The sequence below is a fragment of the Haliotis rubra genome, unplaced genomic scaffold, assembly GCF_003918875.1.
Source record: "Haliotis rubra isolate DU_JTF1 unplaced genomic scaffold, ASM391887v1 Scf953, whole genome shotgun sequence".
In the NCBI taxonomy this organism is placed as follows: Eukaryota; Metazoa; Mollusca; class Gastropoda; order Lepetellida; family Haliotidae; genus Haliotis; species Haliotis rubra.
This window is the reverse complement of record NW_025767694.1, coordinates 205,674-349,852: the sequence shown is the minus strand read 5'-3', so window position 1 is coordinate 349,852 and position 144,179 is coordinate 205,674. Positions and strand designations below refer to the sequence as shown.

Genomic DNA, 144,179 nt, shown 5'->3' with positions numbered 1-144,179 from the left:
GAAATTAGTCTTTTGATAAAATTAATTAGCTAATTCCTGTTTATAAAAAACAGGTTTAAAATACGAAAGTACAGAAATACAAGTAATAAATTCGTTACAAACACATTCGAGGGGCTTGTTTCGTTACTTCTTCGTTGAATGAGAATGAGATAACTTGAGCATGCATCATTAATCTTCGAGTGGTTACAATTTGAGTTACGTCCCTTGGCGGGAGCATTCATTATGGTCATTGCAGGGAGAACTAATTGTTAATTGTTTACCAGTAACATCCCATCCTTCCCCTTAAAGATATGCTCTTTAAAGTAAACATTAGAATTAAGGCAGTTGTACAACATTAACTTTAAAGTCTCTCAAAAAGAAACACTGCCTTAACACAACTGATCAGCTTTTTCAGTTTTGGGTAACTGAAATATTACCACTTAGGGTCTTCCAGGAAATATGAAGAATACACTGAAACTTAAGTTTCAACATTTAAAACTGATCAAAGTCTTGATCGAACAGTAACTTGTAATCCACTTGAGGTTCTTGCAGCACTCTGTCCTCTAACATCGACAACTGGTCGGTCTTCACCTCCACTCGACTGAGTCGAACCTGAGCTGCGCCCCGTATCTCCCTGTTCTGAAGCGACTTGTGCTGAATGATTTGCCACCTGTGATTCAGTATGTCTTGGGTAAAGGTCAACTGGTGGACTCTCATCTTTGGCTGGCTCAGGTGCAGGTTCTCTCGAATGTCTCAAGTGTTTTCTGTTTCTCCTCAAAATTCTTCCATCAGGCGTTTTCACTTGGTAAGATCTTTCACCAACCTGTTCATTCACTACTGCCTTTTGCCAACATCACGGTTTCTGTTTTAAGGTTTGATTCGTACAACATCACCTTCTTTCAGCAAAGGCCATGAATGAGCTGACCTATTGTAGTATTTGGCCTGTTTTGTCTGTCTGGCAGCAAGTTTGTTAGTGATGTCATCAGCTGTACTCGGTCTGAGCAAACTCTCAGCTGTTGGTTGGCAGGTTTTTGTTCTCCTATTGAATATTCTTTGTACAGGTGATGTACCCCGTACCAATGCCTTCTGTTGGTACATTTCTCCATTCCAACAATGCAAGGTATGGGTCTGATTGAGCAAGTTTTGATTTTTTCATCAGTCTCTTAACAGTCTTTACTGCACTCTCAACCTTGCCATTTAATTGAGGTTATCTAGGAGAAGAGGTTTGATGCTGAAATCCATAACTGGAGACAAATCTGGCAAATGCATCCGAGTTAAAAGGGGGCCCATTATCGGTAATGATTTGGCTTGGTATGCCTTGAGTTTTTCAATAACCTCTGTTGCATTCTTACTACTCAAGCAGTCTACCTCGAAAAAGTCAGAGAAGTAGTCCACCGTAATAAGATAATCATGCTCATTAAACTCGAAGAGATCACTTGCAATCTTATCCCATGCTCAGGACGGTAAATTATGGCTTAGCAATGGTTCCTCCCCTGATCTTGTTAAACACTATTGCAGATTTCACATTTTCTGATATGATCAGTTAAATCTCTTTTCATGTTTGGCCAATACACAAGTTCACATGCTCTTTGAATAGATCCTTGAATTCCATTGTTGCTGGAGTGGATCTGTTCTGTGATTTCAGCCCGCATACTTCTGGGAATAACCACTCTTTCCCCTTTAAAGATCACATCGTTCTGAACTGATAGTTCTTCACGGAAAGTGAAATAATCTCTAGCAGCATGTAGCAAGTCATCTTTCTCTTCAGGCCAGCCTTGAGTGAGAATGTTTATCAGGGTTCTCATTTCATTGTCAGACTGTGACTCAAGTTAAATCTTGCCGAAAGTTTTGTCTGAGACGGAAACTTATTGTTTCATGTCAATAGACTCTGTTTCAATTTCTGTTGGTGATCTTACATCCATTTCAAAGATGTCATCCATTTCAACACTTCTTGTGGTATTTGTACAAGGCAAGTATGTTCAACTGAGGGTGTCTGCAAGATATATTTGAGAACCTTTCTTGTTGACAACAAGCAAGTCAAACTTTTGAAGCCTGTGCGTCATTCTCTGCGGACGTTTGTTCATAATTGACTCTAATGGCTTGTGGTCCGACTCATCTTTTACATTTCTTCCATATGTGTAATGCTCAAACTTCTCAACTCCAAATACAATAGCCAATATCTCTTTTTCAATCTGGGCATAGTTTTTTTCCGAGATGGTTAGGGACCCTTGCACCATAAGCAATATGTTGACCTTGCATTAAACTCACGCCCAATCGATTCTGTGAGGCATCACACTGAATTACAGTCTCAGCTGCATCATCAAAGTACTTCAAGACTGGAGGTTCGGCTAAAATATGCTTGATCCTGTCCAGATACTTTCATGTTCATCCCAGCGAAACTCAACATTGTCCTGTAACAAGGATCTCAAAGGTGCTGTTACTTCAGATAGTTTTGGTGCTAAGTTTTGGACATAATTGACCATTCCAAGAAGTCTCTGTACACCTTGTTTGCCTGTAGGAGCAGGCATCTGTGCAATCGCTTCAACTTTCATGGGGTCCACTTTCAATCCATCTCTTGTAAGAATATGTCCAAGGAAAGGGACTTCAGGTTGTTTCAGTTTTAGCTTTGATCTGTTCAGTTTGATACCCATTTCTCTACAGCGATCGAGGAATGCAACCAGTTTCTTGTCATGATCTCTCTCTGCTTCAGTATCTGTCAGACCGACACCAAATATGAGCACATCATCATGGATAGCTTTTACACCTTCAAGTCCTTCAACAGCATTATCCATTCTTCTTTGGAACTCTTCAGGTGCAGGGGATGTCCAAAATGGCATGCGTAGCCATCTATATCTACCCCAAGGCGTCTCAAATGTGGTGAGCTGACTGCTTTCCTCATCCAGAGCGATGTGCCAGAACCCATTCTTGTCTGAGTTTTGACTTAAGTTAGAGTTTTTACTCAAATTTCAGAAAATGCAGGAAAATGCATTTCCCAGAATAAACTGAAATCGATATTAAACTCATACATAGTAAACAATTTGAGTTTGGTTGATAGGTTACTAAGTTCTTTGGGCTTTTTATCCCCTGCCGCACGTTTAGCGTGAAGCGGGGGATATAGTATTAGGCTCCGTCCGTCCATACGTACTTACAAATTGGAATATCTTAAGAACCGTTGACTGGATTCTTGCCGTATGTGGTACCAAGGTTCACCACAGTAAAACAAAGGTCCCAGTCAGGTTTGGTGACCTTGACCTTCATTTCAAGGTCACAAGGGGACTTTAACATTTTACCCTTGTCAGCAAGATATCTCAAGAACCGTTCACTGGATTTTGTTCATATTCAACACCAAGCTTTATCTAGGGAAGACGCAGGGCCCAGTTGATTTTGGTGACCTTCACCTAATTTTCAAGGTCATGGCGACACTCTGAAGATTTCAGCATGTTAAGTTGCTTGTTAAGCTTGTCAGCGAGATATTTCATGAACAGTTCACTGGATTTTCTTCATAGGCTTTCAAGACTTCCCTTGAATGTTTTTCAATAAGCAATTTCTTTCTTACTATTTTTGCATATTTCATACACTAAGACATTCATGTCAAGGTCAAAGTGAGTCTTGAAAATATTTGTGCGTTTGAACAACTACAGATCAAGATATCAAGAGAGGTTGACTGGTCATGTTTTTGTTGACATTTAACTTCATCTTAAATTACGACCTTCACTTTCATTACTTTTTAAGTTTGATTTGATAATTTGCGGCGGGGGATTATGTCACCTTAGTGACAATGCTTGTTTATTATAAAAATGCAGTTGAGTTAAAATTTCAGCTGTTTCAAATTGTCAAACTCAGTCTGAAATTTGAGTAAAAACTTAAGTTTATTTCGAGAAATCAGAGCCTGATCTCTGATCTCCCTAACTATTCTGTCACAGATTAAGCTGTCTTCTTTATCCCCATAATTGCAAGTTCTTGCCAGTGTACGAAGTACAGTGGTGTATGTATCAATGTTCTCTGAGGATTCCTGATCCCTTTTACTGAAACAATACCTTTCAAATGTTTCATTTGTTTCGCCAATGCTGTATGTTTCTAACTGATTCAACACGTTATCATCATCTTCCTTGTCTTTCTCATTGGCAAACACAAACTCTTCAATGACATCAAGAACATCTGACCCAATACTTGTCTTCAAAGTGGCACACTTGAATTCTTTGGATTCATTTGACAGTGTAGCTGCTATTATAAATAATTGTGCCAGCTTCTTTTGAACTTCTTAGAGTTAGTAGCTAAATTCCCTTTCAAATCTAGTTTCTGGGGCAAGGGAATATTTACAGGCATATGCAGAATTTGTGGGGTAATAGGTGCTTGTTGATTTTCGTGGTCTGACATGTATGATTCAGCGTTGAAATAATGTCATTTGAAAAGATTTGAATATGCAGCAGTAAGATACCTGTGCTGATACGGAGGGGTCAGTTATACCACATGCTCTGATCTGATTTCAGTTCGAACACATCGTGCATAGATCTGTGCACTTATGCATTAATTAGATTAAACAATTACTGGCGAGAAGCAATATACAGTGAGTTCATTATCAGAATGGACACCGGTACCGCTTCTGACACCATGTTTCATTACTTCTTCGTTGAATAAAAACGAGATAACTTGAGCATGTATCTAGGCACGTGCGATTATACGTCTTCTCGGAAGAGAAACCTGTTCTGGAAGAAGAGTCTTCAGGGTTTTATATAAGAGCCAAAGACCTCGCTCTTCTGCTTGCTCTGAAGCTCGCTCTTCTGCTTGTGAATGAGAAGAGTGGGAAGTACTTCCGAGAAGAAAAGCATGCAAATCGAACATCCGGAAGAGTCCACTTCCACTTCGAGAAGTGTAAATCGCACGCACCATCTGTAATCTTCGAGCAGTTACAATTCGAATAACGTCCCTTGGCGGGAGCATTTATTATTGTCATTACGGGGAGAACTAATTGTTAATTGTTTACCATTTACGTCACAGGGCTATCAAAAACTTTTGAGTTTCTGTTCATGCGTCATCTAATCACATGTACCCTTATTCAAACGGCAGAAATGGATAAGCTTGAGTTCAGAGCAGTCATAATGTTTTTGGTCCTCGAGGGTGACATGACCGGGAAACAAGTGACATGTGCATGTCAATATTACATTTATGTGAATGATATGATCCATTTTTTCAATATTATAGATATTTTCATCATGCACATATTACAAGTATTTTAGGCTCCAAACTGTTTGAAAGCCCCTCGTACCAATTTCATATTACAAAGATCAATTCATAGTAAAAACAAAGTTGAGAAGAGAAAACAGATTATCATTAAACGGTAACAAAGTTCTGTATAAACACAATCAAACCTCTCACCGACGAACCTGTTTATATTCGATAGTAAAAACAATTTTGAGAAGAGAAGACAGATTATCACTTAATCACAACAAAGTTCTATTTACACACAATCAAACTTCTCGGTAACGAATCTGTTTCAGGCTCACCCTACTCATTAGACTCTGGACTGTTTCATTATACCCATGGTTATGGCCCGGGGAAGCAAAATCTGGATCAAACCTTCTCCATTTAGATGTAACTTTCTCGGGAACGTCGAGCTGACGTTCCTGGGACTCAAGAAATATAAGTCGTCTTCTGATACCGTAGTCATGGTAGAAATTGTGGGCTGCAAGTTCAAAGTCTAACAGGAATGTCCTTGGATCGAGGAACAGTTCAGCTGTTTCACACAAGTGTTCCAGCGCCAGTAGTTGTTAGGAATATCTTATGTCATTTTCCATCCGCGTTATCCGCGTCCTTCTTCCGGCAAGTGTTTTGTAAACTCATGTAATAAACCAGTCGCGGGTCAAAAAAGCTTTGACTGTTTGTGCTTCCTACTGGCGTGGTGGCAGCACTGATGTTATCCACGTCTTCAGAGTTACTTCACAATATAAGTGGACAGTTTCTCGCCTTATATGAAGCTTGTAAGGCTCAACTAACCGCCCACATCAATGGGTAACACACATCGTGCACCAAAGCAGTGGTGTTTGACAAAGTCAAAGACAACTGGAAGCAGAACATTATTTATACACTTTCTCTTGACCCAAACTTTGCTCCATTCCTTACTGCTATTGACTGGGCTAAGAAAACATGTACAGCTCCATTACATGGCTTCAAAGATGATGGTAGGTACGTTAGAGGAGGACGCACTGCACAACAGAAGGTTACCATGCTAGAGCTCATGCTCGGACAGATAGCCAACTATTGTCCTGTCATATCAAGAAACACAGTTCTTAAGAACTTCACCTCTGTTGATGGCATATGGCAAACTATTAGACTCCTTTATGGGTTCCAGTCCACTGGAGGACACTTCCTCGTTTTTAGTGATATTTAATTACAACCTGATGAGAAACCTGAGGACATATACCAGCTTTTAATTGCCTTCATTAAAGACAAAATGGGGGTATCAGTCACCTTGGTGCTGAGATAGATTAAGACGAAGATATGACCCCCACACTTGAGAAATTTGTTGTTTTGACGTGGTTGCGCTTGCTCAACCAAGATTTGCCGAAATTGGTGAAACAAAGATATGGTACTGAATTACGATCAAGAAGTTTAGCCTCCATCAAACCGGAAATATCTCAGGCACTCCCTTCACTGTTGGATGAGGTCCGTACTTCTGGAGAGGTTAAAGTTCTGAGAGCTGCCACTTCGAGATATAATCATGAACAGACCCTCCCTACCCTTCACACAGCTTTCACTAAGAAGAATACTCCTCTCTCTAAAGTGTGCCCCTTGTGCCAACAGGCAGGACGACCTAGCAAGAGCCGTTTTCTGAGCCAGTGTAGATACGTACCTGCCCAGAACAGACATTACATTGCTAAGGCCTGTCAAATTGCACATATCATCAATGACGATGAGATTGACATTTGTGGCTCAACTGACTTTTTGCCACCTAACAATGTTTCCCCAGGACAGGATATCCCTGCTGTGTCTCCCGAGGAACCTATCACCACTCGACGTGTACAGGTCCGACAGTCTCTACACATGACTGCCTTCTATGGTTATCGCGTGGTTCACTTGGGTTGTAGTCAAATGGGCCGAAGGACAAAAGGGCCGGAAAAATGTCAAATGGGCCGAAATGAAAAGTCAGAAAGGCCGAAAAATAAAAATAAAACATGGGAGACTGATGTTTTTATTGTAAAGTATCTCAACTCAGTGTCTTAACTAATGAACTCACTTCAATTGATAATATGGTATGTAACCTGCTTTCCAACACACAACCTTCACAACACTAACCATGGCTGTCCAGTGTGTGCAGTGCTCCAATACTGTAAGAAGGAACCAGCACGCCCAACTTCACTCTCCAGTTGGATTCTTCAATAGGTGCTCTATCGGTTGCTTTGGATGACACTCTTGAAGTTCAGGAAGTGTAAGTATATTTAACATTATGTCAATAAATAATGTAAAACCTTTGTACACTTTTTTTCTGTTTGGCCCATATGACTAGGAATAAGGCCCTTTTGACTTTTTGTCAAGGCCCATTTGACTTCCACCTCAGCCCTTTTGACTTTTTCCATCGGCCCTTTTGTCCTTCAGCCCATTTGACTAGATCCCGCTCACTTCACATTGGACAGTGGTGCCACTGTCAGCTTGATCTGACTCTCCACTGCAAAGATGCTTGACGTTGACATCAGGAATAGTACGCAGTCAGTGCGCCAGGGTGATGGTTCATCCCCTGTCAAAGTCGTCGGAGAAACCAGGTTCACTACAGTCCGTGATAACAGGGAGTTCATGTTTGAAGGGCTTGTGGTTGAGGACCTTGAGATGGACATTATCGCCGGTATCCCTTTTATGTAACAAAACGATGTTTATGCTCGACCTGCCTCCCAACAGATCATTCTCAGAGACAGATCATCCTTCACATATGGGGTGAAGGACTCTGATGCCGTCCATCACAGTGTACGATGTACTCACAACTCACGAAGCCAGGGCTCTTCTTCTACAATTTGGCCTGGAGACTTTGTGTAACTCACACTTCCTCCAGACTTTTCCTCTCCAGACAAATAATATGCCATTCAACCACATATAGATAGTAGTTCATGCAAATCTAACTGTCCTGCCCCGGATCTGATTACCAGTATCGCTGGCAGAATCCGAATACCTAACCTGACCAACCAGCCACAGATGCTGAAACACCATGACCACGTCTGCCAAGTTCTACACATTTCTACGTCGTCTGAGACCAATAAGCCTCAACCTTTACAGCCCACTACCAGTCACAAGCAAGCAACCCCTCCTTCAGGCCCCATTTCTGAATCTGTTCATCTTGATCCAGATCAGCAGTTCTCGAACGACATGAGAGACAATTCAATGAACTTTTACAGCAGATATGATGAGATATTCAACCCTACTATCTGCAGATATGGCAACACTTCAGGACCTTTTAAGGGCGACTGTGTACATGGGACCTGTTCAACCACCTCAACGCAAAGGACGTGTTCCCCAGTATTCAAGGGACAAGCTCGTTGAACTTCCGGAAAAATTTGACCACCTCGAACACATGGGTGTATTTGCTCGTCCTTCGAAGATATGGGAGTCTCTGTAGAATACCTAAATCCCTCCTTCCTGGTTAAGAAACAAAGCGGCAGATTTCATCTAGTTACAGCATTCTCGGACGTCGGCAGATATAGCAAACCCCAGCCCTCTCTCTTGCCCAATGTAGACCCCACTCTTAGACACATCACATCATGGATGCCTGGGTTGGAAACAGCCCTCGAGGAGCTCATGTGGTTGGTTCTCATCAACCTACAACAAGAGGGCATTTTGTTTAAACAGGCTGACGACCTTTATTGTCTCTCCCTGAACTCTTGTCTAATTGTCGTCGTGTTCTAGACGCACTTTACCGAAACAACCTCCGCTTGTCAGCCAAGAAGACCTTCATCGCACCATCTTCTGTCAGCATCCTCTCATCGTGTATCTGCACTTGCTTCCTGCCCCCCACCAGAGCGTGTTACAGGGTTGAGATCCTTTATTGGGGCATACAAGGTCCTGGCACGTGTCCTTCCCAACTTCCTATCTCGCTCTTGGATAATGCCCAAGCAGGCAAACAGTCACATGACAAAGTGGCATGGTCAGATCTCCTCTTGGACACCTTCACAGCTGCTAAGGCTGCTCTCAACTCCACGAGAACAATAACTCTACAACGTCCAGGGTGCCGTTCCACTAACCCATCTTACCTAAGATCAATCTTAGCAAGTTAGGCCAATTTTACAATCGTCTTAGCTAAAAGTTACACCCGTTCCGCTAACCGATCGTAGCCGGTGCCGATCTTACGATCCGATCAGCTTAGATCGAGACTCTTTCGTGCGAGAGACAGAGAAATGCGAGGCACGAGTAATCTCCTTTTTGCATAGTCTAGCAGACGAAGGAAGTAGTTTTAGAACCAAGTGAAAACGTGGAGAGAAAAACCTCAAGAAAAAATATTAGGGTAGTGAGCACCTTGGTTTCATGTGCAAGTGCGTGTGAATGCTGGGTATCAGGCATAATATGTGGCTGAACCTTGTCGATCAGAATAAACAAGGCGTGACGAGGCATCCTCTTTAAAGTATCTAGAATCTGTAAGTGGTCTTGAAACCTTCCACCAAATTAGCGCACATAATCAAACATATTTGTATCTTTTTGTTTCAGAACATTGTTCACTTCAAGACCCGTCCCAATGCTTAACCATGACGTTGCAATATTGTTGTACAAATGTATTACACCGACTCCCTCGGGTGTGTTCCCGTGACAACAGTGGTCAGACTGGCCTCACATTTGTAAGGCTTCAGTGCAGTGTTTGTTTTCATCACAGAAATAAACAAATTCATTTCGCGGGGGTTTTAGGGGACGCTCACAGTGAAATGGTCGCTCTTCTTCTTCACATAGAATATGAAAGCCACCATTTTGGTTTCTCCACGATTGATTTTAGCGATCCTAAGTTGGTCATGAGCAACTTAGACTTTGGATCTTAACTTTAGGATTGACTTGGGTACAATTGGTTAGTGGAACGGTATCCCAATCTTAACGTCACGCTAAGATTGGGATTTTAGGTGTTTACGATTGGCGTAGGGCTAAGATCGGTTAGTGGAACGGCACCCAGCTGATCAGTTATGGATTGTCACCGATGGTTCAGTGAAGTGCAGTGGGATCGGTGCCACACTATATGTGACAAGACAGGATACCCCAGAGTCGCTGGTTTCTTCAGTGCCAAGCTTCGCAGCCAACAGATAAACATGGCTACCTTGTGAGATTGAAGTTCTTGCCATAGGTGTAGCAACTAAACACTTCTCACCGTAACTCATCCAGTCCAAACACAAGGCTTGTATACTCACTGACAGCAAACCCTGCGTCCAAGCATATGAGAAATTGTGTTGTTTTCAGCCTCGTGTATCAACTTAAATTCTCTCAACAGTCAGCCGTTATCAAGCCTCCGTCCGCCATCTATCTGGTAGTGCCAACATCCCTTCAGACCTCGTCAGTAGAAATGCCGCCGAATGCAAGGATGAACTTTGTAAAGAGTGTACGTTCATTAGAAAGGCTGTGGAAGCCACCGAAAGTATCCGCTCAAGATATTGTCAATGACGACTCTAAACTTACCTACATGAACGGAGCAGCATGGCATGCTATTCAGTCAGAGAATCACGATCTTCGACGTGTACACTCACCTATCTCAACGAACTCGGCCGTCCAGGAAGCAAACTGATGTCAAGGACATAAAGCGCTACTTAAACGTGGTAACTATTGCTAGGGATGGGTTATTAATCGTGCAACAGAATGAGCCCTTATAGCTCCCACACGTGAGCGCATCATAGTGCCTCGCGATGTACCTGACGGCTTTGTGACAGTCCTAGACCTCCAACTCGACCATCCATCATGCCGCCAGCTTAAACGTGTCATGCACAGATACTTCTTTGCCCTATACTTGGACAAAACTGTCGAGCTTACCACCACCACCTGTCATATGTGCTCTTCTCTTGCAAAGATTCCTCACACACTGGAGCAACAGTCTAGAGGACACTCTCCGGAGTCAATCGGTCTTCTTTTTGCAGCTGATGTAATGAAAAGGGAGAGGCAACTTGTTCTTGTTGTCATGAGTATGTAACTTCCTTCACCGCTGCTTGACTCATACAAGACGAACGTCATGAATCCCTGCGAAATGCTCTCACCCAGCTGTGCATTCAATTGAAGCCTCTTACTGGCCCCCTATAATGTAGTGAGAGTGGATCCTGCCCCTGGTTTTGTGTCCCTAACGAACGACCCTCTACTCAAAAAACACAATCTTTGTTTGGAGGTAGGCAGAACCAAGAATCGTAACAAAAATCCAGCGGCGGAGAGAGCGATCCAGGAGGTAGAAAAAGAACTGTTGTCTCAAGCCCTGTTGGTGGAGCCACTACTCTCCTATCTCTGGCCACAGCCGTAGCACGGCTTCACTCAGTCTCAACTTCCCATCTCTGATATGGAATTCATCACCAAACAGCATGAAAACAGACAATCCCCATAGTGAAAAATCCAAAAACCCGCTGATGAGAACGATGCCTATGCACCTAACATCACTGTCGGTGATCTGGTTTACCTGCATTCTGATGGTACTAAGTCGTATAGTCGTATTGTTTCTCTTGACGGCGCTTGGTGCAACATCAAAAAAGTTTGTGGGCTCTCAACTTTGCAGCACGTCCTACCATGTCAAGCTAATGGACTGTTATAAGCCACTGAGTCAAAAAACCTCTGTACCAGCCCCACTACTGTGACTCTGACCATGACGGTAACACTACACCTCTCAGCAACTGACCTTCCCCCCTCCCCCCACGTTTGCCGGATGCCCCCACAGAGATATCTCTTCACACAGGCGCTCAATATCCTTGTTTGTAGTGAAGTTGTTTTGTTTTGTTTTTATCTTTTTTTATTCCATTTCAAGTTGCATGAACAGATAGAAGAGTGATATGTGTGGGCATTTACATCAAGTTATTACAAAATTGTATACACATATGAGGGTGTACATATATAGATAAACAGAAGTTAGTTTGAAAATATTATTACTGTAGTTAACACAATAGTTTGAGGAAGTCAAACTGCATCTGTGCTAAATTAATATGTCAGAGTACCATATCTAAGTGTTGCCATTTCCTAGTTAAACAACTAAATTTATTATTATTCTTTGCAATAAACCTTTCGATATAGCATATGTCTTTAAGTAACTTGAGAAATTCTGCAAAGGATATATCTTGCTGTTTCAGGCTTGAAGTATAGATTAATCTTTTTGCAAGTAGTAAAATGTGATTTACTACTTGGTTATTTGAGGGCAGTCCCAACATAATGATGAATTTAGATAGTGTCATTGGTTTGGGGGTTATCATTAAGGAATTCTTCAACATTTACCCAGAAGTTCCGAACAAATTGAAATTCAAGGAAGACATGTGATATATCTTCTGAGTCAGTTTTACAAAATGTACATGTATCATCATTAACTAACTTCATTTTCAATAATTCTTATTTTGTATAAATTATTCTGTTTATAACTCTGTGTTGAAAGTCTAAGAGTTTACAGTCATTTGTACATTTCCTATAATAGCTAAATACATCTTTCCAGTCAATCTGATGTTGAAAGACAGTGTTCCAATATTATAGGGACTTGGGTGTAGAATCATACTTAATTAGTTCGTCATAGAATATCCTTGAGCCTTTAGCATTACAGATAATATATTTGCATATATTATTAATATGTGGTTGATCGAATGTAAATGTTGTGTTTCTTATCTGATGTCTCCAGTTATTTGGAATGTTGTTTAACAAATGTTGATAGTCTAAGAAAGTTCCCTGTATTTCATATCTCTGTTTTAAATTTTCCAAACTCAGAAAGCCATTTTCATCACATATATCTTTTATACTATGTATACCGCGACTAAACCAGTGTTTAATAATATATGATGATTTAAAGAAATGGTTCAACCAAAGTGGTTGAGTCCAGATTTCGTCTACATCAGTTTCCTCAAAATTAATTTTCCTATAGAATATCCTCCAAGCAGATAGAACGTCTCTCCAATAAGGATTATCATGGTCAGAAAACAGTCAACAGCATTGGAGCCAAGTGAGAATAAATTAATTACAGGAAAGATGTTTATCGATTCTTTATTTGTGTTTATATAGTTTTTCAGTGAGGATAATTTCAAAACATTAATGAAACATTCTATATCGATCATTCTGAGACCTCCATCTTGATAACCTCTGTTTATAGTTGATCTCTTTATTTTGTCATTTTTATTTTTCCATAAAAATCTATAAATTATTTTATTGAGTTCTTTAATGAATGTTTTAGGTGGGTTGGGAAGTGCAGAGAAAATTTGTACAAGGGTTGAGATTGCCAAAGTTTTAATAACAGTGATTTTTCCAATAAGAGTCAAATTTCTTCTGCGCCAGTTGGCAAGTAATCTGTTGATATTCTCTAAGAGTTTCCTTGTGTTAATCACCCACAGGTCATTTAATGAAGCATTTAAGGTAATTCCTAAAATGTCGAAGTCCCCCCTGTGCCAATCAAGATTTAGGTCATTGGTTAAAGTTATATTACTTTTAGACATTGAACCTATCCAAATAGCCTTGGTTTTATCTATGTTCATTTTGAGACCTGAGATTTGGTGAAATTTGTTCAGTGTCTCAATTGCTGCATTGAGGCTTTTTTCAAATCCATCTAGAAATAACTGAGTATCGTCAGCATACTGTCCTAGTTTATGTTCAATATCATTAAGCGTTATGCCCTTTATGTCCGGATTTGTCCTTATCATCGTACCTAATATTTCAACTGCAAGAATGAATAAGTATGTAAGCCCTCCCCCCTCCCCCCACGTTTGCCGGATGCCCCCACAGAGATATCTCTTCACACAGGCGCTCAATGTCCTTGTTTGTAGTCAAGTTGTCGTCGATGCGATGGAGGAACGGTTCTCCTGCTTCGGTCAAGGCCCATTGTCCCTCAAGCTGAAACTCACGTCGGGTGGCAGGGTGTCTAGGAAAGGTCTTGTGCCCCTGTCTGTAGAGAAAGGCCTTGATTATGCGAAGGATGGTATTTCCTTTAGCAGGTCATCTGAAACAATCATCTCCATAGATGTTTGGACTCGGCGTTGTCTCTGTCTTTGCACGGTGGATTAGCGTGGACTTGAAGGCGGCTCTCCTAGCACAATTTTGGTTTCGCTTTTCCGGGAATAGGGAAGATTGAGATTTAATTTGCTTTCCCGGGCCGACACCATACCCATAGGTGTTACCCTAATTAACCTTCTTGTTCAGTGTCTGTCAGTCAACTGTATGTCAGCTGTGAGACAATCGCATATCTAATACGATATGAATTCAACCATGTGTGTATTGTTATTTCCATACTTTACTAGATTTATACAGAAGGATAAATGTTGGTTTGTTTGAAGAAAAACAATGACAGTATGGGAATGAATTAGTGATATCATTATCAGGGCGAGTAGATCATTTACATTTCTACTGAATTTACATATTCAATGATACCTATATGTGTGCTAGATCAGGGAGTGTTTATACGACTTAGGCCTCCATGCTAGATCCACGCTAATAATGTAAAAAGGGGAGACATTGTTTTTGGCTCAATTCCTGCTGTCATCGATAAATGTTACATGTTTTCCAACCAAACTTGGCATATGCTTAGCTCATCAGCATAAGTGGTGCCTTTAGTTATTTTGGCAATTTTTAATATATTTTTTTTTTAGAAAACCACGCAACACAACTTTAGATGTGCGTTGCTATTCAGCTTAAGTGGTGCCCTATGGTATTTTGAAATTTGTTAAGTGTCATTTTGTCGTTTCCATAGAAAATAAAAGGCTTTGTTTCCAAGCCACAGCTCTCAAAGTAATACATAATTTTGCATGACACTATTCATGTGCAATGACCAGATGCAGAACTATTACCATTTAATATTAATTAGTTTTATTTATTTTTTCAATGTGTCGTGTTTCCAAGGGAAAAGGTTAAGAAATTCTGAAGTAGTGTTATTGCTAATGTATGTTAGGGTACATTGTATAAAAAGCAGTATGTCTTTATATAAGTAGAGGAAAAGATAGGACTTAGTAAAAACAATACCAGTTATCTCTCAATTTCAATGGAAAGTGATTAAAACTAATCGTGTTTTTTACAAGTAGAGGTTGCATGTCATCACGTGAACTCTAATTAAAGATGCCACCCAAGCCAGTAGGGGTGAGCTAACCTATGTTCAGGGTGTATGGTGAAATGAACACTCTTGATTGCGCTGAAGGTTGGACAGTCACACCCAAACATATTCCACTTCAAAGACATCCTGAAGCAAGAACAGTGCCACACAGAGATTGTCATTTTGTTTATATAGACATGTTTTATTCATGAAATATAAACATAACATGAATATGGATTGGCACAACAAGCCAACGGCTTATATCAGTGCTGCTCCATCAAATATAACACAATACTATCAATGATTACAGAAGTACAGAAGCAATTATTTCCGCAAAGTCATGAAATGCATAATAATAGGAAAAGTCTACAAAATTGCATTAAATGGTTCATAGTAATTGCATACATAAGTGTTTAGAATAATTTGAATCTATTTGAAAGTAGTATGTCTTTTATGAACAGAGTCAAGAATATGCTGATTATTTCTGGCAGAAAACTCCAATTGGGTATGCCGATGCCGTGTCGTATCTGGTTGGACTTATAGTATAAGTTTGTTACTGACATCCTCGATAACCTCCAGGGTATACGTTATGATCACTCTCCACTACACCCTCGATGCATCCACGGCTTGGCCCGATAATCATATTACCTCCCTTTGCTGGCGCCGCATTCTCACAGTAGCCAATCAGCTAAGCCGCCGTTACATCCAAGCTTGCCAGTGTCAACAAAGATGGCGGTCGCAGTCACGAAGGTTTGTTCGCAGTGCCACTCAGATTTTTGGGGAAATAATACAGACATTTTTTGACAGATCTGAAGCTTTGAAAAAATATATGAAGAACTCCTTCTACACCTTTCAGAGTACCTCTGCATCAATTGTGTTGCCAAGTTTAAACGGTTAATTGTGTTGCCAAGTTTAAACGGTTAATTGTGTTGCCAAGTTTAAACGGTTAGATAATTTAAGAAGCGAAAGTGAGTTGTGATTGGTTTGCTCAACTTCCCAGCGTAGACACCTGATTGGATAAAAAGCCAGCCAAGGGAGGTAACAAAATCATTGGGCCAAACCGTGGATGCATTCAGGGTATAGTGGAGAGTGATCGTAACGTATACCCTGGAGATTATCGAGGATGCTCTGTGTATAACAATAATTTGACATGTTATAAGTAAGTTAAAAGCATCATGTGAAAATATGTTATATTGAAAGCATATTCAGTCATGGTATGTTAAGTCATGGTTGATGTGTTTTAATATATACGTTTAAAAATAAATGTTGAGATGACCCCCACCTAGTCCTATTGTTCTACCAATTACCACACCTGACTGCACGACCTAATTTCAACAATAGGAGGTGGCAAATCAGGAAGACCCCGGAGGCACAGGGGCGTGTCACGCTTAGAAAATGCGTTAGAAAGACACATAGGTATATAGACCCTGCCCTAGTACTATATAAAAGGTATAGTACTAGGGTAGGGTCTATATACCTATATGTCTTTCTAACGCATTTTCCAAGCGTGACACGCCCCTGTGGCTCTAACAAGGATTTATAACATAAGGTTTTAGATAGTCCACTCTTGGATGTAAATACCCTTAAGTCACCGTTTGAAGAGAGATTCCATAAGTGTCACTATTAGTTGAATCCGTATTTTCTTAGGCCGAATGCCATTCTACCTGGCAAATGACCGTTTAACGAATCTATTACCCTGAAACATTTTAGGCGCTACTTGTGTGTTTTCCGGAACCTCTTTTATCCGTTTCTCTTCTGTTTCTACCGCCATGGTATGATACGCAAAGTGTCTCACCATGAAATGATTGAATGGATATAATACAGATATTCCAGGTGGATAAGCAATCATGTACGAAGTTAAGTGTAACACATAGAACAATAAAGTACATGTACAAACATGAAATGTCCGAGGTTAAACAGTTACAAGTAGATCAACACTTATGTGAAAACAAATCATATGAATACATTTTTTTATTGTTTTTAATGTGTAATTATTCAACATTTCACTTATACATGTCATTGTGATACACAACCGGTCAATCCCAAGAATGAGAAGATGCTGCTGACATAGTGCCTGGTATTTCTTCTTTGAAGGCAAGGTCGGCTGGGAAAGGACAGAGGTAGGATCTTGGCACGAATCCCTCTTCCCCTGTGCTTCTGACGACCCAGTACCAGTCGGGATCCTCCATGTTAATCACGGTGACAAGCTCACAACGTTCGACGCTCAAGTCATTCTCTTCGCTGGTATCGAAGTCGAACACCACAACGTAGCGGCCATACGACTGCTTTCGGTAAACGAAAATGGTATTTCGAGACAGACACTCGGACTCTACTACAAGAGACAAAGGGTCCGTTTCCCTTGTTTCCAGAAGCTCTGGTACATCATGCAATGGCGGAGAGATGGCTCTACCAGCTCTGGAACCACCACAAGCAGCTATATAGGACAAGGGAACAAAACCCTCTCTGTTATCTTCTGTGAGGACATACGCCCAGCCATTTTCCTTGTACAACACATAAACTGCTTGACCCAGGTCGAGGCTGAGCTCTCTGTCTGCACACGCTGTGAAACCCTGAACAGCCACCATCTTGGATTCTGGACAGAGTCCATGCTGCTTCTCCATGCCAACTCTCACCAAGGTGTCAACGCTATCACTACCAGTGATCCGACCAAATAGTGGCTCCCGCTCTGAAAAATATAAAGTCATATCACATTAAGGATTTCACACTCATTATTTCAGATACTATATTCAACACAATTAGACACTTGACACACTCATTAGTGGTAATTATTGAGGGGTAATTCATTTTAGTTTCTTGTTGTGCCATATTTATGTCGATGACATGCAGGTTGTTTGAAGGTTGTTGGAATATTGCTGAATGCGGCGTAAAACTAAACTCACTCACTCACTTAATGCTGGATATGCCAAGATGCTTCGCTAAAAGATCAAAAGGCGATAAAGTACCCTTTTTGCATTTCGTCACACTGTTTTGACGTCACTACGTCGTTCTAGTGAGCTCCTTCATAAACAAACGTACCCTTGGTAACCGACGTCACCGTCTCCTACAGTACAATTAACTCCGTAGCACCCCGTTTCTTTGTTTGTAGTTGTTTCAGTTGGCTAAAATCACTGAAACGAGGATTGTTGTTAATATGGGTCACCGACACCTTTTTGTTGTCTTAGATTAATCGTTGGTAAGTATAAAACTTTTCATCTTAGAAAAGAAAAGTTGTTCAAAGTTAGAGTTTCAGCACAGGCTAGCAGGAATCGACTTTGCACCACAGGTATCCGAGCTGGACGACTATAAGCAGTACCTACTCTGACGCAATTTTGTCAATGGCCCCAGAGACACGCCAGGCTCAGCCAAAGCAGTGTTAAACAGGATTTTCGTAAGTGAGGATTCACGCTTCACATTGCACTCTGCCAATGGCAGGGTACGAGTGTGACGCCAGACGGTTTGGGTGTTGTGTTTGTGAAGTTGACCGATTTGGAGAGAGCAGCCAAATTGTTTGGGGAGCGTTATGTGCCAAGGGTCTTTCTCAATTGACAGTTGTACAAGGGACCCTTGCTGCAATAGAGTATGGAGCCCAAGTTTTGATCCCAGTCCGCCTGATATCCATGCAGCTACTTTGTCATGTACTGACATTTGAACTTGACAACGCTACGCCCCTAAAAACAGCTCTTATGCACGACTCCCTAGGAAACGCTGGTTGGGTTATGGACTGGCCGTCCTGTTTCCCTGACTTGAACCCGAGTTTTGGGAAGACGATGACGAGTGGGATAGTATATGAATCCACCCCAGGACCACGCATGAACTGGAGCAAGCCCCCGTAGACAAATGGCGGTGTCTTTTGATTAGAGTGTGCACGAGGAGACGTGTGGCCGTCACGGCCACCCAAGGAAGTCACCCTCGTTTTTCACTTCACGTTGGGAGAACATGGAACGTTATGTATTACTTTTCTAATAAAATGATTACTTTTCTATTAACATGATGCCATAATGAGCGTTTCCTGTATCTTACCTGGATATTTAGCAGCATGATACACACCTACTTTTGTAATAATGCACACACTACTTCCATTGCATGATTCAATTTAGAACTTGAATTTGTTTAGGGTGGAGTTTATGTTTTGTAGTACATAGTTAAGAACGTAGCACTGACACGGACACTTATGAGATCACTAAAGTAAATACCGATCTGTGTATTAAATACTATCAAGGCATTGAATAGTTAAAGAAAACTATCTTTACCTTCCAATTTGCCATCAATGTTTCTATTCTTCAGGTTTTTTAATATAATCTTTCACACCATTCAAAAACAGAGTGCTAACATAAGATACATGTGTTTGAAATTAAAGATCCACTGACCTTAGTTAAAGACACTTGCAATTGCCACTTAAACCTTATTTTCAATATAGTTCCTTTTTCTTTGGTGATCTTGACACATTAAACATGTTGACATGTCAGGCTGATCAGCTGTTTAAAAATAGACAACCGACATTACATACGCGATCTCACTATAGTTCCAAAATATCCAAAATACTTTGGATGAAGACAAGATAAATTATTCAGTAGCTGAGAATCTGAAAATATGATAAACTGTTGTTCAACACGCAGACTGTTGCATGTACACCCAAACTGTAATGATAGCATTGGCCCGAGCAGTGAAAACTATTGCAGGTACTTCAGTTATCCAACGACAGAAACACTTTGCGACCATCTTTCGATCCATCAGGAAAAAATGAACTGTGAGTATTTTATTCATTGGTTGGAGGCACAAACGTCCCCAACCATATAATCAGGCTGAATTTTCCCTCAGGTGAAATATCTCTCCATGTTTACACTTGGAATAATCACAATAACTTTCAGCCAATGATACAATTCCAAATGAACATAGCTGTAGCAAATAGGGAGCCACGTGACCATGTATGTAAATCTGAAATAATTGTCCCGCTTTACTTCATACTTAATGTGGAAATCAAGTTGTCTATAAATGTCTAATTTTACACGTAATAGAGCACACTTGTACTAGTTTAGTACATAACTTCGAACTGCAGAATCGGAAAATCCATTCCATTTTAGAAGCACACATTAGCTTTCCCTAGAATTTAGCGAAAGGCAGCGTAGATGTTATTACAGTGCATATATTTCTTCATACATTTTTATATTTTTCACAAATTATTCATAACAAAGAAAATCCTAATACGTGATGGTCGCAGTGCATAGTGTATCTTGTTTATAGCCCCGCATGGCAAGTGCAGTAGTAGGCAATTAGCAAACGCGTCCACGCCAACCTTAAACCAGGGATACTCTACAACAGGGATAGGTCACTCGCTTGCTTTCTTTACCATTTGTACTAATTAACGTGTGCCTCGTCATGCTCCAACGCACACAGTGACTTGGTTCGGTCCCAGCGCAACTTCGGCTGCGTTTAACAGTACTTCAGCCAGTGTATTGTATAGGTCGGAATTTTACAATGAATGAATGAATGAATTAAGAGCAAGAATTTTATGTGAATGAATGAAAGAAATTAAGAAAAAGAACAAAAGAAAAAGAACATATGTGAATGAATGAAAGAATAAATGATACACCACGGCCATCCCTCCCCAAACATGTTAAAGAACGCAAAACTATCGGTAGAACACATGTTAACATCAGCTGTCCTTTTTATAAAAAATCTACTTTGAGACATTTTTTTTACATTAGTAACTAATTCAGATATCTTATTGCATGTGTGGAATGACATGGGCATTGACAGAATGTTAACTGACACTGTCACAGACCCCTCAAGAACAGAAAGTTTAGAACTATCAGAAAGCCTTGCAAACACCTTTCCAGTTTTGTCAAATACTAAGATCAACAAGAAAGAAAGAAGTTTTAGAACTATAACACTCAAGCATCACAAGCACCAATGGCGTATCAGAACAGATCGGCGATATGTCATATTTTCACACACCTCAAATACACACTAACAAAAACAATAAAAACTATCACTATTACTTGCAAAAACTTTCACCTGATGGTATATTCCCCTCATAAAAATTAAAGGTGTATGTGAAAGATGTTTTAGAACAATAACTAGAAACACTCAAACAACGCCCTGTAGTATTTCAATGGCAGATCGGCGATATGTCATATTTTTCACACACCTCAAATACACACTAACATTTTTTTTTTTTTAAATTATAAAACTATTACTATTACTTGCAAACACCTTTCACCTGATGGTATATTCCCCTCATAAAATTGAAGGTGTATGTGAAAGATGTTTTGAACACTAACTAGAAACACTCAAACAACGCCCTGTAGTATTTCAATGGCAGATCGGCGATATGTAATATTTTCACACACCTCAAATACACCCTAACAAATTTCTTTTTAGTTATAAAAATATCACTATTACTTGCAAACACCTTTTAACAAAAGGTATATTTCCCTTCTAAAAATTAAACGAATATGTGAAAGAAGTTTTTAGCGATATAAGTTAGTCTTTCTTCGCTGTGTACTGAGAATTGAAGCCAGTGAGCTACAACATGCCCACTTGAAACTTTACTACAAAGCTACTGTACTTATACTGACACTAATAACAAGTATTTGACTTAAAATGAAGTGACAGAATAGGTAACTTATCTTCTACATGTAGGTTTTCAGTTGTCACAACACTCAGCGTATGTAATCAGAGTCTCCCTGCTTAAACTAATTAATCAAAGATGAAGCTAGCGAGCTGTGTCGGCTCCGGCCTTTCTTCTCGGGTACATCCCTTGGTCAAGCACAGATAAGTAGTACCATCCCAGCAGGAGCATGTCTACCACCAACTAAGTCGTAATCGAAAATCAACTTTTGTTGAACAAGATCGAGATTACCATCATGCCATCCTCTTTGTCCTGTCGTAAATGCCATGGTCAAGCGCTGACAGATATTTTGTTAAGCAGCTGGCGCAAGCTGACCGTGGCTACACCACAAAGAAAATCAAACCTTGTTAGGTAATCATCTTCTTACCACCTACCTCGTGTAGTAAACCTTGTCAGCATAGGGTAGATAACGCATATGGAAACTTCAACTTTATAGAAACTTGATAATGACAAACGAGTAGAGCTGTGGGGTATAAAATCCTGGGTTCTTCCATCTCAGGCACACTTGTTTGAATAAACCCTGGATCTCACAGCTCTGCCTCCTTTCTTGTTTCAAGGTAAGAAACATTTAAACTTTATTATTGTTTATGTTTCACTTGTTATTTCTTTGTAATTATCGTCTAGAAAATGTTAGAGTTAGGTTAGAAACATTCCTACAACATTGAAGCACTTTTTCATTAGGCACTATCCAGGGATATTTATTTATGCACATTGCGTCGTGGGCTCCTCAAGTTTATGTTTTTCATGTACAAACGAATATTTCTTTTCTATGTTTCGACACACATGTGTGTATTCCCAGTCTTTGTCTTGTTTTATTCATTTGCGTGTTAGATCTGTATATGCAGGTTAGATTCCCGTTCAGTAGCCTAGATTCTAGTAGCTTAGTCACAAAAACAGTTCCGAGAGTTTATACAATCATTTCCAGCAAAGACGAAGTTTTATGTATTTTACTATAGTCCGCCGATCAAATGATAGTCGTGTAGATTTACCTCAGATACGCGCTCACATGATAGGTATAACAGCCAACATTTGTGTTTTGATATTTCACCAAAACTATAAGAATTTGAATAGTGATGTATTAAACGTTCCGTTCCGCGTGCAGTTGTATACCGTACAAAACAGTTTATACGCGAATCACATTACCGTAATCAGTAGAAAATGGTATTGTCTACTCTTCATATTACCAGAAAATATACATTCAAATCCGTGTAGTTTGCAATTACAGTCTTCGTTCCGTATTTGTTTAGCTCCGTAATTTAAGAAATACGCGTAGCCAATGCCAACAGCGCCGTCCTAGTACATTATTACATATTCATTTAACTAAGTTACTGTCTTGTTTTGTAAAGTACAAAAATGTAGCTCTACAGCATTACATATATTCTAGGTCATGGCTTAACTCCGTATATGTCGAAATTACACGTTGCCAATAGCAACATCACCGTCAAAATACATTTACCGTAGTCACCCAAATAATTCAGGATGGGACAAAGTAGTAGTACTCTAGCTACAACTATATCGTCTGTCCCCGTAGTTACACATATTTATATCACTCTCTAGTTCCACTTACCGTATCTACCGAAATTATTGTATTGAGATAATAAATGTTAACATTACAGTTAGAATGCGTACAGTCAATACCGGAGTTAAATGGTATATGTCAAATCTGAGCACTTCGCGCCGTTTACCGTATTTGCTCAAGGCAGGTATGTTGATAACGGAAATTACTTACACAAGTCATAAATCGTTACCGTAGTTAATGCATTAAGCGCGACATACCGTAATTGTCATAAATCGGTACCGTAGTTAACGCATTAGGCGCGACATAACGTAATAGTCATAAATCCGCACAACAGTTAATGAACTAGGCACTACATGCTGTAATTAAACTGTTGGGCGCTCCACTCAGTACTTGTTCTTTGCAATTGTTGTTGATGATTAATTTATCCGTCAGGTTATGTTATTTATCAGTACCGTAGTTACTCAAGAAAATGTTGTATTATTTGTATTATGTTTCTGTAAGCAGTTACCGTACATACCCTGTTGTACCACACATTGCTTATATTACCGGACTTAGATATAAACTGTATTAGGATATCATTGATTACTATTTCTATTATTGTATGTCATTATTATGTATGAACTGATGTATATTGAATGTCATGCAAGGACACTTGCTTGAATAAACCCTGGATCTCACAGCTCTGCCTCCTTTCTTGTTTCAAGGTTTCAAGGCTTGCTCCCTATAGCTAATTCCCCGAATCGAGGCCTGACAGCACCTTTAGCACACATAGCGCTAAAGGTCGTCCTAACGGACACAAAAACAAAAGCTGTCTTAATGTTATACCGTCTTAGTAATCGCTGTGCGGATCCACCCGCGCTCTTAGATGCTGGCCTGGCAGTGGCACTTCTGAACAAGTCTTACCCATGGAAACTGTCAAGTACTGTCTCGCTATATATGTCAATTCTTTAAAGAAAGACTAACATCCAGCATTGAAAATAACGTGCCATCCCGATTATCAAGCACAAAGAAGTCATTGCCCTGGGTAAACAGAAGCATAAAGAGAATGCTGAGGAAGAAACACCGGCTATATAAGCAGGCAAAACGCACCAAGAGCTGGAACAACTACCGACATCACCAACGGGAATGCAAACGAGCACTAAGAAAAGCAGAATGTACATACATCAATAATGTCATCAAGGAGGGAATGAAATCAAACAACAGTAAACCCTTCTGGCTAATTAACTTCACAATATCGGACTATCACCCCTCAAAAACAAGGGACGCATCGTGAGTGCTAGCAATAGTAAAGCCAATATGCTCCCGGATCAGTTCCAGTCAGTCTTCACTAAAGAGAACAAAGATAAAGATCACCCACTCATGGAAAGGAAAGCCATCAAACATCTGCTCCAAGACATCAAGATAGACTCCAATGGCATAAACAAACTACTATACTGGCCAACCTCAATATTTACAAAGCCAGTGGCCCAGCTCTTATTCCGAATACCATCCTACAGAAATGTGCAAATAACATCTCACCAGGCCTCAGCAAAATATTCCAACCAAGGAATGAGAGCGAGATGCATGTGCGTTAATGGGTTCTCAACAAATTTTTGCGCTGGCGACATGACACGTACCCCAGCTGCACAGGCAGTACGCTGTATGTACTTATAGTAATTGCATACTTGGGTCACCCCCTGTTATTTTCACCCTTGAAGAAATCATAAAATTATAGACTCGTTTTCTCTCACTTTGTCAATCAGCAGTAATCACATGTCTCTGACGTCACTAATGCACGTGCATCTCGCTTTTCGTGCTGTTCCTTTAGTTGCCAATGCGCCCTTGTAACAAACTGGGAAAACGCACAAATAAATGATGACAGTTTCTTAAACAACTTTTTTATTTTTGTGACACAAATTATGCAATTGTTTTCTAGAGTTGGTCTGTTGTTTTATTGCAGTCCGCGTTGGTTTGATTCTTTTATGTCTATTTGTTTTGTGTTAGATTGCAATACATCGGTATCATTTTGTCTCAAACAGACTGTAGTACGACCAATCATCGAGTACGGTGCTGCGACATAGGAACCCCATGTGAAAAAGGACATTATGAACATCGAAAGAGTCCAAAATAGATGAGCACGCTTTATCACAAATGACTATAAATCCAGGACACCAGGATCTATCACCAAGATGCTGAGCGAGTTAGAGTTACCATCACTGCAAAGAAGAAGAAGAAACATCAGACTCATATTATTATTAAAGATCATAGAGGTTATGCTACCAGCCATACCAGCCAGGCAAAACCTGCAGCCAAGGAAACAAGGCCGACAGATATACGAGAGACCCGATATAATACGAGGGCTACGACACCATCAACATCGCCGAAGATCTGCCTGCCACAACAGCAGAGGTTTTCCAGCTACTTCCTTGTAACACATCAGCGATGAGGGAATCATTCTTTGTAAGAACAGTGTATGATTGGAACCACCTACCAGACTCTGTTGTGATGAGCGCATCTCTAGAGAGCTTTAAAGCTGCTCTTAAGAATTACAAATATTAACTGTAAATGTGCTCCTTTTTCCCTCTGTACTTACTCCTACACTTCGGACCTACAGAGTAATAAATCAGATTCAGATATCGCAATAATTGCTCCGTCTCACTCGCTGCCAGTCCACAATCCTTAGGGTAAGGGTAAGGTTTAGGGTTCGGGTATGGCACCCTTTCCGATCCATCGGGAGCTGACACTTCTTAAGAGGAAACAGCCCTTTACGATCCTTGAAGAGATAGGATTCACATGAGTTTTGCAAATAAGCGGGGGCGGGGGAATATGTCATCTTTTGATGACTCGTTACCATCCGCCATGAAATAGAAACAATATACAGCACACTTGTGACTTGCAGCATTGTCGTAAAGCAAAATCACTTTAAGTCCACGTGACCGCATCTGTCTGTCAAAGTACATTAACCAATCACAAAACAGCTCACTTGTCATCCAAGTAAATGTACGTATCTTCAGTCGGGAGCTTTTAATGTCTAATTAAAACAACAACCCAGTTGGCCAGTTAATTAAGTAAACATCGCCGGGAGGTGTTTTTACGGTTCGTGAACACGACTTACATGAGTACAGCGTCCGGACTGTGAAGCAATTTACTGTTTATTTTACTGATTGGTGACAGCTACCTACCGTCCGGTTCCGGAAACCGAATTTCCGGATTATCGAGGCAAATTATATAGGCATAGATTGGTAACAAGCTGAAATCGCCCGGGAGGCGAGACATCCGGATTATCGGAGTCCGGACTAACGGGGCTTCACTGTATAGGACCATGTTTCCTCCGTTCGTCACTAGTACTTCATTTCCAGACATGGTTAGGCATCACAAAGACCTTTGATATGAAATGTCATACACTGGAGATGAGAGTACCGTATTTGCGATGCGAGTACTGGGCCTAGATTTTCGAAGCTCTCTTAGCGCTACGATAGTCCTAAGTGCCATACATTAACATTAACTTACGACTATATCTTAGCGCTAAGAGAGCTTCGAAAATCTAGGCCCTGATCTCTGAAAGAAGCAAGTCTCTAATAGACGGAAGTATGGTTATCGTAATGCTCTTGAAATCAGCTTCATCCCCCGTGCTCACGACCATCTCACGTGCTTCTCACTAACTTTCTTAATGCACTCAGATGCCCCAAACGTTGCCTTTTAAAGGCTTTTCTTGTTTCTTAATTGTACATACCAGTACATTTGCGTTGGATGTTATAGAACGCGTAAGGAGAAATGTCTCCTGGCCTGACTCGCTACCTGGGAGGAGTATGCAAAAGAAGTTATGGAGACATAACTTCCATATATGGATTTGTAATAGTAATACACAGAGTACGATATCTCCTACCCGTCAACCCTATTCAACTTCATCAACGAGGACCCGTGAAGGTCCGGGTTAGAATGAACCTTCAGTAACCCATGCTTGTCGTAAGAGGTGACACATGTCATCGATTCCCAATTGCGCAGATCGATGCTCATGCTGTTGATCACTGGATTGTCTGGTCCAGACTCGATTATTTACAGACCGCCGCCATATAACTGCAATATTGCTGAGTGCGGCGTAAAACTAAACTCACTCACTCAGTCAGTCATCAACGAGGCCTCTCAAGATGCCCTAACAAGCAAGTTGACAGGAGCGTTGATGTTACCTCAACTGCTGGAGAAATTCAAACAGGCGTCCATGTCATAGGCAAAGGACGTCGACGAGGTTGTATTGAGGGAACACATATCGAACCCATGAAGAAAGAGATCGAGGAACTGAGGACAGACCTGAGGATGAAAACGGACAAACTAGAGCAATATATTCGTAGGAATTCCCTCAGGATCAGCGAATTACCGGAGGACATACACGAGGAGGGCACGGCCACCGAGGACATCACCATGAACGTGTTGAGAGGACTACACCAGACCCTATCTCCTTTGAACTCAGATAGGTGCCACCGCGTGGGAAGGCAATCGAAGGACAGGCACAGGGACATTATTGTCAAGTTTGTGAGCTACTACGACAGGAACAAAGTAATCACCAGCCGGAGGAAACTTCACGATACATGGCGTAATGTGTACATCAATGAGGACTTAACTAGGCTCAGAAGTCGCCAGCTAGCCAGAGACCTCAAGAAACAGGGAAGAATCGAGTCAACATCGACAAGAGATGGACGTGTGCACACTCTCGAACAGATCGAAGGACGTATCTGTGTGAGTCACGACGAGTCGGAACTCGATCAGTACAGGAGATAACTGTGTTCTAGTTGTGTTCATGTGATGTGAGCTATTCAAAGATATTCATGGACTGTAAATATTGTAAAATATAAGTAACTTTGAAACCCACATTTTAGTCGTTACACATCCTGTTATTATGTTTTCTATCAGTCTAAGTAAACATAGCCTCAGTACTATTCGTTACACTCCTGCGTATGGGATGTTCTCCGTACATGTTCCAGAGTATAAACATTAATGAATACTAGTACCGATACAGATGGCAGGCTGAAGCTATTCGTGATATGATATACACATATAATTAACTTAATAAATATCAGAAGATATTACACCCAATTATATGACATGAAATGCTTGAAAGAGGTGGGGTTTTTTAGTGGTTTAGAATACAGGATGTTCTCCGTACAGTTTCCACAGTATAAACATCACTTCATACTAGTACAGATATAGATAGCCGGCTGAAGCTATTCATGACATGATTTGAACATATCAGTAATTTAATAAATATCAGAAGGTATCAGCTAAAATGACTTGCCGTATGAGATGTTATGGTTATATAATTTGAACATACGAAAGTATGAAAACACATCCACGGCAATGACACTGTGTTGCCCAGCTCAGGCTCGGGAGAACATTGTTTTCACTGTGAGAGCTTTGACAAAGGTTACTCGGAGATGCCGTTTCCGGATGTTGTAAACTTCAAGCGTTTCAGATAATCCTGTTTTCCTGAACACGCATACAGACAATAGAAGTATTGGAGAGAGCAGTGGGAGAAGTATGTTTTCATTAAATCAACAGTGTCTCGCCTAGCTTACTCCAAATGCTAATGATATTTAGGTAGATATAATACTAATCTATGGATTTAAACACAAATCAGGATACATGCGTGAGGTTTAAGTTGTTTTTGACAGCACGGGCCAAGCCGGGCTGAATAGAGACTAAACACTTTTGATTGAGATTATATTGTGAATGGAGAGAAAAAAGGGCTTCACTCTAACGGCACGTTATCTTTACATGTGGCATTTTGTAACATCACACATTGATATTTAGGTAGATATAATACCAATCTATGGATTTAAACACAAATCAGAATACATGTGTGGGGTTTAAGTTGTTTTTGAGAGCCCGGGCCAAGGCGTACCGAACGCTTGTGATACTGTTTGTTGAGAATATGTAGAAAAGATAGCTTCACTTTGAGCAAGGTGTTTGCTTCAAATACTACGCTTTGAGACTCTGTGAAGTGCTATGTAGGTAGACATAACACTAATCAATGGATTTAAACACACATCAGGATACATGTGTGAGGTTTAAGGTGTTTTTGACAGCCCGGGCCAAGTCGGGCTGAACAGAGACTAAACACTTTTGATTGAGGCTATGTTGAGAATGGATAGAGAAAAGGGCTAACTTTAACGAACCAGTTATCTTTACATGTTGCATTTTATAACATTACAAAGTGATATTTAGGTAGATATAATACCAATCTATGGATCTATGGATATATATATAGAACAAATGTCTCATTTTTCAGCATTTCTAATTTAGTCAGTGATTACATGCCCATCTGTGATAAACGTTATGAAGAAACGGTGGAGTAATCAAGTTCAAGTTCAGTTTATTCTCAAATAACCACGTTTGGTGGTACAAGAGAAAATCAAACATAATCCATTTAAATACATATAAATAAACATGACAAAATGACAGGTAGAACAGTTTAAAATGAAACATAATAATGCCATAAATTAACATCTGTTAACTGATTTGTTGTCTATAGAAAGAGCTGATTGAGGTTTAACCATTTTTGACAAAGAGTTTATCTAATACTAGCAGATATTTGGATAGATTTCTTATTTCTTTTGAATTTCTACTATTAAATATTTTCTTCAATGTTGATAAATTGGGGAAGTACATATGTCTAGTTGGTAAATATTTCAATCTAATATCTGTAAGGGCTTCACATTTAAATAAGTAATGAAATTCGTCGCCTATTGCTGGTGAATTGCAAAGTTTACATGTTCTGTTTTTTCTAGCGATATCATGCCAACGACCAGTTTCTACCGGAGATTGCGATTACAGGTTCTGTATTTCAAAATAGGATAGAAAATATAAGCTGGGAAGAGAAGATAGTTTTCAAATATGGAAGTATCTTTAATATGTTTATAGTAAAATCCCTTAGAGCTATTTTCAATATCAGCTTTCCAACTTTGTTGGAACTGGTCTTTAATACAGTCTCCACTTGTGAAACTAGCCATTGGCATGGTACGCTTACAGGGTTATAGAATACAAAAGATAAGCCCCGTTTATCTAATAAAGATTTAACATGATGCATCCAGGAACAAAAATCATTCTCAAAGATACTTTGTGCATATGCATAATTGTAATCAATAACACTGAAGGCCCCTGAACGGTAATTAAGGGCAACAATGGAGTATGCTAATTGAATCACAACACCTAGCTGATTGCAATTAGACAAGGGGGCAATTAAGCAAGCTTGATACAGGTGTAATTAACAGGTGTATTAATTTCATTAGCCTGCACAGAGCCAGATTGAACACTGGGCTTCACTTTAAGCAACGTGTTAGATTCAAATACATGTACAAAGCTTTGAGCCTCAATAAAGAGGTATTTAGGTAGATATAATACCAATCTATGGATTTAAACACATTTCAAGATACATATGTGAGGTTTAAGGTGCGTTGAGCGCCCGGGCCAAGCCGGACCGAAAGCATTACTGTGATACTGTGTCTTTGTTGAGAATGTATAGAAAATAGGGCTTCACTTTAAGCAACGTGTTTGCTTCAAATACTACGCTTTGGGACTCTATAAAGACGTTTTTAGGTAGATATAATACAAATCTATGGATATAAACACATTTCAAGATACATGTGTGAGGTTTTAGTTGTTTTTGACAGCACGGGCCAAGTCGGGCTGAACAGAGACTAAACACTTTTGATTGCGGCTATGTTGTGAATGGAGAGAGAAAAGGGCTTCACTTTAACGGAGCAGTTTTCTTTACATGTGTCATTTTGTAACATCACACAGTGATATTTAGGTAGATATAATACTAACCTATGGCATTAAACACGAATCAGGACATATGTGTGTGGTTTAAGTTGTTTTTGAGAGCCCGGGCCAAGCCGGACCGAAAGCATTACTGTGATACTGTGTGGTCGTTGAGAATGTATAGAAAATAGGGCTTCACTTGAAGCAACGTATTTGCTTCAAATAGAACGCTTTGAGACTCTATAAATACGTACGTAGGTAGATATAACTCTATTCTAGAGATATAGACACAAATCAGTATACATGTGTGAGGTTTAAGCTGTTTCTGACAGCCCGGACCAAGTCGGGCCGAACAGCGACTTAACACTTTTGATTGAGGCTATGTTGTGTTTGGGGAGAGAAAAGGGCTTCACTTTACCAAACCAGTTATCTTTATATGTGGCATTTTGTAACATCACACATTGATATGTAGGTAGACATAATACTAATCTATGGATTTAAACACAATTCAAGATACATGTGTGGGGTGAAAGTTGTTTTTGAAAGCCCGAGCCAAGGCGGACCGAGCGCTTATGATACAGTGTCTTTGTTGAGAATATGTAGAAAAGACAGCTTCACTTTCAGCAACGTTTTTGCTTCAAATACTACGCTTTGAGACTCTGTAAAGTGATATGTAGGTACATATATTACTAATCTATGGATATAAACACATTTCAAGATACATATGTGAGGTTTTGATTGTTGATTTTGTTTTCCGAGGACTTTTTTCCCCTTAATCGTTGGGAATGGAGAGAGAAAGGGGCTTCACTTTTACTTTACTTTATGAAGTGGTATTTAGGTAGATATAATACCATTTTGTGTTTCATGTGTATTAGTAAATATAAGCATATGCATACGCGCTGGCTATCTGATTTGGACTGGTATTGTTTACAATGAAAACACATAAGAATTTTTGTGTTTGTGAATGCATACTTTGTTTGATCCTTTATAACATATTACAAAATGTTGTGATTTCAAATATTTCTTTTAATATACATAATCATGTCATATTTGCCCACTGACACTCGCCGATATCCACGTCTCTTTAACATAAACATCCTGTGCTCATTCAGCATGAGACAATAAAGGTTAATTAAGGAAAAAAAAGCAGTCAAAACACTGTCACTTCCTGCCCAGGACCCCAGGATGTCACACGCTAAGAGAAGTAAGCAACCTTCCCTCATAGACATATCAAGGAAAACACATAACAACAAGACGGTGTCTTTTCTACGGGAATCTCGGTATGTAGTCATTGTTGTTGTGTGGGTTTTTTCATCATTAACTATACATTTTCAATCAAACTATGCATTTGTGAAGGCAGGAAGAGTATCGACCTAAATGTGCAGGTTTCGTTTTAATATTCTGCAATCCATTTTTAGTATTACCCGGTGGCCCGGCCCGGCCCGGCCCGACTTTTAGGCCATCCCAGTAATGAGTGAAAAAAATATAAAAAATTACAATCTTTAAATTCTCAATAATTTCTGGTTGTACTGTATATAGCCGTGACCCTCTTTAAGCAAATATTAAATTTCAGTAAACTATTCTTACAGCTCGATAACTTTGAAAATCAGTTGATTTCGTTGTTGATCAGCAAATATGGTGCCTATACTGGCAAACAGAGGTAGACAACATATAGCCCTTCAAGCACACAGTGTATCAGGCATGCTCAGCGTGGTCACATATGTAACAGAGAGACAAATACATTTAAATACATACATTTTAGTACTATTTTAATGCACATACTGATTTTTTTCTGACGAATGCGCGGTTACCAACATAATACATCCTAATTATACAGTATAGGGACATTATCGGATTTCACCTTAATTCCATAAGGCTTTAGATATGTTCCCTGATACGCAATGAGCTACTTGTAATTTAGTCATGTCCGCTAACTGTAAGGAGTGTATGTAAAGCCTAAGCTGCTTTATCCATTATAGGGACCGTTCATGATTTATGACTAGGGGTGTGTGACGATGATTTTTATGGAGAAGCATGTATATTGTGCATGCTTCTCCATATGGAAATTGTCACTAATTAATGCTTGTTTTACAAATGTGAAAAATAGGGAATCGTCCAAGGGTACGTTTCTGTATTCTGGTTTTGGCTAGGGTACATTTCTGTATACAGAAACGTACCTGGGGTACACATCTGTAGTACCCGTGCCGACAACCTTCAGAGTTATTTATAGCGCTACGACCGAAACCGTGTGACTGATCCCCCATATCCTTATTGAGGTTGTGCCATGAATTGTAACTGCGGTAGATGCACATATCTCAGGTGATATCCAGGGGCGGATCCCGGGGGGTAGAGAGAGGATGCAGTTGTTGAAACCCCCACCCGTCTCCAAAATCCTGGATCCGCCCCTGATATCCATACACAAACTAAAACACTAATAGACGAACACACACTAACAGTGACTACACCACCTAATTACCTAATTTCACCTGTTACATGTCACACCTTACCTTTCTTTTTCCTCTTCTCCTTGCCGCCACCCAGCCTGCTGGGACACAGGAACGCCATGACAGCCACGTCTCTCTATATGCAAGTATTCTATGTTATATCCTCGTCCACCGCGGAGGCCGGTGAACCGGCAGCGATAAACACCGTACAACTATTGCCTCCATTGTGTCTCGAAGCTTCCCATGAGCTTGCGTGCCCACACCACATGCAGACAACGGCCCATACAGAAAGCTTTACGCTTGACATATTACTGCTAGTCCATACAATGAAAGGAAATAGGATCACATAACAACAGCGAGTACATGTACTCAGTAGAGTATTAAACTAAAATAGTTTGTTTCTCACGGAATGTAGGCTATACAAGATATATTTTTCAGCAGTTGATAGGGATAATATGAGAGTCAAGGTGCTGGATAAGTGTGACTGGTTAAGTTGTTGTCGTACTAGTGCAGGGGCTTGTGTAATTCCGTGGGAATTACTTGTTAATTGTAGGAACCAATGCCAATTGTAATCTGTGTGTGGATGCAGAAAAAAACATGGTTCGATATTTTCTATGAGTGTCATTGTGGGGCGATTGAATATGAGTTCCCAATATTGCTTGTGACACCATTTCGAGACAAAATATTTTCATAAACTGTAGCATATCAAAAGGTAGTTTATGATGCATGATACAGAAATAAGCATATAAATATGCTTCTAATTTCAATTTGGTGACATAAGTTATGACATAATCATATGAATTAATCAAATATTGTCTTTCTTTCATCGGACACCAACATTGTAAGTATTGGCCTGTATTATTCAATTAAGGTATTCTCCCATTTCATAATATACCCGCCGTGATATTGCTGGAATATTGCTAAAAGCGACATAAAATCCAACTCACTCACCCACTCATAATATACATTACCATGACACACTTATGTTGTAATAATAGTAAGGTTAATGTGACATTTCGTCATGCAAAAGTTTCAAATCAGGTAATAAAGATGGGAAAGCCGCAATAACTCCGTCCGCCAAGTGGCTGCAAGAGTTGTATGTTCCCCAGGGAGTTGATATTGATAGTACGATGTGCCGTTGTGATTGACATCCAAAGATCGAGGGAAAAAATGCCAGCGCCTTGAGCATATAAATGTGAAACTGAGGGCTTCCTTTTTGCTGCTCAGGACCAGTCACTTCCCACTCGCAATCGCCTAAATGTGATTCTTAAAGAAAATATCAATATGAAATGTCGACTTTGCAATGAATTCACGGAGACTGTCCAACACCTTGTCAGTGGATGCCCTTCCTTGGCACAAACAGCATATCTTAAACGACATGATGGCATGGCTCGTTGCTTTTACAACCGTCTCTGACATGCCTGTGGCTTTGACTCTGAGGCCCATCCATGGTACGACCCTGAACATGTCCAGGGCGTCATGGAAAATGATGCTTTCAAACTTCTGTGGAATAGGCCTATATACAGCCTCAGAAGAATTCCAGCCAACAAACCTGATCTTGTCCTTTTTGATAAAGCCAATGAATTCATTTATATCATTGAGTTTTCTGTTCCTTTTGAAAGTAATATGATTGGAAAAATTCAGGAAAAGCATGCGAAGTATGCGGGCCTTGCCTTTGAAATTTCTCGCTTGCATCCCAAGTACACTGTCTCCCCATTGTTCTCGTTGCCCTTGGTTTGGTACCTCCTCATCTTACCTCCAGAAAGTCCTTGGTGGGTTCGACTAGGCAGCATTTCCTGGGAGAAGTCCAATTCGCTGTCTGGGCTGCATGTAGAGGGGGCAAGGGCCCTGAGCTGACGATGAGCCTTACCAGCCTGACTGTGCCAGGATAATCCGAACCCTCTCTGCTGCATTTTTCATCTTAATCTGTAAAACATAATAATGACAACAAGAAGAAGTTAAATTTTGAAACTCACTGAAACTTTTCAGTCTTTGATTGATGTATCATAAGGTCTTTTTGTCAATCACAACATCTCATTCTTCAATACTGAGTACATTTTGGCAGGTTGGCAATCCTCGACATCCAGTGCAAAGCAATGTGCACTCAATTCCTGCTCTTCGACAACTGCATCGTCTCTTGCACTCAAATTTGCATCCACAATATATCATCTTCAATTGCTCTATCTGTCTCAATAGGATCAAGGACCCCATCCCCACTCTGTTGGTGAAAGCTCATTCCCTTGCCATTGCTGAACCGTATGGTACACTCGGTAGCTGTGGAATTTAGCAGCTGCTGAAGTTGGGGGAAGTGATTCCAGTTTGAAACCTGAAGAGGACACAGAGGCTTGATGAATGGACTTGAAGTACATGTTGTAGCGATGTTCGTCCAGTGATGTTGACTCCACAGCTCCATAGAGTTTAAGCATGAACGTCTCTCCAACTTGTGCAATGTCATCATTTGAAGATTGAAGGAAAACATCCAAGCAATCCCAATTGGACGTCTCCTGGAATAGAGCAAGAGCTTTCTTTTTCCCCTGATTTTAGATGGCTTATGTTGTATCACAGCATGTTATTGCATGAACAAACATCAGATGCTGTCTGATATTGGGCATGGTGTTCTGTATTTCGGAAATGATGTACATCTGCACAGGGGCCCTTCCAAATAACATTTGAAGATCCATGTATATTGTGGCTTGTGCAATCAACATTACCAACAGGTCTGTGTCTTTCCCCACGACAACAACAGGTGATTGGTTGTCTCTGGCCTTGTTCATTGCAGTTGAAGCAATCAACCAGTCAGCATCAGCAGGGCTTTCTTGCACAGCTAAATCTTCTCTGGCAAGTCTTCCCTTCAATAATGAGCCCGTCGACTCTGTTCAGCAGATTTTGTGGAACACGCACTGCCATACCCATCAAACACCACTGAAGATGCTGAACTGTAATGTTGAAGCACAAAGGACACATATATCATGGGATAATAATTCATACAAAATCCATTATTCATTATTACCACTACAAGCAATATATTAGGATTCAGATATTAGGAAAATATAAATATAGAATATTAGTAATAGCTTATATTAGAGAAAGACTCCAGTCAAAAGTTGTAAAACTCATCTCACAGACATACTATTGAAAAAGGTATAAATTACGGCTACACAATTTCACAGATATCCAAGATAAAATCCTAGCCTAAGGTATTGAGGACTCAAGCTGTTAGCAACCCTTTCAGTAATTCAGAGTTATGACCAGACGATTAAATGAACTACTTTCATAAAGTAAACATGTCATCATCTATATTACAAGACTTTAAGCAAACACCAATTAAGGGTTATAAAGACATGGCCCACAGTAAATGCATCTATTGTAATCCAAGCACCTATAATTGACACATCAGATTAGGCTTGTTAAGATCTAGCCCAGGGTAAGCATCCAAGCATCCAGTAAAAGTGCCATCGAGATTAGTGCCTGTTAAAATAGGATTAACAGGATTAAGAGTAATTGCCCTGTCTGGTCATTGAAGGACACACCTCATTTTGTATTTTCTGTATTTGATAGGCTAATGTAGGTTACACCCATTTTTGTATCAGTGAACCAATCGTAATCTCTTTATTGTTTTAATTGTAGATAAAATGTCTCTAACTGCATTTGTCCATGAGGAGGGTTTAGACTCCCAACACAGGTCAGCTCTAGCCCTCAGCCCAGAGGGTTGTACCGACTCTCTGTGGCCACCCCTTGTTACTCCGTTCTTGTAAATAAAATTGTGATTAGCTTCTTGTGACTTCGGACTCTTTTGCTGAGTTAATTCCCCCAAGCAGACCAGCACGCCAGTTAGATAAGGTGTTTCACTGGAACCATCACTTGGACCCCAGACCCTTACCATAATAGTTGGCGGAGAATCAACGATTTTCGGAACCTCGGAGCCCAGGAACTAACTTCAACCAACTACAAGAACATATGGAATAACAAGCGACTGCATCCACGTCTGATCTCAACACTGGATTAAGGACCACCAACTCCTGTAAAGACACCAACCAAGGAAGAAAAAGTCTTCAAAAATTGTAAGTACTACTTTACATTGTTGATTTCTTGTCTTTTTCTTAATTATAGCACGGTACATACTATAAAAGGTGTCATGGTCAATATGGAGTCTGGTATGGAAAGTAACTGTGGAAGTGAAAATTCCAACTGTGTCCTTAGTTACCCCCTTGCCAAAAGTGTAATTCAGGTAACATTTGGCACTGAAACAACTACTTGTTTAATAGATACAGGGGCATCCATTTGCTGCATTTCGTCTGCTTTTTCTAAACAAAGCTTTCAACAACCCCTGTACTTGGAAACTCACCCTTTCCACAAAATTCAAGGTGTTGGCGGCGAATTGCACAAGGTGTTGGGTTCAGTTGTGTTAGATTTTGTCATTGAAGATCAAGAATTTTCACAAAAATTCTATGTCCTGCCCTCATTACCTAAAGCAGTCCTACTAGGTGAGAACTTCCTCAATGACAACGATGCAGTCATAGATTATAGCTGCCATTCCCTCATAATAGGCAACAGCACCTCAGATAGGCAATATATCAATTTCATTGCCCATCCAGATCAAGAAATTTGTGGATTAGCAAAAACAATAGATCAGATTTATATTCCCCCTCAGAGTGAAATTTATTTCAAGGTAAGACTGCCTGAGGCAAACAATGATTCTCTCATCCTCATTGAACCAATTGCCTCCCTCACTGCTCATTCTGAAGTAGCAGGTGGTAGGACCCTCTCGAAAGTGCATAAGAAAACTGCTACATTTAGGCTTATGAATCCTTCCCAAGAAGAAAAAGTATTAGACAAAGGTACAGTTGTAGGAAAATTTAGTTACATTGACAGCCACTCTATCTTTGAAATTGACTGTGACCAACCTTTAATAAATTCAGTGAACACTGACATTAAGACAACAGACAATGACACCAGGGATTATGTCAAAATTGCTCAAGATTTAGGATTTGATTTGACCAAGACACAACTGATCCCAGACCAACAGCAAAGACTACTCAGGTTTTTAGGACAAAACAGAGACATGTTTTCCACAAGCCTTGCAGATTTAGGAAAAACTGACATGCATAGGCATATCATTGACACAGGCGACCATCCCCCTGTTAAGTGTAGACCTTATCGTCAGTCTCCTCATCTCCAAAAAGTCACTGAAGAACTTGTTGAAGATTTTCTCAAATATGATTTAATTGAGGAGTCCACTTCAATGTATTCAGCCCCCATCATCTTAGTTAAGAAACGTGACGGATCATATAGATTTGTTTGTGACTACAGAAAATTAAATTCTGTCACATTACCCATGTCATGGCCACTCCCTGTTTTTGACGATGTTGTTGATAACATCGGCAATAGCTGCTAAATTTTTCCACGTTAGATCTTGCCAATGGCTTCTTCCAAGTGCCATTACACGAAGACTCAAAGCATAAACTGCTTTTGTCACCCATCAAGGCCTTTATCAATTCAAACGTTTGCCCCAGGGTTTGTCTAATTCTCCACTTTGTTTTCAGCAACTCATGAGCAAAGTGCTAAGAAAGATTGCTTTTCAAAGTTGCGTTGATTTACATTGATGATTTGATAATCTACAGCAAAAACTTTGAAGAACATCTCCAACATTTAGAGCAAGTCTTCTACTATCTCAAACAGGCAAAATTAACACTGAAGCCATCAAAATGCAATTTTGCAACAGACAAGGTTTCATTTCTGGGTCATGTTTTATCATCTGCGGAGGTGTTCAAGTTGATGACAAAAGGTCGAAGCAATTAAAACCTTCCCAATACCTAAATCACAAAAACAGGTTCGCTCATTTTAGGCCTCACAAACTTTTACAGAAAGTATGTGAAAGATTATGCGAAAATAGCACTGCTATTGAATGCATTGTTAAAAAAGCATTCAGAGGCAGAAACTGGTAAGAAACCAAAGTTCCAGTGGTCACTTGAGTGTGATCAGGCTTTCAACACACTCAAAGATGCTATGTGTAACACACCTGTTCTGGCTTATCCAGACTTTGACAAAGAATTTTTCATCGCCCAACCGTGCCAGCGATATGAGCATTGGGTTTGTCTTAAGTCAAAAAGACGAGAAGAATAATGAACATCCTATAGCTTTTGGAGGCAGAGCTCTTCCACGGCAGCGAGAAGAATTGGAGCATCACAGAAAAAGAAGGTTTAGCTTTAGTTGAAGCCATTAGATCATTTCGTCCCATACCTTGCAAATTCCAAATTCACTGTCTACACAGACCACATAAGCCTTAAAATGGCTCAAATCCATCAAGGATGCCACAGGTAGGTTAGGGCGATGGTCTTTAGAACTGTCTACCTATATGTTTGATATTGTTCATCCAGGCGGCAAAAGCCAGGGAATGCTGATGCACTCTCCGCGCGGGAATATGAGCAAAATATTAACTGTCAGGAGTCAAACGGAAGAAGATGCTGAAAAACAGTCTTTACAGTAACTTCACTTGGGCAAAGAAGCCATACCAACATTTCAGCAAGCCATAATTATCCTCACAGATCACCCAATCAACTCAGACTGAGGATGATTGCATACCAAAGTATTAATCACTTAGATAGTGAATCACCAGACAACTCATTTGTCTGTCACCTTTGAATATGAAGAGGACTACCAAACAGTACCAGCAAACATTGTTGCAGCATTACACGCTACAAGTGATGATGTCACACAAGCCACAATGGTTGAGGTAAATATTAATGCACATCCCAACTTACGTCATCTACAAAGAATTTGTCCAGATTTTACCAAAATATTTGACTACAAAGAAGATGATGTCCTTCCAGAAAATGAAAAGGACTGCCAAAAGATCCTTATTGAAGCAGGCAACTTTGAAATAGATGAAGGAATCCTATACAGATTTGTTCCACAGAGACAGAAGGGTCATGCGGACAAATTCATTAAACAGCTGGCAGTTCCAAGAACTCTCAGGAACCAGGTCCTGAGATCCTACCATGATTCGAGTTTGGCGGTTGTCACCATGGAAAGGAAAGGATGCACAACACCATGAGACCAAAATACTACTGGCCAAAGATGTACACCGAAATTGCAACGTATGTCCAGACATGTGAAGTGTGTCAACAGACCAAGAGGCATTACCACAGTAAGAAGGCACCCCTACGTCCATTACCTGTGGAAGAGGTCTTCACCAGGTGGCATGTAGACATCCTTGGTCCCTTGCCAACAACACCAGACAAGTACAAGCACATTTTGGTCATCACCGATGCAGCATCTAGATGGTGTGAAGCCTTTCCCCTGAGAACCTTTCAAGAAGCCACAGAGGTAGCAGATGTTCTGAGGAGAAATATTTTGTCGGTATGGCTCCAAGGACCTTAATTTCAGACAGAGGTCAGAACTTCATGTCAAAATTAATCAAGGCTATTTGTGAACTTTTTCTGGCTATCAAATTCACTCATACCAGCCCATACCATCCCCAAACAAATAGCTGTGTAGAAAGGCTCAATTCCTACATCAATCAATCACTAAGAGCCTATTGTAACAAAACTCAAAATGATTGGCCCCGGTTTCTTCCAGGCATCATGATGGCCTATCGGATGGCTCCCAATTCATCAACTCAAAAGTCCCCTTTTGTTATGCTATTCGGCCGAGAAATGAGAGCTCCACAAGATGTTTCATTAATTCCAAAGGAAAATTTAGGCTACAACAACAAAAGCTATCTTTCAAATTTGCTTGAGGAGCTAGAAATTACAAGGACTATTGCAGCTGAAAACACTGCTCGAGCAAAAAGGAGGTGTATTCGAGCAATACAATCCACAAGGCTAAAGGCCAAATTTCTCCCCAGGTCAAAGAGTTTGGCTATATTGTCAAAAAAGTAGAAAAAAGGCCTCTGCAATAAGTTAACCAAAAGTGGTATGGCAGTTATTACATTGTTCATTTAGGTCCAAATTTCACCTACAAACTACGTCGAAGTTCTGACGACAAAGTGCACAAACCATTGGTCCATGCCAACCGCCTGAAGCCATATTTCGATCCAGCTGATCGTCCACAGTATCCACCAGAACCATACCACAACAACAGCAACAATATGGATTCAGACGTCATAGATGACAATGAGGAACCAATGAGCGATCCACAACTTGACAGCAACAATGCAGAGTCAACAAGTTCAACCCAGGATCAATCACCTAAAGGCAAGGAAGTCAATTCAAAAACTAAGGCAGGAAATCCAAGGAATCCAACTCAAGAGAAGAAAGGCATTCAGGAAAGCTCAGCAGGACCCAGTACAACTGTTCCAAACCAGAAACAGAGCCCCCCAGGTCCAAGTAACCCCACCAAGAAGAAAGGAAATACAAACAAGGGAAAAAGAGGAGTAAACAACAAACATCATCAGCCAAAGTCGAGGCCACAATCAGAATCAAGTCAGGTTCAACAACCAACCCAACAACCAACGTCAAGTAATGACACCAAGGTTTTCAATCCTGATGACATTCATTCAATTCTTGCCTCCAAGAAGAGAGCAAACAACAAAATATACTACAGGGTGAAATGGAAGGATCCAGAAAGAGGAAACACATGGGAATATGACAGCAGCATTCCAGACTCAATTCGAAGAGAATTTCACGTGAAGAAAAATATGTCAGGAAAACGACGAAAATGGCCACTGAAGAATCACAAGTTCTTTAACCAAAGAGAGTCAGCACAAGACAATCAATCAGTCAATGTGCTGTCAAAGAATTTCAAACAGCAATCGACCATTACGGATCCAGAATTAGACGTCGAACCATATCCAATGGTACCAAGGCACCTACGAGAATTCAATAAAGACGTAAAGAGAGAATTGTGGGCATAGAAATAGTTCAAGGAGACTGCTATGTCAAAGTCTTGTATAGCGACGACAGAAATGATCCTCGTATCCACACAACTTATTTTGAATCTGTTCCTCCCCAACTCATACAGGAGTACATCAATGACAGCTGGAATGTTCTCTGTAAGTGGTTCGAAACTAATGACCCTGGAGATGAGATTGATCAAGATGCATATCCAATCTATGAATCCATACGTACAACATTACCTAATGGCATGTACACATTTGAATACTGTGTATCACACGCATGTCACAGACTCGAGATACCATACCATTATTCACTCTCCGATATTTACCTGTGGTTGTAGCCAGATAGCCATATACCTGCAAAAGGTACAAGGTCTCCTCAATAAACTGTACTGTTAAGCTCTAGGTAGGTAATTTTGTGTCAAGTCATTTCACATTGTGTTACCTGATGACACTAGTTGTGAACAAATGGCATCAGCCTGATCATCTGAGTTATTTGCATCACAACAACTTTTGAGCATTGATCTGATCAACCAATCTCAAAAGCAAAGTGAACTTATACAAACTTAACCAACGAAACAAAAGCGAAATAATTATTCGCTAATCTCAAAGGAATAAACATAAGCAACGAAACGCAGCAAGCGAAATAAACCGTACGAGGTGGAACAAACTTAACCAATGCGAAATGGAAGCAAAAATAAGCCGCGCACCAAACAATAATGTAAAATGCTGTACTCAAGAGCAGTAAAGCCGAAACTCAATGGCGTGACAGGCTGAGCTGAATTAAAATGAACCAAAACTGAGTTTAGTAAACTCAGACTAATAAATCAAGGTAAACCTAAAGCTAAAATAAAATAAAATAAAACAAAATAAAAATCCCTAAACAAATTAAGATGTTTAAAACACTAACACAATCAATCAAATTAACAAGGTACCTAACAAATGGTTCTTAACACAATATGTATATGTATGGAATCAATGAACTAATGCACTTGTTAAAAGCACAAGCACATGTGTATATATTTGCTCATACATAACATTGTGTTTATCACCCCATGTACGTTGTGTTAACTGCCTATGCATTATTCCAGGTCATGACTTCAATACATAAAAGTCACCTCTTACAATGCACTAATAGACAATTTATTTGCAGGGAAAAGTATCTTTATGTACGTATTCCGCACAAACCAAAATAGTTACATGTATATTGTTGGCAGCAAGCTAACTCTCTTTTGTTTTGAATTTTTCATGTAAATCATCTGTCTGCATGGGATATTGGAGAAGTCAACTCCAAAATCGGGATGTGGAACCAGCACGAGGCCTCCTGGAAACATAAAGAACCAGTACACAGAGCCATGACAAGCCCGATGCCACATCCAGACGACCAGATGACAGCAGAAGAAACTTGTGCCCCAATACCAAAGAGACAATCTAATTACCATTTAAATATTATACCATTGTCCATCTAAGAATTTTGTTGTCCAAGTTTGGGGACCAAACTTTTTCAGACAGCGGGGAAGTTATCATGGGATAATAATTCATACAAAATCCATTATTCATTATTACCACTACAAGCAATATATTAGGATTCAGATATTAGGAAAATATAAATATAGAATATTAGTAATAGCTTAGAGAAAGACTCCAGTCAAAAGTTGTAAAACTCATCTCACAGACATACTATTGAAAAAGGTATAAATTACGGCTACACAATTTCACAGATATCCAAGATAAAATCCTAGCCTAAGGTATTGAGGACTCAGGCTGTTAGCAACCCTTTCAGTAATTCAGAGTTATGACCAGACGATTAAATGAACTACTTTCTTAAAGTAAACATGTCATCATCTATATTACAAGACTTTAAGCAAACACCAATTAAGGGTTATAAAGACATGGCCCACAGTAAATGCATCTATTGTAATCCAAGCACCTATAATTGACACATCAGATTAGGCTCGTTAAGATCTAGCCCAGGGTAAGCATCCAAGCATCCAGTAAAAGTGCCATCGAGATTAGTGCCTGTTAAAATAGGATTAACAGGATTAAGAGTAATTGCCCTGTCTGGTCATTGAAGGACACACCTCATTTTGTATTTTCTGTATTTGATAGGCTAATGTAGGTTACACCCATTTTTGTATCAGTGAACCAATCGTAATCTCTTTATTGTTTTAATTGTAGATAAAATGTCTCTAACTGCATTTGTCCATGAGGAGGGTTTAGACTCCCAACACAGGTCAGCAGGGTTGTACCGACTCTCTGTGGCCACCCCTTGTTACTCCGTTCTTGTAAATAAAATTGTGATTAGCTTCTTGTGACTTCGGACTCTTTTGCTGAGTTAATTCCCCCAAGCAGACCAGCACGCCAGTTAGATAAGGTGTTTCACTGGAACCATCACTTGGACCCCAGACCCTTACCATAATACATACCTGTCACATGTGGCTGTATGTAGCATCCGTGGGCCAAGACAAACTTTGTAGCAGGTGGTCACCGTCAATGACATCATGCGCTCCCTTTGGATGGTCATTGTGGACTTGAACTTGTAATTTCAGTTAATTAGCCAGAACACTCTTCGTATTCTTTCGCATCATGCCTTTGTCAAACAAGGCAGGTGGTTGCTTGGCAAATTCATGAAAGTAGGTACAACTTCATCTCAGACTTATCCTCTATCACACAGGTGACTCGCATGAATAGCAGCTCAGAGTTTACTTGGACTGGCTCTCCTCTGATGTTGATTTGATGCTTTCCTCACTGATGCTTATCACCCTATCTTTGTGCTTTAACTTTATGTCAGCAAACATCTGACCTGTCACTGCTGAAACTACCTTCATTCCTATAGAAACTGCTTTGTCTGCATTATTCAGTGAAGTTGCCACTCCAGAATTTGCCAGTTCTACGGATGGTGAATTATCCTTGTTCTGTGTAGGCCTTGAACTGATCTGGTGACATTATGTCCTTCAGGTTTTTCATTTCTTCCAGATACAGACGTGCAGATTTGGCATAGGCAAGATGACCAGCAGCATGGAATAAGGGAATCATCTTGCTGACAGACAGCAGATGTAGATTCCAGTCTGCTGTGCGCTCCGCACTAATGAACTGCTGAAGAAATTACACTTGTTCCAATATTCTATCCAAAGTCTACCTGTCCTGCTTTTTGATGAGACTTGTGTCTTCAAATCATCGACAATTTCAGCTAGCTGTAGGATATTGTCCTGGTTTTGAGAGTCAAAGGAACCAATATCGCATTAAGCCACCTAACAAACTGCCATGTATGGTGCGAAGCTTTTCCACATTCAAAGAATCAAGAACATCTGTTGATTGCAGTAGGATGGACATGATAGCAGCAGATGACAGCAGATGAGCTCGAAGTGCGGGCATAAGCATGGCCTGTCAGCATGTTGATTACAGAATTAGGTGCGTAAACAGTCGCCCAAAGATCTTCCAAAGCCGCTTCCACCCATCACATATCCAATTGAACCCATGTATGACATGAGTAAATGAAACCCTCTAATTTAAGGACAATCCTGTTGAGCTGTGGATGTGCGATTTCACAATTTCTGCTGCTTTACTGTAGAGGGGCTGGGCAAATGTTACTGGACAAAATCCCAAGATGTTGCTTTTCAGCCAACAACTGTCCAAACGCTAGAGCAGAGTAGATGGTGTCAGGCCTTGGTGGGTCCTGGTTTGACAAATGGCAAAATCTGAATTTTGCTTCTTTTAGTTGTTGTCTCGAGTTACAGCGGACTGCATAAATCCACTCCATGATGGACGTTGTGAGAGTGGAATATCAAGTGAAAAACTTGCTAGCCATAGATTGTCCAAAGGTTTTGTCAAGCGAAGAATTGGCGCAGTTGGTTTGGGTAATTCAATTGGTCCAATCTTGACAGATTGTAGGCCCGATGTAGAAGGTTTGTGGTATACCTTGACCTTGGGATCTTTAAGCCGTAGCTGCTACATCAGTTGATGTCATGATTTGAGTGGAGCCAGGTATAGATATCTGAGCGGGCTCTTTCTGACTGGTGTTACACAAGCAATTCCACCTAAGACATGCGACGTACCAAAGCCAGTGGTAGTTCTAACATTGATATCAGCATTGTCAAATATGAAATTGACAAGCTTACCCTCAATATCCAAATTTGTCGTCTCCGAAGAAGTGCATCATACAAGCGTTGGATCTCTCTATTTTCATCAGCAAAGGAAAAGCTGCTCAGGATATCAACCAATTCTCTGCTTCCATACTGCGGTTAATGTAAGTTGATATAAAGCCAACCATATTGGTGAGACAAAAGATCTTGGGCGACAGGCAGATATTTTGCTGTGAGCAATTGCTGTTTGGCGACGTTGACACACTTTGATTTGGTCTGACTTGAACTTTATTATGCCATACATGAAACGATTTAAAAGAGTCTGGTACCAGTTTGCTGCTTTCATCAAGTGTTGTCATTTCAGGATAGTTATCACAGTCATGCACTGTGGATCGTATGTCATCATGTATAAGGGCAGCTGCAATGTCTATGATTGAATCCTTGGACAAACTGCTATTCAAATAATGGCTTCTTAAGATGCGATTTCTCTCATATAAGAAAGCGTAATTTCTGGGCTTTCCTTGCTCACAAGAGCTGATGATATCCTTACCAAAAAAGTTCATCAACTTCAGATGAAGAGTTTTTGGCTCATATCCATTGGTTCCAACTAGAAAGCTATTCATAAGAGATGTGAGCTCCTGAAGTGAATACTGACATTCATTATTTTCACGAATATACACGCAGAGTTTCTCAAATGCTTCATGTTTTGCTGTATCGAGAGGCCGACCTCTTCCATCTGTATTTTCCTCAGTTGGAAATGGCTTGCCAGCATAGAAGAGGACTTGACATTTATGATGGTATTTCACCTCTGCAGGTATACAAGTGCAACTTCTATCAGTGTCTATGCGGCCTACTTATCTACCACGTGAATTCGGTCAGATCTTTGCTGTGAGTGTCTACATACCACCCAGTGCCGGTAACAAACAAGCAGCTGATGTAGTTCATAATCATGTTCAATCCCTAGAGCTGATTTGTCCTGATGCGCCGAAATTCATACTTGGAGATTTTAATGGATGTACCCTGAAGTCTGTGCTCCCCACCTACAATCAGTATGTAACATGTTGAACACGGAAAGACAAGATCCTTGACTTGTGTTATGGTAACATCAAGAACGCCTACAAATCATATAGTAAACCACCCCTAGGAGCTTCGGACCATAATTCTGTGTATTTGCTTCCCACATATCGTCAAAGTTAAAAACAGAGAGGCTATTGTTAAGACTGTCAAATCATGGAACAGAGAATCTATTGAAACCCTACAAGGATGTTTTGCGTGTACAGATTGGGACATGTTCTATGATGCAGAACAAACAGTAGAAGGAATGTGTGACGTCATTACGGATTATATAAATTTTTGTGTCAACAACATAATACCAGAAAAAGAAATCAGAATTTCCCCAAACAACAAGCCCTGGATCACAAAAGAAATGAAATCTTTATTAAACGAAAAGAAACGAGCATACATGAAGAAAGATAGAATAAAACTCAAATGCATACAGAAGGACATCAATCTTAAAGATTGTGTGTGTAAACTAGCATACAATGAGAAAGTTGAGAGACAGTTTCAGCAAAGCAATCTGCAACAAGGCCTGGCAAGGCGTGAACACGATGATTGGCAAGAGCAGGCGACGACAGACAACCAACGCCGGGGATAATAAAACCTTTGCTGAGGACCTCAACACTTTCTACAGCCGCTTTGATTGTCACGACTTTACCAATGAGAGAGCTCAAGTTAGTGAAGCCGTACAGGATAGTGAAAGTCGTATCCATATATCAGAAGCTGACGTCATTCAAAGCTTCACCAGAATTAACATCAGAAAAGCAAAAGGCCCTGACAACCTTGACGGCATTGTGTTGAAGGAGTGCAGACTTCAAATGTGTACAGTTTTCACTAGATTGTTTCAATTCTCAGTGAATACACACGTTATTCCTTCGGTCTGGAAAACATCAGAAATTGTACCATGCAGTTCCTAAAAAGACACAACCTAAAGAACTCAACGACTACAGGCCAGTTGCTCTCACATATATAGTAATAAAGTCGCTGGAACGCATATTGTTGAGACATCTCCGTCAGGAAGTTGCCGACATACTGGACCCGCTTCAGTTCGCCTACAGGTCAAGGAGAGGAGTTGTTGATGTCACTCCTTAAAAATGTCTATAAACATCTAGAGACACCTAAGTCATACATCAGGATCCTCTTCGTTGACTTTTCATCTTCGTTCAACACTATCCAGCCACATATCATGATACAGAAACTGTTAGACATGGGCGTTAACTCATACCTCATCAAGTGTATCGAAAACTTTCTTGTGGACAGACAGCAGTACGTGAAAGTTAACGGGGCTGTATCGAGTAAACGGACCACCAACACTGGTGCACCACAAGGCTGTGTAATATCTCCTGTTCTTTTCACCCTCTACACTAATGATTGTGCAAGCTCGAATTCAAACCTGTTCAACTGTAAATTTCGCAGATGATGCATCAATTGTCGGCAAACTGAACGACACTGATTCTGAAGAACTGTATAAAGAGGACATTTATCATCTTACGACTTGGTGTGCAGAAAACCACTTACTCTTAAATGTCACAAAAACAAAGGAACTGATAATTGACTTTCGGAGTAAACCCACAGAAATGCTTCCAGTGATAATCAACGGTGAATGTGTTGAGACAGTGTCGGAGTATAAGTATCTGGAAACCTTCATTGACTCTAAGCTGAACTGGAACTCTAACAATGAAGCCCTATACAAAAAAAGTCAACAACGTTTTCATCTCATGCGTAAACTGAGATCTTTTAATGTTAACCCATCTGTGATGTCATCATTTTATGTAGCATTATTCAGAGTATTTTAACATTTTCCTTCCATTGTTGGTACGGGTCTCTCTCAGTTCATCTCAAATCTAAAATAGACAAAATTGTTAACACTGCAAATAAAATCGCTGGAGTCAGATTTGAATGTTTATCATCAATATATGAGCGGCAAATCGTGAATCAAGCTGTCAAAATCATATCTGACCGTACTCACTACTTAAATTCGGAATACAACCTCCTCCCTTCAGGCCGCCGCTACAAAGTTCCAATTGTGAAAACTAAGAGCGTCCGTACATCCTTTATTCCAAGTACCATATCTCTCTTAAACAAATGTGAAGATAGCTAAATCAAAGAATGTATGTAAATATGTTTGGTATCTCTCTAATGTGGCAGTAGCTCTGCTGGTGTAACACAAATTCTTGAAAAGGCATTAAAGTATTATTCTATTCTATTCTATTCTACAATCAAAGGTATTTGAGATCCGGAGTTGTTTGACAGCGTCCCCCCACTCGTCAGCTCCAGCATCTGCTTTCTTGAGTATGCTTTGAAGAGAATCCTTCGTCATAGCTTCATGCGACTTGACTCTACGATGATGGGGAATATTTAAATAAGATTTTCCCTTTGCTATTTCCTTAGTACAGTAGAGACAATGTGTTTTGACATTAACAACAGGAGTCTTTGAGCGCAATTTAGAAGCTTGGCTTTCAATGTCGGGAGATAGGAGTTCTTCATTTTTTCTTTTGAAAGAATTGATGCTGCTCGTTCTGATGTAGTGTCTTCTGCATTCCCCATGGACAACAAATGGTAACTTTGCCATGCTTTCTTAAAGAAAATGACTGGTTACCATCTCCTCTCAATATACTTGCTCGGACAAGACCATGAAGGCCCTTTTCACGAACTTCCACACGATCAGTTGCAGTGTCTTTTCCACAGGTTGGAATTCCACATCTTTCTGTCATTATGTTGTGTTTTATGTTGTTCTGGCAGTTTGAAACACTCACTTCAATTAAGTTCACCCAAATGCATAGATCAGCAGCAGAAAGTCTTTCTGAAATAAGAAAAAAACATATTATGGTTTGTCCATTTAAAGTCCCCAGCCATTTTGAAATTGGCGGCCATTTTGAAAATGCCACAAGACTTGATATCAATATATTTAAAATCCCTGTGAGATGAGCTTTCATTTCATATATCACATGGCATAATTATTGACGAAATATCTGTTTGCATAATCGTTTTAATGATTTTGGCGGCCATTTTGAAAATGCCACAAGGTAGAATTTGCAGAACTTTGTATCTTGCACATGGCAATGATGTTCTGAAGCTTTCCTGAAAAATTCAGCTTTCTACTATTTGTTCCCAATGTTACCTATTGTTTGTGTCTAATGCTCCTGGCCTACATTCTGTACAACAACGATTGCCGGAGCACCAAGGATAACTGTTCAACAGTAAAGTTTGCTGATGATACTGCACTAGTCGCTCTCATGGCAGACTCTGAAGAAGGTTATCGGTCTGAAGTCAACAAATTCACATTATGGTGTAGCAGAAACTTCATTCAGCTCAACACTAGAAATAACCAAAGAAATGATCATTGACTTTAGGCAAATTCAAACTGTGCCCCTCTGCAAATTCATGGTGAAATTATAGAGACTGTCACGGATTACAAGTGTCTCGGAACTATCACAGACAGTAAACTCACTTGCTCTCAAAATGCCGAGGCTATATACAAGAAATTCCAACAACGGATGTATTTTATGAGAAGGCTCAGATCTTTTAACACTGACAATGCCATTTTGAATGTTTTCTATAACTGCTGTATCCAATCTATTTTACTGTTCTCTGTTCAATGTTGGTTCGATGCCCTTTCTCTCCAAAACAAAGAGAAACTCCAAAAGGTTGTAACCACCTGTTCAAAAAAATTATCGGCATGAATTTTAACCCCCTTTGTCATTTGTATGAGAATCGTGTTTTAATGTCTGCGAACAAAATTTTATCCGACCCGTCTCATGACTTACATTCTTGTTTTAAACTTTTTGCATCTGGACGTAGATTCCTCGTCCCTAAATTATAACGTTCGCACAAAAAGGTCCCAAACATCTTTTATACTTGTTAGCGTTAAACTTTTAAATGACTGTTAGACTGAGCCACAATTTTAAATGTATTTGTCTACTAGTCTCATACAGTATACACTGGTTATTCTTCTCATCCTGTTTATCTGTGTGTTTTAAGGTGATCGTGTTTCTGTGCTTAATTTGTTTTAACCATGCTGTATGTCTAACTGTTGTGAAACGAATTCCTTTGTCGGGCAATAAAGTATTATTATTTTTTTATCCACTGCAAGTAAATTGTTACCAAATTTCAGTTTCTTTTCTATTTTTGTTTTAATCAGAGAAAAATTGTGTTACATGACCCAAACTGTGAAAAGAAAACCCAATGAATTATATACATCGGTTATACAAAATATGAAAAATAAAAATATATAATCTGTTTCTGCCATACATCCACGTGCACATGCGTGCGTCCGTATTTCCGTACGTGTACGTACGTGTACACAGTGAGAGAGAGGGATAGAGAGAGAGAGAGAGAGAGAGAGAGAGAGAGAGAGAGAGAGAGAGAGAGAGAGAGAGAGAGAGAGAGAGAGACAGACCGACAGACAGACAGACACACACACACACACACACACACACACGCGCGCACACACACACACACACACATAAATACATACATACATACATACATACATACATACATACATTGTAGACAGAAAAACTTTGAAGAGACAGTTCGTCCAACCTATTCATGTTTTCCTTGTAAACAATAGCCGATAACTCCCCGACCTTAAATTACTCGTGGAAAAATTACATTTAATCATAAAATAACAAATGCTTTGCAATTCGTTTTATTAAGTGCGAAGTGGAGATACAAGGACACGAGAGGGGGATGGGGGTTGGGGGTTGGGGAGTTGTTGGGGTTGTAATTGATTTTCAGTACTTTTGTGCACACCAACTAATTCCCTTCCCGTAATAGTATTTTTACACTGTCTGACATGTTGGGTATTTTCAATGCTTAACCATGTAGATGAACTGTGTGCCAAACAACATAGGTAATTCAGTATTTGATGGGCAATGTTTAGTACCTGGGGTTTTACAAAAACAGGAAATAAAGGTAAACTGGGTGAAATAACAATTCATTAGTAGCTTCCGAAAAAACTCAGAAAGTTCCAACCACCTATGACTGGGAATATAAAAAACTCGTTTCTAAACAAACTTCACCAAACCTTGTCTTCTGTAAATATAATTCAACTTGTAATACATGCATATATATGTCTGGTTAAAGCCAGAGTATCAAGTATTAATATCACGTATCTTGTTTCATACGTCCATGAGTGTCTTTTCATGATAATTCATAATTGTAGAAGCAAAACAATACCACAATACATGGATAGTCCATGAATGTCTTCCATATAAGTGAAATTACTCAACTAACACTCGTCTTCACACCAAGTATCGGGCAATCACAGTCACGTACTGCACGTGCAGCACGCGCCGCATCACGTTGCAGTAGTGGCATGTGTGTACAAAACATGAGTGACATGTGAAAATCCAATTACTGTACATCAAATTCTGTAATTGTATTCATATATATATATATGTGTTACACATACATATACACACATATATACATAAACATGCACATACACACACACACACACACACACATACACACAGACATACATCGTTTTCATAAGTGGAGATACATGGACACGAGGGGGGTAATTATTTTCAGTACTTTTGTGCACACCAACTTTTTCCCTTCCCGTAATAAATGACCTATATATAACCATTTAGCTGACCACGAGTAGCCAGCCCGACACTTCTAAGCAAGCGCGTACAGTGGTTCACAGCAGAAATGAGGGAAAGTCCGGCGTCTGTCGTTGAATTGATAATGAATTTAATAACAAACATTAATATGTGATGACGATGTAACTTCCCATGTGTTTTGTTTTGCTTAAAACGTACTGTAGACCTAGTTTTGAATATCGTTTATTATCGTACGTAGGTCTTATCTTAAACCAGACGACATATATATATATATATACATATATACATATATACATATATGTCCCACTGACCTTATTTTTGTTCACGAATGTAAATATAGGTCAATGGTTTGGTCGATTGATACCGCTGAGTGGAACGGATGTTAATGTAACCCAAATATGGATTTTTAGTGAGAGTCAGTGAGACAGCCTGTACAATCACATATACATGTTGTAATTCTGACATAACTGTTACCCCACAAAGCTGTAAACGTGCACGTCACTCAGCGAATTAATCATGTTTTGAAGTTACACATCACCCCTATTCTGAACATGGTATAGTCGCTGTCAGTGGGCAACATGGCGGACGACGAGGAAGGTGCGCCGATATCTGACGAAGAAATGGCCGAGGAAGACTCGATGTCGACAGGAGACGGCAGTAATGGTGCTAATAGTGAAGCTGAACAATTATACGAAGTAGAGCAAATAGTAGGAATGAAGAAAAATACAAACGTGAGTGACAACTGGCCTTGACATTAGTAACCTAGATGGCTCGAGCAGCTGCTCCGTGGACAATTTCAGCTCTGTTGTTAACCACTGGCGGAATGTCTTTGTTCACAAAGATGCTTTTCACCATTCATTCTAGTTCTGTTGATGTTTGAATTATCCTTCCATATAATTTATTTTATAAGTGCAGACTTAAATTTGCGAGTATTGTCAATTCATTAGCAAACCTGAGATCCAAATGGAGACCAGACTAGATTAAATAATGTGCAGTTTTCAGTTATGGATACTATTTTATAACACCATCTAGTTGAAATTATCAGGATGGGTATCTTATTACTCTTGTTTGATCTAACAAAAAGGCATTCCAGTCTAGAACATTGTGCCTTTGCAGTAGCCGTGCCAATAACCATGACAATATTCTTCCTCTCATTTGACACAGATAATCTTGGCGTAAATTTGGTTGTATTTTATAGAGAAAATTAAGCAGTAATGTATTCTTATGATTCAGTATCACACTGACTTATCCCACATTATTGTCAAGTTCATGTTTTTTTGCATGTAAAAGGGTGGTCGGGTAGCCTAGTGGTTAAAGCATTCACTCGTCATGCCGAAGTCCCGAGTTCGATTCTCCACATGGGCACAATGTGTGAAGACCATTTCTGGTGTCCCCGTCGTGATATTGCTGGAATAGTGCTAAAAGCAGAGTAAAACTAAACTCACTCGCATGCATGTAAATATTTGGAGATAATCTCCTGTTATATATATGGACTCTTAAGTCATTACTTATCATGCCATATTTTGTCAGAAGCTGTATCAGCCTTAGTTAATGTGTGTTGACAAACAAACTAGTTGGTTAATGTACAACAAATTTGTTGCACATTAAAACAGTGCATGCATTTATGGCCTACTCCATTTACCTCCCTTGGATAATGAAAATGGAACGACGAAATAATGTAGCTCGATATAACGTTATGCATAGGTTACTGTATTGTAAAAGGTGCCTGACCTCTTGATGTGATATGTGTATTATTTGCATGATGTTTGTTTCATACCTCATAAATGACTTGGTCAGTCCATAAGAAATCAGTTTTATTTTGAATTCTGGACTTCAGTTGTTAATATCAAACAGTAAATCATAGATGGTAAGAATGAACATTACTATTACTGATGCTTCAGAGGCACATCAATACAATACAAGCAATACAATCACTTTGTTATCATTAGGAAGAGGTAGTAACTTCAACAACCTAAAACAGGAATTTATATAATCTAAATTGCCTGATGGATATAAAGGTAACTGGACAATCTGTACGCATCCAAACGTTTTATAGTTTGGCAGACTCATACACAAATGTTGGACCCCAGTGTGGCCCTTTTGAGTATTTTGTTTATACAAGGGAGACAACTCTCTCCCTAGGATACACTATGTACAAGAAGAAGTGTGTTGTGTCATATGCGCCTGAGAAAGAATAATTACCTGACAATGGGGATGAAACACCTCAGGTACTGTGGTGCACAAGAGTGTTTGAACATTTTGTTAGCCGTATATATATATCAATACTGAACCCTCCAATTATCATGAGAAGAGTACAAAGCAGGCACTCTCCAAGCCACATATTTAAAAAAAACATGGAGGGCAGAAGAGGGCAGCAAAAGGCAAAACAGCTGCCAGTCCAAATAGAAACAAGAACATTGGAAACCAACCCATCTACAGAACACTTGTTTACTGGGCATTTATGAGAAGACTGGTGAGAAGGGATTGAAAGGAAATTCTGATATTTCTGGTTTGTGGAGTCAGCATTGTCATTATTTAAGGGCACTGATTATCTACAGAGGTAGGGACAGAGCCCAACAAGCCAAGAGCCTCCCAAACCCTGCTAATACACCTGGTGGCTCCAGAGACCAGTAACACCAAATGAGGAAGAAATTCAGTGATGACTTCCTGTTCAACAAGTTCAAGGTATTTATTTCTTTACATGAGACCAGCAGCACAAGACCACATTACCATATGGAAACAGGTTAAGAAAAGTAGACAACAGTTGTGAATTTGGTGGAAACATAATCAAACGCTGATACAAAAATCAGTCAACAAAGAAGGGAGCTACATCAGTTTCCAGCTGAGTCTATGCATGTGGAAGATACAAGACCGCAGGTCAAACAGATTAAACTGGATCTGTTGTGAGGCAGTGGTGAGGACGAAAACCTATATTACAAGTGAGGGCAATGTGGCTGCTGTGGACATACAGGCACTCATGAATCTGGACAAAATCGCCCAGCATTCACTGGATATATGTCTAAGTTGATACCAAGGTATGCCAGGACATAGGGGACATCTGACGTAGCCGGATGTTGACGAAATGAAGAAAAGGCATTCCATGGCTTGAAAAGATGTATTAAAAATGACAGCAAGTGGCATTTTTTAATCCAAGAAGTCTCAGCAAGCTTCAACATATTCAAGAAAAGACTATTGGCAGGCTTCTAAGAAACGGGAGAAAGGTTGCAGCCTACATCTTTCGGACTCTTGACACACACAGGGAAACAATATAATCAAACACACAAAAATGCACTATTGGTCAGATGTCAAAGAATTAATTCAGAATGCATCTATTGGGCACAGAGAGAATAAAGATTGTGACGATTCATGATAAACCACTGTTCGACAAAACACCAACAAAATATACGTCCCAGAATAGAGAAATGGTTATAGATATGCAAGATGTCCATTGTAAACTACAGGGAACAGTTTTCAAAAGTGGACTCCTCTTCGGACATTTGGGGAGATCTAAAATAAACAGTGTTGATGGAAAAGTATGTACATGACAGCATGGTAGAAATGGTCCTTAAGGTAGATGTATGAGTGACAGGTGACCACACGAAAGACCATCGCCATGAACCAGTGAAATCAACTGAAATGTCTGAGAAATCCTGGGATACAGACTCAATTTCATCATAACTGAATTACACCATTCATAAGTTTGTTAAAATGTTCCAAATCATAAATAACCAAACTCAAGTATTATATACTACTCAAAAGAATCCAAGGAACAGTGGTAATTTTGGGTCAGAATCTTTTAGTTAATATGCTGGAAAATTTGCAGAGATTGAGTGCAATATAATGATTTCATTTGATCGACAACTGGTAATGGTTTAAAGGTCATGTTATGTTAGGACGATAAGCCGATAGAATTTTGAAGGGTTTGAAGTTGGAAATTAGACATTTTTCCGCATTTCTGAGTTGCAATCTGAGGCTTCCATAGGTCTTATTCTCCCGAATACACCCAAACCTGCCAGTGCACGTGATAGTGCAAATCTCCCTGAACATCATGCACAAATTTACCTTGTAAGCAACGCCTGGAACACAGTTCAATCACATGTTGAAAACCATGCCTCAATGTCGCCGTCTAAGCATTGCCGACAGGGGGAGAGCTATTGGGTTGATCCAGGAGGCTATTGCCATATGTGAGGCGTCGAGAAGATTTAATGTTTCACCCTCGGTTATTTACAGACTATAGGTTCGTTTCCAAACTACTGGAGAAGTCTGTGAATAACGCTGCCCTGGTTGTCCACAAATAACAACTCGTCGACAGAACAGATTCATTGTCATCACAGCGTTACGTCAAAGAACTGTCACTGCAAACGCCCTTAGAAGTCACCTCCAAAATGCAGACAACGTCAGTGTCTCAGTTCAGACCATCAGGAGCCGTCTGCGTAAGAGCAATTTAAGGTCATTTAAAGGAATTATCTTCCCAATTGCCTTAGCAATCCCATGACATTCCCCCAGATCGGTGTCTAGATCTCCCAGGGACATATTCGTGGTCAAATGCAGCACACGGGTGTATAAATGAGTTCCATGTCAAATGGTTGCAGCAGTCTGGTGTTAAACTCACCTTTAGCTTGCTTTGCTACTATCAATGTATAAATTGCTGTGTTTGTGTTGCAAGTATCATTTCAATATGACTGCATATGTTTCTGGGAAAATAAATGTAATTATCATCAAAAAAAAGCAAAGAGAGCAATTTAAGGTCACAATGTCAAGCTGTACGTCCACCACTGCTTCCACATCACCGAGTCAACTGTTTAACATGGGCCAGACACCATTTGCGTTGGATCAGACGTCAGTGGAACAATGTGCTCTTCACTGACGAGTTTAGATTTTGTTTGCAGTACAATGATGACCGTATTCATGTGTACAGACGTCCGGGCGAGAGATTTTCTGACGTCAACGTTAGGGAACGAAACAGGTTTGGCGGGGGGTCACTTATGGTGTGGGGTGGCTTCAGCAATGGTCACCCGCACTCCTCTATTACATCCAAGGGAATCTGACAGCCATAAGGTATCAGGATGAGAATTTGCAACCCATCGTTATTCCAGCCCTAAACGCCATTGGTCAAGCAGCCACTTTTGCAGGACGATAACGCACGACCACACCGTGGGGGAGTTGTCATTGACTTCCTGCAACAAAACAATGTCAACACCATGCAGTGGCCGGCCTATTCACCCGATCTAGTGCCCACTGAACACCTGTGGGACGTGTTGGGGCAACGTGTAAGGATCAATCATCTACCCCTGTAAACGCTGTGCAGTTGTTACAATTCCTGCAACAAGATTGGTTAGCTGTTCCCCAAGACACTCTGAGGAATCTTGTTGCATCGATGAGACGACGGTGCCTCACCTGCATTGAGAGCAGAGGGGGACACGCGGTACTAGAGAACTCTAGTTCTTGTGGCTTTTGAAAGTGACCCCTATCACGGTAAAAGGTGCATTGTGTCCATACACTTCTTGTGTTTGATCTCAATTCATGTGATTTTGTTTCTGCAATGAATTGACCATAACCACAATAAAATATGTTTTCATCGTATTATATGTGTTTTCTTTATAATAAAAAACCTAGGTGTTCCTTGGATTCTTTTGTGCAGTGTATATTGAGAAGCAGGTGAAAACTCTTTTCGTCTTGTGCACCATGTCTTTACCTAAATATGCACTGAGTGCAAGTAGGTGTGATTTCCTTAAATTGAGCCCTGTCTAATGTGACCTTTCAGATCTGATATTCCAGATACTAATACAGAAAAATTCACACAAATCCTTGTGGCTCTAATTTTTAGAGAATGTTGTTTTACTCTGCCTAAAATGATGTCACATAAAAGAGACCTTTTTATGCATATCCTTCTTTCATCCAAGGGGTTAAGCATTAATCCAAATGAATATCTTATCATTTGTATCAATATTGACAAAAAAAAGACGGTATAGTCAGGATAGTTTAATTTGAAGAGAGCCATGTGGATGGGGTTAGAAAAGGCCACATGACTTTGATGCATATTGTTAGAGCTAGTAAATTGGATGAGTTAGTCAATGCTGATGGCTTAGTTGACTGTAGCATTGTGGTAACCCTGACAACATGGAATATTGTTTCTATAGTACTGATGGAAATAGAAAAAAACTGTTTTTAGGCTGTTACTCTGTATCCTAAAATTGACACAACTGCAAATAGCATATGTCGAAATAACCCACTTGACCTAACTGGGCGTTCAGTGGGATCGTATCGATATCAGAAAAGCATGTTTACTTTCGTAAAATCGGGCAAAACTTAGAAAAATACGAATAGCTGCTGAAAACAATAGATCAGACTATAGATGGCAATTAGATTAGGCTCAGCCAGGTATGACGACCGGACCGTCGACTCACCTGGCATGAAATGCATGTGCTGCCTACAGGCAAAGGGGTCATCTCAAAGATATTTTGTGCTTTTTCATGTGTGTTGACTATGTCTCATCTACTGATTAACATCTTCACGTGTCTTTCTTTCATAAAGTTTATGTTGAGATATGTAAGAGAGTATGATACCGAAAACCATAGAAGCGCGTCGTGAGTATATAGGTGGCATGACCACCCGAAGATCGACAGGACTGGATATTATTTGTAAATTGTTATGATGTGCCGTGTACCTCCCCAGTATAATTACCCTAAAGGATTATCTTATCTCAGCTGATATCTCTATCCCCAAGCCCGACCCCAGGTTTTGCTTTTGAGGCAACCCCTCCTATCTGTTTCTTTTTATAGTGACAGTGAGACTGCATGGTAGCTACATCCTTAATAGTTTCGGCATAAAAGTTATTATTTTTTACGTCAGCTATCGTCTATAATGAATCTACGTCTAATTTCAAATTGGGCATTTAAAAAGTGTCCTTTGTAATACAATATCGTCGCACACTAATTTGCATAAAGTCATGGTCTGTTCCAAATAAGTCTTTTTGGACTTAGAAAAAACCCACATTGCTCATTTCTGCACTAATTTCCCCTCAGTAAAGTCCTTTTTCTCCGTTTCCTATCTCTATACCACTGAGACTGTAGTTAGGCCGATACTGGTTAAAGCGTTGGCTCGTCAAGCCGAAGACCCGGGTTCGAATCCCCACATGGGCACAATGTGTTAAGCCCATTTCTGGTGTCCCCCGCCGTGATGTTGCTGGAATATTGCTAAAAGCGGCGTAAAACCAAACTCAGTCAGTCAGTCAGTCAGTAGTTTGGCCGAACTTCGTTTAACAGATATTTCACACTTTCACATATCAACTACATAAATTGTAGAGATAAATGAGAAAATACAGTTTTTTTCTATTTCCAACAGTACTATAATAACAATCATTGGTTTGTCTGGTCCTGACAAAATTCACTTGGTCACTTCACTTACTGTTTCAGGGGATAAAAGTGTACAAGGTTAGATGGAAGGGCTACTCAAAAGCATTTGACACATGGGAACCAGTTGAGAATCTGGAGAGCTGTCTGGACATGGTAGAGGAGTTTGAGGAAGTTAAAGAGAAAGAAAAAAAGAAGCGGTCAGATGAAAGGAAGAAAAGAATGGTAAGGGCCAACTTATCTTAGCTATATTTTGAATTTCTGTTCATACTTGTGCAGTTATTGCCATCTCAATCAAATATAGGTTTCAGTGAGTGTTGATCACCTGTACATTAAATAGGATCCTAATTTGATGAAAGTAATTATTTATTGATCACATCAACTATTTTGTGACCTTTTAATGAGGTCAAGGTCACTAGAGGTCACATGCCATGAGTTACAGAAAGTTTCAGTATATTTATTACGACCATAGCGGCTCACACTACTGAACTGACTCACACCATTGAATCGGCTCACACGACCACAATGGATGTCCCAGCCGAACCGGATCACATGGCTGAGCTGGATCATGCAACCGAACTTGATTACACGGTCTAACCAGCTTACATAGTAGTGAGATCACGCAGCCGATCTGGATCGCGATCTCGTTCTGGATCACACAGCCGAACTGGTTCCCCATCTTGTTCCTGATCTCCTCAAAAGTTCACACCATCGTTCGAGGTCACCTAGCCGAACCAGTTCACACCAGCAGACCTTATCTCGTTCTGGATATCATCGGTACTCTGACTCTCCTATCTTGGCGGGATCTCTACCCTGTTCTGGTTCCCCTGGTCTAGTTAGGGCTTCAGTTTGGGTGGTTTCACCAAACCTTTCTGGTTCCCCTTTAAGATTTGTCCTACCGACACCACCAGACGTCCTGCCAGGCCTCATCCCGGACCCAGGAGTGGCTCAGAGAAACAGTGACTTATCGATATCCTGGTGCCACTGGGAACTTCTGCCTCCAGTCGTTCCGGTTTTCAGCTCTCCAGTTGGTGGGAGACTAGGAATCTTCACCCCGAATTGGTTCTTCCTTCAGGACCCGTTTGTCACCAACACTCTCTTACACAGTTACCTGTTATGGGCACACCACTTTGATGCTCCACATGCTTCTGAGCTTCCAGACCAGCTCCCAATCCTGAGATCTACCATGGGTTTCGCTCTTAGACAAGTTAACAGTAGAGAGCCTCGGTCCATCACCCGTCACTCCATTTACTCTCCGACTTTTCTCGTACCAAAGAACAATTCCCAAAACTGCGCCTAATATTCAACATGAAATTGTTCAACGCATAGTACATGCTAGCACCTCCCCACTTCAGGGTGGTGTCGATCGGGCTGTTTCGCACCATCCTGAAGAAAGGGGGTTACCTTATCAGTCTCGATCTGCAGGACACCTATCTCCACGTCCCGATCCAACTGGAACACCGAAGGTACCTTCGGTTCATCTTCGAGGGGACATGGTATCAATAGCGGGTCCGGCCATTTGCAATATCTACGGCCTTGGGCCACCAAACCGATCATATCTTTCCTTCACTCTCGAGGGATTGCCTTCGAGGTTGCATAGACGATTGCATCCAGTCCACACGGGATCCAAGTGTCCTACTTCGACAGCTGCAGTTCACCACCCAGCTGCTTCGGCAGTTAGGGTGGCTGCTCAATCTAGGCAAGTTGGAACAAACCTGGAGACTTCAGTTCATCGGGGGAATGTTCGACACCTGTCTGCGATCCTGTGATGCTGGCTCGACAAACAGCGTTTGCGCTGGACTCTGTGAGTCCCTTCGTCCTGGCTCATCATCTATTTGTCAATGCATCTCTCAAGGGTTGGGCTGCTCACTTCCTAGAACATCAAGTGTCTTCACATCAACTAGATTCTTTTTCAGAAGAAGTCCTCCTTGGGGTACATATAAGCATTTAAATGTCCATTTAAAATCCGAAGACAGTTGTAACTATATTTTTTAATTAAATATTTACAAAACAAAAACTCAGTTTTGTCTGGGGCGATGGGGTAGCCTAATGGTTAAAGCGTTGGCTCGTCACGCCGAAGACCGGGGTTCGAATCCCCACATGGGCACAATGTGTGAAGCCCATTTCTGGTGTCCACCGCCGTGATGTTGCTGGAATATTGCTAAAAGCGGCGTAAAACCAAACTCAGTCAGTCGTTTTTGTCTTGTGAGACCACCCCTACAGGGCCCCCTCAGTACCCCCTACAGCCAAGAGCAGGTAACTCTAGCCATCAACCTCGCACCTCACTTTTCATGCTGTCGTTCTTCTGGAAAGACGTGCGTGTGTTCCATTGAAGTTTTGTGCTTCTTCCCTTCGGATATGAGTGATAAAGAGTCAAATACTGTATGTATGGTTCCTTTTCTTCCGCACGGGCGCTAGATGGAATTTATAGGCTGACTTTTTCATTCATAAATTGTTGTAACTTTGCAGGTCGGTTCCCATCTCCAGCCTTACAAATGGCAGGCAAGATGGCGGACCATGTGGCTTACATTCGTCCCTAGCGTGTGTTAGGCTTGGTGCCTGCACAGCTTGGATGTTTTGTGTGTATATGTTTACCATATGCTAGGCTGCCTTATTCTTTTTTCGCTTTCAGTGAAATACGGTAAGTCAGTGTTGGTAATTTAGCATATACTTCTGTATCTGCGGTATATTACGCTGTTGTATGTTAGCACACATAGCTTGCTTTTTCTCCGCTTGTTCATGATACATGTTAAGCTGGTTTAAATTGCTGTATGGTTTGGCAAATTTGTTATTGTCCGTGCGGTTTCCTTTTTTGCTATTTTTGTGTGTAAATATGCGTATATATCTACATTTTTACTGGGCAACAGTTACCATTAGGCGGGGGAGCTTAAACAGAGCCTCGGTCGAGCCAGGCTTCTCGGCGGTTCTCGATCCTCTGTCGTCCGTGGCCCCTTCTTCTGTTCCTTCGGAGCTGACTCTCGATGTAGAGAGCTCTTGCCTGGAGGAGCGGGAGGAGGAAGCCATGGATGAGGATGGGGGTCGGGAGCGGCTAGGAACAGCTAGCTTCTCGCTTGGTTCGTCCCTGAGGCAGGTGCACGAATGCATCGCGGCTGTACAGCCTCAGGTGGTTGTCACCTTGGACGACCCTAACCCCACGTAGCTCCGGCTTCCCGGTGAAGCTTTCGCTCGTGTCTGGTTGCCGATACCCGGCTACGTATTTTACCTTCGCTTATCAGTGAAGTAATCAACCAACCCTTTCCTGTCAGGTAGTCGGTCACGGTTCGATCTCCCCGAGCTAAATCGGCGCTACTTGATGGGAGAGGAAATGTTGTTTGATCCCCCGGTGGTTGACGAGTGTCAAGCCGAGCCTCGGCTTGTCAGGGTTGACGCTTGCCGCCTTTCTCCTCCGGTAACAAGGTGCTGAAGTCGGTTTACCACTCCCTCGAGGAGCAGTACCGCAACGCAGTACGGCAGCTTCGGGTTACGGTTCACTCAGCCTAGCTCTCTGCCCTGCAGAGGCAACTGGTGGACCAGGAGGGCGTGGATGATCTTGTGTCGTTGTCCACGCTGGCACGGCAACTTACTTACTTACCTTTCTCCAGGATTCGTTGCACTCCGGTGCCAAACTCTCAGGAGAAGGCGGATATACTCTGTGCCGAGGTCCAGTCATTGCTGGACAAGGCAGACATCGAAATGGTTCCGGTGGGCCAGGAAAACCTGGGGTTTTACTCCACTTATTTCCTGGTCATCAAAAAGGACGGAGGGTTCAGACCCATTCTTAATCTCAAGGGTCTGAATGATTTAATAGAGGTGCCGTCTTTCAAGATGGAGACACTGCGTTCAGTGATCTCATCTGTAGAGGCAAGGGATTGGCTCACGTCAATCGACCTCAAAGACGCATACCTCCATGTACTGATGCACCCTGAGTTTTGGAAATACCTCTGGTTTTCCTTCGACAGGAAGTGTTATCAGTTTCGTGTGCTCTCCATCTCCACGGCGCCAAGGGTGTTCACCAAACTCATGCTGGTGCCAGCTCAGATCGCCAGGGCACAGGGCAACTCGGGTTACCCGTACCTGGACGACTGGCTTCTCAGGGCACTCGCTACCCACTTGAGTCGGGATTCCACACAGTCAGTCATGGATACTCTCACCAAGTTGGGTTGGATTATCAACCTCAAGAAATCAGATTTGGTTCCCACCCAGGATCTGGTTTTCTTGGGGGCGAGATTCGAGACAAAACAGGGCATAGTCTCTCTGTCTCGGGACCGCATTCCCAAAGTCCAGGGGATTGTGTTTCAATTTCTCCAGTCCCCCAGGGCCTCAGCTCGAACTTGGCTTCAACATGGCGGCGACAGTGGACATAGTTTGGCGTGCATGCCTGAGGATGCAACCTGTTCAGCAAGCGATAGCGCAGCTGTGGTCTCACTCAGAGAGTTACGAGAAGATTCTGGTAACTCCGGAGTGGGTCATTCCTCACTTACGGTGGTGGACCGACACCGGGAATCTATCCAAGGGTTTACTGTTGGAAACACCGGTGCCGACACTAACAATTCAGGCTGGGGGTGTGTCCTGGGCGACCTCAGTGCTTCTTGCACCTCTGTGGTCATCTCAGCGCTGGTTGCTGGTAATACTCAGGTTGCTTGTCTAGACTCCTGTACTATTACCAATGCGACCGGACCTACTATCCCAGGAAGGCACGCCACACCCGAATCCCAGGATTCAGTGGGTGGCTTGGCCTCTGTCCGGAATCGCCTCCAAGCGAACGGAATTCCTGCACCAGTTGCAGACACAATTCTGGCTTCTCGGAGGGATTCGACTAACGTACAGTATGAGGATAGGTGGGCCTGTTATGCGCGCTGGTGTGGAAATAGAGGGATTCTCGATCCCTTTTCTTCGACTGTAGTCGAGGTGTTGGACTTTTACAGTCTCGGTTAGAGTCTGGCTAAGCTGCATCTATTATCCGAGGCTACTCCGGTGCGTAGTGCAGTAGCTACCTCCAAGGCTTACGCTGCTGCTCTGCCCATTGAGGAGATCTGCTCAGCGGCATTTAGGAGCCGACCGAGTACGTTCATCTGTCATTATCAGCTGGACAAACACTCACGTGAGCGTGCTCAGTTTGGCCAGACGGTTCTCCGCAGTGGACACAGTAGCACCTCTCAAGCCGATTGAGCTTTCCAGATTTTTACTCTGACCATTTCTGCACTTGGTGTTGGGTTTTTATCATCTCCTTTTTATCGATGATGGTATCTGGTGGTGGTTTTTAGTCCTGCTATCCGTTGGTGATCGGTTCCTTACTTTTACTTTCCATTTTACACGCTTGAACAGCTGTGCGCTATGGACAGTAGTTTGGTTTGGCGAGTTCCTGGTTTTTGCACCCCTCCGAACTTAGGTCGGGGTGTGTGGTTTGACTGGGGATGTAATATCCGATCAGCCAATCGGCATATAGGCTATGACAGTAGGGGTCCACGCCTTAGTCATGCCCCCCGCCTTGATTGACATCAGCAGTCAGGGGACTAGGTGAGTGTAATTTTCTCTATTTCCGTACAGTTGTAGACTGTTACTATCTATGGATCACTTTGTCAGACAGAAAACCACTCCTGGCTCCTTTTTCTTTGGGAGTCTGTTTAATGCTTATATGTACCCCAAGGAGGACTTCTTCTGAAAAAGAATTATACAAACCTGTAGAGGTTATGAATTCTTTGAAGAAAGTCCTCCTTGGGGTACGGCCACCTGCCTCCCCTCATTCTGATACGTTCAGTATGAAAAGTGAGGTGCGAGGTTGACGGCTAGAGTTACCTGCTCTTGGCTGTAGGGGGCCCCGAGGGGGCCCTGTAGGGGTGGTCTCACAAGACAAAAATGAGTTTTTGTTTTGTAAATATTTTATTAAAAATATAGTTGCAACTGTCGTGGGATTTTAAATGGACGTTTAAATGCTTATATGTACCCCAAGGAGGACTTTCTTCAAAGAATTCATAACCTCTACAGGTTTGTATAAATTTCTAGCTGTAATTTTGTCCGACAAGCACAAGGAAGAGTTGTGAGAGACCTGATGATTCAGTCAGACAACTCTACTGTATTTTGGTATATCAACCATCTCGGGTCGACAGGGTCAGCGAAGTTGCAACAGTGGACGGTTCAGTTCTTCCATCTAATCAACTCACTAGACATTGTTGACACATTCCAGGAGCAAAGAACGTGATCGCAGACGCTCTCTCTCGCTCCAGGCGCCTGTCATCAACGGAATGGAAGCTCCATCCTCAGATCTTTCGCACGATGGTTTACCCAATGTCCCAGCCAGTGATAGACCTGTTCGCTACAAGCTTCATCAACCAACTCCCTATGTTTGTGTTCCCAATCCCGAACCCTCAGCAGTGGGATCTAGATGCTCTGGCCATCTCCTGGCTGGACCTGCATGCTTATGCATTTTCTCCTCCAGCTCTACTTCCCAGGGTCATACAGAAGCCGACGACCACCTCCAGGATTCGTCTGCTTTTGGTCGCTCCCTTTTGGCCAGGGGGAAGTTGGTTCATAACCATAAGAAGCCTGGCACAGCCAAACCCAGTACTGCTTCCAGATCGACACGATCTCCTGCTTCACCCTCATTTAGACCAGCGCCATGGGTCTCCTCAGACCCTCAGTCTGCATGTTTGGAGCTTCTCCAAAGGTCTCTTGTAGCCAAAGGTTACTCCCGCTGGGTAGCCATGGCTATCATGTCAGCTCATTGTACCTTGACTTTTTCATTGTATGATGAAAAGTGGAAGAGGTTCGAAGCTTACTGCAAGGTCACAGAGGTTTTCCTACTACTGCCTCTGTTCAAGTCGTCGCGGAGTTTCTGCAGCATCTCTGTTCCACTAAGAAACGAAAGAGTACTACGTTGGCCACTTATTTAGCAGCAATCAACTCGGTTTTGGATACTGGTGCGGGTACTAAAGTTTCTACGGTTCCTTAACTTCAGTACCTTCTGTGCTCTAACAGACTCACGGACCAGTCCCAGAAGTTTAGACCTCCGGCCTGGGATCTCTATGAACCTCCACTGGCAAGAACTTTGAGCATATCACCTTTAAAACCTTCTTCTTGGTGGCTTTAGCTATTGCTGCTCGTATCTCTGAACTTCACTTGTGGACGTAAACCGTGTACATTTTGAGCGAAAGAAGAATGGCAGGGCTTTTTTAGGTCTTTGTTGGGACTTGTTGCAAAAAAAACCAACTGCCGGGACAACCAGATCGTATGTTTACCATCCCTCCATTGTCCAAGTGCAAAAAAATGCTACAAACGTTGAACAAGCATTTGGCTACAGTAATCAAGAATCACATGGGTCCAGTGACGGCAGCCTCAGAAAGTAAACCTAGTGTAAAACTTACTTCTAGCACCCCAGTCAAACAGGGCGGCAGGGGCTTATTTGGACTCCATTCTTTTATGTCAACTAAGGGATACCGACAATGGGGCAGACAGCATGAGGACAGAACTAGACACACACTGTTGCTCTAAGACATCAGCTAGTTTGATCCTCATTTGATGTGGTGGGACGTCTTGCTTGTCTTGGACAGCCAGTGTCAGTGACTAAATTGTTGTATGGTATTTTGTCTACAAGATGATAGCTAAAAGATGGGTCATTGTAATATCATTATGTAAGAAAGAACACTAAAAGATGGGTCATTGTAATATCATTATGTAAGAAAGAACACTAAAAGATGGGTCATTGTAATATCATTATGTAAGAAAGAACACTAAAAGATGGGTCATTGTAATATCATTATGTAAGAAAGAACACTAAAAGATGGGTCATTGTAATATCATTATGTAAGAAAGAACACTGTCCTAATGACAGTATCTGATTTGATTTTTTTGTTAAACTATTAGGTTATTTATTCTCAGTCTCTGGTCAAATAATATATTTACTTTCTAAGGTCAATGGGATGAGTGCTGTTTTCGTTTAAAGGGAGATAACTAATATTGGCATACCAAAATGGCCAGATGATGTTGAAGATTTGATTCTTTGCCTAGTGTGGGCTTTGCGCATCTTCCTTGCTGCCTCCAATTCATCCCTTTGTATTATTGTGCATGTTTAAACTTGATCGCGGGGAAACATGTGCACAACTGATTGCTATTTCCAGCTCAAATACACATGGTAATCTTAATCTTAATTAATTTATAGAGTAAAAACTGTAATTAAATTACACAATGCTAGGATATATTTCTTTGGGTTAAATAATAGTATTCTGTATTATATTTTACTGATGACTGCGTCAGATCTCATCCCATTATATTATTGTGCATGTTTGAGCTGATCGCTGGGAAACGTGTGCACAGCTGATTGCTATTTCCGGCTCAAATACACACGGTAATCTCAATCCCTGCAAATAATACAATGCCCAGCAAAACAACTTAGAACTTAAAAGGTAAATTGATGTTTAATTGCAAATTTGACATCTTTACTGACAAAGTTGTCTTTTGTTGTTGGTTCACGCGAAGTGATACGATGTTGTTTTCTTACCCTGGGAAAAAGTTAAGAGTAACTCATAGATAAGCTGACCCCCTTCTACAGACTGTTTTTTTGTATCCTCAAAATACGGCTTATAGACGGTAATATACGGTACACCAGTGAACAGAGGTGGGAGGTTTTACCCCAAAGATGATCCTCTTCAAAGAATTGAAAACCTCTACAGGTTTGGCTAATTCTTTGTCAGAAGAGATCTGTCTTGGGATACATATATGCATAAACACAGACCCCCAAAGACCAAATCTCAGGAGGAGGGAGATTCTTTTAGCTTACAACAAAACCAAAATAGCAAAAACACTACCGAACGAGTGTTAGCTCGCCATTTCACTTATCTGGTCACTTGACATGCGGCTTGAAGGGAAGCATGCCAGAAGATGACCCGTAAGGGAGGTTTCGGGCTCATTTCCGATCTCCATAGTGTTCAGCACATAGAACACATAATAGTATTCATATATTACGACACACAAACACACACACAACTCCCTCCCTCCCTCTTGTATATAAAGAGAACGTAAGGGATGCACATACAGTCAGATCTGACTAAACCCGACAGGGTGGACGGTAAGGTTATACGATTGTAGTGTTGAGAGCATTCAGTGGGAATATCAATAGTACCCATTGACCACAGAAGCAATGCCAATGACAAGACTCACTCAGTCAGGGAGGCAAGACACTGCCCACTGGAGAGAACTGTGTTAACGACAATGACAATGACTAGTTGAGGTTTTAGCTGCTGCTCAGTTAACTGTAGAGGGTTACAGGATAAGTCTAAGAGGAAAGATGTTTTAATCTGTTAAGATCAAAGTCTGGATCAGGACGCCCTAGCGATCTCTTGGGAGGACCTCAATGCTTATGAGTTCCCACCACTGGCGCTTCTTCCACAAGTACTTCAGAAGCTGAAGTCCACCAAAAAGATGACACTGCTCTCGGTCGTAGCTTACTGGGCGGCCCGTAGTTGGCTCGTGGATTTGCTAAGCCTTGCTGTTTCAGATCCAGTACCTCTACCAGACTGAGATGATCTGCTTGTCTATCCACATTCAGAACAACTACACTGATCCCCACAGATGTTCCATCTTCAAGTCTGGCGCATTTCCAGAAATCTTTGCGTGCCAAGGAGTTCTCTAGAAGAGTGGCGGCTGCTATTACTTCGGTTCATCGGACTTCTACACGGTTGATGACAAGTGGAAGAAGAAAGGTTCGAAGACTACTGCAGATTGAAGGGCATACCATCGCTTACCACAGTTTCTGCTCAGGTTGTTGCTGACTACCTACAACATCTGCATTTCGGAACTCCATACTTGGGATGTCAACTGAGTGCGTTTTGAAAGGAAAAAGCACGGCAGAGTTTTTCTGGGTCTTCGATGGGATTTCATTGCAAAGAACCAACTGCCAGGACAACCGGATAGACTGTTTACCCTACCTCCGTTGTCCACTATTCTCGGGCCAGATGACATCAAAGACCTCACGCTCTGTGCCGTAAGAGCACTTACAATCTACCATTGCTGCATCTCAAGACCGTCGTAGGTTGCGCAAGCGTCTCTTCATCCCGCTGTCTACAGCTTCATCAGCGTAAGTCTCATGTACGACACTCGCCTTCTTGATGAGATCTGATGGATACTACTCTTTGGTGGATTTTGACGTGTTCCCTCTCTGAGCTCCCAGACACATCAATCATTGATGTTGTCTGGAACTGAACGTTAAAAAGTCAGCTTCTCATTAAAAAGTTTCTCCTTTGACCTAAATGTATGATTGTTGGGGAATGGTTTCATAGCAGGGACTGGCCAGATTGTAGTCGCAAGACTTTAATTCACTGGGGCCACCTGATAAATCGGGGTGAGGCGAGGTCTACTTGCTGAGTTCCATCCCTTTGTCTTTTAGAAGAAAGACAAAGGTTACGCTTGAAAACCGCATTGACTCTGGAGTGCTCACTCCCTGGGAGTCTTTGTGCCGTGTAATTCCTTGGAGCAAGTAACCTTGCACAAGTCAAGAGTTATGCAGTCATTGTGTTATGCAGTCAAGTGTTATCCAGAGATTGTGCTCATAACATCCCTCCTTGAGCCTCATCACTACGGTTGTCATCCACCACATAGACACAGGGTAATCTGTGACACGCCGTCCAACCGTGGGATAAGTACACTCTGTGAGATAGGATAAGTTTTAAAATTAGAAAATTTTAACTATAAATTGTATATTTATAATACTTATCCTATCTCACGCGATGGATTCCCGTCTGATCATCCCTACTTCACAGATTATGACAATTGCTCCAAGACGAGAATGACAAAACAGTCACATGATCAACCAGCGAGTAGGCTGCATGCTTCTCAGGATATTCGCTCTTTCAAATGTTCAATAGTACTCAACAACAAAGCTTCCTCCATTTCTCCTACCGAACATGCATGACTTTACACTTCCCCTTCTACGGTTGAACGTCAATATTCGTTGCATTTTTGCAATTCCAGTAAACTAGCAAATTTAACTGAAGCTAAGTTTTCTTTAGCCATTAATAAGACAGTTCGCATCACTGCAGTCACTTTTTCGTCAGTTTTCTCATTTGCGACATTCAAATGTGCACTCATCTCATTCTGTTGATAAGTTATTGTCAACACATGATGATGTGCTGCACTCTCACGATGTTCTTTCAGAGCAGATTTTTTCATATTTGAACAACCTTTGATAAAGCCATTTCATTTGCCAGTCAGCTCACATATTTTACAGTACATTATAACAGTTCCATTGTCCTCCTTGTATCGGAGCCATTTAAATTCCGATGTCCAGTCTCAATTAAATTTCCGTAATTTAGTTAGACTGATTGCAGCTTGAACTTGAATAATTATTTTGCCTCTTACTGTTGTTTGTTTTGTCATCCTCAAAAGCAGAAACCTTATGTTTACCTAGAGAAAAAATTGGAAAGCGTCGTCTGCTTTCAGCTTGCCATTTCGACAAACACATTATATTTAAACAATCAGACAATATTATTAGTTTCCATGATTTCCAGTGACAACAGTAATTATTGTGACGTTTCAAGGTACAAAATACATCCATCATTTCGGAATGACTGTCAGACTGACCAATCACATTGCACGTAGCGTAATGAGTTTAGAAGGAAAGCTCATCTGACACAAAAAACGTAACTGGCCGATTCTATTCTTAGAGGATTATTTTAGCAATTTTATTTTTATTTCGGTAACATTTTAACCAGGACAAACAATAGTTTGGGTATTTTACCGGACACGTTGACTGATAGCCTCCAAATTTATCGGTCCCAGGCAATTTTTACCGTCCAAAATCTGGTATATACCTGAGAACGGAAACACTGCGCTATATTGTATGTCAGTGTATATACAGATAAACACACACCTGTCTTTAAAATTCGAACACCCAAAAAAACAGCTAAATATATTCTTATTAACCAAATTAGGTTGTTCTTTCATCATAAATTCTGGCATGACCAGTAAACAATTAAATTGTTTTGAGTAAAGGCTGATGGCAATTTTTTGCAGAATTTTAGGAAACAGATTTGTTTTTGGGTAAATAATCCCTGACCTCTTTCCAGAAAGTCATGGTCATACCCTTATTTTGAACAATTTGTGGTATAATCAGTGATTAGTGCCCTCACAACACTGGGCTACTTAGCAGTGCATTTTAAAGACCAATGGTGGCTGGGGGGCAGCTTTCAGTCCAGGTCTACCTTGACAACATGGTTCATGAAATGTTACATCATATCTGTTGCGTGTATTCATGTGGCAAGTCATGTTAAATTTCTGAGAGGTGATACAGCTGGCTCCAGGACAGGATGGCAGTTTGAACACAGCTGTGTGACACCTTGCTGCACACAATAACAACACGTTTACAAATTACATTCATGTAGGACTCAAACGAAGGGATTGCTTTCACTAAGCACTGGGGCACCAGTCTCCCACTACGTATGTTATGTTGATGTTTCTGTTTTCAGGATTCATTGTTTTCTTCTGTCCTTTTGCCTAGTCACAATAATCGGTATATTTTCAAAAATATATACATGCATCTGTTTGATTGACATTTAAGAAGTTGGTGAGTAATAAGAAGTAAGATACTTTATAGATGACAACTTCTTTATTGTATATGATGTGACATTTCAGTATAGATTTCTTATACCGTTGTCAAGCAAGAGTGAAGTACTACAACACAGAACGGACTTGTATACATCAACAGGGATTAAGTAAGACAACATGTAGGTATGCATCAAAGGGATTAACAACAACAATGGATGGTGGTAATAAATTAATAATGCAGTGACAATAGGAGGAAGCCAACTGTCCATGTGGTAGACCAAAATATGAAGAATGAGGACAATTTTTTATGGATATACAACTTCTTTATTCTGTATAGGCGACGTTTTGATGAATCTAATGTCATTGTCAAGCAATCATCTCCTCAGCTTCTAGAATGACACCCGTGAAGATCCAGGTTTGAATTGATCTTCAGTAACCCATGCTTGTTGTGAGAGGCGACTAACGGGATCGGGTGGGCAGACTCGTATCCCAATTGCGCAGGTTGATACTCATGCTGTTGATCACTGGATCAACTTGGTCCAGACTTGATTATTTACAGACCGCACCATATAGCTGGAATATTGCTGAGTGTGGTGTAAAACCAACTCACTCACTCTAGAATTCCAATCAAAGAAATCAAGATGTACACGGCAGATAAGATTAATTAGCAATGATGGCTGGAGTGCTCTGCTGTGTTGTTTTTATCTGTTCACTGTATGCAGATGGGATGAGATATACTTGTTCTTTGTTGGCTGAGGGCTTGTGTCTGCAGATTAAAACTGCTTTTGCAAGTTTTCTTTTGGTGAAGTCCTGGAGGTTTTTTGATAATATCTCTACATTGTCCCAAATTATGTTGTGATTAGAACAGTTGATGATGTGTTCTGAAAATGCTGATTTTTGGTCTGATTTTGTGTTCTTTGATTCTGATATTTATGGGCCGGGAGGTTTCACCTACACAGGCTTCGCCACAGACACAGTTGATTTTGTAGACAACACCTTTGGGTTGATGTTGTCATTTTGAGGTGTTCCTTCCAATAGCTTTCAGTAGTGTTTTTAGTGATGTAGAGCTGGTAAGGTTGGTTTCGCTGCCTGCTTGTGACAGGATACGACTGATGTGGTGGGATGTCTTCCTTATGAAGGTGAGAGAGATATGAATAGGTGCTGGTTCAGGTTTGTTGGTGGTTGGTTTTCTTGTTGGGTGAAGGTTGGTGCTGATAATCTTATCGACTAGATTTGAGGGTAGTGGTTAAACTTGGTGAAAACATGGCGGAGGTGATGAATTTCTATTGTGAACTGGACCCAGGGTTGCTGTTGGATGAAGTGTTGCAGGAGGATTGCTGGGTCTTGGTCCTGTTACATTAGGTACCAAGCATGTATCATTGTTGAATAACAGCCCTCTACAGAGCCAGTTACATTATGTACCTAGCATGTATCATTGTTGAATAACAGCCCTCTACAGAGCCAGTTACATTATGTACCTAGCATGTATCATTGTTGAATAACAGCCCTCAACAGAGCCAGTTACATTATGTACCTAGCATGTATCATTGTTGAATAACAGCCCTCAACAGAGCCAGTTACATTATGTACCTAGCATGTATCATTGTTGAATAACAGCCCTCTACAGAGCCAGTTACATAATGTCTTTTTCGTCACCAAACTTTGTGTTTCCATGGCAACAAGTTTGACTTTGACTGAATTTGGTGGTAGGGTTCTTTTACCGAGAAAAACTTTAAAACAGTTCAATATTTCTTCAGCAAACGTGGCACATAGATAGGTCTGGTGGTGAACTCGTGCCTTTTGGTAGTTTTGGAATTCTGAATAAAATATTTTATGAGTTTCCATGGCAACAAGTTTTGCTTCGACTGAATTTAGTGGTAGTGCTCCTTTCTGGAGCACAACTTTAAAACCTTTCAATACTCTCCTTCCACTTTGCTACATACACGCCAAAACATTTGACATCAATTTGTTTTTATAGAACAAACTTTATGGATAACAACTTCTTTTTATTTGAAAGTGCGACGTTTCGATACAGATTCTTGTACCGTTGATAAGCATAATGCTTGACAACGGTACAAGAATCTGTATCGAAACACTTTTGTTATCCATAAAGTTTGTTCTATAACAACAAATTGATGTCAAATGTTTTGGCGTGTATATAGCAAAGTGGAAGGAGAGTATTGAAAGGTACAAGAATCTGTATCGAAACGTCGCACTCACGAATAAAAAGAAGTTGTTATCCATAAAGTTTGTTCTATATTGTACTTCCCAACTTCTAAAATGCCACTCAAAGAAATCAATTTGTTTATTCAGCATGTGTGGCCTCCAACCCATATGCAGATAATACAACCAACAGACATAACCATAACTAGTAGACATGTTCGTGAAGAGTATTTTGCCATTGCGGGGGATATTTATGACTTTGTCTTCTTGTTACCTGTTATAAAAGCCATAACCAATGATCACATTGTGAAAACAATAAAAGAAATATTCACAAATATAATAACAGTGTATTCCGTTTCCACATGCAACCCTCATTATGGCCATACTTGAGGACCAGTGACCTAAAAATCAAGTTCTTATGTACTTTTCTATGATGATGCAATGTATTTTCTTGGCTTCATCTGACAAGATTTCTATTGTTGTTTCAGGCTCTTATGGCAGGACGCAGTTTTTCAACAGAAGATGAGTGTTCAGAATATGGATTGCAGCCAAACGAGGAACCTGTCATGCCCATTTTCTCCCCTCCCCCACTGGCAATAGATGCAGAGCCAACATGTACCCTTAAGGACACTTTCTGGAAGGACTTGGAAGAGGGCCGGATCAACCTATTTAATACAGATATGTACTCAAAGGTGAAGGGCCAAGGCCGAGCTTCAAGACCTAAGTCATTCAAGACTCACTTTAAAGGCCGTGCTACTGAAGATAAAGGAAAAGAGAAAAGGGAGATGACAGCAGGAGATGGGATAGAAGGGAGCAGGAAACAGAATCATGGCGAGACAAAAAGGGGCAAACAACCCAAATCAAGCAGGGGTAGATCCATATCAGCCGGTGGTAAGACCACCACAAGCCAAGCTGAGTTGAAGGAGACCTATGGCACTGATGGAGTTAGGAGGACATCATCTTGCACAAGTGACCTCAGTGAAGCCAGCAGTGATAGTTCTGATGTTGTCATGGCCCAAGTCCTTTCTGTCTCCACACCATCGCCACCTGTACTGAGCTGTGTTGAAGACTACAGTGATGATAGCAGTAGGGACTTCAGTGACCACAGATACAGTTCTCCAGCCGACATTACCGGATCTATTTCACAGTCTCCCAACTGCTCCCAGGAAGCAAGATTCCAGTCATTGTCTCCTGACCTTTCCCAGGAAGCAGTTTCAGAGGATACAGGCATTGGCATGGATGGTATTGACCTCTTAAGTCCACAACGTGAGGTCAAGGATACACAGTTAGTTGTGGTGAGTGCTGTTCGACATTTGTGCATTAATGAGAGCAAACAGGATTGGAAGATGTTTATAATTCTCATGAATACATTCCTTCTAATACTTGAATGCCATTTTCTTGAAACTTGTCTCTGAATCCACAGGTTATGATTGACTATAATTTTTTAAGTCTAAGGTTTTGTGTTCTTTCTTCCTAGTGGTCCTTCAAGTGCTATCCGCAGACATTATCTCCCTTATCTGAAAAGCAGGAAAATCTCAAAAGTTTGGTTTGGCTATTCTTTGCTTTTGTAAACGTGGGTAAATCAAAGGGCACTAAACACATCTCTTCCGCCCACTTGGGCACAAACAATTGTTCTGCATGTGTCTGAAGTTAATGCCCACGCAAGATCTACACCGGAAGGGTTTAAAAATATACGTTAGTTGTCAATAAGGGCCAAGAAAAAAACATGGCATAGGAATTTTGCACTAGACAGAAGCGGAGATCATACCGGATAATCTTTCAGTCTCGGGGGAGCCAGGCGTTCCTCCTATCCTGTCTGATCTTGACATACCCCATCCTTCTACTTAAGAAGCTGACCGCATAGACTGCAGGAAGCCCTGCTGATCCTATCATGGGACACCCACCCAGGGATAACAGGATTGACTTTGGCAGTACATGCTGGGAAAGCTGCACAAGTTATCCCATCAGGAGTTAGGGTTACAGTACACTGGCAGCATTGGCTGTATGGGCCAAGATAGCGTTAGCCCTAGATTGCAGGATACAGCATGGACATGGCAGGCAGTATTCGGCTCTTAGTCTCGACTAGCTAACCTTGCTAGACAAATTGCACCCAAGAGGAGAAACAGCTACTTACGGTACATCAGCTCCATTCATTATTTTCATTGAGTTGGACTCGTCGGATCCTGGACAAGGATTCTCCTCTCTTGTATTCCTGGTCTCCAACACGGATTCAACAGACCACAGGATGATCATCAATGTTAAGATCCTTAAATAGGAAAGCCTGAGACCTCCTAAGATTCGGATGAGTCCATGCAGAACCTAAGGCATGACGCACATCTTACACATTCTGATCCATACAGCCTCTCAGAGATATCTTTGCTTTGCTGTAAATGGGAGACTCTTCCAGTTCAGGGTGCCACAGTCATTAAAACACTAGTCCTGGCTTATCTGCATCTACTAGATTATCAGATTCAAGGATACTTAGATGATTGTAAATATAGATGACAGACGTAGATGACAGTTTACATTATGTCCAGTTTTAGTCTATCCCCTAGAAGATTGTTATCACAATGTCCGGACCAAGATAGTGGTGCGTCAGGGATCTCCTCAAGCTCTACATCAATGGATGTCACAACTGTGAGGACTCAACTCAATGCAGGATCTAAAACCCAGAAACAGTCTGCATCTCAGGTACATAGAAGATTGGATAAACCAACATCAAGGGATGCAGATAGACTCTATCATAACACCAACAGGGATAGTTTTCAAGGACTCAGCATGGTGGAACATTTGTTATCCTTAGGACTATAATCAATATCCTCGGCAACGGTATATTTTGTCTGGAAAAGATTCTACCCATAATAATAATAATAATAATAATAATAATGTGGGTATTTAAATAGCGCTACATCCAGGTACTAATACCCGCTCATGGCACTACAATACTTAAGGGGAAAAGAAAAATGACAAAATAAATGCTTCATCTGGATGTCTTCAAGCACAAGTTGGAGCAACCTCATATAGGTCTGTTTTCAATGCTGCTCAACAACCAGTTATCAACCTGTATCAACCCAGTTCTGGATCCTCTAGCTTACACTGTGGACGCCATGATGATTTCTTTGGAAGGCATCATATGCGTTTCCACGTACATTGCTAATCCCATGTCCTAGACAAGAGGGACAGTGGGGCAGCAAAGTGGTGACAGCTTCCGCTCGTCGCGCCGAAGACCCAGGTTCAATTCCCCAGATGGAGACAGTGTGTGGCACACCCATGATATAGCTGGAATATAGCTACAAGCAACGTAAAACTAAACTCACTCATTCACACCTAGAAGATGAGGAATCATGAGATAACCCTATGTCCTGGGGCACCAACATGGCTGACACCTTCAGATAGCCTCTCCCCACTAGTGGATCAACCTCTTTGTCTGCCCCTATAGTCAACTCTACTCAGACAAGCGACAGATTCCACGGCATTCTTTAACAGCTCCACTTACACGTATGGAAACTATCCAGTGACCTCTTGTGGTATCTGGCTTTCAACAAGATGTTTCCTCACCTGTTAAACAGTCAGTCAAGCTTCAACATCTGCTAAGTGGACTTATGACTTAAGTGGAACCAATTACAGCAGTTGAGTCAATGTCTGTATAACAGTGCCAATTTTAGCAGAATTTCTACTCATCTTAGAAAGGACCTAAATCTTTCACACATGCATTGGCATTTGTCCTAACAAAACAAGGGATTCATATTGTGAAGGACCCGGTGTAAAAGGCCAAACTTTTCCCCTGGCCAAACCTTCATAAAATATGGAAGTGACATCATCATGACGTCATCAGAAATGATGTTGGAAATGATATGATGATCTACTATCATAATAAGGACAGCAACAAGAAGTTTTCACTAGTGTTGTCACAACAAATGAATGTAGGTCTAATTGTCTTATCAGTAAACATTTAGACTTTTTGTGTTTCATGGATGTCTTAATAACTTAGATTGGGGGTACTCTGGGCCCATCATGTTTCTTGTAGGATTCAGCAATCAAGTGTTTGAGGGACATATTCATTAGAATTTTTTACATCTCTCACTGATAGCTCTTGGAAGACCACTAGGAAGAAAGACAACACAAAACCTTGGACTTCAAAAATTATATTCAACCTGTGTATTCAGAAAAAAGTTTCAGGAAAAAGGTGCTCAAGTGTTAGAGTAGACTAACAACTAGTCTCTGAAATGAACATATTTTACTGGAAAAAGTTCATAGTAAAAAAAAATATATAATGAAAAGGAGCCCTGAGACTTTCTTCATTTTCAGAAGCTGAGGAAATCTAGACTTGCCACATTTTCTAGACTTGTGTGGGCTTTCTTGGATATATTTGCTTCAGGGTCTGTACGAGAGACTAGTGTTAGAGGTACTGTTTAAAGAATTATAATCACTGTTGATAATGTCAGAATTTCGTCTTAGCTGATTCATGGTATGAACACTGTAAACTGTTGTAAAGAGTTAATTCATATTTTAAAAGTTTTCCAGTCAAAGTAAATTATTATCAAACTTAGATTTCAGCTTTAGTGCTTCATTGTCTCAATTTCTGCTTCTCAGTCATATAAATATGATAAATTAATTCACAAGTCAGCTTGATAGGAAAATCCATGTACATGATGAATTATTCGTGTTCAGTATTTTTCAGAACCATTTATAGTACGTGTGGCATATTAACGCCTCTGTCCCACTGAAGGTCATAGTTTAATTTGTAAATTACATGAATGCATTCAGTAGTTGCAATCATCAGGAGAATATGTTGTTCTCACTTAGGATGATGTGTAACAATTCCGTCACAATACATCCAAACACAGGTTTCCAAGCACCTCATACACCATGCCCACAACTCCATGCATGTGTCTAGTCATCATGAAATTGAAGTCCTAAAGTGGTTACATTGTGAACAGGGTTTTTGTAATCATTATTTGTTGGATGATTGTTTTAGATCTTCAAAACCTGACCCTTAGCAAACTTCAAATGTATGCTTTAATTACTCAGGCATAGTAAGTGAGTCTTTTGATAACACTAACTATGCTAACAATGAGATGCAGTCAAGCAGTAAGACTTTGTGAAGATTCCAGGTAAGAATGGTTGTAAGAGGTAATCAATGATAGTTTTATCAGATTAAGTGATTGCACATCATCATACTCTGGATAATTGCCTACAATATTGATCTCTGTGATGTCAGGCTAGTGTCATGTAATATCATTCCCATCCCACTGGTATTTCAGTTTGTAGTCTGAAGTATCTAACGTATTTTCCATCAGCAACTAAAGACAACTAGTATATGTTGTACTTATTTGGTGTATTAATTCATGTAGTTAGTATTTCAAAAGCTTTTGGGCCTTGGTTTCACCCAACTGTCTGCCTGTGATGGGCCTGCTTCATTGTCGCCAAAGACTCTTCTCTTCAGTGTATTACCAGTAGAGCTCTTTCTCTCTGCAACCATATACTTATGGCTCAATTAACACTTCTTTACAGTGATACCCTCTATCAAAATGAACATCTGAATGGCCAGATTTTGGCTGATGTAGAGCATGGTGTTTCCAGAGATGGTATAATGAGGATATATATTAATATGGTACATTGTATATTAATATTGTGATAAGGGTAGAGAATTTGTACGAATTTTCAGTCCATATTTATCATTGTTGATATTTCTAAGAATACTGAATTGTTTTCTGAGACACTTACCTTCAAATATGTGCAATTGCATTTTCATTCATGTAACTTTTTTATGTGCTTATTTGCTTGGAATCATCAAAGGGTATTGCATTGGTGATATATGTTCTAGCACACATGAACAAGCAAGAGTGAAAGAAACATAAAGGTTAAATCCAGAATTATCATGTACAATGATAGGTCTACTAATAATACATTCCACTGTACTGATAGAGATATTGATTACTCAGAGTCTGGTTGTAATACATTGTGCTGTATTGATAGAGATATTGATTAGTCAGGGTCTCTTGTAATACATTCCGCTGGATTGATAGAGATATTGATGAGTCAGGGTCTGGATGTAATACATTCCGCTGTATTGATAGAGATATTGATAAGTCAGAGTCTGGTTGTAAAACATTCCACTGTATTGATAGAGATATTGATATACAGTGTATGGTTGTAATACATTCCACTGTATTGATAGAGATATTGATTAGTCAGGGTCTGGTTGTAATACATTCCACTGTATTGATAGAGATATTGATTAGTCAGAGTCTGGTTGTAATACATTCCACTGTATTGATAGTGATATTGATAAGTCAGAATCTGGTTGTAATACATTCCGCTGTATTGATAGAGATATTGATTAGTCAGAGTCTGGTTGTAATAAATTGCACTGTATGGATAGAGATATTGATATACAGTGTATGGTTGTAATACATTCCACTGTATTGATAGAGATATTGATTAGTCAGAGTCTGGTTGTAATAAATTCTGCTGTATTGATAGAGATATTGATTAGTCGGGGTCTTGTTCCAATACATTCCACTGTATTGATAGAGATATTGATTAGTCAGGGTCTGGTTGTAGTACATTCCACTGTATTGATAGAGATATTGATTAGTCAGGGTCTGGTTGTAATAAATTCTGCTGTATTGATAGAGATATTGATTAGTCGGGGTCTAGTTCCAATACATTCCACTGTATTGATAGAGATATTGATTAGTCAGGGTCTTGTTTTGATACATTCCACTGTATTGATAGAGATATTGATTAGTCTGAGTCTGGTTGTAATACATTCCGCTGTATTGATAGGGATATTGATTAGTCAGGGTCTGGTTGTAATAAATTCCTCTGTATTGATAGAGATATTGATTAGTCGGGGTCTGGTTCCAATACATTCCACTGTATTGATAGGGATATTGATTAGTCAGGGTCTTCTTTTGATACATTCCTCTGTATTGATAGAGATATTGATTAGTCAGGGTCTTGTTTTGATACATTCCGCTGTATTGATAGGGATAGTGATTAGTCAGGGTCTGGTTGTAATAAATTCTGCTGTATTGATAGAGATATTGATTAGTCGGGGTCTTGTTCCAATACATTCCACTGTATTGATAGAGATATTGATTAGTCAGGGTCTGGTTGTAGTACATTCCACTGTATTGATAGAGATATTGATTAGTCAGGGTCTGGTTGTAATAAATTCTGCTGTATTGATAGAGATATTGATTAGTCGGGGTCTGGTTCCAATACATTCCACTGTATTGATAGAGATATTGATTAGTTGTAACACATTCTACTGTATTGATAGAGATATTGATTAGTCAGGGTCTGGTTGTAGTACATTCCACTGTATTGATAGAGATATTGATTAGTCAGGGTCTTGTTTTGATACATTCCGCTGTATTGATAGGGATAGTGATTAGTCAGGGTCTGGTTGTAATAAATTCTGCTGTATTGATAGAGATATTGATTAGTCGGGGTCTTGTTCCAATACATTCCACTGTATTGATAGAGATATTGATTAGTCAGGGTCTGGTTGTAGTACATTCCACTGTATTGATAGAGATATTGATTAGTCAGGGTCTTCTTTTGATACATTCCTCTGTATTGATAGAGATATTGATTAGTCAGGGTCTTGTTTTGATACATTCAGCTGTATTGATAGGGATAGTGATTAGTCCGGGTCTGGTTGTAATAAATTCTGCTGTATTGATAGAGATATTGATTAGTCGGGGTCTTGTTCCAATACATTCCACTGTATTGATAGAGATATTGATTAGTCAGGGTCTGGTTGTAATACATTCCACTGTATTGATAGAGATATTGATTAGTCGGGGTCTTGTTCCAATACTTTCCACTGTATTGATAGAGATATTGATTAGTCAGGGTCTGGTTGTAATACATTCTGTTGTATTGATGGAGATATTGATTAGTTGTAACACATTCCGCTGTATTGATAGAGATATTGATGAGTCAGGGTCTGGTTGTAATACATTGTGCTGTATTGATAGAGATATTGATTAGTCAGGGTCTGGTTGTAAAAAATTCTGCTGTATTGATAGAGATATTGATTAGTCGGGGTCTGGTTCCAATACATTCCACTGTATTGATAGAGATATTGATTAGTCAGGGTCTGGTTCCAATAGATTTCACTGTATTGATAGAGATATTGATTAGTCAGGGTCTTGTTTTGATACATTCCGCTGTATTGATAGGGATAGTGATTAGTCATTGATAGGGATAGTGATTAGTCAGGGTCTGGTTGTAATAAATTCTGCTGTATTGATAGAGATATTGATTAGTCGGGGTCTTGTTCCAATACATTCCACTGTATTGATAGAGATATTGATTAGTCAGGGTCTGGTTGTAATACATTCCACTGTATTGATAGAGATATTGATTAGTCGGGGTCTTGTTCCAATACATTCCACTGTATTGATAGAGATATTGATTAGTCAGGGTCTGGTTGTAAGACATTCTGTTGTATTGATAGAGATATTGATTAGTTGTAACACATTCCGCTGTATTGATAGAGATATTGATTAGTCAGGGTCTGCTTGTAATACATTGTGCTGTATTGATAGAGATATTGATTAGTCGGGGTCTGGTTCCAATCCATTCCACTGTATTGATAGAGATATTGATTAGTCAGGGTCTGGTTCCAATACATTCCACTGTATTGATAGAGATATTGATTAGTCAGGGTCTTGTTTTGATACATTCCGCTGTATTGATAGGGATAGTGATTAGTCAGGGTCTGGTTGTAATAAATTCTGCTGTATTGATAGAGATATTGATTAGTCGGGGTCTTGTTCCAATACATTCCACTGTATTGATAGAGATATTGATTAGTCAGGGTCTGGTTGTAATACATTCCACTGTATTGATAGAGATATTGATTTGTCGGGGTCTTGTTCCAATACATTCCACTGTATTGATAGAGATATTGATTAGTCAGGGTCTGGTTGTAATACATTCTGTTGTATTGATAGAGATATTGATTAGTTGTAGCACATTCCGCTGTATTGATAGAGATATTGATTAGTCAGGGTCTGGTTGTAATACATTGTGCTGTATTGATAGAGATATTGATTAGTCAGGGTCCGTTGTAATACATCCCACTGGATTGATAGAGATATTGATTAGTCAGAGTCTGGTTGTAATACATTCCACTGTATTGATATAGATATTGGTATACAGTGTATGGTTGTAATACATTCCACTGTATTGATAGGGATATTGATTAGTCAGAGTCTGGTTGTAATACATTCCACTGTATTGATATAGATATTGATATACAGTGTATGGTTGTAATACATTCCACTGTATTGATAGGGATATTGATTAGTGAGAGTCTGGTTGTAATACATTCCACTGTATTGATAGAGATATTGATTAGTCAGGGTCTGGTTGTAATACATTGCGCTGTATTGATAGAGATATTGATTAGTCAGGGTCTGGTTGTAATACATTCCGCTGTATTGATAGGGATATTGATTAGTCAGTCTGGTTTTGATATGTTCTGCTGTATTGATAGAGATATTGATTAGTCCCAGTCTGGTTTTAATACATTCCGCTGTATTGATAGAGATATTGATTAGTCAGAGTCTGGTTGTAATACATTCCGCTGTATTGATACAGATATTGATTAGTCAGGGTCTGGTTGTAATATATTCCACTGAATTGACAGAGGTCTGGATTAAAGGTCAGTCTGGACAGATTCCGCTGTCCCTAATAATAATTATACAGAGACTACGATTGAAACATGTTGGTATTCTTGACTTGATGCCCCCAGGACAATACAAAACTCACAAAGCATACATCAGAAACACATAGTCACTCTTTCATCTGGTGTGAGGTTGTAGTTGGCATATTTCATGTGCAACAAGTACCAGGTATGCAATGTGTTTTGTGGTGTGTAAAATGTGGACAAAACTGGTTACTGCATTGATCTTTTTCCAGACTCTTGTTTTGTAGGATGTTTTCATATACCATGTACAAATCTTTGTTTATTTTCAGGGATCAAATTGTGAAAATCAGAATGACATTTTTCAAACAGCAACTGAGAAAACATCCACAGAAAAGGAATCATCAATTCATAGAGAAAAGACAGTTAGAGTAGAAGACACCTTGAAAACTGTAACTGATGTCAAGAAAACAGTGACACAGACTTCTGAATTAAAAACTTGTAAGAAATCTAAAGTGCAGGTAGATTTTATATTAGAAGGACACAAAGTCCCAGAAAAAAAGTTTAAGCTTGACCCTGAAAGTATTAAACAAAAACATCGACACAAATCCACATGTTCAAACAAGGAGGGCAGTAGCAGAGACAGTGTGTATAGTGCTCCATTAAAGACTGTCATCTCAGCCTGTGCCAAGACTGGCAAAGAGAATGTAGGGGATAAACATGTGGCAAATATATTTACTGGTCTGTCAAATGTACTCCATCCAAGCATCAAGCCCAGGGGTCCCACTGGTGGCCGGCTGACTGACCCAAGGATGGAAACGAGTACAAGCCAAGCCAATAACACATGTGAAACTGGCAAAGTCACCACCAAGCGCAAGGAGTGTAATCCAAATGACTTTGCCCAGCCTCTTGAAAAGATCCTGAACAGTTCACTTCTGCCCATATTACCTGACAACAAGACAATTTTGGATAAAGGTAAGCATGACCTTTGTGTGAATTACACAATGCCATTTTAGAAAGTGGTCAAATGTAACCGTGTTACATGACCTTTGTGGTTTCAGAAGTGCTTTACATCTACAGTCAGACCTCGTTAATACCAACACTTTGGTTTTTTAAAAAAAACGTTCGGATAGTGAAACGTTCGTACTGCTGAAACCACAGTATATGCACCGAGTTACTTCCCCTTAATACAACTACAACTGAAATAAAATTATTTTTGAATGAAAATGCAAGCTTACATTTATAACGTCCAGATAAACCACGAAAGAAGCAAAAACTATGGCGATTTTTTTCCATTTGTGACATGTCATAACATGCCCGTGCCTTTTTCTTTTATATTTTCATTTTTACGTCATCAGAAAATTATTATAAAAAGATTTCTTAAATAATATGTACGGTCGCCTATTTCCCGATATCTGTGGCTTTCCGCTCGGTAACATGACATAACAACGGAAAATACCTGCGCGCTTTCGAAGCATCGCATGAATAACATGGGAGGCGAATCGTTTGATGTCGGGTATTGTTCGAAAGCTCTGAACATCAACAACATCACTGAACCCTTGCCGAGAGTATTTTCACAGTTGTAAGAAGCGATTTTATTGGATACAAATTGGTTTCTAATGACGCTTTTTCACTACAGTCTGCTATCAGGGTCGTGATTGGTCAAAATCAGACACGTGACCTAAGGCAGCCAATCATATTACGGAAATGGATACCGTCCTCGTAAATGAAAACTTTTAGATTTAGACGAAAGTTTTGGGTAAAATAATGCTATTTTGAACATATTAAGCAAGAAATCGCTACCTATACGTAAATTATGGAACTTATTGGACGTATCGTGCTAGGTTATGACCTGTGACAAAAATGCTTCATGTATATATTTTGTTGATTGTATTCATTAGTTTATTCAATATGTTTAATGAATTCCTCGAAACATCGTTACTTTGCTCTTTGACAATGTTATTGTGGACCCGCTGCCGGCATGCGTCCGAGTCGCTAAGCCGCTAAACAAACAACGTGTCACTTTGGGTGGGCCAGTCAGCAGCGCGGTCAACTTCAATCGTTCGGATTAACGCAGCTGTTTACAACGTAATTAGTCCAATCCGTTCCGACTAACCAGCGTTCGGAGGCGGAAACTGAATCATCGGATTAACGAGGTGTCAATTATATACAATATATAGGGAGATGATTTGGTGCCCAGTGAGTAGCGTTCGGAAGTCGGTGGATTCGGATTAACGAGGACCGGATTGACGCGGTCTGACTGTATACCGTGATACTGATCAAGGTCAAACACCTAAACACTCACTAAATGCAGATACTGAAATACCCTCCCAACCATTTCTATGGCATTTTAGTTCATGTGTTTACTGACAAAATTTCTGTTCTCAAGATTACAAAAATACTCTGTAACTTTTTCACCTTTATTGATCCATCGAGCCCCAGACCTGACCAGTAGCCCTTCCAATTTTATTTTCCTTTAGTCTTGCAATTCCTGTCTTTTTTGTTCCAATGCTTCAACATTTTCTTTTGTTATGTTGCTTTCTGGTCTATTAATCTCACTCAATAAATCATTCTCATTTTTCTTGCATTCTTTATTTTTTAAAGATGAATAAGAAATAGTTTTCCCTCTTATCTCCATTAATAAAGTTTCAAAGAAAAGTTGATCACTTACAGTAAAATCAGCTGAGGCTGGAGATAAAGCGTCAGAGTCATTGATACTGGTAGGTTTTGAATACTGTTTAGTGACTTCAGAAATAGCTTGTTTTATTTCATTAATTAACAGTCTCTAAGCAATGAGTTATTAAATTTCCAGTATGTACCTTTTTTATCCTGATATGTAAGATCTATATGTAGAGTAACCATGGAATGATCTGATCTGTAGCCTTGTATAATGTTAGCACTGGTAACATGACAATACAAATCTTCAGAAACAACAAAATATAATCTAGTTGTGCTTGCTTCAAAGGATATTTTCTCCTCCAAGTATACTTGCATAAGTCAGGATTGTGGTCACGCCAAATATCTATCAAATTTAATTTGCCCAGCATTTCTAAGACCTGATCCCTGGCAAGAAGATTGATTAATATTTTTATAATTATTTGTAACTTTATAAGGGTCAATTACTAAATTGAAGTTGCCACCAATACCAGATATATGACCGACTATAAGTCGGAAATTTGATACCAGAAAATGTAGGTAAAAAATCAGACCCGACTTATACTTGAGTTCATTAATCTACCCAAAAAATTCCCGAGGTCAGGTGTGTGAATCTGCCAGCCCTGCGAACTCAACTGGCAATGTTTACACCGGAAGCAGGAAGCATATACGTACTGACAACGTTTCCAAAGGTAAATGACATCGTGGGACAAATAAAACATAAAATATAAAACTTTGTTGTTTGTCTTTTGTAAAATATATTTCATAGTATAAACAATACATTAAATTTAATCAGATATTTTGATCACAGCCATGTACTTACAGGTACTTTGTTATCGAGCGATAAAGTTGGGCCACGTGACACGACTTGTTTCACGTAAAGTAAACTTATTTGTATGGTATTTTTCCTTATCCTGACTCATGCTCTTTTGATGTCGGGCATCGCTCGTCTTCTTCTTCTTGAAGCAATTTAACATAGTGGAACACTAGTGTATCTCCCTAATTGAAGCTCCCTTCAATTTAAAATCACTAATTAGTATTCACCACGAAGTTACCTCCTTTCACAAGCTGAACGAGGGCTTCACCTCTACCCATGTGCCTCACTCTCTTCTTCTTCGCCCAGTGAGCTGGACGTGAGAGCTCTGTGTCTCCCGACACACTATATCCTTTGAAATATATTTAGTTAGTTACCTCGTGATAGACATCTATAGAGGTTTAGCTAGTATCCTTCAACGATTATATATTGATATTTAGTCGCTTTTCTACAGTTTATTCAATGGACGCCGTGGTTTGTTTCAGTGGATTACGCTTGATGAAAATTCTGTACTATTGCAGATTACGCTTTTATGCTGCTGCTGATCCGCCTTTAATATGATGTAACGGCCATGTTTATTATATTCACATTGCAGTTGCGTACTAATTTATCCAATTCTACCTTTTATTAATATTTACTTTGGCGCTTGGCACGCATACAGCAGATAGGTCGCTGTGATGCAGACTCTAGTATGACTGATACACCGGAACCCTCGCCAGTCTACTGCTGTTGGTCGACTCTCCCGTGTGGTGGTGTTCCGCTAGAGTGGTGGAGAGGTGTGGACGTAGTCCGCCATCTCCAAGAAGCATCCTGCTTCCCCAGACATCCCATCGCCGCAGCAGAAGACTAGAGGGTTTTTCTACCACATCTCAACAGCCGAGACCGCTCCCATCGCAGTTTGGGCCTGTTTGATGATCAGCCGTCATCATACCAGATGTACATCAAAGATTGACCGATGTCGGCTCAGATCAGCATGCAGCCTGATGTACCAACGCGAGATATGCTGGCGATCGGCCCTGAGGGTCCCATCATTACTAACACTCAACGCAGACGCCGCGACACCCAGGGCAGCGCCGACCTCTGAGGGAAAATCAACGGTCTACTAGGACTTTCTCAACCGAGATTGTTCCAGCCGATGACCTGGACCTCTACGATGATCAGCTGATCATCATCCCCGACGCGCACGCCACAAGAAACGACCGGTGATTAGCTACAACGACATCAGCAGAGATCACCATGCAGCCTGATGCCTCTACACTGATGTCGGACGATTTTCCGTGGACCCTCCATTAACACCGCAGATAAAGCACCGACGCACTTCGCCGCAGACCATCCCAGAAGACATGATGCGACAAATTATGAACATCATGGAGGACCACTATATCTGCGGTAGCAGGGTCCGAAGTTTTTCGCTGAAGGCTCCAACGTGACAGCACCCCAGAGGCACCCCCGTCCAACGTAGCAGCCAGGACGATGTCACCTTCGCTGGCGAAGTCACGGACCACCTTGACGGCGACCTAGATGTACAGCCTTCGCTAAGGCCTTCGGGCGGAAAGGACCTAGATGTACAGCCTTCGCTGGGCGAAAGAACCTAGATAGTACAGCCTTCGCCAAGGACTTCGCGAAGGCAGGATAGATCATCACCTTATGCGTTTCATCCCTAGATGTGGACTCGACCATCAGACATCACGGAAGCCTTCGCTGGCTGGGTCATATCGCTGCCTCCGACCGACGCAGAGGAAGCTTCGCGAAGGCATGCCCAGGACACCTGAATCCAGATCATCATCATCTAGAAGGACATCGAGGGACTATACAAGAGCTTCACAAAACTATCAACGCTCTCACAAGTCTCCGAAAGATCAACCCATAGACAAGTTGATCATCGATATCAAGTATATAAGAACTACAATCGATATTGGTTCTGTTGAATCCATGACGAGACGTGATGTTCGCTGGCCTAAATAGATCTAGAACGATCAATTAGACACTTATCACCAGACTTCGTGAATACCTACTTCTGAATATGATAAGATGATCCATGCGGCCCTATTTAGGCAAGCGCCACCGATCCCACATCCTGTTAAACACAGAGGCTGTTCACGGCAAGCAAGCGCCATATATATATTTATATATATATATATATACTAATCGGGTTTTGATTCTCGACACCTTCGCGATGGTCGCTAAGGCTAAGTGGCTCCAAGTCTACTTCACCCAGAAGATCTAGAAGGGATACTTCGAGAACTTCGCTAAGTCTCCGGCGCTCACCGAGGAAGTCTCCTCCAAGGTTTCCATATACTAGCCACTGGCCATATATAGCTACTCGTCAGTCCGTTTCAAGACGCCGCATAAGTTGATTATCAACTGTATGCCAGATGCCGCCTATAAGCCTCTGCTAAGATAATTGCTCAGGCTATTTACAACACAGAACGCCGCTGTATTATTAGTCAACCACATTTCATAGATCTTCACAGAAATCAACTATTCCGTGATAAATTGCTAATATACAATCCCGACGACGATACGATTATCTACATGCGTGACCATTACGCATATCTGCAGACAATTCAATATCGAAATTGAACAGCAGCCTTGTTACAGCGAGTATAACTCTTAATCGCAAAAGTTTCTGAGAAGAAATATGTACAACAAGTTCAACGCTAATTCTACAATTATGACGATACATTCATGTATACAGTCTACAAGCTCACAACTTGCAAGTTGTTTATACCCTTATATATAAGGAAGTCGGAATTATATTCAAAACTGAAATTACTTTCACGACAACCAGGAAAATAACCTACCCAGCATAAAATTACAGAGCCAGATATTTCACAACCGGAGGTTTTCGCATGATACCATTAACCCTCGAACACGGGTCACCGGATAACTTCGAAGCTACGGTGAAGACCGACGCTTATGCTAATATCAACGACGACAAGAATTTATTCAAGGTGGGTTTTTCCCCGCTACACCGGGTGACATCACAGCTGGTATTATACAGAATCAAAATGCCTTGTTCTGATTGGACCATGAGGGACAACGACCTACACAGAGGTCGATCTCAATTCACAGTTCAAGACTTACGCCACAAGTGACAACTATATATCAGTGAACGAGCAAGCCTCATTACAGTCCAGTTAACCTGAACATTCATGATTAGACTGCCTTTCTTCATTAGAGACCTCCCCTGTCAAGTTAAGACGAGGGATCGGCAGTCAGGCGATTTTACATAAAGTTCAACGAGGACAGACACACCTGGTTGTGCACCTACATCGCCAAGGACTTCGCAGCTTAATTACCTAGACGAAGATACAAGTGGATCTAAATCCACAGCTGCTTCAGACTACAGCTGAATTTCATCAAGCTTACTTAACACAACTAGATGGTTAGTAAACCTACTAAACTTCTGTTTGGAGAATAAAACGGAAATTTCACTTCCCAACCTGGGGATATGAATATAGTGTTCCAACACCTCACAAGTGAGGTTTATGAACACGCCTGGATGACATACTTGGACCCCATGATACGATGATTCTATCAAGTTGGCCAGCAAGAGCACTGTAAATTTATCTCCACTTAAACCAAACAGGAGGAAAAAAAATGCAACAGATTATTTCCTCTATCATCAACTTACGAGAGTGAAGTCTCATGTACTATATCTCCATTTGGATCAGAACTGTCATACTACGCATATATGCGGATGGACCTATTCCGACCCTCCATGAGCTTAATACTCATGATATTATAGCTAACTTCTACAATTGTTCTACACAAATGTGATTGAAATAATGGAGGGTTATTTCTGAACCGATATGGTGGTTGCAAACCATTATCTGAGAGATATCACCACCGAGGACGCCCCAGGTATACACCAATTCGATCCCATGGTCCTCGCACAACAGCTGATAGTTCTCGAGAAGATAAGTCAATCTAACAGATTTTTACTTATCTTATAACAATACTAAATAGCTTCATGCTATGTATAATTTACTTAAGTTCCTTTTATCATCACAGTACTATGATTATTACATCATACAATATATAAGTTAACAACTCTACAGAGTTTGTTATTATATATATTTACCTTAAGTTATTCATATCTTAAGAGTAATACTATGGTTACATGATAAATGCATTAGCTAACAAACTCTACAGAGTTTTTGGCTTATTTTATACATAGCTTAAGTTAATTAAGCTAACAAACTCTACGGAGTTTTACTATTATATAGGTAACTTAAGCTAATTATACCTTAAGCATAGTACTATACTCATATTATTAAAATATATTGGCTAACAAACTCTAAGGAGTTTTGCTATTATATAGGTAGCTTAAGCTTATTCATATCTTAAGCTTAGTACTATGTTTATATCATATAAGTAGATTAGCTAACAAACTCTAAAGAGTTTTTTGCTATAAGTATCATCATATTTCTAAGCAATATGGTTATATTATAACATGTATTAGCTATCAAACTCTACAGAGTTTTAGCTATTATATATGTAACTTAAGCTTATTCATATCTTAAGCCAGTACTGTTTATATCATATAGGTATATTAGCTATCAAAACTCTAAAAGAGGGTTTTGCTATTATATATTTTCGCTTAAGTTTCATCATATTTTAAGCTTTATGGTTACATTATAACATGTATTAGCTAACAAACTCTACGGAGTTCTTGCTATTATATATGTAGCTTAAGTTTTCCTTCATAAGCTCAATACTAGGTTTATATCATAGCTAACAAACTCTAAAGGGTTGTTTTCACTTATTATACAATTAGCTTAAGTTTCATCATATCTTAAGCAGTATGTTTACATTATAAAGGTATTAGCTAACAAAACCTCGACGGAGTTTTGTTATTATATATATATAGCTTAAGTTTCATCATAACTTAAGCTCAGTATTATGTTTTTAACATAAAAGTATATTAGTTAATAAACTCTAAGGAGTTTATTTTGCTATATACTTTTAGCTTAAGTCTAATCTTATCTTAAGCTTAGTACTATGGTTACACTATAAACATATTAGCTAATAAACTCTACAGAGTTTTTGGCTATTATATATGTAGCTTAAGTTAATAATATCTTAAGCACAATACTATACTCATATTGTAAAATATATTAGCTAACAAACTCTACGGAGTTTTGCTATTATATATGTAGCTTAAGTTCATTATATCTTAAGCACACTACTATACTCATATTGTAAAATATATTAGCTAACAAACTCTAACGGAGTTTTGCTATTATATATGTAGCTTAAGTTAATTATATCTTAAGCACACTACTATACTCATATTGTAAAATATATATTAGCTAACAAAACCCTACAGAGTTTTGCTATATATATGTAGCTTAAGTTAATTATATCTTAAGCTCAGTACTATACTAATATTATAAATATATATTAGCTAACAAACTCTACAGAGTTTGCCTATTATATATGTAGCTTAAGTTAATTATAGCTTAAGCACAGTACTATACTCATATTATAAAAATATATTAGCTAACAAACTCTACAGAGTTTTTGCTATTATATATGTAGCTAAAGCTTATTCATATCTTAAGCTCAGCATTATATCTATATCATATAAGTATATTAACTAACAAACTCTAAAGAGTTTGCTATTATATAATTAGCTTAAGTTTAATCATATCTTAAGCTTAGTACTATGTTATATCTTAAAGTATTTTAGCTAACAAACTCTAAGGAGTTTATACTAGCATATTAACAAGCTTAAGTCTATTAGTCTTAAGCATTGTATTAATGTTATATATACTTTATCATAATAAGTACATGATAATAACCTTTTATATGGCAGCTGATAAGTTAGCAGCAGGAATTCATCAGTTCAGTGCCTTTATGAAGTTCCCATAGGGTTATTACAATCATCACAGTTCAAATCACTAATTATTAAAAATCCAAAGTATTAGATATTCCCACCTCCGTTCCGTAGGATGCTACAAGCAAAAAGAGCATGAGTCAGGATAAGGAAAAATATGTAATTTTTGGAGTAAAATTGATATTTTATACTTATCCTGACTCATGAGGTCAGCCCTCCCATCCTCCCCAAATAACACTTTGGATTTCCCTGTAAATTCAAATGTTGGGCTCAGTATATGAGGAGAGAGTGAGGCACATGGGTAGAGGTGGCGCCCTCGTTCCCACGCTTGTGAAAAGGAGGTAACTCGTGGTGAATACTAATTAGTGATTTTAAATTGAAGGGAGCTTCAATTAGGGAGATACAAGTGTTCCACTATGTTCGCAAGAAGAAGAAGACAAGCAAAAAGAGCATGAGTCAGGATAAGTATAAAATATCAATTTTACTCCAAAAATTACATTATTGGATAAAAATGGTTTCTAATGACGCTTTTTCGCCACAGTCTGCTATCAGGGTCGTGATTGGTCAAAACCAGACACGTGACCTAAGGCAACCAATCATATTACGGCAATGGATACCGTCCTCGTAAACGAAAACCTTTAGATTTAGACGAAAGTTTTGGGTAAAATAATGCTATTCTGAACATATTAAGCAAGAAATCGCTACCTATACGTAAATTGTGGGATTTATTTGACGTATCGTGCTAGGTTATGACCTGTGACAAAAATGCTTCATGCATATATTTTCGCATTAAACATTGTGTCCGAGCGTGAAGATGGAGGCGGCGATACCGATACGTACGGGGAAAGGGGCCGACTTATACTTGAGTTACATGGTTTTGGCAAGAATTTAGAGGGTTGAGAAAGGGGCCCGACTTATAGTCGGATCCGACTTATAGTCAGTCATATACGGTAATACAAGACAAATTTCCAAAATCTTTTATTTTTTGGACAACCAATTTGTAAAATTCAGGTTTGTCAGAATTTGGACCATATATAGTGCCAATAGTAAGTCTTTTGCCAAAACTTGAAATATCTATAAGCAAGAAATTACCATTATCATCTTTATATATGTTATGTAATTCATATTCAAAATTATTATTCAATAAAATGGCAACACCTCGAGACTGGGAAGTATGACAATTAAAGACACAATTGTAACCCCATTCAGACCTCAGTAATGATTCATTTCCAGAAACAAAATGAGTATCTTGCAGCAAATACAAAAAATACTTCTGCGATTTGAGAAAATTGAAAACATCGTTTCTTTTTCTGTAATCTCCAAGACCCCAACAGTTAAAAGAACTACAAACAAAATCTGTATTCATTGTAGTATTAAAAAAATATCAATATTTCACTACACCAAGTCCAAAGAGCATAGACAAGATAATGGGAACAGACATCTTGTCGGTGAAGAAATGGAGATGAAGATAGGTTGGACATGATTACCTGTTTGAAACAGTCTCTCTCTATCAAACACACACAAACACAAACACAAACGCAAACACTCACACATGAAAACAATCATAAACAAAGTAACGAATCCAAATCTCACATCAATACCTGTATTACCCAATCGGGGAGGTGGGGTAGCCTAGTGGTTAAAGCGTTGGCTCGTCACGCCGAAGACCCCGGTTCGATTCCCCACATGGGCACAATGTGTTAAGCCCATTTCTGGTGTCCCCCGCCGTGATATTGCTGGAATATTGCTAAAAGCGGCGTAAAACTAAACTCAGTCAGTCAGTCAGTGTATTACCCAATCCCCAGTAAGATGAAAATTTGATCTAAGTCTAGATCTAACACTGTAACATAATAGATCTAGTTTGAAAAAATAAATAAAGAAAGAAAATAAAAGTCCTGAGGGAATAGGATAGAAAAAAAAGGGAACCTCTTTTTAACTGTAAATCATTGAGTAAGAAGATAAACACCCTTTGTACTTACTTCTACTCCAGACCTACAGAGTAGCCATATATGTTTACATCATTATCGTGGCGTACACGTGATCTCAGATGGCCAATCAGATGACAGACGTTACAAATGTGTCGGACCACATGATCTAGTGTGTCCAATCATATGATTTTATATAAAGTAACTAAAAATAGACCCACGTGTACGAGACATGTATTTTGTATATATGACAGACTGCTCTTGTACAGATCACAGGATATTTCAGTCAAACACACCATGATATATAATCCATATAGACCTATGTAGCAGTTCTATAAAGCAGTTCCAATACAACTTAATCGAATGCACATCCTGTTCGCCACACACACAGGACAAGGTTTCTCTATGTCCCATGATAACACAAATGTTTAGGCTTGTCCCTCACACAAATCAAAAGCTTAGGTCTCGTCCAAGGAGTAAAGCGGGAATTTTAGAGCTGAAGTTCTTCGTCAAGCCCAATGCTTTTCCATGGTTTTGTCGAGTCGAGTTGATACTGCAAACTTACAGAGGTCTCTTTTTCGTTGGTTTGAAGGTCTTTATGGGTCGTTCATAAACTGACATCGCTTTGGCTATACATCGACTTCTTACGGGCGGGCGGCAGATCCGCTCTGATGCGTAGTTTTTTCTTTAGCAAGGGAAGTATATTTCTTCGGGCTGCTTGTAGCACACGATCGCGATCTAGCATAGACATGAATTTGATGATCACTGGAACAGATGCATCTCTTTCACCTCCACTTGCAGAGTTAGGCATCCTTGGTAGACGATGGTAGTTGACAAAGCACATGTTTTCGATGAACGAATTATCCAACTGTAGTGTAGATTTGAATATGGCTCTTATTTCACCCAATGGATCCTTCTTTTCGTTAGGTATCCCATATAGGAGTAGATTCTGCTTTCTGGTGTACACTTGGCTGTGGAGAAGTTGCTGTTTTAGTTCCTCTATTTCTCGTTTCATCCTGTCATCAGTGTTCTTGATTTCCCCCGCCATGTTGTTTATCTTGCTGGAGTTAAAATCTACCGACCTTTCTAGATCTTCAAACATTTTCTTCAGTTGTGAAACTTCTGATGTAACGAAATCTATTTTTCTTGCAAATTTCGTCCGTATGAGATTTCAACGAATCTTTCAGGAACTCTTTTGATATCCCGTCTGTAAGTGTAACGTCAACTGGTGATGGAGCCATGTTTTCGGAGGGGGATTTTAGGGCCGTTACTTGAAACGTTGGTATGAGTAGTTGTTGCATTTAGAAAAAAGTGATGGCTCTACAGTAACTAATGATAAAGATATTTTGGAGGAAGCTTCTGCCTTTTATCAAGATTTTTATAGTTCCAGAGAGTCTGATGTTAAAAATGTAAATTTAATCGATCTCCTCCCTGAAAATCCAAAACTCGATAAAGACAATTCAAATTCTTTAGGAAGTATGATTACTAAGGAAGTGTTATTGGCATCTTTAAAGAAGTCAAAAAGTAATAACTGCCCTGGCTCTGACGGATTTTCGTACGAATTCTATAAATTTTTCTGGATTGATCTTGGTGATTATCTGTTGAGATCTATGAATGATGGCTTCAATTTGGGCAAACTTTCTGTAACACAGAGGCAAGGCATTATAACCTGTATTCCAAAGCCTGAAAAACAATAAAGGTTTATTAAAAACTGGAGACCTATATCATTACTGAACACATCCTATAAACTTATGTCTTCAGTTATAGCAGAAAGGCTAAAGAAAGTGTTGCCTTCTTTGGTTCAAGAGGACCAAACAGGTTTTATGGCAAATAGGTACATTGGTGATAATATACGCCTAATTTATAACATGCCAGGAATGCTTTTGTTAGTTGATTTTGAAAAAGCTTTTGACTCCATTTCCTGGTCATTCATTAACAAAACTTTGGCACTCTTTGGCTTTGGTAAAAAAATGAGGAAATGGGTTTCAAGTTTTTATAATGATATTCATTCAAATTTGTTAATAAAAGGAAATATGTCACATCAGATTCCTGTTCATCAGGGTTGCAGACAATGTGATCATGTCTCGCCATACATCCTTTTGCTATGTGTTGAAGTACTTGCAAGTTTACTTAGAAACAACAAAGATATAACTGGAATAACCATTGACCAAATCACTTACATTCTTTCTCAACATGCAGATGATACTGAATTTATGTTAGACGGAAGTAAAACATCATTTGAAGCCACAATTGATATGCTTAATTTGTTTGCTGATATTTCAGGTTTAAAGATTAATTATGACAAGTCACAACTTGTTTGGATTGGTTCAAAAAGAAATAGCAATGCTAGATATATGCCAGGTCTAAAATTAGAGTGGAATCCAGATATTTTGGGAATTCTTTGAATTAAATGTTCTACTTCTTTGGACAAGATGGGTAATTTGAATTTTAAAGGTAAATTGTTAGAAATCCAAAAGATGGGTTAATAGAATAGTAACACCTTTGGGGAATATTGCAATCATATAGTCATTACTTGTATCCAAATTGAGTTATCTTTTCCTCACATTGCCCAATCCTCCTGGGGAATTCTTAATGGAACTGAATAAAATGTTTTTCAATTTTGTTGGGATAATAAAAGATATAGAATAAAAAGAGAAACTTTGTGCAAGCCAGTTTCTGAAGGAGGGCTAGGTATCGTTGATATTTATGTAAAACCTTATGTAAAATCTCTATCATTGTCTTGGATAAGAAAAGTATTTACAAAAGAGAATAGTAAATGGATATCTATTTTTTCGCTACAACACCATAATTGTCATAATCTATTTACTTATGGAGATGTCCTCCCAAAGACCCTTTCAAAAACAATAAAGAACCATTTTTGGAAAGATTGTCTTAAAGCATATGGTGATTTTGCAAAGCAAATAAGGCCAAATACATTTGAAAATGTTCTTGCTCAGGCCTACCAAAGAAAACTTTCCCACTGTGCAGAAAAACGCAGAAAAGCCCACATTAATCGTGGAAATAGCAACATAAACACATTACCTCGCTACTGAAACAGTAAAAACGGCAACTTTAAATCGCTAACACTGCATCATTAAACGAGGAGCCTGCAACTTCGATTTTGCGCATGCGCACATGGGAGAGGAAGTCTCGACTGCATGTTGACATTTTCCAGCTTGGACAAAAGTTACATTCCTTATTTCTGTTGTGTTATTTGGCATCTATCATCATGATGCTTGTGTGCACACTTGTTTAGTTTACATTCCATTCCTATGAAACGATTGACAGCAATTATTTCTACATATTTAATACTTTTTCTACGCGAGGCGATTCGCGGTTGCTCAGAATTTGGAAAGAAGCCTGGATCGTAATGTGCATGTAGAGGTGAAAGTTCACTAATATAAAAATGTTGCAGTTTCATAGTTTTTCGTTGCCGTTTTTACTGTTTCAGTAGCGAGGTAATGTGTTTATGTTGCTATTTCCACGATTAATGTGGGCTTTTCTGCGTTTTTCTGCACAGTGGGAAAGTTTTCTTTGGTAGGCCTGTTGCTGAGAGCATTTTCTTTAACTCCAATATTGTTATTGGTAAACAGACTTTCTTCAACATAAGCATGAGTTATAAAGGCATAACTAAAATAATTGATATTCTTAACGATGGTAATACTTTTATGTCCTTTACAGAGTTTAAAGAATGTTATGATGTGAATGTTAATTTTTATGCCCCCGCCATATATGGCTGGGGGCATATAGGGTTACCGTCGGTGTCCGTCCGTATGAAACAGGGAATGTATTCTATCCACTTCTCCACCATAACCACCCTGTGGAATTCAATGAACTTATACATGGGCTTTCTTGGGACTCTAATGGTGTGCATCTCATATTTTGTTTTTTTATTTTATTGTTTTTTTTGGTAAGTTTAGAGACATTGTTACCCAAAAAAACAATAAAATAAAAAAAGGTACATTTTGCTGAATTTCTCTATGATGATAATGTAATAGGGGATGAAGTCTATCCACTTCTCCACAAAAACTGCTCAACAGAATTGAATGAACTTCTACATGTCTCTTGTAGGGACTCTAAAGGTGTGCATTTCATAATTTTTTATGCAATTTCTTAATTTTGTCACTTTTACATATGTTTGAACTTAGTTGAATTTTGTTCTATTCAGCCAGTGTTCGTTCCATCCAACGGGGTGTACGTTATCCACTTCTCCTGAAAAACTACTTTATGGAATTCATTTAGATTGCACATGTGCTTTGTAGGGACTCTAAAGGCATCTCATATTTTGATTTTGTATTTTATTTATTTTTCCAATTTAATGCCGTTTGAACTTAGATAAATTTTGTTGAATTTCTCTCTGAATATAGTGTTGTAGCGGGTGAAGTCTATCCACTTCTCCACAAAAGCTGCCCAACAGAATTGATTGAGCTTATACATGTGTTTCATTGGAACTCTAAAGGTGTGCATCTCATACCTTGTTCATCCAATTTCTTAATTTTGTCACTTCTACAGATGTTTGAACTTACCGGGTAGTTGAATTTGGTTCTATTCATCCTGTTCGTCCCATACAACAGGTGGTGTACTTTATCCACTTCTCCTCAAAAACCACTGCACAAAACTCATTTAGCTTACATATGTCTTTTATAGAGACTCTAAAGGTGTGCATCTCATATTTTGTTTTTGTATTTTATATTTTTTTTGTATGTTTAGAGACATTTGAACTTAGATAAATTTTGTTGAATTTCTCTCTGATGATAGTGAAATAGGGGATTAGGTCTATCCACTTCTCCACAAAAACTGCTCAACAGAATTGATTAAGCTTATACATGTGTTTCATTGGGACTCGAAAGGTGTGCATCTCATAGTTGCATAGATGTTTATTGAACTTGTTCGTGAATTTTGTTCCATTATTGATCTTTATATGATAATAGGTTGTGGTATCTAACCCCTCAACACATTGTTTTTAGTGTTTTCAAGTACTTCAGTGGGACCCTGAATGTGTGAACTCTTCCTACAGCAGCGGGGGCATCGGTGTCCCTGGACACAATTTTTTCTTGTTTTGTAATATTATGGGGGTGTTGGGTTCTGTGAAGAGCTTTCTAAAAAATGGAATTTGTTTTACCAAGTGATCCTGTTGGCCCTGGTGGAAATTCGGTTTTAAAGGAACTTGCATCTGTTAAGAAGGGTTAAAAAAGATTTTACTTTATATTCCTTTCTTCCAAAAGTGGGGCGGTGGGGTAGTCTAGTGGTTAAAGCGTTGGCTCGTCCACCGTACGAAGACCCGGGTTCGAATCCCCCCATGGGTACAATGAGTGAAGCCCATTTCTGGTGTCCCCCGCCGTGATATTGCTGGAATATTGCTAAAAGCGGCGTAAACCCAAACTCAGTCAGTTAGTCTTCCAAAAGTTTAAATGGCAAAATGACCCTCTCTTATTCCAAACTTCTGACTGGCCAAACATTTATCTTAAACCTTTCAAGGCTACACAAGACACAAAATTACAATGGTTTCAATATAGATGGCTGCACAGAATAATTGCAACAAATGTATATTTATTTAAAACTGGTAAGGCCGTGAGTCCTCTGTGCAGTTTCTGTAATTCTGAACAAGAAAGTATTTTGCATTTCTTTTGGGAGCATCATGAAGTGAAGGCTTTTTGGAAAAAGTACATCTTTGGATAACTAATAGCTGTGACCATATTTATGACATGAGTAGTATATACAATAGCGGTACGAGATCAAGTCCAACAAAAGCCTCTGTAAAGCTTCATTCACTAAATAAAGCTTTTGTCAGGCTCTTATCTCTCCCCGCTATTGTCTATACCAGTTTTTAACCCCCAGTTAACTTCCCGGCCACACGTGACACAATAGTGTCACTATGACCGCGAACTAGCACTTTCCTGATCATGTGACATGTCGTGTTGATCTCGAGGAAACAGTTGGTAACAGGATACTATTGGGATGATTACTTGACAAGGTAAGTGTTAAATATTTTGCTAGGGGGGTAACATTGTGCCGTGAATCCTCTCTGGCGGCGGCCCTACATGATGTTGATCTCAGCAAAACAGTTTAACGTGAATCTCCTATGATTTCTTTGGTTTTCGTAATGAAGGCTTGCTGGGCTTGTTGTATCCCCTGTTCTATGTACTTTTTTTTCTCGTCTTCGCTGACAGCAGACTTACGAGACTTGGACCGGATTTCTTGTTTCATCTTGCGGTACTTGTCGAGTTCAGAGAGGATTGAACGAAACTCCTCCTCTGAGATCTTACTGTCGGTGAGTGCTGTCGAAATACGCTCACTTACCGTGTTCAGCTTTGCTTCGGCCACAACCCTGATCTCGTCGTGTTTCAACGCTTTACGATGCAGTCTGCGGGATGCAAACTTAAACACCAACCCTGCCACCCCTACCACCCCAGCTGTTATTTCAATGCCTAGCGCTATAGGTGCGGCCACGATGGTGGCTAACAACCCAACACCTGCCGCTCCTAGTCCCATGCTGGTTGTCGTAAGGGCAGTATCAGTCCAGTCCATGATATTGAAAGCTCTATGGTACTTCTTATATAGTGCTTTCCGCGTGTCGCGGTCTTGTTCTAGTTGGCGTTTTACATCACATAACTGTCTCAAGCGGAATCCGTCTACGGTTTCCAGTGTCTTGGCGACTTCCTCTACGACTGGGTACAGGCCCATCCTGTGCATATAATATATTCTAAAAATATCTTTAAAATGTGCGTAATTTACTTTTTGCACAGTGTATTTGAAGCTTATAAGGTTTAGATCACCGTACAGGGAAATAGGTGAGAGGCTAATAAGTAACTTTGCGTCCACACTAACATCATCGAGGCTTACTGAGGGGACTATAGAACCCGTTGAGGGGTCCGGTTGTATGACGATACGGCAACGTTCGCCCGTGTTTATGGGGTCATAGTGTATTGTCACCCCGGGTAAAAGTTGCCGTTCTGTATCATCAAAAACCATCCCGAGGTAGACTTCTATGGCGAGTGTGGAGCCTGGTTTCACAGTCATAAGATCCAATTGGGAATTGGGGACGTCAAACCTTAACTCGTTCTTCCGGCTTGAAACTAACATGTAACCCGTGTGATCCGGTATTAGCTGAGTACGTATACCAGGCCTCTGAATGAAAGCCCCGAACAAGATACCATTGTTCCTAATGTCGGAGACATCCCTATCTTTGTCTAACGAGATATAAAGTTCGGTGAGGGTCATGTTGATCAACCATTTGGGCTCTATAAAGTCGTCTGCCAGATGCCGCCGCCCGTACACGCCGTTTTTTAAGTGCAGGACGTACGAGGTGTCGTCCACGCCAGGCTGATCGAACCCCCTTGTGCCTCCTAGACCCCCGAGTGTGATGTTGGGTAGATGATCGGCCATTGCAGCCCGCCTATTCACGTTGTCTTTCAAGTGTAGGACGTACAAGGCGTCTTCCTTGCCGGGCAGATCGAATCCCCCAGTGTCTCCGTCGTTAAGTGTGGCGTTGGGCATTGCTATAATACTATTACGAGATAGTTTCCAATTGTTTTTCTGATAATTTCTCAGGGGTGCACTTCACCCCCATGAAGTGTATGTTGTCGGGTAGGAAGATCTTGGTGAGTGATATCGTGTCTTCCACGGTCACGGTGACCCCCTGCAGACTGTTGTGGGAGTCGACACCCACCCGCACGTAAACAGTGCAAACCTGATACTGGTGCCGTTTCACCCACCGGAGTTTGATCCCCTTCACGACTTCATCCTGCGATTGTTCCCCTAGGTAGACTTGGATGACCAGCGTGGAGTTCGCCAGTAGGCTCGCCAGGATGTTGACCACGCCAGCGAATTCAGACACCAACTGCAATGCCCCGTCTTGCACTCCAGCTTTACTCGATAGCATGTGGGCTGCCATATTGGAGAGATTACACTACGTCTCTGTGCCAGGACGTAAGCCACGAGCAGGGTTCCGTTGTTCACGACTTTGTTAAGGTAGTTGTCTTTGTTCTCCGTGAACACGTAGGGGGAGCCGAGACTAATGTTGAGAAACCAATCGTGAGAGGGTAACAACACCCACTTGTCGTTGTTGGTGAAGACGAGCGTATACTGCTTGTTTCGGGCGACGGTCGTGCTCTCAACATCTTCTAAGTCGAACAGTTTGCCTCCGAACGATTGGGATACCGCCCATCTATCATCACTGATGCAGACTAGGTTGAACCGAGTGTTGAGGCCGCTCCTGAGACATCTACTATGTCACCTAGGGTTCTCCCGATGGAGGGGACTTCAACGCGTTTGTAAATATTGTTTTTCAGTTGCAAGGCGTACAGTTTACCATCTACTCCGGGGTCGTCAAATCAGCGTGTGTCCCCGAGGTCGGAGATCCCCACACTGACGCATTTTTTCAACTTCATTCCGGGACCTTGTTCGCTTGTCATTTTATGTGCAGCGTTATGCTGAGGTATCCTATGCTTTATATCTAACACTGATATTATCAACTCAGGGATGTTGCCCCGAGTTAACCTCTTATACTGCTGCGGTGAAAACGACTCGGTTCTACCGTCGTTGTATTTCTCCGTTTTCACCGGTACGGCACTCAGTATCGTGGAAGGGTGGCCACCTTCAATGTTGTCCGTTGTGCTCAACTGGACGAGATGAATGCACAGCTCTCGGTACGATAGGTCGGGTAACTTCGTGCCTGTGACGGTAGTTGTGGGTTTTATCTCGTCAGGCGACATCCCGAGTGTCCTCGCCAATGGTCGGCCGAGCCTCAAGGGGTTTATTCCATTGTTGGTTAACACCACTGTGCCATTTGAGTTGTTCATCTTGAGTTCGGCTCCCAAGGGTTTGAAGACCTCATCACTTAGCGAGCACACGCTGTAGTAGCCGTCGATTATCTGGTTGCGGGCGCCACTGGTGAACAGCTTGTTGTTGTTGGCGTTGATGTTAGTCCATCGCGGTAGGTAGGTGATATCACAGAGTGCGACTTCGAGTTGGCCCGACATGTTATTGATCGCGTGCATCAGCTGAACGGACTCGCCGCTCGTTATTCCTGGAAGTGTTACGTACATGTTAGAGTATATATACTCATTATATAATACTTTAAAAATGTACAAACGAGGAGGAGAATCCTCCTCAGGAGTGTTTTACCCTCCGGGAGTGTTTTACCCTCAACTGGATATAGATTTCCCGCACATGAAGATCGTGGTCGCTGATGGGCTGTATTTCAGCGCCCAGTTTATAGATGTATTTGCCAGGTATAGGCGGACGATTGGAAAATGTTCATGCTGGACACGTCAAAAGGGTTTACCCGTGCCGGTGTAACCAGATTGAACCACTCGATTCGAACGTACGTGTGGGCGCTGTTAGGTGCGCAGACGCAAACGCGTTCCAGTATCATCGGTAAGGGGACTCTTCCATTAAAGCCATAAAGTATTGGGTAAGATTACTGCATATGCCATGCCATAGGTTTCGGAAAAAATGTTATGATATGATGAAATTGTATGATGAAAATGGGAAAAGGAATTGGGTGAGTGATATTAGGGAGTTGTTGTACAAAACTGGTTATGGTTATGTGTGGTGTGATCACAATGTTCAGTTGCATACCAATTTTATCATATCCTTTACACAAAGAATGAAAGATATCTATTTCCAGTCTTGGTCGGAATCACTACTTCTATCCACAAAATGTTTATACTATAACCAATGGAAATCGGACATACGTTTTGAAGACTATTTAGCAAAAATCGGTAAAGAAGTTCCGTATAGCTCTCTCTCGTTTTCGTTGCTCTTCCCATGAATTATTTATTGAAACTGGCAGGTATGCAGGCATACAAAGAGAAATCAGAATATGTCAGTTATGTAATATGAGTACTGTTGAGGATGAACTACATTTTCTTCTAATCTGTCCTGCTTATACGACTCTACGAACAAAATACCTAAAGCCATACTATTATAAACATCCAAGTGTAAGAACATTAATTTCACTATTAACAGATACTACCACATCAATATTACAGAATCTGGCAATGTACATCTATTTCGCTATGAGATTAAGAAAAAGTATTGTTACAGAAAAGAATTTATAAATGATTTCTATCTACTCATGTAAACTCTAAATGTACTACAGCCTAGGCCTGTGGCCTTTTAAGTACTGAAATAAAGATTGATTGATTGATTGATTGATGCGCAGAAACAGTTCGTGTCCAACGTCGAGGATGCCATCTCCGCCCCGGTCGATCTACCAGGTGCCATCTGACGATACCAAGAATATGCACGGTCGAAAGTCGACTACGTGTTCGACGTGGGACTGTACATGGCTCCGAGCGACATGCGACTGAGAATCAACAAAGTGGTGGGCTACAACAACAAAATCGTTGTAGCCACGACCGACCAGAAGCAGGGTATCAACCCCGATGTCAACGTCCCCCACGTACCACCCACCACGACCGGTGAAACGGGCATAGTCGTACCACCCCCGGAGCCCAGGGTTCACCCAACACCACCACAGCCCCAACCCCCACAATCCAATCAGCAGCACATCGACCGTAAAACAGCGCTGGTGGTCGGGGGGATCGCTGTCGGTTTGGGCCTCATTTGGTTAAAAATTCCTTAGCCGCTACATACACCAGACCCGCCACGGCGACGACGGCTGCCCACAGGTTTTGACCGAGCCACGTGACAGTTTTAGCCAGCGTGCTGAGCAGCCACGAGACGATGCTACCCAGGATGCCGGGCAGGGCTTCGGCGGCCTTACCAGCGAGTTTAGCCAGGGCCTCCCAGAGTGATTTCAGGTGTTTTTATCCAGTCTCTGGCGTCACCAGTGGGTGTTGGTGTGCCACCACTTGGTGTACCCCCACTCAGCGACATGACCAGGGTTGATATGATGAAGCCCAATGCAGTCAGAATGCTGGCGATAGTAATCCCTTGCTCTCGGAAAAGGATTCGGATCCTGTTGGCCAACGTGGTGTCTTCATTCAGGACTCGATCGATGGTTTCCCGCACGCGGCTGATCTGGGATTGAAGCTGTTCCCAACCGAGTCCGTCGATCATCTTGCAAGTTGCGCAATCGTTCCTCGATACGGCGCTTCATATCCTCGTCGTCCGTTTTGGTGAGTTTTACTTTCTCGAGAGCGATGTGCTCATCGATTTCATTCAGTTTCCCCATGTTGTTCACGGGTTCTCCGCGATGTACATGTTTCAAGGCTTCGTCTAGGCCGTACAATTCCCTCAGGGGAAATTCGAGACCTGGCAAAGGCTTGTTCCAGTACGTGCTCAACAGTTTTTAGACGCTGTCCGACGTTTCTTTAGCACGTTGGGGCATATCACCTTCACCGCTGAGTTCGGCCCTGGCTGCTTGCAGATCTTGGATGACCTCCGGGGGAAGCTTAGGCCGTGCGCCACCGTAATCTATGAAGCCTAGTTCATCACGGATCAGTTGACTCCCACCAGGGTGTGACTGGTGAGTGTTGACAAAGCATACGGTCCTTTCCCGTCTTTTTTCATGATATCGACCCCCGGGTGAGCCTTCGATCGCAGCGTGCCCTTCTTATCGATGGTAAACTTGGTATAGTCTCGTACCAACGGCTTGATGTTGTCTCTCTTTTCAACTGCGGCGTAATAATCGTCGACGGCCGGATGTACAAGTTCAGCACTTAAGGGGCGGCCGAGCCCCAAGGGGTTGTTCGTGAATGCGGTGTGTCATCGTAATCCCCATCAGCACCAGCACCCATATCATCCATCGGGATGTCCTCATGGACGCCTTCAGCCATTATTTATGTTAAACTTTTATATTTTATGTATATAACAATGTATGGTAGGAAACTAGATCCTTTCCGAAGATCATGAGAGCCTCTAGGCGTCAGAGCCGTGCGCCTGTCGGTGACCATCACCAACAATCCCAGCAAGATAGACCAGAACCAAACGCTGCTGGTTAGATTCCCCAACCTGGGTGAGAATGACCTCATCGTACCAGGCACGGTTCGACTGACGTTCAACCTCACTTTGACCTCCGACAACGACAAACGCGAGCTAGTGCGGAACGTAGGTCGAGCCATCATCAAGAAAACCACCTTCAAAATCAGCGGTAACGAGGTGTTGAGCATCGACGACAGCGACGTCTTTCACTGCTACGGGGACCTCTGGAAAAGCAAGGGAGAACGCGTCAATGACGTGTACCAAGGTATCAGCAAATCGACTCGGTTGCGTATGGCTTCACGCAAGACCAGCTAGACAAGATCTCAGAGGGTGAAAAGGCCATCGCCTAAGCGTACGGGAACAGGTTCTGCGTGCCGCTCAACTTCGAGTTGCTCACGGGACACGCGCCGTTTTACCAGGCCGCGCTTAACGACTACAGCAAAGTCGTGCGTACGCCGAACGGTGATGAAGCTAGTTATGCCATCGACAACATCTCTCTGGAGTTCGACATGGTCACTAGCCCGGAGCTGGCAAGGCAGGTTCGAAACCAGTACTCAGGGAAGGTGGCCATCCTGTACGACCGCATACTGCGGCAAAGAGCGATCAATCGGGACAAGAGCGACACGCTGTGGAACATCAACCTAAACGTGCCGGCGCGATCGATGAAAGGTACCCTGATCGTCCCCGTGGAGGATTACGAGCCTTTCCCAATGGACAGCGAGAAGTTTTTCAACCCCGAGATTGAAAAGGTGGAAGTGACCATCGAGGGCGTGCCCAACCAGCTGTTCAGCGCCGGTATGAGGGCACACCAGCAGTGGGATGAGATAACGAAACTACCGACCCGGCACCAACACGTCATCAAGGACCTGGACCTATCCTCCGTGCAGATCGGGGAATACCTGACCACCAAGTACGCGCTATGGTTGGACATGCGATCCACGGATGATGATAAATTGCACGGCAGCGGTCGCCGCATCGACAACGGCAGGGGATAACAATCCAGATTACCAAGAAGGCTCAACCCGCGGGCAAGTTGAAATTATATCTGTACGTGATTTTGGACGCGCAACTTAATATAGATAATGGGAGATTCGTGCAAGCCATCTATTGATCTACTCCGCGACCCGCACTGCGCCATAGTGTGCGGGCAGACTGGTTGTGGGAAGACAGTTTTCGTGCTGGATATGCTGGAGGGGCACTACCGGGATGTGTTTGATAACATCGTTATCATGTGCCCTACTCTGCACATGAATAGAATGTACACGGAAAGACCTTGGGTGATGACGGACCCAGACGTACACCGTGGCCTATAGGGTGTTTTAGCTTAGCAATGTTAAGTAAATGCTAAGCAATGCTAAGCAAATGCTAAGTTATTATGGTTTGTGAGTGCTCATCGTTTGTAATTTAACCTTCATCTCGATGTGTTTCGCCTGCATCGGTTATTATATCATTAGAGTTAAGAATCGCTTGGTATATTATAGGATGGAGTGCGACAACCTGCTCAACCAACTGTTGTTGGAGGGTGATAATCGACCGCAGGATCAGAGTGATGACAAGCGAGAGAAACTGGTTGTGCTGGCGGTCGGTGGCAAGGCCAAACAATACTTTGGGGATTATACCCCTGATAAAATCCAGAAACTGTCCGCCGATGAGGTCGATAAGCTGTACTCGAGATACGAGTCCCGTCTCAGGGCCGAGATGACAAAGACTATAGGCTCGACAATGACGCAGATCTACACCGGTTTGGCATCGTATTTCCTCCCCATTCCCCCGGAACGCCGGCTTTACCTGTGGGAGGACCTCAAGAAGGACCCCTTTATACAACACGCTTCGAGCGAGCCGTCAGCTGCCTGCTGTACCACAAATACGGCATGTTCTTAGCCCCGGTGACAGCGGCGATCATCACGGCGAAGCATTGTCAATTTAAGGAGGGGAATAATAATAGTAATAGTATACAAGATGGATGGTGCTCAGACAACCCAACCGGAGAATACTCCCCAGGAGGAGAATCCTACAGTCACCAGGAAGAAGAACCCTAAGAGAGTCGCCACCGGTAGAAAAAGGTGGTCTAACCAACATTAGAGTAACTACACTCCACTCCTATGGATTGCAGGCGCAACTGCTGCCGCGGCTCTCTCATTATTGTTATATAATAAACAACCACCCCGGGAGGGTATCCTTCCACCACAATTAGAGGTCAACCCACATATCATGTTATAAATATATATTTTTATATCATATACATAATGTCTGAGGGTAATACGTTCGTCAACGATGCATACCACGCCACTGTGGTCGCCAGTCTAGCCGTAGGGTACGCTCGGTTGACCAAAATGGTGCTTAAACAACCGACTATCAAGCTAGATTTCAACCTGCAGGATATGGGGATACTTATAATGAATCTGGGTATGGCGACGGCCACCAAGGACATCCTCGTAAAACAAGGGATCATACCGGAACATATTTTGAAGTAAATGTAACTATATATAGGATGGCTACGATCGCCATGATGGTTGGCGGGGCGTTGGTAAACGCCCTGGCATTTTCCGGGAGTAATTTCCTCTTCTCGAAACTACGAGAGTCGAACGCGGCCGAGATAGAAGCGGAACAAAAACACCACGACTTAGCCGTGGAGCAATTACAAGCCACGCAACACATTTACCAGAAGAAACGTATACAGATGATCGATTTTATTAACAAGCAACTCAGGCGTGAGAACCATGCCATGATGAACATTCCATGATGTCGAAGCCGCAGCGAGAGAATTATACCTGCTAACCGGCAAACAGCTAGAACTACCCCATAAGCCCACACTCGCTCAGTACTACACACCATCCCCGCGGCAAAAGGACCGGGAATTGATCTTTATCGCGCTGGGTCTAGCAGCGACTGCGTTGGTTGTAAAGCAATTAGACTAAGTCCCCATATGAGTATACCAAAGATGAGACCTTCCCCGTACCGATGCCATACTTAGGGGGAAGACCGAGACCTGTGGTAGGAAATGTAGGATGGATGCCTTGGTCAAACCCGTTGAGGCTGCTGGGGGTACCCCCAACACACAAAAAACACAGGAGCACGAGGCCTGTGGGTTTGGATACGTGGTCGTCCGATATGATGGGGAAACGAGAGCTCCCGCATAGTGTACACGGGTCCCGACGCGGCTGAAAAGTTTCTAAAGTGTTTGCAAGAGGAAGAGAAAACTATCAGGAATGCGCTGCATACAGTCGCTCCCATGCGTATGACTCAAGCCGACCGACTAGCTCACGGCTGCAGCACTCACTGCCATGTGTGTGTGATAAACCGCTGAACGGCTATTCGGTGAGAGATCACTGCCATGTCACCGGTAAGTATAGAGGCGCCGCTCACACCGCATGCAACCTCAAGCTCAGAATCAACCCCAAGACAATAAACATCCCCGTGGTCTTCCACAACTTGAGAGGGTACGACTCTCACTTGATCATGCAGGCCATCGCGAAAGTCGATGGCAACCTGACGTGCATCCCCAACAACAGATACATCTCCTTCTCCCTGAACGGCCTGAGGTTCATCAACTCGGTTCAGTTCCTCCTGTCGTCACTCGACAGTCTGGTCAAGGCCAACGATACCTTCCCCATCACTGATTGATACACCGATACCGAGACTCCACCCCTGCTGATGAGGAAGGGTGTGTACCCCTACGAGTACATGGATGGCTGGGCCAAGTTCACTGAGACCCGACTGCCTCCCATCAGCCGATTTTACAGCAACCTGACCGACTCGACAATCACCCAAGACGATTACTCGCACGCGATTAACGTATGGAATAAACTGGGCTGTAAGAATCTGGGTGACTACCACGACCTGTACTTGAGAACAGACCTACTCCTGCTGTTCGAGACGTTTAGGCGGACGTGTTTTAAGCAGTAACAACTCGACCCCGCATGGTACTACACCAGCCGAGGGCTATCTTGGGATGCCTTGCTGAAGAAAACTGGAGTTAAGTTGGAATTGCTCACCGATTACGACATGCACCTGTTCATTGAGAAAGGCTTGCGAGTTGGGATTTCCATGGCCTCTAAACGCTACGCAAAAGCCAATAATCAATACGTGAAGGGCTACGACTCAAGCAAGCCAACCACTCACATCCTCTACCTCGATGCCAACAACCTGTACGGCTGGGCCATGAGCCAGTATCTACCTACAGGGGTATTGGAATGGACATCACCTGAGATCGATGTTATGAGTATCGCGCCGGATTCGAACAAAGGCTATATCCTCGAAGTGGACTTGGAATACCCCAAGGCATTGCACACATCACACAAGAACTACCCCCTGGCCCCCGAACGTTTGAGGGTTAACCCAGACTGGATGTCCGAGTACCAACATAACTTGCTGGGTGGGCGGGTGGCAGACGTTGAAAAACTCGTGCCCAGCTTAATGAATAAGACCAAGTACATCGTTCACTATCGCAACCTACAGCTGTACCTGTCGTTGGGTATGAGGTTGACCAAAATACACAGGGTGCTTGTGTTCGACCAGAGCCCCTGGATGGAGCCCTACATCAGAATGAACACGGACCTGCGAAAGCTGGCCACCAGTGACTTCGAGAAAAACCTCTACAAGCTCATGAACAACTCGGTGTTCGGTAAGACTATAGAAATAACCTGAGGAAACGCGTGACCGTGAAGCTGGTTCGGTCGAAAGAGGAAGACAAGCTCAGGAAACTGATAGCCAGCCCGGCATTCAACCGGAGCAAGATATTCACCGACGACTTGGTGGCCCTGCACATGAAGAAAAGCCACATCAAATTCAACCGGCCTGTTTACATGGGGATGAGCATCCTCGATTTATCCAAACACCTGATGTACGACTTTTACTACAACGAGCTCAAGAAACAGTACGGCGCCAGGTGTGAAGTGCTGTACACTGACACTGATTCCCTGCTGATGGAGATTCAACCGAGGGCGTTAATGCGAGGACATGAAGAAACGCCGATTTGTACGACACCAGCGACTACCCCAAGGACCATGCCATACACAGCACAGTAAATAAAAAGGTCCTAGGTAAGATGAAGGACGAGTGTGCTGCCCATAGCTGAGTACATAGGCTTGAGGCCCAAGATGTACTCCATCCTGAAGGCCGACAATGGGGAGATCCGAAAGGCGAAGGGTGTTAAGAAGTACGTGGTGAAACAACACATCAAACACGCCAGATTCAAGGAAGCCCTGTTCAAGACCCGCACCTTCAGACATCAAATGAACGCGCTTAGAAGCGACGGGCACAGGATATACGGACTGACGATAAACAAGACGTCCCTATCACCGATGGATATGAAGCGTTGGATAGCCATCGACGGGATCAACACGTACGCGTACGGGCATGAGAAAATTGAACCAAGAACATAGGTGTATATATGTCGGGATGTCACGGAACCAGAGAAAGTTTGAGGCTATTTACTACAGCCCGCGTGGGTACTGGAAAGGAGCTAGGCGCCGTTACATAAGCTGGCCAAAATGGCTAAGTACCCCGGATCGAGGCCAAAGCGTGGCTTGAAAAACAAGCCCTGTGGCAGATCTATTTACCTGCACCACGCTACGTGCCTAGAAGAAAGTTCGGTATTACCGTACCCAATAGCGTCCACCAGGCCGACCTCCTGTTCCTACCCCATGACAGGAGGTACAAGTATGCCCTAACCGTCGTTTATGTTGCCAGCCGCTACAAGGAAGCCGAACCCTTGACCGCGAAAGACTCGGCCCAAGTAGCCCGCGGATTTCGAACGCATATACAAACGCAGTCCGCTGACATGGCCCACAGAGCTTCAAGTCGACCCCGGGCGGGAGTTCATGAGTGCCATGTCACAACTGCTAACCAAACACGATACCAAGGTCAGGCGTGGCGCGCTGCCGGGGCTCATTGCAGTCAAGCCATAGTTGAGAGATTCAATAGGACTTTGGCCGAGCGCTTATTCGGATACCAGCTGGGGGAACACGAAGGGGACACTCGGAAACAAGCCACCGATCCTATATGGTCAGTCAAAACTTACAACATAGATAAAGTGGACATCAAAGCCAACGAGCCGAACTTGTACTACTTGAAGGATGGGCCAGGGAGAGGTTTCGTTAGAGAGGAATTATTAGTCATACTGTACGGCACAATGTTGCCACCCAAGCAAAATATTTAACACTTACCAAGTAATCCCAATACTATCCTATCACCAACTGTTTCCTGTCGAAACGACATAGTGTCATATGATCAGGAAAGTGCTAGTTCGCGGTCATAGTGACACTATTGTGTCACGTGTGGCCGGGAAGTTAACTGGGGGTTAAAAACTGGTATATACAATAGCGGGGAGAGATAAGGGCCTGACAAAAGCTTTATTTAGTGAATGAAGCTTTACAGAGGCTTTTGTTGGACTTGATCTCGTACCGCTATTGTATATACTACTTGAGTTAAGGTGCAGACCTCATTTTATTTGGTATAAAGGAAAATGTAATAACTGATAGGGTTTTTGACTTGATGTTTAATTCTTTCAAAATGTTTTTCAATTATAAATGTAAATTAAAAAAGATATACCTATCTCTGAAGAATTTCCAATATGAATTAAAAATACATATACAATAGAAAAACAAATCTTTACTGATAAATGTGAACAAAATAAATTTTATTCGCAGTGGATGTTCTACCACTCATTGTTTCAAGACTCCAGTTAACTGATTTCAGAATACTGAATGTTCTTTTCTTTTCACCTATGAGTCCAGCCATGTCCATCCTTTATAATGTTATATTATGGTATATTTACCATATTTCTTGGTCAAGTGCAGACATGGGGTAATTGTAATTTGTAATTGTAATTTAATTAATTAATATCTCAATGAATTGAATTTTTCAATTACTTTTTCAATTACATCAAATTACATCTCACTTTTTTTATTTTGGTGGTCATCAGGCAACCCTTGCAATTATATTCTGTACATTAAGGAGGACAAAGCAGTGCTTTTCAATAAGATGCTTGTTGTCGGTATATACTCTAGCAGGTGTTCAGTTTTAAAAGAGATTTGAATGTCTGAGCCTTTGTAACTACCACCATCTGCACATTTGTGAAACAAAGGGAATCAGTAACGCATGCATGAATGTAGGTTATATTTCAGGAAATGAGGGATTAACTGTACTATTAGTCAAGTGGTTCAGGCTCATAACGCCGACCTTTCGACCAAACTTTACGGTTGAGTGAAATATAAAGGTCGACGTCCTGAGACTAGTTTCATTTTGCCATTTAATAATGGATTACGAGGACAATGCAGGATCAACGAGTTGTTAGAGGAGGATAATCCGGATTATGCGCATGAGAGCGCACCTAATGAGAAGATGACAACAGATGACAGATTTTTATCAGTTGACAGATTTTAGCATTTTTAATAAATACATCGTAAATTCATATAGCATACATTTTTTCACAGATTTTAACCTAAATGCAATAGGTGGGATGCTGAATCAGCAAACTGCCTCACGGACAGTGTTCCTTGTTCAAGCTGGTGACAAATGTCATCCATTCGTCGCTCCAAATCCCTGTATTTCCTCTTCTTGGACGGACGCTTATGGCCAGCGGCATACTGGACCAGCTTGTTTTCGGTGTTGGTCTGTTCTCGTGACAGCAACGACACAATCTCCAAAATGTTTGGATGAGCCTTGCCGACGTATTTCTTCATGCGTGAATGCCACCCTTCTAGGTGGTTGTTTGGCCCATCTGTGTTATGGTGGTTTCATTGCGTCATGTGCAGATCTCCCTCCACCCAGAAGTTGGTCATGTAGTCTCCGAGTTGTCGGCAGCGGTCTTCATCAGTCTTTTGCAGTACATATCCAAGATATCCAGTCTCGTTTTCTCTTGCTGACTCTGTACATGAACCCGAAAACAACCAAGTAACTACTGCTGCGAGCTGTAGGGATGAATCTCTGATCTAGCTGTGCATTTGCCATTTCGAAATCGAATGTGAATCCTTTGGCCATTCCATAGATATTTATACCAAAGATATAAACAATGTTCAATATTGGCACTCTGCTAAGTGTTATTGTAAACTTTTCAATCAATTGGAAGTGACATGTGCGACGAGTTCACCTTATCAAAACATCTAGAGTAGATTATCCGCAACGCTAATTAAGCCTAATCAGAACCTAACCTTCAAAGGAAACCGCAGGTCGACGTCCTGAGACTAGTGGAAAATTGAAAGGTTGGCGTCCTGAGACGACACCAGTCAAGTTCCTATCAAAATGGCCTCTTTGTTATTTCTCATAGCATATGATATTCAAAATCTTACTGAACTGTAGTCCTATTTTTATAATCATGAAATGTAATAAGTCATAAATCTAAGTTCACAAATCCTTTAGTATGTTAATGTGGATTATGTCAGATAGAGAGACCGGCAGATTTTATATTGTAATGTAGGCCTGTAATGATGAGTCATGATACAGTATACCTACGGTAGCAGTGGTGGACAGAGTGTTTTTTGCAACAAGTGATGATAGATGTGTGTATTTGATAATAAGCCCAAAGAAATATGCAAAAAACAAATCTGCTCAAATAGTGTACATTGTAGATACAATCTAATTTTGCATTTCACATTTTGATGGCAAAATTGTGAATTGGATTTAGTGACCACTGTTTACCAACATCTATATCTCGTTGATTAAAAGAAAACAGAAATGTAACTGTTTTGTTTTTGTTGTGTTTTTAACAAAGTAATTTGTAATTTAATTAATTACATTGGTAATGTAATTGTAATTTAATTAATTACATTTTAATTTAAGCTGTAATTGTAATTGTAATTGAGGAAAATCAAAGTAATTGTAATTTAATTAATTACATTTCAAAGTAATTGAACCCATGTCTGGTCAAGTGTGAATGAAAGTTGTGAAAAAATTCTATCTTAGCTTTGCTTGATAGGGCAAGGAATTCCCTGGGGTCCTTTGTCCCTACCTGTAACAGGGATTCAGTAATAAAATATCAATTACAAAAACAAATTAGTTCATGTGCTAACAACAATAATTGTATTGTAAACATCAATACCTGATAATGTTATGTTTGCATTGTAGGTGCAGACGTATCATTTGACATTGACCTGGATGATATTGACTTGGATGAGCTGGAGAAGCAGGTATGTTGTGAGTGTCACCTAGGGACAGGTCTCAGCCAATGTATCCCTTCAACATGTATGAATATATCTTATAGAAACTGTAGAACATTTGAATGTAGGCATTGTGTGTGAGTGTTCTCTGATCAGAACATTTCCTTTACAGCTAACACTCTCACCAAGTGCACAGCCCGTGGAGCTCAGTGATGGTAGGTTACATCTTCTTTACCTCAGCAGGAGTCTTGAACTATATTTCCTGACACTCAGATGAAGCAACCGCTTGTAAACCGAGATGCTTTGAGGTCTTGTCAGAAATTTACTACTGCCACCAAGTTTGTTTTGACAGCATGTGGTCCTGGCATATCATATGCAATATAATTCCTACCAATACAAAACCACTGTAACACATCATTGCCAGAAATCCTATATTTTGGTTTTGATCACACTCGAAAAATCTTCCGTCTTCTTCACTGTCCGCTACTGATAATAAGCTCTGCAAGTAATAGTATCTTGTTTCTCATGTGCATACAACAGATGGGAAAACCTCACTTTTATCCTTGCTTTTGCTTTTCTTTATTTCCTTCTATAGTGTAGGGTCAATGTCTAAAACATTTCAATCACCATGGAACATTTTTTTATGTTCTGCAATAGGTTTGCATTATGAAATTAATCATAGATAGATCCAATGCTTTTCATACACTTTCTTATTAACATACTGATTCTGGTACTTTAAGGGCGAGTCATAGTCAAAGTGAGTGATCTAACCCTATCAGCCACTGAGGCTTCCACACTAGTGACAGTCTGACAGCTGGTAGTCTAGATCACATGCTATGTAAGCCCCCTGACAAGTATAAGTTGGCATGCCTCCCATGGCTGAAGAACTTAAAATGCCACTTTTACCACTTTCCCAGCTTTCAGCCATGGGAGCCATGCCAATTTACACTTGTCTTTTAACTTGGAATTCTCCTTTGAACTCCAGTGGCATATGGAACTGAAATTGTGTAGCTCTGGTGTCTTAATTACTTACAAAGTTTGGTAATGTAAAGCTGAGCATATGGTAGTATTATCCTGTGGTAAACTCTGTATGTCCCACAATGAAGCACATGTGATACATGTGGTCTCACCTTGGGCAAGTGAGTTTGTTCAAACTTGCCTCTGTTCATCCAGCAGGAAATGGGTACCTGGTGAAATAAGTCGTGAGACTATTAACCTTCTAGCGCCTAACAGGCAGCTTGGGTTATTCGGGGTAATAATGATCAGACTGTGAGCTTTGAGCAGGATATCTAGCCTAGAAAAGGCGTGTTATAAATATTCTCATTAGGTCTTCAGACGAAAGTCAATATATCGCGTTCAATATATCATTTGAAAACCCACACTCCGGACTACTTAAACTCTTCAAGGCATATGGATATCTTGAATAGTTTAAGAGTTATCGCCCTTGGAAGTCAGTGAATTTTTAAAGACGCATTTTTATAGGGTTAAGAAAAAGGTCACAACTCTGCGAAAAATCTATGGATTCCATTTTTCTCAGTACCAACCTGTAGGTAATTGAATGAGAAACATTTTTGCTTCGCATCATGGTTATGTAAAAATCAATAATAACGTCACCATTACGACACAAACACAGCCTTCGCGATTTTGCACATTTCCGCACTTTTTTGACGGTGCCTGTGTTTAACAATCTTCTGCTCCTGAACGGCAAATAGTACAATGGTGTTCTATATATCGTTTTAAAGCCCACACACCGGACTACTTAGCTCGCTCAAGGCATGCCGATATCTTGAATAGTGTCGGAGTTATTGCCCTTGGAAGTTGGTCAATTTTTTGGCAAAACACATTTTTATAGGGGTCACAGCTCTGCGAAAAAACAATGGATTTCCTTTGTGAAGACACCAAACTGTAGATAATGAGATGGGGAACATTTTTGCTTCACATTATTATTATGTAAAAGTCAATAGTTACGCCACAATTACGCCACAAACAGGGAGGGACATTAGGATTTTCGCATTTTGTCAGTTATGAGAAAACTAACTGAAGGAAGCGGCGATTGTTGCTAGATTTTACTGTCGCTTCCTTCAGTTAGTTATCTCATCTCACAAGGAAGCGACAGTAAAATCTAGCCACAATCGCCGCTTCCTGGTTTTCAAGTGCCCACAGAAATAGTTCCCTCTTTAACAGGTCGTTACTCCGTTGTTCCTAGGTCTACAGTCAAAACAATTAGTGTTCTGGAATTGCCAGGATCTGGTCTCTCCAGCAGTGTGCTTACCAGCCTGACTGTGACAGGAATACGCTTGTCTTTTTGACCACAATATTTACCAGTAATCTCTTTTAGTATATGTCTGTAGATATTGCTGTATTATTTTGCTTTGTTTGACTGTGACTTCCTGTTTGTTTTTCTGCAGATTGTGAATTTTCCGTTTGTGTCAGCAGCATTGAATCAATGCCAAATTAATCTCAGGTTGGAACCCTGGCCTTTAACCGCACCACAGTAATTTTTTGAATGGTTGAGTTGAGTTGAGTTGAGTTGGGCTTTACGTCACACATAGGCATTATTCCAGCCAGCCATATAGTGATTAGAACAAGTCTGCATTAGTAGACATGGTAAGTACAGAGTCAAAATGAGTTTTATTTAAAAACATCTATTCATTACGTTGTCATTTAAAAACAGAAACAGTCATAGCACTAAATTTAAAAGCAGGCAATTTGTTAGTCACATCACACAGTTGCAATTTATCATACAGATAAACTTCCCTCAGGTTGTTCACTATCAGATGAGCGCTCACGCGGGGAGAACATATATCTCCTGTAAAGAGACTACCACTGCAAAGCGTGGTCCACGTGTAGATATGGGAGACGATGTCAATTTCAACGACAAATGTAATTGACAATGACAAGGAGCTGTCAAATCTGAGTTGGAACGTCATCCAATGCCCAAAGAAATAGCGTTACATCGGCATTATCCTAGCCATACAACGTCGAGAACAAGTTTGCATTAATAAACATTGTAAGTACAGAGTGAGATATGAGTTTTATTTCAAATTGTTTTTGAATGGGTGCTTAACAAATGCACTATATACACACATAAATCTATGGTTGTTTCACAAGTGCAGTATTTGCACATACGTGTATGCGTCATAGCTAGGATCACGGCGATTCCAGAACACTAATCAGTATGGACCGTAGACCCAAGGACAGCGGATCTACGGCCTGTTCAAGAGAGAACTATATCTTCTCCAGAACTACTTAAAAGGTACATGACCCCGCGACTCTGGCTGCATTTCACCGATCCGCTCCCGTGTGGAAAACGTGTTCTGCCTGGGTTTTGAACGCTTTCTAGTCCTTAAATACACTTCAAACACCCGTAACTCCGAGAGTTAAAATGGACGCTCCAGCTGGCGTCCAAAGAAACAGTACAAGTGAAGGTAGCCACGGAGGGGTGTATGGGGGAAGTCTGAAGACCGTCAGTATTGCCCAGGAGGCAATCCTAGTTATTATTTTTATTATTATAATATATGAGGTATACCCTGACTATGCGTATTGTTCTGTCATGAAACAGTTTGTGTTTACTCAGATGAGCTGAAGCAAGCAGTGTGGGATGGAGACTATGACCTTGTGAAGAGAGCCTTTGCTGCCCGCAAACTGTATGACATTGAGCAGGCTGATGACACTGGCACTACGCTGCTCATGCATGCCATCCTCAGAAGTAAGTCTGAAGCAACTTAAACACCATAACATTTAGTTGTTTGCTGCTGCACTAGAAACAGAATAGGATGTCACCATTCACAGAAATACTAGTAACCTTCAAAAATCATTCATATGACCATCACTACTACTCGACTGTCAGAAGTAATGTTGATGATGCACACCTAAGTCAGTGTTATCTGGCAGTTACTTACCAATATACTTTCCTGTTTGTACTTTCCCCAGATTTTGATGACATAGCAGAGGTGTTAGTCTGTAGTGGGGCCAAGATTAATACTCAACAGAAAAATGGAAACACAGCTCTCATGATTGCTGCAGAACAGGTTTGTGCATCCAATAATACACCTACTTTCTGCTGGTACATATATGGACAAAGCCATGAGAAGCAATCTCATCCTTACAAACAGATCTTTCACTCCAGTAGAATAAGTCCCTGTGTACATATTTTCGGACACTTCTGTGATTGCCCTACTTTCTACTTTTGTAATGTTTGGTTTTAGTTCATTTTCAAGATAGAGAAATCCAACATACTGGTATGAGTGTTTTACTCACTCCTTCGGAGGATATAGAAGCCTTGAATGTGTTTCACAGATTAGACATTCACCTGAATGATCTTCTCTGCTGGTGCCCTGGGATCTTCACACAGAGAGTATCATAATCTGAATGACGGGTGCTTCTTAGCTGGTGTAGACGTGGAAAATGGCTTTTCTTATGATGGTAGATTCTGGTAAAGGGATCAGGGACATTCATGTGATGTCTGCCGATCCAGCATTGACGATCTTTCACAAAGACTGGGTCAGTAGTTGCCTCTCAGATACTTACCGCCTTTGATCGATCACACTCTCCATGTGACAGCTCCTATCGAACTTCCTCTCCTTTCGAGCCTTTCAATCAAGGGACCTCTCCTTCAAGTGCTCACCTGTTTGATGTCTGCAAGGCTCTCAAGGTCTATATCAATTGACAAGAGTGATTTGTAAGGGTACCCAATTGCTCTGTTGCTAGATGGAAGGAATGCTGGGGAATGTCAGCAAGCTGACTATTTCACTGTCTTGATTCAGTTATCTGGTTTACAGTGCTAGGAATAAGCCTCCCCCTGAGGTGTTAAAGGCTCAGTGGATCAGGGCAGTTGCTACTTCTAAGACTTATGCAATGTCCCTTCCCATTGAAGAGATCTGTTCTGTCACTGTTTGGAGCCGGATTGGCAGTTTCATTCACCACTACCAACTTGACATGCATTCTAGGGATCAAGCTCAGTTCTGTCAGTCAGTTCATTATCACGCTTTGACACAGAAATGGGTACAAACCTCCCTGAGAGAAGCAAGTCACATGACGTAATGGTGGGTTAATATAAGTTTGACTATCCATTTTGCTGTTTTGAGGTTTTGAACACTAACAGAATTTCCCTCCTCCTGAGACCTAGGTCTTTGGGAGTCTGTGTTATTGCATGTATTTGCCCCAAGAAAGATCTTTCTTAACCACAATCAGCCAAACCCATAGGGGAAATCAGTTTGTTTAAAGAGAGTCTTCTTTGGGGTAGGACTCCCCACAATTCTGTTCTCTGATGTGTAGAAGGAATAATGAGAGATGGCATGGGTGCTCCTGCCAATCCTCATATTCAGATTAGGAGAGGTAACTCTGAATGTATAGGGTGAGGGCCACATTGTTGTCATACAACTGTCACAGGACATTTTCAGTAGCAGAAAAAGGATTTTACTGAGTTTCACCTTTCTGTTCTATTTGGTACTATTCATGCTGTCTGTGGACAAAGGTGTTTCCTGATAGAGAAAACAAGTACAACAATAAAAATGTTCATGTTCTGAGTGTAGAAGTATTTCAGTGAAACATATATTGCTAAAGAACCTGCTGATTGTTATAGGCTCATATCTGTACCGTGGCTTTGCTCCTTGAGATGGGAGCCAAGATAAACCTGCAACAGGCAAACGGGGAAACAGCACTCATGAAGGTAACTACAACATACAGTTCAAACTCTCTACAGTACCATTATGCAGCAACAGTTTCACCTTGCAATGAAATTTTGTGCATGTTTATACAGATTTGCTTTGTTCAACAGGCTGTGAAACGTGGGCACAGACAGATTGTGCGGTACCTTCTGGAAAGTGGTGCAAACTTCTCCTACCAGTCTTACAGTTGTTGTAGTGCTCTGTCATATGCCAAACTTCACAGGCTGCCAGATGTGGAGGATATAATTGTAGATCACATATCAAGGTTAGTTGCTGGTGCCTCATGTTTCTTCGGAAGATCCTCAGTATACAAAGTTTGTCTGATCATGGCTAGTTCATGATCCAAGGCATAGTGTCTGCTCTTCATGGTAAACAATAAGCCAGTGTTCTTGTACAGAGTACAGATAGAAGTCTGCTACTGAAACTGTTCACTTTCTATTGGCTTTCTTTAGAATAATGTGAATTAATTGATAGAAATGATATGACAAACCTTTAATAAAATTAAAATTCCAAAATTTTGTGGAAATGTTAAAATCTAAATTCTGTTTAATAAACTATCAGACACCTTAGACAGTTACATTTACTATGGATTGCAAGTAAATATAAATGTCTAGTTAACAGTGTTATCTTCATTCTAATGTGGCCACTCTTCCATGAAATGTAATGGGCTATGCCAAATACAGCATCTTCCGACCAATCATGTCAGGAGAACTAATGCTGACTGTAAAGCTTCCATGTGTGGATTTATAGGTTAATGTGGTCCTTTGAAAGTAAATATGTTATGTGCTAATTGCATATAAAACCTCACTGTTACTCTACTACTCTGTGTCATTGCTTGTTTGGGATTAGTTAAATTAGCTTTAGCATTGTCACACTGACACGTGCAATGTATTTATGTCATTTGTACCCAGATATAATTACATTGTTAGCCTTTCTAGTAGGCTTGTATTTAGCTAGTGATTTCAAAAGTCAAGATGAGATGTGCAGCTTATATCTTGTGTTGGCCAATTAGGGTATTATTATTTAGTAAATGGACGATCATGTGACTGGCCTTCGGGGTTTTTTTCCACATAAATATGACGTAAAGTTACAACTATAAAGAACTTGTTCAAAATGTTACCTATTATTTTACAGTTCAACCTTGAACAGCTCTATATAATAGGTGAGTGTGTGAGTGAGTTAAGTTTTACATTGCTGAGTGCGGGGTAAAACTTAACTCACTCACTCACACACTCACGTATTATATAGAGCTGTTCAAGGTTGAACTGTAAAATACAGAAGATTGAATGCTCTCAAAATTTATTTAAAGTAGTCACTTTCTTCTCAGTTGTTTGAACTCTCTATCCCTCATCCATTATGTCTCTTGGCTGATATGGTGACCAGTGTTTAAAAAGCTCTCATCTGTCTGGCTTATATGTTTGCAGACTGACAACAGAGTTTGACAGACAGGTGGCCATAACCCTGAACAACACAGCCCAGATCCTAAGTGCCCTGTTCCCTCTCCAGTGCTTCCCTCTAGCAGAGACTGATAAGTTTGTCATCACATTCAAGAACGAGGTGGAACCCATCACCCCAGGTTTGACCTCAATTAGTATTGACAGGAATGTTATGAATGCGACAAATATATTATCACGAATGTCACACATTCCACCATGACATGTTTGATTGTGTTTGGCCAAATAAGATTTGAAATTAAGTGTTAAATTCCATTTGATACCTCAAAACTAACATGCCTTTTTAGAAAAAAATTGTGCCTGTGGAATATCTCACTGTCAAAAGCTTGTACATAGATGTGAGGAACAGTAATTCTTGAGAATATATTACATCAAGTCAATAAATTCCTGTTTAGGCTGTTTATCACTCTATAAATTCTCATCAGACATCCTGTTGATTGCCAACATATATGCAGTAGTTGTGAGGAAAACTAGATTCCCCACTGAAAAATTCACTCCATGCAGGAGGAGGGAAACTGCCTTGTCCTTCCTTTGTGTCTGCATGTAAGCAAGTAAACATTTGTTAATCACATCTAGATATTTGTGTTAGTTATTCCGCACTATTCCTAAGCTTCACTGATGTCTTCTGATGGACAAGACAGACAAGGTGAGAGAAGTCTACAGTAGATTGGGGGTGTAGAAGAATGAACATTATACTAAGAAAGTAGTAACGAATCCTCTATGTGGTGAACAAAGTAGATATCACAAATATTGAGTAATGAATATGAATACTGGGTAACAAATACAATAACATGGTTGATGCATTACTCATTATGCTCATTGAAACAAGAACAAAATATATTTTTGGACATGTTTTGACCGTGTTGACAGTGTTAATTTATGACTATCAGTAACCAAATGACTATCAAATTCAATATATAAGAGTGTTGACTTTTATCCTGCCTGGCTTGGATATTCCATTTTGCATATCTCGCTTTGATAAATAACACTGAATGTGTGGGTGAATTGTAACAGCCCTATTAACATAATGTACTGAGGGAAATGAATATGGGTACGCTTACTTCTTAAGGTGAAAAGGCGGTGTTGTTCCAAATGTTTAAGGAACAATTTATCCATAATGCTTTGAAAATATTGCCCCCAATTGCATCCTCAGGGGTCATTTTTCACAAGCAATTTAAGCATGAGAACAATTTTTAATATGACAGATCCATGAATTCGCAAGACGTTCAAAACCTTAAAATAATGCCACGTCGATTCCTTTCTGAAAACAAGAAATGGCAGGCAATCAGGACCATCAATGGTGGGATATCAATTTGTCAGACAGCAAGAGACTTTAACAAGTCAAAAAGTGTGCTATCGCGACTGTGGAACTTATACCGCCAGACAGGCGATGTTAAGATAAGACGTGGTCGTCGTCCCAACAAAAAAACGTCAGCACGTGAAGATCGTCATTTACTGGCGATTTCCTTGCGAAACCAGTTCAAATCAGCTTCGAAAATATTGGACACCTTTGGTAGCTTCTTGGACGTCGTGTCAGATCCGACAATGTACAGTCACACACAAGGTACGCCATGTTCCAAGCTCTCCAAGAGGAGTGGCACGCTATTGACCCAAAGTGTCCTACGTCGATGTTAAGAAGTGATCCAGAGGCATGGGGGACGCACCAGATACTGACAATTCAATTGTAGTGTGTGTGACCTTTTAACATTGCTTTCACAAAGTCCACTGTCAATAAAACATTTTTGTCCATATACACATGCGCTCCCTTATTCATTTCCCTCAGTATATGTAATGCTGTATATGTAGGAGATGACGCCATCATCTTAATCACTGTCATACCGAAAGACGTTAAAATATGGTACTTGTTGGTCCCTGCCTGGCTCTCGGCATAAATGGGTAAATCAAGGACTGGTCGGCTCGGAGTCAGTACAATGTGTCTGAGTGGGGTATTCATGCTTCACTGTGGCATGGTATCTCAGTGGGCTAGCACTATAAAACCAGCTTCAGTCTGGGCTAGTACAAGCAGCCGCACATACACATACACATACACATACACATACACATACACATACACATACACATACACATACACATACACATACACACACATGCACGTCGTCATATGAGCGAAATATTCTCAAGCACAACGTTAAACCCGATTCACCTCACCTCATCTTAATCACTGGCATTTGCTCAGTCAAGTCCTCAGTGATCCACACCCTAGATGCAAGTCAAGCAAGAAGGTTATACAAAAGGAAACATCTGAATTACAGCCAAAATAGTCATACAGTAACAAGGCGTTTCTGATGATATGTTGGTCAAACACAGTACAATGACAGTATTGTTTACCATGATATGTTGGTCAAACACAGTACAATGACAGTATTGTTTACCATGATGTGTTTGTCAAACACAGTACAATGACAGTATTGTTTACCATGATGTGTTGGTCAAACACAGTACAATGACAGTATTGTTTACCATGATATGTTGGTCAAACACAGTACAATGACAGTATTGTTTACCATGATGTGTTGGTCAAACACAGTACAATGACAGTATTGTTTACCATGATATGTTGGTCAAACACAGTACAATGACAGTATTGTTTACCATGATGTGTTGGTCAAACACAGTACAATGACAGTATTGTTTACCATGATATGTTGGTCAAACACAGTACAATGACAGTATTGTTTACCATGATCTGTTAGTCAGACACAGTACAATGATAGTATTGTTTACCATGACCTGTTGGTCAAACACAGTATAATGATAGTATTGTTTACCATGATGTGTTGGTCAAACACAGTACAATGATAGTATTGACAGTATTGTTTACCATGATATGTTAGTCAGACACAGTACAATGACAGTATTGTTTACCATGATATGTTAGTCAGACACAGTACAATGACAGTATTGTTCACCATGATGTGTTGGTCAAACACAGTACAATGACAGTATTGTTCACCATGATATGTTAGTCAGACACAGTACAAAGACAGTATTGTTATCCCCCGCAATGCGTTTTGCGGGTTTTTTAAAATGGACTCCGTCCGTGTGTGCATGCGTGGTGCGTCCGTCCGTGCACATTTGTCTTTTCCGGTGCAGAACTCTAAAACCGTTCACTATTTCTTCACCAAACTTGGCACATAGATAGATGTGGTGGTGTACTGGTGCCTTTTGGTAGTTTTGGAATTCTGAATAAAATATTTTTGGCGTTTCCGTGGCAACAAGTTTGACTTAGCCTGAAATTGGTGGTAGTACACTTTTCCGGAGCTGAACTCTAAAACCGTTCACTATTTCTTCACCAAACTTGGCACATAGATTGGTCTGGTGGTGTACTGGTGCCTTTTGGTAGTTTTGGAATTCTGAATAAAATATTTTTGGCATTTCCATGGCAACAAGTTTGACCTAGACTGAAATTGGTGGTAGTACACTTTTCCGGAGCAGAACTCTAAAACCGTTCTCTATTTCTTCACCAAACTTGGCACATAGATAGATGTGGTGGTGTACTGGTGCCTTTTGGTAGTTTTGGAATTCTGAATAAAATATTTTTGGCATTTCCATGGCAATAAGTTTGACTAAAACAGAAATGATAGTATTATTTACCATGATGTGTTGGTCAAACACAGTACAATGATAGGATTGTTTACCATGATATGTTGGTCAGACACAGTACCATGTACTTTTATGTGTTGGTCAGGTGTTGGATTCCTGCTGTTCATTGCACATGCAAGAATAACCCCCCATGAAGTGAAGTGCCGCTTTTATGGACCATGTGCAGTCAAGTCTGTGTTCCTAAATGGTGTCAAGCAGCCATCCATGACAGAGGTAAGATGCTACACACACCTTTGCCTTCAACAAGTGTCACAGTTTAGTCTCAGTCTAGCCTATTGAGAGTAAAAATATTTGGTAAATACCTGTTGGGTAACTGATCATTCGTGAAAGGAGTTACATGGTATCTAGTCATTGTCAGTGACCCATGTATAAGGTCTAGGTCACAGAATACCATTCATGACGTTTGTTTAACTGTTTCACAAGAATGTCTTCCTGCAGATGTTTGAAATCTTGTTAAATTGGTAGTTTTACCTTGAAGCCAGGAAATATTTTCAATATACAATACTTTTGTACACAGCCTGAATGTACCAGGATGCTCCTGTGGAACCTGCTTACAACTTACTGTTTGAATGTCTCACATTATGCAAGAAGTTTATTAAGTATACACTGTTTCTTTCAATCAAAAGAGACCCGAGTTTGTTCCCTGGTGACATGTATTGTATGAATCTAATTTCATTATCAAAATGAATATGATATATAAAGTCCATAAAGGCCTGCAAACATGTCCTTGAAGTTCAGTAGATTTTGCAGTGACAAAAATGTCACAGTAGCCCAGTTATATCTGCAATGTACACCTGCTCTCGCATATGTCTATATGTACTTTGTATACTTGATTTGGGAACATTTTCTTTCCTCCTTCTTTCTTGTTTAATTCTTTTTATCCCCCCGGCATGTAATGCGGGGGGATATAGTCGACGCCTCGTCCGTCTGTCCGTCCGTATCATTTTGTTCCAGAGCATAACTCAACAAAAATGGTAGATATAACAAACAGAACCTAAGGTGGTGCCATTTGCTATTTACAGACTTTTGGCATTTTTATTTTTCCCGGTTTCCATGGAAACGTAGTGGACTTAGTCTTAAAGGGAGGGTGGGCTTCGTTTCCGGAGCATAACTCAAAAACCGTTCGATATATTTCAACAAAACTAGGTAGATATATCAAACAAAACCTTAAGTGGTGCATTTTGCTATTTGCACAGTTTTGGCATATTTATTTTTCCCGGTTTCCCTGGAAATGATTCAGACTTAGTCCCAAAAGGGAGGGGTGGGCTTCGTTTCCGGAGCAGAACTCGAAAACTTCTTAATATCTTTCACCAAAACACGGCAGATATGTGAGGCAGATGCCAAAGTGGTGCCTTTTGATATTTGCAGATTTTTGTGATTTATTATTTTCTCGGTTTCTATGGAAACGATTCAGACTTAGTCCCAAAAGGGAGGGGTGGGCTTCGTTTCCGGAGCACAACTGGAAAACTTCTTAATATCTTTCAGCAAAACTTGGCAGATATGTGAGGCAGATCACAAAGTGGTGCCTTTTACTATTTCGGATTTTTGTGATTTATTATTTTCTCGGTTTCCATGGAAACGATTCAGACTTAGTCTCAAAAGGGAGGGGTGGGTTTCGTTTCCGGACCACAACTGGAAAACTTCTTAATATCTTTCAGCAAAACTTGGCAGATATGTGAGGCAGGTGCCAGATTGGTGCCTTTTGCTATTTGGCAGATTTTTGGCATATTTATTTTTCCGGGTTTCCATGGATACGATTAGGACTTAGTCCCAAAAGGGAGGGGTGGGCTTCATTTCCAGTGCACGACTCGAAAAGCGTTCAGTATCTTTCAACAGAACTTGGCAAATATATATAAGGCAAATTTTGAAATGGTGCCTTTTGCTGTTTACAGATTTTTGGCGTTTACATTTCTCATGATTTCCCTGGAAACGATTTGGACTTGGTTTTTAAAAAAAGTAAAGCTGGACTTTAAGTAACTGTCAGATGATTTGTTCTTTCTAATATGTGGGGGCCGGGGGGATATGTCATCTTCTGATGACTCTTGTTTTTTTCTTCTCTTTTCTATTCTCTTCTGTTTTTATTTATTTGTTTCTTTTTTTGTTTTTCTTTAAAAAAAGAAGAAAGTTGTACGCATTTGAAGGGTGGACACTTATCATCACAGACATAGCAATATATTAATTTCATAAAATGTGCTGTCATAAATAAAAAAAATGTCACAGTAGTTATGTTTTGAAGTCTTTGTAATGTCATTATGATATAATACCTTGACCATTGAACATTGGAAAGTGTTTTTATCCCCCTCAATGCGTTTTGCGGGGTATTAAAATGGACTCTGTCCGTGCGTCCGTCCTTCCGTCCGTCCATGCACATTTGTCTTTTCCGGAGCAGAACTCTAAAACCGTTCGATATTTCTTCACCAAACTTGGCACATACATGGATCTGGTGATGTACTGGTGCCTTTTGGTAGTTTTGGATTTCTGAATTAAATATTTTTGGTGTTTCCATGGCAACAAGTTCGACTTTGACTGAAATTAGTGGTAGTGCTCTTTTCCGGAGAAGAACTCTGAAACCGTTCAATATTTCTTCACCAAACTTGGCACATAGATAGATGTGGTGGTGTACTGGTGCCTTTTGGTAGTTTTGGAATTGTGAATAAAATATTTTGGCATTTCCATGGCAACAAGTTTGACTTAGCCTGAAATTGTGGTAGTGCTCTTTTCCGGAGCAGAACTCTAAAACCGTTCACTATTTCTTCACCAAACTTGGCACATAGATAGATGTGGTGGTGTACTGGTGCCTTTTGGTAGTTTTGGAATTCTGAATAAAATATTTTTAGCGTTTCCATGGCAACAATTTCGACTTAGCCTGAAATTGGTGGTTGTGCTCTTTTCCGGAGCAGAACTCTAAAACCGTTCACTATTTCTTCACCAAACTTGGCACATAGATAGATGTGGTGGTGTACTGGTGCCTTTTGGTAGTTTTGGAATTCTGAATAAAATATTTTTGGCATTTCCATGGCAACAAGTTTGACTTAGCCTGAAATTGGTGGTAGTGCTGCTTTCTGGAGCAGAACTCTAAAACCGTTCATATTTCTTCACCAAACTTGGCACATAGATAGATCTGGTGGTGTACTGGTGCCTTTTGGTAGTTTTGGAATTCTGAATAAAATATTTTTGGCGTTTCCATGGCAACAAGTTTGACTTAGCCTGAAATTGGTGGTTGTGCTCTTTTCCGAGCAGAACTCTAAAACCGTTCACTATTTCTTCACCAAACTTGGCACATAGATAGATCTGGTGGTGTACTGGTGCCTTTTGGTAGTTTTGGAATTCTGAATAAAATATTTTGGCATTTCCATGGCAACAAGTTTGACTTAGCCTGAAATTGGTGATAGTGCTGCTTTCTGGTGCAGAACTTTAAAAACCTTTCAATACTCTCCTTCCACTTTTCTATATACACACCTAAATATTTGACATAATCATAACTCGTAGACATAATCATGAAGAGTATTTTGCCATTGCGGGGGATATTGATGACTTTGTCTTCTTGTTAGTGTTTATTATCCCACGGCATGGAGTCTTTATGGGATATAGTCGCCGCCTCGAATCCGTCCGTCCGTAATCATTTTCAGTTTCCGAGCAGAACTCAAAGACTGCTTCGATATTTTTTCACCAAACTTGGCACATACATGGATCTGGTGATGTACTGGTGCCTTTTGGTAGTTTTGGATTTCTGAATTAAATATTTTTTGTGTTTCCATGGCAACAAGTTTGACTTTGACTGAAATTAGTGGTAGTGCTCTTTTCCGAGCAGAACTCTAAAACCGCTCAATATTTCTTCACCAAACTTGGCACATAGATAGATCTGGTGGTGTACTGGTGCCTTTTGGTAGTTTTGGAATTCTGAATAAAATATTTTTGGCATTTCCATGGCAACAAGTTTGACTTTAGCCTGAAATTGGTGGTAGTGCTCTTTTTCCCGAGCAGAACTCTAAAACCGCTCACTATTTCTTCACCAAACTTGGCACATAGATAGATCTGGTGGTGTACTGGTGCCTTTTGGTAGTTTTGGAATTCTGAATAAAATATTTTTGGCGCTTCCATGGCAACAAGTTTGACTTAGACTGAAATTGGTGGTAGTGCTCTTTTCCGAGCAGAACTCTAAAACCGTTCAATATTTCTTCACCAAACTTGGCACATAGATAGATCTGGTGGTGTACTGGTGCCTTTTGGTAGTTTTGGAATTTTGAATAAAATATTTTTGGCGCTTCATGGCAACAAGTTCGACTTAGCCTGAAATTGGTGGTTGTGCTCTTTCCTCGAGCAGAACTCTAAAACCGTTCACTATTTCTTCACCAAACTTGGCACATAGATAGATCTGGTGGTGTACTGGTGCCTTTGGTAGTTTTGGAATTCTGAATAAAATATTTTTGGCGCTTCCATGGCAAACAAGTTTGACTTAGCCTGAAATTGGTGGTAGTGCTCTTTTCCGGAGCAGAACTCTAAAACCGTTCACTATTTCTTCACCAAACTTGGCACATAGATAGATCTGGTGGTGTACTGGTGCCTTTTGGTAGTTTTGGAATTCTGAATAAAATATTTTTGGCGTTTCCATGGCAACAAGTTTGACTTAGCCTGAAATTGGTGGTAGTGCTCTTTTCCGAGCAGAACTCTAAAACCGCTTCAATATTTCTTCACCAAACTTGGCACATAGATAGATCTGGTGGTGTACTGGTGCCTTTTGGTAGTTTTGGAATTCTGAATAAAATATTTTTGGCGCCTCCATGGCAACAAGTTTGACTTAGATTGAAATTGGTGGTTGTGCTCTTTTCCGGAGCAGAACTCTAAAACCGTTCACTATTTCTTCACCAAACTTGGCACATAGATAGATCTGGTGGTGTACTGGTGCCTTTTGGTAGTTTTGGAATTCTGAATAAAATATTTTTGGCATTTCCATGGCAACAAGTTTGACTTAGCCTGAAATTGGTGGTTGTGCTCTTTTCCAGAGCAGAACTCTAAAACCGTTCACTATTTCTTCACCAAACTTGGCACATAGATAGATCTGGTGGTGTACTGGTGCCTTTTGGTAGTTTTGGAATTCTGAATAAAATATTTTGGCATTTCCATGGCAACAAGTTTGACTTAGCCTGAAATTGGTGATAGTGCTGCTTTCTGGAGCAGAACTTTAAAAACCTTTCAATTCTCTCCTTCCACTTTTCTATATACACACCTAAATATTTGACATAATCATAACTCGTAGACATAATCATGAAGAGTATTTTGCCATTGCGGGGGATATTGATGACTTTGTCTTCTTGTTGGTTTCCATGGAAACGCTTTTGGACTTAGTCTTAAAGAAGGGGTGGGCTTCATTTCCGGAGCACAACTCAAAAACCGTTATAATATTTTTCAACAAAACTTGGTAGATATATCAAACACATCCTAAAGTTGTGCCTTTTGCTATTTGCAGATTTTTGTCATTTTTATTTTTCCCTGGTTTTCCTTGGAAGCGATTCGGACTTAGTCCCAAAAGTGAGGGTGGGCTTCGTTTCCGGAGCACAACTCGAAAACTTCTCAATGTCTTTCAGCAAAACTTGGCAGATATGTGAGGCAGATCCCAAAGTGGTGCCTTTTGATATTTGCAGATATTTGTGATTTATTATTTTTTTTGGTTTCCATGGAAATGATCGTGACTTAGTCTCAAAGGAAGGGGTGGGTTTCGTTTCGAGGAGCATAACTCAAGAACCATTCAATATTTTTCAACAAGACTTGGTAGATATATCAAAACAGAACCTTAAGTGGTGCCTTTTGCCATTTACAGATTTTTAGCATTTTTACTTTTCCCCGTTTCCATGGAAACGATTCGGACTTAGTTGCAAAAGTGAGGGGTGGGCTTCGTTTCCGGAGCATAACTCAAGAACCGTTCAATATTTTTCAACAAAACTTGGTAGATGTATGAAACAGAACCTTAAGTGGTGCCTTTTGCTATTTGCAGATTTTTGGCATTTTTATTTTTCTTGATTTCCATGGAAACATTTTGGACTTAGTCTCAAAAAGTAAGGATTGCTTTCATTTCCGGAGCACAACTCAAAAACCGTATAATATTTTTCAACAAAACTTGGTAGATATATCAAACACATCCTAAAGTTGTGCCTTTTGCTATTTGCAGATTTTTGGCATTTTTATTTTTCCCGGTTTCCTTGGAAACGATTCGGACTTAGTCCCAAAAGTGAGGGGTGGGCTTCGTTTCCGGAGCACAACTCAAAAACTTCTCTATATCTTTCAGCAGAACTTGGCAGATATGTGAGGCAGATCCCAAAGTGGTGCCTTTTGCTATTTGCAGATTTTTGTCATTTATTTTTTCATGATTTCCATGGAAACGATTTGCACTTAGTCTAAAATCAAGCTGGACTTTAAGTAACTGTCAGATGATTTGTTCTTTCAAAGATGTGGAGGCCGGGGGGATATGTCATCTTCTGATGACTCTTGTTATACACATCATAGAAAGATAACTATAATCAGAATGGCATGTTACTTCTTCATTGCCTTATTTTTGCTTAACTTTATTGATGAAATATTTGTATTTCATAAATGTGCACTGCAAATAAATTGCCATATAGCATATACCAAGTATTACATTATTAATAACTATATGATGCTTCAATTGTAATGTTTAAGATGCTTATTTGTAATGTGTGAGAAAAGCCATTAGTAAAGTCAGTAATGTTTCTTCATAACTAACTTTTATTGTGGGTAACAGGAATGACATCAAGGTACAAAAGGGACAAAAACTTTCAAATTGAGTTGAAGTAAGGAAGGCTGAACATTTGTATTTCTTATGAAACTTCTACCTATGTTTCATCATTGCCACAATTTCTGTATTTTGGCTGCAATCACACTAAAACTTTTTAGGCAGAAATAATCTTCACTGTCAACTGTACATAACAAGTTGTTCCCGCAGCATCACTATCAGACAACAGCTTTCCTGTGCACAGGGGTGTGTTTTCATCTCTTGGAAACTTTATGTATTGCGTGCTGTCCTGAAATGAGCACAATGATATATATATTACAACATTATGTCAGTAAATTGACGGTGGGAGAGTGACAACAGTCAATGTAGACAACAGTCACACATTATTTCTCTTTGCCTTTTGCCATAATCCATCAGTCTGCCCACTGGACGAACTGCTCTTTATCAGAGTGCAGCTACTTTAACCCTGCTCTACAAGTAGTCTTGTATGTTTTGAATCTATACGGCTGGTGGAGAGATGTACACACTACAAGAAAATTTAACATGGTGACATGTGTGACATATCTTGACTGAATCCAAACATTTTAAATTGGGAAAATGGAAGCAAGTCACAGAGGCCTACCAGCTCAAATGATGGAAATAGATCTTGCTAACATTGCGTCTTGGCTAAATTGGTGTTATGACAGAAGTTTCTCCAACTTGTAAAATGTTCAAGCTATGTGCTAGTTAGAGAACTGATTTTCAGTATCTCTGACTATTGTTTTGATACAAATAACACTTATCCCAGTAGTTGCTCCAGATACACAATGGTTCATTCGGACTTGATTAAAAAGAGTGACACCATGTTTGTTTGTGAACACTGAAAGTAGTATGTACCTGACCTTTCATATTTGCATCTGTATATGAATATGGGAATTTGTACCTAGTAAGGCCAGACCAATTTTATTTCTTGTTTTACGGATCTGCCTATCATATTTTTTTCAAGAATAAGGAAAAAAATAAATAATAATTTTCCCCGCCCAAAAAATAAAATGCTAATGTTTTTATTGGAAAAAAAATGTAAATATGTTTTTAGATTGCTTTTTGCCCCATATACACTTCATAAATTGCCAAAAGTAAAATACTTTTAGTATTTAGAAGGAATATTACTTTGATTGGTGATTATATGTTTATTTTTCCCTCCTGCCTTTAGGTTTTCTGAGGACATAACTTTGTAAAACAAGAAATAAAATTGGTTTGGCCTAAAGAGTAATAATTAGTGGCATTGTGGTACTTGATGAGAGGAACAGACTGCCACCATATAGCTGGAATATTCCTGAGTGCGGCGTAAAACTAAACTCACTCACTCACTTGATGAGAGGAAGTGTATTTTTTGCAGGAGGCCAACTTTGTCCTGTCTTGCCATCCAGTTCTGCCAGGGAAGAATGAACTGTGTATACACACTGAATCTGCTGTCTCTTCCAAGGTGAGAAGTATATGATCCTTAATAGTACTTGCTTACATCACTGATGATGACAATGCTTTACACTCACCTCAGATAACTTGACGTATGTTCTGACATTCGCGGGAATGTTTTTCAGGCCAAGCTGGTGGTGTGCGCTTACAAGGCACAGCTCATACAGTGAGGACCACATGCACATCATCTGCGTTTATATTTCTGCTGGGCATTCAAAAGGAAGCTGTTACAACAGGCATATATAGCAATACAAGGTCATATGTTAAACACCTTTGTATTCCACTAGCAGCTTTCCCCTCAGCCTATATCATTGCTGTGTTCATCTCCTGCTGGGAAACATCCTTCGTCTGATCTCACTGTGTCACGTGACATCATAGGTGTCTGTTGATGGGCAGATGACGCACGGTGTGTTTTGAAGCTTATAGTCATAAAGTTAATTGTTACTGCAAAGCTTGAGATTATGAAGGCACATTTGAACTGTTTGTGCAGAATTTGACAATTGATTCCAAATATTTTGCCAGATGAAAGTTCCAACATTCATCATTTGAAAGTGAAATACTTAAATGCCTGGAGTTTTTGGTGACTGTTGTGCTGAGACTCCTGTCTTAGAGCATGGGAAGATAACTTCCCTTGTATGACAGTTCAGAGGTGTCAAATTTTGTACACGTCACATGTGTAGGATTTGTTCTTATAACAGCAGGTTTTCTGTCTATTCCTGAGGTTGATTTTGTGATATACAGCTAGTAGTGAGGATGTAGTGAGTTGCTTTGCAATGTTATGAAGTTGTTATTTATGAATATGTAACAGACCTGTTCCTGGATGATGTCACAAATAGTATATATAGAGTTCCTATCAAATTATTATGCTATAATCTATACAAGTAGTATTGGTAGTGCAGATGGCTACAACCTGAATGAGTCTTTCAGTTGATGTATTTATAACAAATTGGAATGGTACAATCTCCACTGTTGTGTGGAGATTGTTTAAGTTCAAACCAAACAAGATGTAAAGTAACATTTACTTATTTGATTTTGAGATTTCAGATCATGATGAATTTATTTGCCTTTTCTATATGTAAATCTTGAAAGATTTTGAAAGGATCTTCCTGTCTGAAAATATTGAAAAGGTTTTGATTAATATCTAAATATTAGTGTAATATGGCCTAATTTATTGTGTATGTTCTGAGATTTGTCTATTGGCCAATGATCTACATTGGTAAAAGTGAAAGTGGTCTGTCTTAGTTGTTTGGATGTCTTTTGTTAAAACAAACTAAACACCATCTCCATTTTGCTACCCTGTATTACATGGGGTCATCTTAGAAAAGCATAATAGTGTGGCTATCTTAGAGCCTGATGTTTTCTACATACACCTGGTGATGTTTACACCACAGGTTTCATAGTAATCATTTGTTAAATCCTCAAAGTTTGTCTTTATAAAACAAGTATGAAGAAGTTAAATACAGCAACATCCAATTAATCAGTATTAAAACTTTCTAATTAAGGAATCATGTGTACAGAGAAATACCCGTTGTTTTTCATTACAAACAGTGATAGTCCAGACTTAAAACCTCTGAACTGACCTGTTTGAGTGTATTTGTATAAATATTTATATCAGCAGTTCATCAAACAGCTTGTGCTGTATGTTGTGAGTTGTGTGCCAACCTTGAGAGTGTTGTCCTGTGTTTGTAACAGCGTGTTGGTTTACATGTAGTGTGGGCCACTCCTCCCTAGACAGGACAGGCTGCTCTGTGGAACCCCAAACATTGCTGGGTACCTGCCACCAGTGAGACTAGTCACTACAGTCTCCTCCACTTGCTGTGTCGTAACAGGGTCACAAGATGCTCATCTTCTGGATTGTTTCCTCTTGGCAGTGTCCCACATGGAAATATCAGTCTTTGTTTCTCATAATAGAGTATGAACATTTTGCATTGCATTTACGTTTTGTAACCTTTATAATGTATTCTACATTACATCTTTCTACATCAAAAGTTGTTACTTTTTGAAGATATTGTGTTATTGAATTGACAGTAACAGTCGAAACCTCTCATTCTATATTCATAATGCTTTAATATGTTATCATAACAACAGTAGGTTTTCTAAAAAGATGTCTTACGACTGCTATTTTCATACTTTTATACTTGACCCTTGTGTTGTGTGTTGTTATGGGATTGACCAGCTTCCATTGAGACACACCAGTCATCACCTAGGATATCCAACATTTTTCTCTTGATCACATACCAAAGGCATCATTAATGTAGTGGAGTCATACTGGCTCATCTTGCAGCAGTGTTTTACCCAGTTGATAATGTGAAACAGTAAACAAGTGTAATGTAGCACATCAGAGATATCTTCCACAGGACATTTTGAAAGTTCTATAGAGATGCTATAGTTCTGCCAAATGTACATGTTGGTAGTTTTATGCCCATCGTAATCAATGTTCCAAACCCAGGTTTTACAGAAACAAAACAAGCTAATAATGGTGTTTGGGCTGACATATATTATTGACAAAAAGCATTACCTCAAATGCACATTTTGATTTAAATAGGATGTTGTAGCTCAGGTCAAATGAATGTTCATGTATGGTTTTGTCATCGCATTTTGCCCATTATGTATGTTCTTGTCATGAATTGTAGGAAATCGACTTCTCTGTTGAAGCCATAAGGCTACGAACATGACACTTTGCTGATGATCAAATCAGTGATTCTCACACAACTATCTTCCTGTGGTAGGCATACATTTCTCCAAGCTGAAGATAATTGTATGAGACTGGACAATGCTGGTGGGATGGTAGATTTCTAGAACTTCTAGTAACAGGAATGGTGGTGAATGGACTGCTGTAAGCACAACACTTTGGGAAATGATCTCAGCTGGAAGCCAGGTTCATTGTAGGGTGTAGCTGCTTACAGTGGGTATTCTTGATGAATATAATATGTGTTGTCATAATGTATCTGTGTAACTGTTAGCTGCCTTGTTTGTGTAATGAGATCCTACCTGCAACTGGGAGGAAAGTGTTACAAAATCTAATTTTGTATAGTGCAGTGTCATATTAGTGAGACAAGGCAGCACTGCAGATCGCTTTTATCGCAAATAGGTACAATGGCTTAAATGTTACCAGCATAGTTTTATTACAACCCTTCAGCAGCCCCATGAAATGTGACTGCTTTTAGCTTTCGTTGGAATTTGGTCTCCGCCACTGCAGTTTTTATTTAATGACAAATACTCAAATATGCTTTACATCAGCGATTACTCTTGTGTTGACTTTAAAATGGGTAATGGGATAGCCAAAACTCACAAAATGTTTGGATTAAACTTCTGTATACTTAGGTTGGGGAAAAGATTAGTCAACGGAGGAGTGCATCATTCAACTATTTGTTAGACATGGTTACCTCATTGTTACTAAATTGACATGTGTCAGAGGCAAGTTTTCAAAATTGTCTGCTGTATCTGTTACATAGTCTGTCATAGGAGCTATTAAAAATATCTTTGTAAACTGTCTGAAATGTTCATATATTTACAAATTATACAGCCATTTGCCAGAATCACGTTTTACAGAAGTGGCACACAGAGATTATATATATGCCTGATTGTGTAAAGCAATGGATATCCAGAGCCTGTTCTGTAAGGTACTGTATGGTTCTGATTGCAGGTTAATGTTTAAGAGTTCGCTTCACATTTTCAGTGATATCACTGATATTTCCAGACTGGGTGTGGTCAGTTCATTGGATGAGTGTGATATTTCTACAGGGTGTACATGTTGTTGCAACTACCAGACATTAGTGCTCTTCAGTGAATATATAGCCTCAGACAGTTCAGTTTGGAACTTTACACACACAGCAACAAGAAGTTCAAAACACAAGAACTCCAAACAAACTTTCTGATATTCACCTACCACAAGCTCTGTAACCACAAGTTTAGACCTGTGTTGAGCTGGCCAAAGTTCTTATGTGAATGAATTTTGAGAGGAGATTGCTGTTTTCTTTTAAGCTAAGTGTATATGATAGGTAACCATTATTAACCTTAGTATTGTCATCTTTGATGGTTTTATTGTGATGACTGGTGATAGGATGATCTAATAGCCTGTGACAACTTCCTTTAGTGGCTCTCTACAGACTTGGGCTGTAACCATACGTCACTGTCAGCAGTCTTTCTTCTACTTGTTCGGACATGGTTTTCGGTCCTCTTTAGAACATCTTGAGAAATGTACCTACTGACAATATGTTTATCAATTTCACAACCAATTTAGCTTTCAGAGTTTAAATTTATCATAACTTGTTTCTGGTAAGTGGTAAAATGTTTGCTCCATGAGCCAAAACACTGAAGCAGCCAACTAGCAGCAGAGAGTAATTCCCACTTTTGTGGACAAAACACTATAGATAGTACAGCAGATTGGCTACCTGTAACGTTTTATCCCACCATATAAATCCTAGGGCTAACAATGTTCAGCTGAATGTCATCTTTGAGGCAATACGGAAACATGGCTGAACCATATATTGCCAGTTACTGTTGTATTTTTCAGGGTTTTTTCTGTTCTCAGGCTGGGATAATTGTTCGATCTTAAGAAGTTGGCTTAATAAGGGCCATGATCTGGAAGTCTTCAGACTGGAGGCACTTTAAGACTTTATACTTTGAGGGATGTCTATGATACCCATGTGGCACCATGGTATCCTTTGTCTTTCTTCTTTAACTGTAATCTTAAAGTGTAAGAAGCTGAAACACATCTTGCATTCAACAAATTACACAACACATCTCATTTAATAAAGATTCACATTTGTGACTCTAATAGCAAGCACTATCTTTATTTGATAGCTTGGTTAATCTATCTAGTGAGCAGTAGTGCCTTGGTGCTATTGTTTTATTATTAAAGTTTCTGCAAAATGTATCAAGTGAAGGTGGAAACATCTCATCTGGCCTTATAGTCTGTTTGCAGTGAAAACGTACCGATGAATTTCACTCTAAACAAAGATGAATTTCATAATTTTACCTCTAAACAAAAACTTAGTAGATGCCGAAGCTTTTTCAGGCGCACATTTTCATACACGGTTTGAAAAGTGAACGCTAGCGAAATTAGCCAAGCGTGGTCCTGGATCTACGATGCGGCTGTAAAATTACACAGAAATGTAGAATATTAAATTTCCTATCCGTTGGTATAAATATAAGTACAACTACCTTGGCGGTTTGAAAATAGACCTTTGCTAAATGTTGTCCAAATTTTTGTTATGCTTAAGAAACAGTAAATTTCTCCGGCTATTTATCGCGACCGATAAAAGCACTGTGCTACTTATGCATTTTTAATGTGGCATCTTTACGGAATATGTGAGCTAAGAAAATACAGCCTGATATCTGAACGACATAAAATGACTCGTAATAAATGTCAAAATGGATTTTCTTCTATGACGCCGTTTAATTACATAGAGGTCATACACGATAATGATATTGATAAGGGGGCATAACTCCAAGTATGCGTAACACTAGGTCAATGTAACTCAGATCACTTGGAGAGAATTTGTTGTTAAGACGGACGCTATATTTTCGTTATTTTATGTTCATGGTGAACCAAACTATTCCAGTTCAAAGTTCCCAATGTGAACGGACGGGCTTTGGTAGTTTCACAATTTATAAGAAAAGATGTCAACGTCATTACATGTGAAAGCACGTAATAGCATTTGAATGGACCTATCCGGTATATAAGTTAGTTCTTAGAATCCCATATTCTCCTGTTTGTGTAGATGTAATTTGACTTATTTTGCATCGTTATTACCAGAGTACTAGCCATATCTTCAAATGTAACTAAATTGCTGAAAATGATACAACATTTTAGTTGACGCCCTTGCTTGTTTTATGCATTTTGACGCCGAAAAAGACGACATTGGTATGCTGATTAGTATATATCTCACTTAATTTCCATTAATTGTATGAAAGGTCCAGACTTCTATGTCAGAATTTAACACTCTTTAGACAAAACATAAAATGACTGATTTTTCCATTTAAATAGTGTCCTGAATATATCAACAATTAGACGGTTTGACAGCGTATCTTTTGTGAACAACACGCCTGTTTGGCATCAATTTAACGTAAATAAAAATAATATTTCACAACACCCGAATATTTTGTTTGGGATAAGAATTTTTGTTTGTTTATGATTTTGTCGCTATTTCTCTTCATAATGTGCAATGAAAGATGCAAAAAGATAGCTTTTTATATATGGAACTATATATTAGAATATGGATGTAAGATTTGTCCGAATTAACTAATGAGACGGTATATATATTTTTCAACAATTTTCCTATAAATGTAGTTAGAGTTTGATATCCTGTCATCACAATATTATTTAATCGAATATGAATTGAATATATTATCGAAAACAATGATAGAGAATCATAAAACGTTTCCAACAAACGGGCACCTTGCCGATCAATATGCATCATTCTTTTGTGTATAAAACGACACAAAATTATGCAATGAACAAGACAATTCCTTAAATATGTGTGCATATACATTTCATACCATATCTAAATCATTGTCATTAATATTATCAGTTTTACATATAAGGTTGAATTAAATCAACGTTCATTAACCTGTTCATATGAAATTGCAATATTAGTCCAAAAAAATTCAAATTGAATATTGTACATCATAGGAACTAAAGTAGTTGCAGCTATTGCTACGTTTGATCTTCTAACACTTGTGTAATTGTTAGAATATGGTGTATTGCACTAAATATGTCAATTTCTTATGTAAATATGATTCAAACAATCAAAAACTTTCAAAGAATAAAACACCGTCAACCCTATATGCACGTATGATATGATATTGAACAAGGCTAAATGTAGATACTGAAGTCAGTTTCATGAAAAAGTATCTGAACTAATACGCAAAATATACACCATAATACTGACAGTGTAATCGGAAAGATATGGCGATTGTGTTTACTCTTGTTCAACCGACCTTCACCTTCAAACAATCAAAAACTTTCAAAGAATAAAACACCGTCAACCCTTTATGCACGTATGATATGATATTGAACAAGGCTAAATGTAGATACTGAAGTCAGTTTCATGAAAAAGTATCTGAACTAATACGCAAAATATACACCATAATACTGACAGTGTAATCGGAAGGATAGGGCGATTGTGTTTACTCTTGTTCAACCGACCTTCACCTCAAAGAAATTGCCTAATATGTAGAACAATGTTGACGTATGACATCACTACCGCTGACCGATTTCTTACAAAATGGCGGCTTTGCTGACAAGGGTACACAGGATTTTGCGAGGACCCTTCCATTGATTCAGGGATCGCTTTGTACATAAATATGAGATGTAAGTAATCAGAATGATTCTGACTATCTGTGTATTGTTATATGTTTTTATCGCTTTCACTATAAGTAAGAGAAAAGGCCAGAAATGCAGATAATTACCGTTGTCGCTCTCGTGGATTTACGCCAGTCATGGCGCCACGCTGCAATCGGAAACTTTGACAGTTTCTTATGAATTATCAAATCATTGCATTGTATCTATTTATAATTTCCTATTTCTTACTATCATTATACTCTTTCCATGCATATTCCAAAGGTATTGAGCCATTGCAAAGCAATGAATAGACGGATGAATGTTGAAAACTTTTGCATTTCCTACTTCTACAGTTCATTATCTTGTATAAAGAACTCCAAGGCTCAAGAAAGCCATGAATAAATTAAGGCACTCTCTACACACAGTTTCATCTCTTGATCATGGGTATGAGTCCCAGCTTTGAACAACTTACTGGTACAATTCTTGACAGCCCCATAAAAGTGCTCCCAAATGTGGTAAATAATGAATAAAAGAGACAATAAATACCATTACAAGGTTGCTGACTGTAACCACTTTCTTGGACATGTAACTTATTACAATAGATTGTTATACTTCCTCTACTTGGCATTGTGTGTTGGATAATAAACCATTAAATACTAAACACTGAGATTTTTGTAACAATATTATTGTGGGTATTATTGTATGAGAAACATGTAAAACTCAAAACCTGCCACCTTGAAAATAGGTTCTGGCTAGTATTTCCATAAACAGGTGGTATTGGTCTTCAGTATGTTTGTACCACAACTGACAGGATGTTGCTGAAATAGATGTCTTCATATCCAAACTACTTAGATTGATATTCATGATGTTAATCACTGGGTTGTCTGGTCCAAACTTGATTATATCTGATCACTGTCATATTGCCAAGTGTTACATTAAACAACAAATA

General features: G+C 40.3%; 2 protein-coding genes and 2 long non-coding RNA genes across 4 annotated transcripts; 1 reads left to right on the top strand and 3 right to left on the bottom strand.

Moving 5' to 3' along the window:
- Positions 1–16,192: 16,192 nt before the first annotated feature.
- LOC124264977 (SH3 domain-containing protein Dlish-like) lies at positions 16,193–33,789 on the bottom strand. Its single transcript, XM_046699758.1, has 2 exons — positions 33,561–33,789; positions 16,193–17,855 (listed from the first exon to the last, which is right to left on the bottom strand). The coding sequence occupies exons 1-2, from the start codon at positions 33,616–33,618 to the stop codon at positions 17,206–17,208; spliced, it is 708 nt and encodes a 235-aa protein (XP_046555714.1). The 5' UTR covers positions 33,619–33,789; the 3' UTR covers positions 16,193–17,205.
- Positions 33,790–53,558: 19,769 nt separating this feature from the next.
- LOC124264980 (M-phase phosphoprotein 8-like) lies at positions 53,559–140,861 on the top strand. Its single transcript, XM_046699761.1, has 14 exons — positions 53,559–53,775; positions 60,460–60,621; positions 75,582–76,388; positions 85,096–85,738; positions 116,961–117,022; positions 117,165–117,207; positions 120,570–120,701; positions 120,926–121,023; positions 122,577–122,663; positions 122,772–122,926; positions 124,086–124,237; positions 127,825–127,952; positions 135,866–135,952; positions 136,068–140,861. The coding sequence occupies exons 1-14, from the start codon at positions 53,623–53,625 to the stop codon at positions 136,110–136,112; spliced, it is 2,754 nt and encodes a 917-aa protein (XP_046555717.1). The 5' UTR covers positions 53,559–53,622; the 3' UTR covers positions 136,113–140,861.
- Positions 93,252–114,659, bottom strand: LOC124264982. Its single transcript, XR_006895308.1, has 3 exons — positions 114,447–114,659; positions 107,969–107,975; positions 93,252–93,263 (listed from the first exon to the last, which is right to left on the bottom strand). It is a non-coding gene; the product is annotated as an uncharacterized LOC124264982 (long non-coding RNA).
- On the bottom strand, positions 134,461–136,118 carry LOC124264983. The gene is made up of 2 exons (XR_006895309.1): positions 136,020–136,118; positions 134,461–134,776 (listed from the first exon to the last, which is right to left on the bottom strand). It is a non-coding gene; the product is annotated as an uncharacterized LOC124264983 (long non-coding RNA).
- Positions 140,862–144,179: the final 3,318 nt, after the last annotated feature.

Bases quoted from the DNA above. Each gene is read 5' to 3' on its own strand.
- LOC124264977 (XM_046699758.1), bottom strand. From the start codon at position 33,618: ATGGCGTTCCTGTGTCCCAGCAGGCTGGGTGGCGGCAAGGAGAAGAGG. The intron at 17,856-33,560 runs GTAAGGTGTGAC...TATATTTTTCAG, and splicing joins GGAGAAGAGGAAAAAGAAAG to AGCGGGAGCCACTATTTGGT.
- LOC124264980 (XM_046699761.1), top strand. From the start codon at position 53,623: ATGGCGGACGACGAGGAAGGTGCGCCGATATCTGACGAAGAAATGGCC. The intron at 60,622-75,581 runs GTAAGGGCCAAC...TTGTTGTTTCAG, and splicing joins ATGAAAGGAAGAAAAGAATG to GCTCTTATGGCAGGACGCAG. The intron at 124,238-127,824 runs GTTTGACCTCAA...TGTGTTGGTCAG, and splicing joins GGTGGAACCCATCACCCCAG to GTGTTGGATTCCTGCTGTTC.